Source organism: Uloborus diversus, chromosome 7 (assembly GCF_026930045.1).
Source record: "Uloborus diversus isolate 005 chromosome 7, Udiv.v.3.1, whole genome shotgun sequence".
Classification (NCBI taxonomy): Eukaryota; Metazoa; Arthropoda; class Arachnida; order Araneae; family Uloboridae; genus Uloborus; species Uloborus diversus.
In genome coordinates, this window is record NC_072737.1 from 17,367,202 (window position 1) to 17,471,319 (window position 104,118).

General features: G+C 32.6%; 3 protein-coding genes and 1 long non-coding RNA gene across 5 annotated transcripts; 2 read left to right on the forward strand and 2 right to left on the reverse strand.

Moving 5' to 3' along the window:
* The first annotated feature begins 17,959 nt into the window (after positions 1-17,959).
* Positions 17,960-27,925, forward strand: LOC129226603 (uncharacterized). Its single transcript, XR_008580804.1, has 3 exons — positions 17,960-18,052; positions 22,980-23,054; positions 27,059-27,925. It is a non-coding gene; the product is annotated as an uncharacterized LOC129226603 (long non-coding RNA).
* A 1,332-nt stretch (positions 27,926-29,257) lies between these two features.
* On the reverse strand, positions 29,258-30,423 carry LOC129226424 (zinc finger protein 239-like). Its single transcript, XM_054861027.1, has one exon. It carries the CDS (start codon positions 30,370-30,372, stop codon positions 29,308-29,310), a length of 1,065 nt encoding a protein of 354 aa, XP_054717002.1. The 5' UTR covers positions 30,373-30,423; the 3' UTR covers positions 29,258-29,307.
* A 9,047-nt stretch (positions 30,424-39,470) lies between these two features.
* Positions 39,471-49,303, forward strand: LOC129225992 (uncharacterized). The gene is made up of 4 exons (XM_054860565.1): positions 39,471-39,580; positions 41,473-41,640; positions 47,051-47,107; positions 49,181-49,303. Exons 2-4 carry the CDS (start codon positions 41,481-41,483, stop codon positions 49,192-49,194), a joined length of 231 nt encoding a protein of 76 aa, XP_054716540.1. The 5' UTR covers positions 39,471-39,580; positions 41,473-41,480; the 3' UTR covers positions 49,195-49,303.
* On the reverse strand, positions 49,245-85,549 carry LOC129225991 (retinol dehydrogenase 13-like). Of its 2 annotated transcripts, none has more exons than XM_054860563.1 (7): positions 85,326-85,549; positions 65,240-65,383; positions 63,855-64,046; positions 62,290-62,448; positions 55,925-56,044; positions 55,066-55,273; positions 49,245-49,414 (listed from the first exon to the last, which is right to left on the reverse strand). In XM_054860563.1, the coding sequence occupies exons 1-7, from the start codon at positions 85,441-85,443 to the stop codon at positions 49,318-49,320; spliced, it is 1,038 nt and encodes a 345-aa protein (XP_054716538.1). In that variant the 5' UTR covers positions 85,444-85,549; the 3' UTR covers positions 49,245-49,317. The 2 variants fall into 2 exon arrangements, with proteins under 2 accessions (XP_054716538.1, XP_054716539.1); XM_054860564.1 differs by lacking the exon at positions 85,326-85,549 and adding an exon at positions 66,606-66,864.
* Between the last annotated feature and the right edge of the window lie 18,569 nt (positions 85,550-104,118).

Here is a 104,118-nt window from a genome sequence, read left to right on the forward strand (position 1 = left end):
TGAAACAAAGTTAAAATTTTATTTATTTATTTATTCTTTTACAGCAAAAGTATCTCAGTATGCAACAAGAGCTAGAAGTGAAGTACAGTGTCCTGCATGCAGTTTGAGAATATCTGGTACAGTACAGGACATTAACAAACATGTTTTATACTGTTTGAGTCAAGTAGGTCTTACCTATTTTTCCTTAGAAAAACATATTATTTACGTATTATCATCTTGAATATCGTGTATTAAAATACATTACCCCAATATCGAAGAATAGGAAAAGACTATATATCATGTTGTTTTTACTTGGTACGTAGAAGTACCAAAGTCTCAATTTTGAAAGAAAGCTTCTTGGTTGGTCTTAAATGTCTTGAACAGCTTGTTTTATTGTCCCCCCTCCCCTCCCAAGGAAAAATATTGCAAGTGATAGATTGGGCTTCAAACTGACAGCACGTGCAGGCAGGCAATGTAGAAACAGAAAAATTGATACTATATTATAATAATAATAAGGACAATACATAAAATGAAACATTTAAGAAAAGAAAAGAAAATAACCAAATGAGGGTTTTTTGATTGTCTGTTTGATTTCATAAGGGTCTAGATCAGGGTTCGTACGCTCCGAGGAAACCTGGAATTGTCAGGGAAATTGTTATAGTTAAATGTCAGGGAAAGGTCCGGGAATTTTCCGATCCCCCCCCCCCTTTTTTTTTTTTTTTTTTTTCAATTTTCTCCCGAAGAATTTTGTGCCATGAAGTCTAATCTTCGTTTTTATGTTGTTTCCTGAAAAAAATTTTAATTTTTGACGTAAAATGACGCTTGCAATAAAAAAAGTGGCGACCACCCCCCCCCCCCCCCCAAAAAAAAAAAAAAACTTCCACAGTCGCCATTTTTGGCACTCAATAGTTCCCAAGAAAAAAATTTCTCTTGTGAACAGGAATTATACACAAACTCAACAGGGGAGAAGACAATTTACTGCTTTGGAATCACAAGCCTGAGGATTTGAGAATCGATCAGGAAAATCGTTTTCTGATAGAAAATTTTTTCAGTAACGTGTGTAACGTGAGCGCCATTTTTGGTCCTTCACAAGATGGAAGTAGACAGGATGCTTAGGAAGTCCAAGTTTCCAAAAACAAAGCAGAAGTGGATGTTTTCTGAAACTTTAAACTATTGAAAGTAACGCAAAATTTGCTACAAATTGTTTTCTTTTTTTTTTTTTTAAATATGTACCTAATTTTCTTGAAACATGAAATATTTTGTTCTTAAAAATTAATCTTATCTTCATTGCCTTGAACCCAAATGTGCTAAAAACTTTTCAACTGAATTGTAATTTCATGAAGATTTATTATTCTTGAATTGTTTTCATGTTACAAATTCAAAAAATTATTTTTTAATTTTTGGCGTAGCTGCCATATTTGGTCATTCCCAAGATGGAAGTACACAACACTTTAAGTGCCTAGGTTTCCGAAACCGGCATTGGATGTTTATTCAATGCACTGTTGAAAACAATGTGCTTTTTTTGTGTGTGTGTGTGTGTGTGGATAATTCGTAATTATTTTCTAGAAAAATGCAAAATTTTATCTTCAGAACGTTTTTTTTATTCTTATTGATTTAGACGCTTATGTGCTAAAAACTAACGATTTTGTCTCACTTGTAGTTTTTTAAGGATTATTAATTACTAGAGGACCCGACAGACGTTGTTCTGTTCAAACTTTGTGAATTGAAAAGTTAAAAAATTTCAATAAACTATCAAGTGTTTGAACCGTTTTGTTGAAGAAAATAAGTAAAACGAAAATGTTTTAAGCTGCTTGGTGTCAGAATGCGTATATTTATCACAGCTTGATTTTTCTAATGCCTACTGAGCAGTATTTTTATTAACTATTTTTTCTCCCATACTTAATGGTTTACTCCTTCAGCCATACTCAAAGGATAAAAAGTGTCCTCACATATTAAGTATAAAAAACTAACTACCCATCTAGAACAAACGGGAAATCCCGCTGCAACATTTCCCATATGAAAAAAAATAAAACAATCGAAAGGATATCCTTTAGAAAAATGATAAAGGCAAAAACAATTCTCAAAATAAGCAAAAATCACTCATCCCCCTCCCGATGTAAAATAAACATTCTTCAACCAAAATGACTCAACACTCTTTAAAAACAAAAGACAATTCGTTGCAATTTGAAATATTTCGCCAAATAAACAAAAAATACAATAAATTGCATTAACTGTAGCTTTAAAATGTAAACAAATGATCACGCAACTCTATTGTTAATAGCCAAGTCACCAAGTTACTGTAATCCAGCTGATCAGTGAGCGAAGCCAACTCCGATCGATTAGCTGTCCGATCTTTTGAACGAAAACTTTTCATATATTACCTAATTTGTTCTTTCCACCAAAGTTGTTCCACTGCACTGATCTTTTGTGTCCAGAACTACCCTGTTGTAATTTATCTGGATGAAAATAAAATTTGTTTCGTCTTTAAATTCCACCATCTTTTCCTTTAATAATGTATCGATTAGTTTGATAATCCTTAAAGCATTCTTGACATTGGTGCCAAAACGGTTTTGAACTGAGAAACAAATGTACGGCACTTTCTGATCAGTTCTTTAGGAAAACCTAAAGCACCGATCCGGTCACATGCTTCAACTACGACGACAGAACATACGTTTTGCGTGAACCTTCCAGTACTTTACTTTAAAATATATCATGGGACCTAAAATCGTTGCTTTCAAGAAATGAAGGCTTCTCTCTCTCTCTCTAGGTTTTATTTATTCTCAATTGACATATCACAGAAGGAAATTTCATTACAAAAAGCAGAACTGGCTTTCTTATTGTCCTTTGGCAACAGGTTAAATATTTATTTCAGTTCTCGCTCAACAATAGGTTAAAATAAATATTAAACATTTGAGATATATAACCATCCAATGTTTAAAATAATTAATTAATTAGCAAAAACGTTTCCAATTTGATCCATCGCGCTTCTAAACCATGCTTGCCACAACTTAATTACACACAAAAAATTTGATGAAAATCGGTCCAGCCGTTTAAAAGCCTTATGGTGACAAACGTCCGCACAGAAGATTTTTATATATTAAGATTTACAACTACTTTTATACTACAAATTCAAAATCTACTTATCTTAAATTTTTCACTTAGTCACCATATTTGGTCATTTGCAAAATGGAAGTAGATGAAAATTTCCAAAAACAGAATTGCATGTTTATCTCAATGTAAACTAATGAAACAAACATAAAATGTGCAATAAATTATAAATTTTTAAAAATTAAGTATTTTCCTAGAAAAGAAATATTGTAATTTTAATGGAAGCATAAATTTTGAAAGAAAAAAAGGAAAAAAAAAATCCAAGATTTCTTTTTTTTTTTTAAATCTAAGGGGAAAAGTTTCAGTTCTTTCTTATAGCTACTTTAAATAATTTTAATTATTTCAAAAGTATAAGTAATTAAAACTTAATTTTGGATGAAGCGAGTAACCTGGAATTTTCTAAAAAACAACCTGGAAAAGTCAGGGAATTTTTTTTTAACCACAAGTGTATGAACCCTGTCGATTGTTTCTAGTCTTCAGAAATAAAAAGGTTTATTTTATTTTATTTATTTATTTTTTGTAAATATGTTTATGCTGTTTTCTCATTGTGTACATGTATGTAGTGTAGTCAATACGCTGCCAAATATATCACCAGCAATGGAGCAATAAGCTTTGCTGTCTGTTGCATGTACCATTTCTTTCTCTCTCTCTCTCTCTTTTTTTTTTTTTTTTTTTTGGACAAGACTTCCACAACTAATCAGTCAAGCCTTATTTAAACTTTAGCTATTGAATATATACACATATAACACTATTGTAATACAGTAGAAGGCCGTTATGAAGCACACCTTGAGACCACAGAGCTATTGTGTTATACAGGTTTTGGCGTTATATGGATCATTTCAAATTTTGAAGTTAATATTCTGAATATATCTATATATTTGCACCTCTACGTAAGTTTTAACTTCATTGAGTATTAAAGTACTAGCTATGCAGTATAATAGGTATACATATTGTCATTAGCAGATATGTGTCAAATCACAATCAAAAGAAAGTTATTATCCTGCACTTCTGCTAGCTTCATGGTTTGCATAACAGCTGCATTTTCAAGAATAATCTGGCGCTTTTTTTTTTCCTGTGAATATTAATTTTCAATTTAAAAAAAAAACGTTGAGTTAAGAAGGAAAGATGAAAAAACTGTTTCAAAATTTAATATCCCTAAAATATTTATGTTTGGAAGGTGAAATGAAGGGCCTTTTTAACTGCAAAATTTATTGTGTACTTCTGAAAAGTTGTGCGGTTTGTAGAGAATTGCATTATGTAGGTCGGTGTTACAAAAGTATTCTACTGTATTATACAGTGGAGAATATTCATTTAACGAAATGTTTTTAAAATAAACAATTGAGGCAGTGAGAAGCAAAGGGATGTGTGGACATTTTTAAGTTTTGAGTAAAACACATTTAAAGAGTACCATCTCTTACCGCAAGACAGAGGAGAGGTTCACCTACCATTTGTGCTGGTTATCTCCAAATTTTTAATTCTGCCACTTGCATCGCTTTGCTTCTCACTGCCTCAATTGTACTACATTAATGCCAGTAATATTTATCCAAATCAGTACTTTCCCTGTATTTAAAAAAAAAAGAAGAAAAAAAACATACTTATTTCAATGGTTACGAGACACTCTTTTTCAATGCAAAAAGAGTTTTGATTTTCTGACCCGAAAAAATCTTAAATAGTCAATTAGTTGGAAGTTAATTATTATTTTTTTACTCAAACACAGGCAATAATTTTTAATTATTTTTATGTTTGTTTAGCTTTAAATTTGTATGTACTATTTTAAATTCAAATTTCTCTCAATTATGATGTGTTATAAGGTTTTGGAACGTCAACTTGAGACAGATTTTGCAAATTAAAACATAATACAACATTTTTAGGAAGACAATTCTGATGACTTTCTGGTTGTTGATAATGATGATGGCAATGAAAGCTTTGAGGAGTATGAAATTGGCAACGAAACCAGAGTTCGAGCTGTTAGTTTTGTCCCAGGTGGTTATAATTGTAAGTTTTATTTTATTCCCACTTTAATCTTTTAATTAAAAGAAAACGAGGATTTTGATTTTTTATATATGGATGAGGTAATGTGCTGTACATAATTCTCTCTTTGTTCCTTTATTTTTTACCTTCTCCTTTGAATTTCTGCGTTATTTTTTGTATTTTATTTGTTCATGACAGATTTTTCTCATACTATGAATTTGGCTCTTCATCTTGCTATCATTTTTGTAGCACTTCAAGGCCACACCAAAAAACACCGGACATCTGAGGAAGATGAAGATCTGAATGTAGATGTTGATGATACAATAGCCTATGGTCAAGCTCAGTATCCTTTTCAGTGATCGCGCTAAGGATTTCAAATTGTTCGCCAGTAAATTAGCCAAATTTTTAAAGTGTTAGCCAAATTTCAAAAGTCTTAGTCAAAGACTAACTTTTACTCATTTTAATGTATTTTTGTCTGCAGAAATATTTAATCAAAAAGTGAAGTATAACTTAATTTTTGACAATTTTTTGATTATAAGGGCAAGGATATATCCAGGAATTTATCCGTTTTTACAAATTTGGTGAAAAAAAAATGCAAATTAAGTAGTTTTTCCACAAGTCATATGTAATTTTTCAAAGGAAAAAATGGCTAAAAACAACTTTAAGTGATATTTATCATTCTTTAATAAATTTGAGAGTAGAAATAAAAGCTTTTAACAAAGTAAAGACTGCATTCCCTATCTTACTCAGATGTTTCAGACATCGAACACAATGAAACAAAGGCAACACAATTCAACAAGGCATCCGCCAACACTTTCGACTCGGTAGCCAATCAGCGAGAGGCGCAAGTACAGTGGCGCAAAGAGGCAAGAGGCAAACGTCATCCTTCCTCTGATCCGATGCTAATGCGCGTGCCCGCCCCTCGATTTGCTCGGAGTGATCCGAGGATAAAACAACTTTCAGTGATTGCTAGTGTGGGAGTTTTGTGAAAGGTCCGTTTTTAGGGGTCAGAATTTTGTGAAGGGTCCGTTTTTAGGGGTCCAAATTTTGTGAACGGACCTAATTTTTATCTATATTGACATTTGAAATTAGATTTTTTTTCCTCTGTGTATATTTTAGAGAATTTTCTGTTCGCCAATAAATTCGCCAAATTCGAAATTTGTTCACTGATTTTACGATTTTATCACATTGGCCAATGCTTAACGCGGGGTCCCTGCTTTTTAAAAAGTTAAATTAAAACTTTTTATGAAATGTATAGCCTGGAGCAAAGGAGAGTCGGGGGGACATGGTTCAGTTGCTTAAATTTATAAAATGAAAGATGTTAATGGATTAAATTTTTGTACGAAAAGCAGGACAGGGGGTTATTGTTTTAAGCTATCGAAATCTTGGGCTAACTGGGAATGAGGAAAAATTATTACTTTAGTAGGGTTGTGGGCACTCTGAGTGTCTTACCGGAAGAGACTGTAATGAGCAAGGGGGTGGATAGCTTTAAGAGGGCCATCGATCTTTATTGGAGACTAATAAACTGACTAGGACCAGAGCCTGTTGCTGGTTGTCACATTTGTGAAATGATTGTTTTTTCATCATAGATTCAAGAAAACTGCGCTGTTTCATTAAACTATGGTATTTTTAAAAGAACATTTTGAATACATAGATACATACAATCTCTTATACAGTCAAACCTTGATATATCGAATCTCCTTATCTCGAAACCCTTGATGTCTCGAAAAAAACATTTTCCCCAGCATGTTCTATAAAAACCCCCTATGTATTTTCCATAGTTATCTCGAAATTTATTTTTCGAAACCTTTGATATGTCGAAATTTTTGCACAGAAGCAAGTTTCAATTCTTATTTTTCTTTGGAAATTTTTGTAGTGAAGCCAGTTCCAGGGACAATTGCTTAACATTTTTCATCCCTTTTCTTGGAAATTTTGTGAATAGGGGAGTGTTGGTATGAGAGGGGAGCTGTGTTGTATTTTCCCTACAGTTTAGAATCTTTGTGCATTTCTCTCAAACATGTTGTCCACTTTGAGGAAAGCGGGTCAATTTTTCGTCCGTCAGTTTTCAAGCAAAAACGGAAAATGTGTTCCTCATTTTCATCATTCTGCTTTTTTAACTCCTGCAAAATGTCTGCTGAGAACTTTTTGAATGTGGGGTTATTAGCTGAAGGCTATATTAGAATATAAAAAAAAATGAAATTGTTGTTCATTTTAAAATCTCATCCTGCGCACTTTTGACAATTAAGGTCACCGAAGCCAGGTTCAGCTATGAGAACTTGGAAATGTAATTAACATGGGAACTACTCCATTATTAAGTCTTGGATATCTTTGCTTACTGTTTATTGCATACTTCAAAAATTGAAATGGAACAGGATAACTTTAGTTTGAAAAAAAAAGGGAGGCATGGTGTAACAAGTTTGAAAACCACAGTAAATTGTCAGTATTACTGTAATTTAAATAAATTGCATAGCCTGAATTTCCATTTGTATGATTCAGCCTGTGTAAAATAAACAACCCTACAAGCAAAGAAGGAGCAGTCTCCATTTGCACTAAACCATTTGTATACTATCGATTATTGAGTAACTGCCTTTACCTTTACTTATTGTTTTACAATAATTAGCAAACTGTAATCAATTTCAAATACAAATACAAATACAAATGTGACGACCAGCAACAGGCTCTGGGCCCAGCTAGGCTGGTCCTAGTCAATTAATTAGTCCCCAATGAAGATCAATGGCCCTCTTAAAGCTATCCACTCCCTCGCTCATTACCGTCTCTTCCGGTAAGCTATTCCAAGTGCCCACGACCCTGCTAAAGTAGTAGTTTTTCCTGATTCCTGAGTTAGCCTGAGATTTAAATAGCTTAAAACAATGACCCCTTGTCCTGCTTTCCCCGCAAAAATTTAATCCATTTACATCTTTCATTTCGATAAATTTAAATAACTGAATCATGTCCCCTCTGACTCTCCTTTGCTCCAGGCTATACATGTTAAGCCTATTAAGTCTGGTATCATAATCTAAATCTGAGAGTCCCCTTACTAATTTAGTTACCCTTCTTTGAACCCTTTCCAATACAAAAATATCTTTCTTCAGATAAGGCGACCAAAACTGCACAGCGTACTCCAAATGAGGTCTTACCAAACTCCTATATAAAGGCAGAAGAACTTTCTTAGATTTGTTTGAAATAGATCTATTGATGAACCCAAGCATTTTGTTGGCTTTGTTACTAGCAATACTGCACTGTTGACTAAACTTGAAGTCCTGATTTATAAAGACACCCAGATCCATAACATTTTCTGCCTGATTTATGACTGAACCCTGTAAACGATATCTCATACGCTTATTTCCATGACCTAAGTGTAGCACTTGACATTTCTCCATATTAACGGCCATACCCCATTTATCTGCCCACTTAGTAATATGATCTAAATCCTCTTGCAGCTGTTTTACTTGTTCTTCATTTTCGACAATCCCCATAACTTTTACATCGTCAGCAAAACAATTCATGCTTCCAGAAATATTTTCATTGATGTCATTCATAAATATAATAAACAAAAGAGGCCCTAAAACTGATCCCTGAGGAACCCCACTTAAAACATCACTCCTTTCATGAAGAAGTCCTTAATTTTTAGTTTAATGTTTATTAAAACTTAAAAAATATTAATTCATGTTTTTAATTTAGTTGTTAAAATTGTATGTTCAATCAAAACAACTCTGTTTTTTGACATTGAATTATAAGAAGATATTTTTTCTTCAGGCCGATTTCAGGACCTGCAGATTTTATGCAGCATGGATAATGCACAGGAAACTACTGTAGATTAAACAATAATTTTAAAACTGATATGCATCCTCGTTAGTAACTTTCAAAAAGCGTATTTAATCAGAAACTTTATTCTCCTTAATTTTCACTGATACTCGGAGCTTGATGTCATACCAGGTGCAATGGATGACAAGGAACAGAAGGAGTTGCAACAGTTGCGTAGGGCAGTTCTGGAGTAAGTTGTTTCTCTTGAAAAAAATTTCTGAATGAACTGCATTTTGTACACAAAATTTTGATGTTATATTTCTGTTAAAATGAGAATTTTGACATTTATTCAAAATTTACTACAGACCTAGATAAAATGCCAAAAATATCTTGACAACTCAAGTAATTTTTAAAAGTTTCTGCAAAAATAAAAACTCTATATACATCCTGTGTTCTGTATTATCTCCATGAAAAAAAAAATGTTAAGTTATATCCAAATGGAGTGCCATTATGGGAAAAGCATGATTGCTAAGCATCATGTAATAATGAAGAAAAATGTTCCATGACTAAAAAAGCTTCTTTTTTTTTTGTTTGTTTGATCCAAATTTTGTTTTTCCAAATTTAGTTATGCATAAATTTGAAAGGGGGAAAAAAAAAAAAAAAACAGTGCACAGACTTTGCTAATTTTTCATGAATAACTTCTCCTTTTCTATCAACTTATCTGAGTCTGCTGAAAATAGTTTTACTACTTTTTTTTTTAATTCAGTTGATTCTGTTAGTATTAAAACTTCTAATTCCTTCAAAAAATTGTTTTTTAAAATATTCTTAAATTAAATGCTCTAAAATTAGTGCTGACTAATAATAAACTCACTGGTTTTGTTTTCTAAACTTTTTAATATTTAGAGACGAAGTATCATTTTTATTTTTTCAGAAATTCTGATGCTCAGCCACACGTTTTAGAATCTCGTAAATGGAGCCTGAGTGATGGTGAGAAAATATGACTTTTGACTATTACGCGACAGTATATTGATAGAATGTGTGTTGATTATCCTTTTGGATTTTCTCTATTTCTAACCCAAAATTATGATATGAAATTGTGTGAAATTTTAATATCAGTATAAAATTGTTTTCTTTACTAATAATAAAGCTGAAAGTCTCTCTGTCCAGAGGATGTCTGGATGTCTGTAGGATGTCTGGATGTCTGTAAGATGTCTGTGACGCGCATAGCGCCTAGACCATTCGGCCGATTTTCATGAAATTTGGCACAAAGTTAGTATGTAGCATGGGGGTGTGCACCTCGAAGCGATTTTTCGAAAATTTGATGTGGTTCTTTTTCTATTCCAATTTTAAGAAAAAAATATCATAAGATGGACGAGTAAATTGCGAAATTATCATAACGTGGAACCGTAACATGGGCACAAGCCAATTGGCGAGATACGAAATTATCATAACGTGGAACCGTAAGATGGGTATAAGCCAACTGGCGAGAAAATTCACCATACATTATTTGTAAATATACAGGCGAACCAAAAGACCTTTTGATTTTTCTATTACGGGCAAAGCCGTGCGAGTATCACTAGTATGTAATAAAGGTTTTGTGAGCATGGTGACACTTGTTCTGTTGACTAGTAATCTGTAAATGTTTTTAAAATCACTTTGGTTTACTACAAATTTGCCACCTGAAATGTTTTATTCATCTGTTTCTCCTATTTCCCGCTTCAAATTTTCAAATATATTTCAATATTTACAAAATTGTCAGGAAATTTTAATATTCCTCATCAAAATTTATGAAATATTGCTTTACTTTTGCAATACTTGTTATCATAATTTTGTAAAACAATTTTTTTTATCTCTCCTAATAGATTTGAGAAGAATAAATGGAACTGCAAGGTATTCAGCATTCTGTGTTCTAATATAAAATTTTCAGCTTAAACCAATATTTCTTGTTATTTTTATGCTTGTTTTTAAAATATTTACTTAGGATTTTCAAAATTTTTATCAAAAGCATGTGTTAAAACTGTAACTACATTAGTTAGTTTCTTTTTCTATGTTAATCATTATTTTTATTTTTTGCTTTAAGCCACTCACAATCTGAATGCATTGGTGCCCATATGCAAGATTTTAAGGGGGAGGGGGGGGCGCTCAGATTTTTCCGCATGGTTTAGCAGGATATTTTCCCCACCAAAACCGATTTCTGTACAGATTAGAGTAATTAAAATTTGACATTTTTAATGACTTATTCATCAATGGCTATAGAAGAAATGTTTTTACATTTTTGCAAAGAAAAAAGTACTAAAAGCAAGGAAGTTCTAATTTCTAAGGAGGGGCTTGATCCCCCATATGGGCCCCCATGTCTGAATGTGAATCATAAGTTTTTCTTTTATAGTTTAATCACGTGCTTTGTCATGAAACAACACTAGTGATTAATCACATGTTGAGTTTTTGTCCTCCTTGATATTCAAGTGATTAACAACCTTTTTTAATACAAATTATACCAATATTGTACAAGTTTACATTATATAATGTACAAGTTTACAACATACAAATACAAATAATATTTAATGCGTATCATAATTAATTAATGATTTATGCTTTGAATAACCAATATTCATATTAAATTCTCATCATAAGTTTCCTGTGAAATAATAAAACTGTCGTTCCATTTCAATTTTATTTTTTGTTTTGTTTAGCAAATTTTATTAATGTTATTTCAATTCATTCATCTTTTCTTTTAGTGATAATGAAGAACCAATGCATACAGAAGTGAATGCAAACGGTAATATTGCCTTTTTTAAATTCCCATTAAAATTAATTTCATGTGTCACCATCCATCTCTTGCATATCTTTCTTGTTTCAATGCCGGACGATTGATCATATTTCACTTTGCAAGATTTTCCCCAGGAGTTCAAAGAATGTGTTTAGATATCTCTTGTCACTTTTTAAAAGAACCTTTTAGACATCAAGCATTTTTAAAATGGTATAAATACTTATGCAAGGCTTACTATCTGTATATATGAAGGATGATGCATTTGTGTTTGTATGCACGCATGTTCTGTATACAAATCCGTTTGGATTGAATTTTCGCCAAATCCGGCAGGAAAGTACTTTTATGTGTAGGAATTGACATAGTGGTGTTTTTTTTTAACTTAAAAATTCTTCAAAGCAATCTAGTTTTAAAATTTAGTATCAGAGAAGTGTGTAAGCAAATTAAAGTCTGTATGCTAATTAGAATATTGGGAATATTTTTTTCTGATTAAACCAGATGGAAAAGGCACAGCTCAGATTGAATTGTAATACAAGGTTCGTACTTCCTTAAAAAACTCTTATTTTCATTAAGCAAAATTAAGGTCCTTAAAAAACCCTTAAAAAGTCCTTAATTTTCTGAAAATTTCCTTAATTTTTTCAAAACTATATTAAGTTTGGTCCCCTTTTCTTAGTTTTTCTATTTTATCCCTTCAAATCTTCATCCTCCATCATACAAGATTCGTACTTCCTTAAAAAACTCTTATTTTCATCAAGCAAAATTAAGGTCCTTAAAAAACCCTTAAAAAGTCCTTAATTTTCTGAAAATTTCCTTAATTTTTTCAAAACTATATTAAGTTTGGTCCCCTTTTCTTAGTTTTTCTATTTTATCCCTTCAAATCTTCATCCTCCGCGTTTTCTGCCGAAAACGTATGTTTGGGAAACGTGCCAACGATGTCAAACACGTGTTTTGCCGAAAATTGCATGTGTTGTTTGAAATTTCAATCTTTTTGCATCCTGCAAATATTTCAATCATTTTTAATGTTGAAAGGTTTTTTCACCATAGGCTACTTTATATCTACGTATTTTGTTCATTATTTCAATAATAATTTTTTCTTAAATTTATTTTAGAAAAAATGCAAAAGTCAGTCAAAAAAAATGTGGGCTAACTCCCACAAGCTCAGATCGTATTTAAACTTGGCATGTTACTTTTTTATGTATTTTAAGAAAACCTTCTAAATATTTATGGGGAATCTGTAATGGTTTACGCTTTTGCAGCCTGTGAATTTTTTTTTTTTTTTTTTTGGAATTTCATGATTAAATGAAGCAATTTCAAGTAGTTATTTTGATCTTGAAATAGGGTTATGAAGTTTTTTTTAAACCAAATTATAAATTCCAATACAAGAGAAAAGGTTAACCAATTATTTATATTTATATATGTTTATTTATTTTCAATTCTCGCTGTGATGTTCTACCAGATAAGGAAAACCTAGATTTTTATTCTGTTGTAAATTTTTACTTTATAAATGAACCTAATTTTAAAATTTACAATATAGTTTTCTATACCTTAACTTCAAATGTTTTTCGTTAAAAAAATATTTTTTTTTCTAAAAAATATGAAAAAGTGATATTATTTAGTGATACAGACAAGATTGAACTCTAGCTCCCTCAACCCTTTATTTCAGGACTTGGAGGGCTAGAAATTGCTGCCTCTCTTTCAAAATTTAAATTTATTTTGAAATAAACAAACTTGCAAGGATTGGTGCAATGCAGCAAATTTGTTCAAAATGGGATGTTAATAACAACAAATGCAAAGCATTAATAAACCATAGTTTGAATACATTGAAAAAAGATTTTAGTTCTTTTTCTTCAATTTCCCTCTCACTCCAATAAGGTATGCTAAAAAATAATGCTTCAGTATACAAATAATTTTTTACATTTATCCTCATTTTCCTGATCTTTTTTATAACTGAAATTTGAGATATAAATACAATGCTTTAAAAACAATATGTGCCATGTATTGTATTAATCACTACCCATTTATTTCAAAGATAATTAATAAGGGATAAGTTTGTATTATCTTTGAATTTGGTAAATTTGCCATTTTTTGCTCAATTTTGGAATGTCATGGACTTCAAGGGCTATTTTGATCTTATCTCTATTCTGCATGATTAAAAAAAAAATTTTTTTTTTTTTTTTTGGATTTCTTCCCTTTTGATCTCAGACCACTCTCATCCGTGTGATGTATGACATTTTAAAATATAATTCACTGATAATGGGGCATCACAGTCAATTGTGCCTTTTCCTGCAGTTTGGGAACAATGTTATGCATTTGTGTATGTGTATATAAATATGTATCAAGTACTTTCCCCCTGGGAAACTTTGAAATGGTGTGTCTAAAATTATCTTATTATTTCCAATGAGTCCTTAAAAAGTCCTTAATTTTCATTTTTAAAAATGAGTATGAACCCTGTAATATAATTAAAGAACTTGTGCCACAATAATAATGCAGAATATGTCCTGAAGTTCCTTTCATTTTAATCCTATTGAAATATTCTAACAAGATTTTAGGTCAGAATCTGAAGGTGAAGAAAGGCAGGGTTGCCTACCTATGGGGGGGGGGGGGGGGTAATGGCGCAGACTGCGGCATTGAATTTGGGTGGGGAGTTGAGGGGTATTTTTTTCATTTAGAGGGGGGGGGTCTTGCGATATTTAAGGAGTTGCGCCCTTGCTCTAAGGAGGGGGGAGATGAAGGAGGAAGTGTAATTTTTTCATGCCTACATTCATTTAGTTGTCAAAGCGAAATGTGGAATTAATAAACATTTTGGCAGTGCTGGGAATAAACTAGTAACATGATGGAACATATGTGCTAGGGAAGCACATATGTTTTTGTGCTTGAATTGTGTTGCTTGGAACCAAGGGGATTTCAAATTAAAGGGGGGAAAAGGGATCACAAAAAAAGGGATTACTCAAGGGTTCCACAAAGCTTGAATTCTTCCTCTTAACTTAAATTAGTTACTGAAAAACTGATAATGCTTTTAATTAATATTTTCACTAGGAGCATCAGAAAGAAAGTATCAAAATGAGTTACAGATTTAAAAATATTTACCGTCAATCTACGACCTTTGACCAGGACAGCACAATTGAATGCAATACTTTTATTAAAATGACATTTTGTATTCATCTTTGCCTCAGAAATTTGAGTTATCCCTTTTATTGGAATTATGGTGCTGCTTCAAAGGTGACTATCTTCAATTACCATGAAAGACACTGTTGACATTTTTACCAGTTCTAACAACGTGTATCTGCAATAATAATAATAATAATAATAAGGTATTGCATTTAAATTTATGCTTAAAAATTTGAAGACTATAAATATTGTTTGAATAGTTTTTTATTTTGTCAGAAGTAAACCATGTTCAGAAGATTGCAATTAAACTAATTCTGAAGAAGTACCAGGGGTTTTGTGAAAAAAGTGGACATTATCAATCAAATTCAGAAATGCTGTGCTGGGAGATAGGAAGCCATGTCAAAGACGATTTATTCCAAAATTTGAATTTGTGAGGTATAACCATGTGAGATAGCCGGTAACATGAAATGCTCAGCTAAACTACTCACGAACATTGTTCATTTGCAATTTTTTTCTTTCATTTTCCAATGATACATCTCTGTTTTTAAGTAATCGTCATTAAATAACTATCTACTATTAGACTAATTTCATATGAAACAAGTTGTTTGCCTTGAAAACGTTTCACCACATTATGTTATTTCTAAAGTTTTCCTTTTGTATCTTTAACTTTTTGTCCCATCAAAATTTTAAGCAATCTCATACATGTTGCAGTGTTTTTTTGTTCACCCACAGATGCCTTAATTCGCTGACATACAGTAGCTTCTCCCTGACTTCATATGTGAAGGGGTTAAAGTTTTTGTAACTAACTGTTTGTGATTTTGTGAGTGTATTGTATGTAACTGTAAATGGTCTCATTATATCAAAAGGTAAAAAGAAAGAAAATATTTTATGAGAAACTCAATTTACAAACAATACATAGAAATGCTGTAAATCAGAACTCACTGGTTGAGTACTATTGAACAATGAATTGTTCAATTGTTCATGTGAATTGAATTTTGAAACCAAATAAATCTATAAATAGATGGATAATTAATAAATAAATAAAATGCAGTTGGTATTTGCTGCAATGGCATTGCTCTATTAAATTGACGTAGTATAACAATGTAGGGGCTTATATTCTTTTTGACTTATGGGAGAAGGGGAGAATTACATTATGGAGGCAACTGGGAAAATAATATAGATAATCATGACAATATAAACATACTTTTGAAAGGAAAATGTATTGCAATGAAGGGATTCTAATTCTTTTTTACTTGGGGGGGGGGGAGGAATTACATTATAGAGGCAACTGGGAAAATAATATGGGCAATCATGACAGAATGTAAATATTCTTTCGAAAGGAAAATGTATTGCAATGAAGGGGCTCTTAATTCCTTAGGGGGAGGGAGGAATTAGATTATGGAGGCAACTGGGAAAATAATATAGAGAATCATGACAGACTATAAACATTCTTTAAAATTCAAGTTGGTGCACTGATAAATTAATAAACTTTTCCATGATTCTTTTGATTCTGTATGAAAAGTAATTGAAACTGAAAACTGACTTCAATCTTCGCTTCTGGAACCATATTAAGTTAAGTTGCATGTGTGCCGGAACTCAACTAGTGTTAATTAATATTTAATCATGTCAAATGACTAGGACTGGGTCTAGCTAAGTCCAGAGCTTGCTCCTGTTTATGGTATTTGTGTTTCTATATGAGCTTAAAAAATTATTGGCATCACAACTTGTAATATCTTTGAAAGTTTGTTGCATTGTTACTTTAAAAAGTCAACTTATTTATTCATTTTAATTTTACAGATGTATTTCCGGAAGAAAAGGAAAAGTAAGTACTTCTCATTTTTTTTTGATGTAATTAACTAGTTTAATGAAGGGTCACATATAGTTCTTTTTAATTAGCTCTTGAAAAATCATTATACAAAGTTTTGAGCTAAAAAGTTAAAAAATACTGTAAATTCAGTTTAATATAGTCATAGTTAATTTTAATAAGTATTTAATGTTTCTAGTTTTCAGATCTCATTTCTTTGATTAATTTTCCCATTATTTTTTTTTATTTTATGTTCCCAATCTCATTTGGAGTTTTCAAAACAGCACCTTTATTTTAAAATTGTTTTAAAGGCATTTGATTTAAACTCTTTGAGAAACAAACAGTGACTCAGTTGTATAAAAACAAAGTAGTTATTTATTAAAGAATAAAAATATTATTTAAAAAAAAACATTTGCTAGTTTGAATTTTGAAATCTGGAATTCAAATTATGTTTCTCGCAATCACAAATTGCGATAGGACCCTACTCGTTGGGTTTCTTGTTTCTACTAATGGCTTTTATTGCAACCATAGTTTGAATTCAAGACATCAAAATTAAAAATTGAGAACTTACATTTATTTAGTTGACTGAGCTGTATTTGAAAATTAGAGACTCCCCCCCCCCTTTTTTTTTTAAATTTAGTAAATTATTTATTAAGGGCTATTGTGTGAACAACTCTGGTATTGTTAGGAAATAAATACTTTTGCACAAAAAAGTCAACACAAACTTACTGTTAAAAAAATGTAAAATTTGCAAAGACTTGTTGATACATTCTCAGAGTTAAAAAAAAATTGTTTTGAATGCAAAAAAAAATATATTGTGAGCCTATGAATCTGAACAAATTAACCCCCACCCTACAGAGCATTAAAAATAGAAAATATCTCAAAAAATAAGTTAACCTTTTTTTTCACACTTTGTGTTTTGAGTAAAAATTTAGCTTTATGGAAAATTAGACCAACAAAGCAATTGGATTTTTTTTTAACCTATTACATTTGAATGTTATTACTATCATTATTTTTAGATGACAAATGTCAAACATTCTTAGTAGAAATATAAATAGTACACGTCTCTTATTTCCTAGCAATTTTTTATTTCATCCATAGAAAGATAGCCTTTTTTTTAATTTTATTTTAATTTTTTATTCATTTATTTGATTACTACTATGGTCTTCATTTCTTCACACATTTCACTCCTCCGAAATGAATTTTAATCCTTTAGAGCACGTCAAGGATGTATAATTCTTTTATAAAGCATTTTCCGGAAATAACTTATGCAGTTCTCTAAAATTGGTCATGAAAATAGTTGATGTACAGTAATTTTACAATCTGAGGCAGTTTATGATTTAGAATATTTTTACTACACCAAAAGATGAAAACTATTAGAAATTAAAAGGTTTTCTTATATGTATTCATGTCAAATAAAAGGACCTTAGCTGATGTTTGTTCAAATGTAGAGCATAAAGATCCATTTTTATTTTTTCAGAAACTCTAATCCAAACCTGGTACTGTCTTCCTTAAAAGAAAAAATCAGGGACTTAGAAGAACACAATAAAAGTGTCAAATGCTTAATTTGTTTGGTAAGTGATGATTAAAAAATTGTCAACTTTTATAAATTGTGTTTCACACTTCAGTACACCCTCGTTTTATGTGGGGATATTGCAAAAATTAAGACTTATTATTGTTAAAATAGAGGTGGAGCTTCATAGATTAAAAAAAGGGGGGGGGGCTTCTTTCTACACTTTTTTTTCACATTACAATCTCGAGCAGAAGTGCCAAGTTTTAGACTCAAAAATAAGTTTAAATTCTAAACTTTTGTCATTGTTTATAAGCTGTAATTTGTATAATTTGTTTTCTGGTGCTTTGTTTCAATAATTTAATTTAATGAAATACTTTTTAAACTCTATTTTTGTACTATTTTAGACACATAGTTTAGGTTTGTGGAAACATAAAATTAACGAACTTCAAGGAGTGATAGAAAAGATACCCCAAGATGAAACGCAGTTCCATTGTTTTTACCTTTTTTGTATTCTGAAAAATTATGTAAATTTTGATACAATTACAAATGTGACGACCAGCCAAAGGCGCCCATACAGGGGGGCTCATGTCCCCCCCCCCTAGAAATGAGAACTTCCTTGCTTTCAGTGCTTTTTTCTTTGCAAAAATGTATAAATTCTTTTCCAACCATTAATGAATAAGTTATTAAAAAGGTCAACTTTTAATATCTCTAATCTGAACTGAAATCGTTTTCTATGGGTAAAATATTCTGCTAAATCATGGGGAAATTTTTTGAGCCCCCCCCCCCCCCCTTAAAATTTTGCATATGGGCGCCCTTGCGACCAGCAACAGGTTCTTGGCCCAGCTAGGCTGGTCCTAGTCAATTTATGACATTGCAAATAAAAAAAAAAATCTATACAGGAATGGGACACCCTAATGCACAAGGTGTATAAAGAAAACATGAAACAAACTTAATGTTTATAAAAATATTTGTTATGATAGTCTCTTGGCAGTTGTAAAAAATGTTTTGCTGTAGTTCATCGTAGTGCATTAATACATCCATAATTTCTCACATCACTTCCATAATGAGATCTTTCTTCACAAACAAATCATAAAGACCAATTGCTATTGTCAAGGAGTAACTCAAAACTTTCAGTACAAAAGTTTTTGATTGTAAGTCATCGATGTCAGAGTACCCTCATTGGTTTTGTCTTCCTTTGTCACTTCTAAAAGTTCTTCTTTAGTGAACTCTGAATTGTATGAGTCTAATAAGTTTACTGCTAAAAATAAATAGTTCTGGAACAAGTCACAAAAAAAAAATCTTCAATGATTTAAGCTCGCTTATTGGAGCACCTAAAAAATGTTCAATGCATGTTGTCAACAATCTCAGGAGTAAGAATTTTGAAGGAGGAGAAAATGTTCTCCTGCAATGCAATGATGCTTCTTTTTAAAATCAAAATTTGTACACATAAAAAAAAAAGACATTGAATCTTAAACCGTCACTAATCAATTCTGCTTAAAATGAGGGTCTACTGTATTAATGTTACAAGCATTTTCTGATAGGCATTCCAAGTTTAATTTGGTTGATTATAAAAAAGATACGGATAGACAAATAGTGTTGCATTTATTCAATGGTACATGGTCAGTGTTAGATTTACCAATAAACTAAAGAAACAGGCTACAGCTTAAAGCCCCCCCAACTCCCAAAAATTGCATGATGCGTTATTTAAAAAAATTTTTTTGAAGAGATCAATTGCATTTTCAAATGCTTGTCAATGTTGAAAATTTCAAAAAATGTAGTTACAAACTTTGAAATTTAAAATTTCTAACAGAGGGACCCCAAAATGGACCAAATTCAGCTCCTTGCTACATTTGCATAAAAACTGGGTTTCAGTAACATATTGCTTGAGATAAATTTCTCATATGTTTCATGTCTTGCTAGATACAGCCGAACCTCGTTATCACGACACTTTTGAGACTGTCAACAAAATGTCGTCACAACCAGAATAGTTTTAAAATTCTTAATTAAACATTAGTTAACCATAAATTAGATTTAATGAAGAAATTAATAGTTTGTTTTTAATTAAATTTAACTAATGTAAATTTGAATTATTGGTGAATATAACAAAAATTATTCAAAAAAAAAACCTTCATTCATTATTATTATTTTTTTTCAATTCTACAATACTTTCCAATGAAAAAGTCTTCACTTTTGTCCACAATTTGATTAGATTTTGATGGCTAAGCCCCACTTTTCGAAGGTGAAAAAATCTTTTCTAATCCTTTTATCCACTTTGAGAGTTGTGTGTCCCTTTTCAATCTAATGAGGAACCCCTTATCTCTTTTTCTCTCATGGGAGAAGTTTGTTGTGACCACTGGTCTTTCTCTTCTCTTGCTGTTTCTCTCGGCCGGGATTACAATCCACCTGCTTTTAATTCCTTTCTATTGTCCTTCTTGTCAAAGTCTGAAACCTGTACCTTTCCGGAGTGTCGTGAAATCCGGGTGTCGCGATAACGAGGTTTGACTGTATTTAATCCTGAGTTCTGTATTTTGGAAGTTCTTTTGCAATTGCCTGCTTTTATCTTACTTCTATTGCATACTGTCAGTATGTTTAGCACAAGGAAAAAATATCACACTAGCGCTATTCCTTTTCTGCACTATTTGTTATTGAAAATTACAAGTAGTGCAGAGTAATAGGGTTTTTTTTACACGGTTGGAACAATCCCCCCCTCCCCCATGTAAAACTATACAATCAAGTATTAAACTGTCAGTGATTTGGAAGTGGAAATGAAGTGCTTGAAATAATTTTAATTGTCTTTAAAACTCCTTGAAAAGTGCTTCTATTTTATTTCTTATCAAGTATATAAACAACTGCTCGGGTGGTTAGGATATTAGTCTCTCGTTACGTACTTTTTGAATCTCTACATCATTTCTTAAGGCATTTTTCACTATTGATCATTTCACATTTGTGTTTGTTGGTGCGTTGAAGGAGGGACGATCAAATTATAACAAAAGTCGATGTGAGCAAGTGAGAATTAATTATCTTTTCTCCTTCCTCGCTCTTCCTCTCGGTTGACTAATATCATCAGCGATTTGTTGAACCTTGAACAATTTTTATTTTGAATTCTCTTAATTTGCAAAAGAATAACTTTAAAAAAGTTTTTGCTTGCCTTTTTTCCCCTGATGTTCTGTAGTTCAAATTACATTTCGTAAGACTTCAAAATGCGGGATTTTATACCTATTTTTCAAAAGAAATTCTGGGTGGGATACTTCCAGAACCCCTAAGATTGGGGATATTCTTTACCCAGCTTAAAGGGGGTCCCTGCATCACGTTCCATATAACAAATTCCCCTCCAAGGTCAATCAAAAAAAGACAGAAGTAACATTAAAAACAAAAATAAAGATATGGGTTAAATGTACCCAAGCATAAAGTTGTTTCGACTATAAAAAGGGCCCCCATACCTGAAGTAACTTAGGGCCAGGGTTCGAAAATTTTATGATATTTTTGAAAATATTGAAAATATCCGATAGTTTGATAAAATATCGGATATTTTGATATATATCCGACATTTCCACTCAGCACAAACTAAAGTCTTCAAAACAGTAAATGTATCCTCAAATCACTCTTTATTTTCTTACATTATTATTGCAATATGAAGACTTACAATTAATGTTTCTCTCATTATTTATATCATTTTACATTTTTGTCAATTTTTAATGGAGTTAATTTAGCATTAGCTGATTTACTCATTTTTCTTCTGTTAGCTACTTTTACACAGTTATGTGATTCAGAAATAAAAAATATGCATTAGTTGGCACAGAGTCATAAGACATTTTCTTTTTTCTGACCAACGTTTACTATTTAATTAGGCACATTTAATATGATCTAAAATTGTTACATTACTAATGTTGTTGTTGTTGTCGTGTGCCAGCTAGGCTGGCAATTTGGGGTGCGTTGCTTCACTTTTCCAACTGTGCTGTAATTTGGTGTGAAGTCCGACTTCTACAATACACACATGCCATAAGGACCCGTTTATAGGGTAGGCAACCATTCACAGCACAACAACGCATTCACTCAAAGAAAGGACAAGGACTGGAGAGAGAAAGTACGTCCATGCCCGATCATACCTTCCTGTCACAGTCAGACTTCACTGACCACTAGACAAGGCAGACGGCTACATTACTAATAATAAAAGTGAATGTAAAATTAAAAAGAAATATTATATTACTTTGTTTACTTTTATTAATGCATCGTAAAAATATAGTGCTTAACTTTTTGGTTATATCTTTACTAATAATAAAGCTGAAAGTCTCTCTGTCCGGAGGATGTCTGGATGTCTGTAGGATATCTGTAGGATGTCTGTGACGCGCATAGCGCCTAGACCGTTCGGCCGATTTTCATGAAATTTGGCACAAAGTTAGTATGTAGCATGGGGGTGTGCACCTTGAAGCGATTTTTCGAAAATTCGATGTGGTTCTTTTTCTATTTCAATTTTAAGAAAAAAAATATCATAAGATGGACGAGTAAATTACGAAATTATCATAGCGTGGAACCGTAACGTGGGTACAAGCCAATTGGCCAGAAAATTCACCAAACATTATTTGTAAATATACAGGCGAACCAAAAGACCTTTTAATTTTTCTATTACGGGCAAAGCCGTGCGGGTACCACTAGTTTAGTAATAAAGGAACAATATTATTATGATTAATATAATTTTTGTATTGAAAGTACTGTAGTTGAAAAAATAAATATCAAAAATATTAAAATATATTTTCAAAATAAATATCGGATATATATTGTGATAGATATGATGATATATATCGGCCAACCCTGCTTAGAGCCTCATTAAGTTTAAATCTGGCCTTGTATCTGCTACATACTTTTTCTCAAAAAAAAAAAATGAATGCTGGTGGTTATTGAAATATAATTTCCAAAAAAATTATAATATATTTATTGTGCTTTTGATATGGAAGTGTATGGAATCTATAGAAGGAAAAATCTTTTTTCAGGAACCTTACACAAAGCCTGTTGTATCAACAGCCTGCTGGCATGTTTACTGTGAAGAATGTTGGTTGATGACGATGGTACGTTTCATTCAATATTAATTAGGGTAGCGGCACCGGTAACAGATATGCTTTAGACATCGCTCTCAGATTAATGCAATTTTCTGGACTTCTGAAACTGTTTTTCTCTCATGCAACTACATCTCATCTAACTTCTGGCTGCTTCTCGATCCTCTGAATGAGTTAATTCTATTTTTATTTGCTCAACTTCGAAAAAAGGTCCGACCCCCGGTAACGGACACCGAAAAATCTGAAGATACACAGCAACAGACAGGATGAGGAAAGGATGGATATAATGGGCAGAATCCTCTTTATCTCATCAAAATGTGCAAAAGTTCTTTTTTTTTTTCAGAATTCCTTATTTAATTCAAACTAGCTGCATTGCCCGGTCCACCTTGAAAATAAAGATTGTGTCAAGTGTCGTATATTCAACAATCAGGCTAAAATAAATGAGAAAAAAAACATCATGCAAAATTTTCCTTCCAAACAATAACGACAGATATTAAAATACTTTTAAGACATTAAATCGAGAAAGATGAATTTAAAAAGCGTAACCATAGAAATACAAAATAAAATAAGTTTAAGGAATTAAAATGCGAAAGAAAATGGACAACAATTTGAATGGAAATGCGATTTTTGTTATTTGATGAAAAAGGCTTGTAACTTTTTTTCCTTTCGAGATAAAAGCTTATTTTTTCGACCATAGGTCGAGTTAGATGTGGAGTTAAAAAAGGTTGCTTTTTCGAATGGCGTCAAAAAGAAAGCTGTGGGACAATTCCTTCACTTTTTATTGATTTATTTAATAAAGAAAGTAGTACCTAATTTTCAGCTAAGCCTAAAAAAATTTGAGCTAAAAACGCAAATAACTCCCGCCGTAATAAAGTTAGAGCATTGAAACAAATTGCGTAGAACGCGGAAAATTCTACCCTTTCTAACGATATGTAATATTAAATGTGCAAGTAATTTTTCACCCCCATATTCGAGAATTTATGTGAAAATTGAACCTAAATTGGAATTAAAAAAACAATTCATCGAATGTTTTTCGAACTGGTCTGCAAACCTTCTCAGGACCTAAAGGAACAAATTGTGAAAATTTCAGCGAAATCGGCCGGGTAGTTCTCGAGTTTTGCGAGTTCAAACACACAGACGGTTTTTGGAGACTTCATTTTGTACTATGTATAGATGAACATGAAACACCGGCAGACCTTGTGGTGGCTGTTCATAACCTTTCACCACAACTTTGTAAATACCAACTGGCTCATAAAATTCACTTTGATCACACTAGATGGTTGCACCGTATTTAAGGGCCACAGAATCATCAGTTTTACCCGCTCAAAATTATTATTACAGTAGAAGACCATTATAACGCCGACCTATATAATGCAATTCTCTATAAACCGCACAACTTTTCAGAGGTAAACAGTAGGTTTTAAAATTTAAAAAATCCCTCTATTTTGCTTTGCTAACATAAAAATTGTTAAACAAAATAAATTTTAAAACAGTTTTTCATCCTTCCATCTTAATCCAAAGCGTTTAAATGAAAATTAGTACTCACAGTAAACAGAAAATACCAGATGGCTCTAGCAAATGCAGCTGTTACGCAAACCATGAAGTTAGCAGAAGTGCAGGATAATGCACTTTCTTTTGATTGTGAAACATATTTATTTGTGAATAACTATTTGTAATATTGGTGCTTTGATACTCATTGCAGACAAAACTTATTCTGAAGGGCTAATATATAGACATTCTGAATATTAGTTTCAAAATTTGTGAAATGACCTATATAACGCAAAAACCTGTATAACGCAATAGCTCTGGTCCTAAGGTGTGCATTATAACGGTCTTCTACTGTATTTAAATCCAAAGTCATGACTGTCTGTTACTGATGCTGTTACCCTATGTTCGAAAATAAAAACATGATTCCTTATTTCTGTACCCCAGAGCCAGACTAGCGTAAGTTCAAAAATTACAATTTTCAGTTTATTAGTGCATTGTATGTAGAATCCTATTCTGCATTGAGCCATGTGAACGTAATTCTAAAAAATAATTCCTTTTAAATTATTTACCATTGCTAAAAGAGTGCATTCCATTCTTTGAATGCACCAGGCAAATGTTTTTCCTCTCTGCTGTAAAGTAGAAGTTATGTGACTTATGTGGCTGCGAGGTACGGATTAATTCACTGAAATAGGAGTCTCCAAACTTTTTGACTTAAATGTCATTTTTGAAAATTTCCCAAAGCATGACAAATATAGCTCATTGTTCAGATTTTTTTCAAACTCTCAGGCAAATTTTTGAATTAGAACAGTTAACACATGTAGTAATTATATACAGTAGAAGACCGTTATAACGCACACTTTGAGACCAGAGCTTTTCCATTATACAGGTTTTGGCATTATATAGGTCATTTCACAAATTTTGAAACTAATATTAAGAACTATGTATTAAAATATCTGCAATGAGCATTAAAGCACCAACTATACAATTAATCATTTCCAAATAAATATGTTTATCAATCAAAAGAAAGTGAATTATCCGGTACTTCTACTAGCTTCATGGTTTACATAACAGCTGCATTTTAAAGAGCCATCTGGTATTTTCTTTCACTGTGAATACTAATTTTCATTTAAAAGTTTTGAATTAAAATGGAAAGATGAAAAAGTTTCAAAATTTAATTTGTCTAACAATTTTTATGTTTGCAAGGAAAAACAGGGGGAGTTTTTAAACTTATCCTGTACCAAATCTCTTCAGCATAAAGCAGTGGAGTGCTTAGCTAATTACAGTGCCATCTGAGAAACGTCTTTTCGTTTACAAATTTGCGGAAGATAAGAGTTTTTCTTAATGTTTTTAATCAAAACTTAAAATTAATTTGACATTGATATAAACCAACTAACTAACCAGTATGAGTGTGCATTACAAACGTTTTGAGCACAAATGAATATTTGTGCCATTTCAGGAGCTACTTCTGTCTTACCCTGACGAGGAATTTTCTGATACATTTTGTAATCGTTAGCAAGCTTAACTTTCAAATCAAGTCACCTAGGAGAAAGTAGAAAATGTGGAAAAGTCAGACATAATAACAAAACAAGTGGCTCTAGATATTTATATTTTGAACTGAAAATCAAACTTGAAATTGTTTCCTTGAAGAATAAAAACTTAAGATGTCACACGTTGTCATCCTTTATTCACAAAATTAAAAGTCATCAGAAATAAAAATAAACGAGCTGATGTGTGCATCACATGACTTCCTTTTACTCCAATTTAATGTCATTTCCCCATTATTGTTAATTTTAATGTGATTCAATAGTTTATTCTTTAAATATCACCAACAGTGGCAAAATTGAAACCAAATTAAAAAAAAAACAAAAAAAAAACTGGTGATAAATCGCTAAGTGTCCGCCAAATTATAACACCACTTGAGTTTACATCAAAATTAGATTTCTCCCCAAAAAGGGGCAAAAGACCCCTTTAGAAAAACACCCGAATGCAACCAAAAGGAGAAGTGCACAACTAGACCCCACTAGGAGTCTAGGTACCAAATTTCAACTTTCTAGGACATACCATTCTTGAGGTATGCAACATACATACGCACATCTGTACATACAGACGTAACGAGAAAGTTCGTTGTAATTAACTCGAGAATCGTCAAAATGGATAGTTCGCGTGTCTATACATTCTTAGGCACTTATCCATGTGTGGTCGAGTCGAAAAAAAACTCTACATTCATTCGGGGGTGAACAAAATGAAAATTAAGGTCGATTTTTGATTGAATTTTTTTTTGTGAATACAATATTTCCTTTTTGTAAAAGGAAGTAAAAATACTATTTTCCCCTTAGAAAAATAGTGAAACGTCATTGCATTTTGTATTATAAATCTTGTAATTGTAGAAAAACCCCTTCTAAATGGCCACCCCTCTAAGTGATCAAATCTTCACTGAATGGAGGGGTGACCGCTCAGAGAGGTTTTATTGTATATGTACATGGAGTGCTTTTTCTTTTATCTAATTCGTTTTTTTTTTTTTTTTGCAGGGAGTTAAAAAGTTATGCCCACAATGCAACATGATAGTTTCTCCATCTGATTTGAGGAGGATATACTTGTAAATACTCTTTCAGTGACCTGTATATTTCTCTGGATATATTCCTTAATTTTTTCCACTTGTCTAAAATAAGAGATTTCAACAAAGCTGGGTAAAATGCTAAGATTTTGACAAAAAAGTGAGTTGCAGGCAGTGAAGAAGTTTTGGTGTTAATGTAGCAGGTGATCTACATTAGTCTGTTCATTGCTGGCAGTATTGGAATCAATTTTTACTTTTTACTAATCAAGTTGGTATCATTTTATAATTATCAAGACACATTAATGTTACAAAGGCTGTAAACAAGCATTTGTATCTATAGTAATGCATCAAGAGATTCCTGTTTAATTTTCAGCTGTAACCAAGTCTTTCAATATTATTTCTTCGTATATACAATTCTGGTAACTATAAAATACATTATCTGCTTGTTTTTAAGTATATTTATAAACAAAACATGCATGTAGATTTCTTCCCCTTTGTTTTGCTTAAAACGTAACAATAAAATTGTTACATTGCAAAATTTAACACAGCTTGACTAGACTTTACAAATGGCAGTATTAAGTTCATTTTATAAATTCATACACTTATTTAGCAAGATGTTCAGTTCTAAATTTCAAGGAAGAGAATCCCTCATTGTTGTAATATCTGCCTTTCAACCTGTTTTCTTTTGTAAATAAATTAATTTAAATATATGTTCCTAAAAATTCTAGTTAAAGTTATCATAGTTGAATGATAGTATATTTTTTTACATGTGTTGTACATAGAACTCTATGCTGATTTGTTTCTTATGCGCAAAATGTTTTGTTTCTGTTCTCTAGCTATAAATCAGGACCATTGTAATATATATCATGTGATGATTCTATAATTAAATTTGTTCAAAGTATGAAATTCTTGTCTCTGCTTTTTGCATTGCTTAACCTTAATCCATCATCTTAATTTCTGTCTTTAACACACTTAGCAAAATATGGAAGATATTTTAATTTCCATTCACTGATTGGTCAAGTCAATCATAATATGCAAAATGAATGAAAGAATTATTAATGTCATGACTTCACAAGTTCATAAATATTAAATTTGCTTCTGTATATTATTTTTCCTTTAACGCCAAGTAATCTTTCTAATACCCTACTAATTCAATTTTCAAAAACTTATTTTTTTTTCTCTTTTTTAATTAAAACTGGGTTATTTTTAAAATTTTATTTTTTATCAAATATAATAATTTAAGTTCACATTTAAGAAAAAAGCTTAATATGCATAGCATTTTTTATAAAATATTTTAAAACATTGACAAATCTAACATAGTTGGGCACACATGCTCAATGACATTAGCATCTTATTGGATATATGTAAACAAGAAATGAAGACATGTGAGAAAAATAGCAATCCGAAATAAATTTGAGACTAGATGAATGCAATTTTCACTTTGAATTTGTGCCAAACATGTGATTTGTTAATGTATTAAGCCATTTTTTGAGCAACAATTGGTGTAATAATAACTCTATATTTAAAAAAAAATGTTATTACGGTGAAACCTCATTAATCCAGGCTTATGCAGAATCCTGGTCATCCGAATTCAACAAATTAACCTCTAAATCGCATCAAGGTACATAAACTACAGTACACAGTAAAAATTGTATTTTTAATTCAAGAGAGTGAAATATACAACTTATAAAAGAAAAATTCATAAATGCGTTAATTCGCCTTTTATACAGTATGTACATCTAAATGGCTGCCTGTTTAATAGAGTCTAGATTAAACAGGGTTTACTGTACTACTGCTAAAAATTTTCTAGTTTTATTAAATTAATTATTTTTTGCTGCTGAAAGTAACCAGTATATCATTTTAAAAAAATTTCAGCCCTTCTTCTCTTCATATACAAATATTTTTAGCGACTGAATCTTCTTATAAAAAGAGTAGAATGTTTTAAACAATGCAATGCTGAAACTCAATTTAGTCAAAGAAACTAAGGATATACATTTTTAATCTTTTATTCAAAAATGTTGCATTGTTTGAAATAAAATTTTGAAATCTGCAGGAGTAGGCTGAGAGAGATTCGAGTTTAAAAAATCGTAAGTTGAGATTGTTTGCATTTTGATTTTTTCATGCATGTTTATGTACATATAATGTGACAATTAAATATATGTCAATATTTTAACTTATTTTATTGAAACAAAACAAACTTTCAACATAATAACAAAACAGAATTCAAAGAGTCTGCACAAAAGGTTTTGTTGTAACAGCTCCTTCATTTTCTGTAGAACAATCCTTAACTTCAATCAAATAATACTCCTTCCCATCTTGGCTTAAACTCTGAATATCTTCCATAGAACAAGCAGAACTAATAACCGTAACGTTACCTTGATCGTCGGGCTCACCAATCATGAGGGTATCGCCTTCGACATTGTTATACATCATGCTATCGGCGTCATACTCTCTGATGGAGATGTCTGGGGACAGCATCTCGGGGCTATCTTCCTCCTCCTCCTCATCCTCCTGCAAGAGATACATATCCGAATCTCCCCTGTCCAAGCTTATCTTAGTAGCACCTTTGAGGACGTCCGAATGCGTTCTCAAGTGTCGCCTGTAACTTCCAATTTGCAAGAATTTCTTCCCACAAATGTCACAGACGTGGGGAGTGTATCCGGTATGTGTAATCAGGTGGTTTTCGAAGTTCCCCAACCTCTTGAAACGGCGGCCACAGACATCACAGCTGTGTGGTTCCTCGTCCGCATGAGTGGCCAGATGCTGCTTCAAGCTGCTCTCCCTCACAAAGCCTTTATTACATAAATGGCACAAAAATGACTTATCGCCGCTATGGAGCAAGGAATGCTTTTCCAGATTTGCGGCTTTGTAAAAAGTCTTATCACAAGAATCACACTGATAGACATTTCTCTGCGTATGCTTCAACAAGTGTCTCTGGAGACCCGTTTCTTCGACATACGTCTTCCCGCAGTATTCGCATGCAAAATTTCTTTCAGACTCGTGAGTTTGCAGATGCCTTCTCAGATTGCTCATTTGGTTGCAGCCCCGGCCGCATATCTCGCATCTGTATGGACTCTGTTTGGTGTGAGCAATCACGTGAAGCTTCAGGTGATGAGATCGGTTAAAAGTTTTCTCACAGATGTAACAACTGTACGGACGTTTATCGAGGGGTTTGTGGATGATGAGATGCTGTCTGAGCTGATTTCCTTTCTTGAATCTCTTACCACATATTTCACAACCATGCGGTCTCTCTTGTTGAATGTCGTACGTCAGCTGGTCCACATCCATGGCAAATTTTTTCTTTTTTGAATATTAGGACTCCTTACGGAAACATTTATACAACCCTAAAAAAAAAAAAAAAAAAAAAAAAAAACAATCAATATTAAAACACATGAAATGGTATTTTAATATTTTTTCGTTCTGTTGGGGTACACTGTCCTGTAAAATCAGGGTTAGTATAAACACCTTTTTTTTTTTTTGTGATTCCCCCCCCTCCCAAAAGAAAACACTATTTTTTAGAAAAACAATTTTATTTTAAGAAAATCATGAAGATTTTATGAATTAATTGGTAAGAAATGTTTAATATTCATATTTGTACCAAATTTTTTTGTAATTAAAATTAAATAATTAAGAGTAAGCAAAAACTTGTAATTTCATTTGCTCATACTAGGAGATTTCTATAGGAGAATATTATTTGAAAATCTTTAACTATTATGAGAAATACAATACGTAAATGGGTCTTGGGATAAATAATCAAAGAAATAATTTACTGTGATAGTTCAGACATTATTAATTAAACCAAGAATAAATTCTTGCAAATTTCCTCATAATCATAGATATCTACTATAATTAAAAAAAATAAAAGTAAAATTAACATCACGCATTCTTAAACATGGAAAGTATTTTGCAGTATCTAAAAATGAATCATAAGTCTGATGTACATTATACACAACTTTAAAAATCAAAAGATCAATGCATATTTTGTTTAAAGATTTTTAAAAAAGCTACAAATCATGTAATAAATTTACCTAATGTATCAGTGACAACAATTATACAGGGTGTTCTGTTTTAACCTGCAACACCTTTATTTTTGCAACTGTTAGTCGGGGTTCGTACTCAATTTCAGAAATAAAATGAAGGAGTTTTGAAGGAGTGAAATGAGATTTTGAAGGAGTACTTATGGGCTGTCCTTAAATGACATCACACTTTTTTTTCAACTTGCTTGACCCCCTTCACCTTTGTCACAAAGTGTCATACTCTATCTTACTCCTCCTCTTGTCACATGTCATTTTTAAAAACTTATTGTTATAATAACTGCATGATGTCACTTTTTGTCACCCTCTCTCTTCCCCTTGTCACAATTTCATGAGCCCGTCTGCCCTCAAGGCATGACATCACTTGTGAATGACTCATTTTACAATATCATAACTGCGATTTGCTAAAAAAAAATTTTTTAACACAATCCCTTAATATTATACATCTGCTTATGTATTTTTAAATATTTAAAAAATAATAAAACAAACTGATCTTTTGCCGCTGAGAGTAGGGTGGAGTTTTATTACTTTTATAATTTCTATGATCAATTTGTAAATCACATCTTTGTGAGAAAACCATATACGAAATTACTACTTTAAAATTGCCCTTGTGACGACGATAAGTTGTTGATCGAAATATCTCAAGTTACTGTCATAGAGGATGACTATATAGCTATGTAGTCTTGAACTAAGAAAGAAAGAGTTTTGAAGGAGTTCAAACCAAAATGAAGGAGTTTGAAGGGCCCTTCAAAAAAAAATCCTAAATGAAGGAGTATTGGAGGAGTTTTGAAGGAGTGTACGAACCCTGGTTAGCCCTAAATGTATACTTCCAATTGCAAAAATGTTCAAAATCAGATGCAGAGTTAAGACATTTAAAATTTGAAGTAAAAATAAAAATAAGTCAAAAAATACAAAATTTAACTTTTTATATGAGCCCCAGGTCCCCTAATCTCCATTGAAAAATCATTCCAGCTTAAAAAGTTTGAAATTTGTACTAATAATATACATCGAGATATGAAATGAAACCGTAGCGTTTTGTGACTTACACCACTTTTCACTCGCCGTCAATAACACTTTTTGGGGGGAAATATAGCCGTTAACAAATGTTTAAATTATATGTGTGCATAGACTGGTTTTTGAAATTTTTTGAGGTTTTGTTGTGTGTTTTTGAGTATCACGGCATAACATTTGCATTTATTTTTGAATAGCAGTGAAAAATATAAAATACCTTGTTTTTTTACTTAATCTCATTCTTCTGAAAGGGCAATAAGTTCCTATCTCATTTTCTGTATGGTCCCTAAAATCTTTGAACTTGAATATCTTCTTGAGTTTTGGTCGCACAAATGTCAGTTTTTTGTGTCAGTAATAGTTTTCAATGGCGATTATTTCTCTAAACATTAGTTTGAGGACTTGAGGCCCGTATAAAAAGTTAAATTTCGTATATTTTTTGACTCTTTTTTATTTTTTACTTCTAACTTTCAATAACTCTCAATCTGATTTTGAACATTTTTGCAATTGGAAGTATACACCTAGGACTAACGGTTACAAAAAATAAAGGTCTTGCAGGTTAAAATGGAACACCCTGTAGAAACAGGACTACAAGTTAGCAAATTAGCTGATATAGGAATGGGAGGGAAAACTTTCATTTGGGTAAAAAACTGGCTGATCGGAAGGAAACAAAGGGTAGTTGTACGGGGAAATTATTCTAATTGGAGTGAGGTTTTAAGCGGGATTCCTCAAGGATCAGTGTTAGGACCTGTTTTGTTCATTTTTTTTTTATGAACGATATTCACAAAAATATTTCTGGGAACATGAATTGTTTTGCTGATGATGTCAAAGTTATGGGGACTGTAGAAAATGAAGAACAAGCAAAACAGCTGCAAGAGGATCTAGATCATATTACGGAGTGGGCTGATAAATGGGGTATGGCTGTTAATGTTGGGAAATGTCAAGTGCTACATTTAGGGCATGGAAATAAGTGTACAAGTTATTATTTGCAAGGTTCAGTCATTAGTCAGGCAGACAAAGTTACTGATCTGGGGGTCTTAATAAGTCAGGATTTAAAGTTTAGCCAACAGTGCAGCATTGCTTGTAACAAGGCCAATAAGATGCTTGGGTTTATCAATAGATCTATTTCAAACAAATCTAAAGAAGTTCTTCTGCCCTTATATAGAAGTTTGGTAAGACCTCATTTGGAGTATGCTGTTCAGTTTTGGTCTCCTTATCTTAAGAAAGATATTAATGTATTGGAAAGGGTTCAAAGGCGAGCTACAAGGCTAATAAATGGACTTTCTCACTTAGACTATGATTCCAGGCTTAGAAGGCTAAAAATGTACAGTCTTGAGCAAAGAAGAGACCGAGGGGACATGATTCAGTTGTTTATATTTATTTAAATGAAAGATGTTACGGGGCTGAAGTTTAGCACTGAAAACAGGACAAGGGGTCATTGTTTTAAGCTATTTAAATCTCAGGCTAACATGGATGTTAGGAAAAATTATTATTTTAGCAGGGTAGTGGAACCTCGGAACAGCTTACCGGAAGAGGTGGTAATGAGCAAGGGAGTAGATAGTTTTAAGAGGGTCATTGATTTTCACTGGGGATTGTAAATTGATTAGGACCAGTCTAGCTGGGCCCAGAGCCTGTTGCTGGTCGTCACTTTTGTATTTGTATAAGTTTTTAAGAAAATTATAAAGCTTTCCATTGTAGATATTATTCCTCCTGGTTTAATGCATTTAGGAATAGAATTTTTTTATCAAAGAAAAAAAAAAAAAAACATTTTAATTAAAGCCTCAGTACAAACTTAAATGAAAACTCTTTTAACATGTTTTAATGATGAAGAATGCCATAAAATTAATGTTTACTCATTCTTCCACCATTCATACACGAGACTTCTTTTACTATATTGGGATAAAAAAGTTCTTTGAAAGATGAAAATTTGGCATTATATTTTTTTATAAGAGCACTGAGTTACATGGATATTTTCTGTTTTTATAATTTTATATATTTTCTTTTCTTGCTCTGACTGCATAGTCTATCAGTGATACAAAAAGTGTGCAGGTATAAGCGCAATTTCATGCCTACTCTACTTGCATTACCTTAAAAAATATAAGTTTCAAAATTTATTAAATCTGTAATTTATCTATAAAGCTTTGCTAGTTACTTTGCATGAAATAAATTTTACTGTTTGCAAATAATATGTAAAATTTATGAAAGCATTTAAGGGAAAACAATGAAAAAAAACCTGCATGTTTAAAAAAAAAAAACCACTTGGTTTAAACCAAACAACCCTGCGTAAAATATTTTGTTTTTAATTGTAAAAAAAAAATTGTAAAGGTGATGTAAATTCGTTTCAAACCATTTTTTCTTTTGGTGAAATTTCCCCTAACTACAGCACTGTATATATATGATTCATACTTGATGCTTAAAGTTAAAAAACTGATATGTAGAAACAATAAACCCAACAAGTAGGGTCCTATCTCTAGATTGCTAATTTTTCTGGTAAATTTATTTTGTACATATGTTATTACAGAGAAAATATATATTAAACTGACACTTCACAACACTCAACACTGTTTGATGTTCCACGTTTATAATGAAACCAGGGTTGAGCGATTTAAATCTTGATTAAAAAAATCAATTGATTTTTTTTTAAAATCATTGATTTAAATCATGATTTTTAAGAAAGGGATTTTTAAGTTCAAAAGAATGAACTTAATGTGTATAAAGTTCAAAGTATTTTTAGTAGAAAAAACCAATAAAAAAGCAAATATTAATTATATACAACCTTACTAAAGAAAATAGAACAGTTCATATAGTTATTAAATAAAGTAAATTGAAACCAAAGAAAAATAAAAAAAATCATGATGTCAATAAAATTGAAAGAAAAATTGCAAAGGACTAAGATGTTTGTGTTTGGAATTAGGGATTCATTTAAAAATGTGATTGTCATACAATGCTCTTCAACATTCAGTAAGACAAAACAGTGTTAAAAAATAAAATATGCGTATTAATTGGACAAGAATTCCGGGGGAAAAAAGTCTGATTTTTGTCCTTGGTGAATTGCATTAAAGGTTTAAAAGGCAAGATGTAGGGTTTTTTTAAAAAAATCATGGGATGTTATTTTACGGTTCTTTAAAAAAGAATTTTAAATAAAAATCAATAAAAAGCATTGTTTGAAAAAAATAATTCAATGTTCTATGTCATTTTTATTCTTTATTTCCTCAGTTAATATAATTCTATATTATTTTTAAATTTATTTTAATTTTTTAAATAGAAAAGGCAAATATTTTTAATTTGATTGTTAGAAGATGTCTAGGAAATAAATTCATATGGATATGGGACTTTATATTGAAGCAAGTTTTTGTCAAACTCAGATATGCACCTACAGTCCATGGTTGCCAGATGTGATTAACTACTCTTTTTTATATTTTTAGTTTTATGTATTTTTCAATTTATATATAAAAGAAGAATCTGATTTAGACAATGTAACTTGAACAATTTAATTTGTTAGTATTAAACATACTTAATTAATCTTAAACTAGAAAAAAATCTATTTAAATAAAAAAAAATCCGATTTTTAAAGTTTTTTTTTTAAATGTGATTTTTATCAACCCCGAATGAAACTCAAAAGTGACACAGCGACTATCGTTCAAGCTCTAGTAAGCCATCCACAAATGACCTCACACTTTTAAGGGAATCAGAGGTTTGCAAAATTGTGACAAGGGAGAGGGTAGCAAGAAGTTTGACATTACATTTTTTAAAGAAAAATATGCTTATGAAAACCTGACGTGTGGCAAAGAAAAGTAAAAAGTGAAGTGTGACTAGTGATGTGGATTGGTAGATACCCAGTGGGTAGGTCATCGAGGAGAGATAAAATGGAGGGAGTGAAGACTTTCATTTGTGAAACAAAGACACCAAGTCACGTGACAAATTTTAAAGCGAAGCATTGGAATAAATCAGGTTTCTTTCGTTAGTTTCATGCAAAACATGTCAGCCATTTGTAGTTGTTCAGTCATGTGACTTCAGATTGTTGCCCAAGCTTTCGCTAAGCCAATGATTAGACTTCCTCCCTCCATCTATAATTCCTGCTCTAAGGGGTAGAAAAAAAATTTTTTTTGGTATTTTTCTCGAAGAGTCTAGGTAAATAAAAAGCCAAAAATTGGGTATTTTGTAAAAAAAAGTTGAATGTACAAAAAATTTTATTGAGATTATTAAAAATAAAGTTGTGAATCAAAGAATCTTTATTTACTACATGCTAGTTCAAAAAATTTAAGTGAGTCAATAATAAATTTCAAGATTAAAAAAATATTTTTACATTTCCTGATAGGAAATGATTGAATGCTATGCTTGTCCACTGTTAAAGTGTTGATTACCTTGGTTACTAGATTTTTTATTTATCATGCCACCATCCCCCAACCAAAAAAAAAAAAAAAACTGGAAGGGAATGTCCCTAATTCTTACATTTTTTTTTTTAATTTAAAAGTTATACATTTCAGTTAAAATGTTTTTACTCATGTGCTAAATACTACATTTTTTTTTCATGAAATAGTGGGTCAATGTTCATCAACTGGTCGGTCTATCCTACGACATAAGAAAATATAAAATCACTTTCAAGTGAAGAAGGTCTTATATAGATCAGATAATTTGGGCAGTTCAGGTGGTGATTCAAATTCAGTCCGACTATGAAGTATTTTAATCTCATTCAGATTATTGCTCAAAAACCTAAGCAACTTGTTAGTGATAGTGCTCGGGAATGGATATATTTTGCGATTTAGTTCATTTTCCAAATGAATTGAAAGAAAACAGATATTGTGCAATGTAGCTGTTGAAAGTATCTTACACGATACATTTCTTTTAAAATGAAAACCTTGTTATTTACTTTTTTGTAATTTCCAAAAAAATAACTATTGTAATTTCCAAAAAAAAAATAACTATAAACATTTGGAATTAGAAAGCTATTTTCCTATCCATTACAAATTTGGTTTTAGGAATTTTTCAAACAGGATTTTTGAATTAGTATCACAATTTTCCCTGTAATTGATGCTATCTTTCACTTTGTTTTCCACTATAGACTCTTTATCAATTTAAAACCAACCTCAACATTCGTTACTCCAAAATTGCTCTCATTGTCTAAAATTAAATATCTATTATTAGTCAAAAGGGTTGATTTTAATCAATACTTGTATTGTGAGTATAGATTTCACTGAAAATTACTCATTTTTGGTATTTACCCTTATAAATACCCGGGTACTTTACATGACTAAGAATGACACAGAGGAAGTGGGGTTAAATTTGTTAAAAAAAAGTGTATCATCATTTATAGGCAATCTCTGAAGTAATTTAATGTGGTACTTACATATAAACATCACTAGAGCTACAGATTTGACGTTTTTTTTTCCTTGTTGACAAAAGATAACTGTGTGTGTGCAAACAAATGCGGCAAATGTTTACTCTTTATTGGCGCAACTTCTGGCGCAGTGGTGTTAACTTACTTTCAGAGTAGTTGGGTTCTTTTGATCAACAGAATAGATAGTTTTGTTTCTATGACATAACTCCAAATTTTGGACCTGTGTCGCTTTTGTTACTAGAGTCATTATGGTTATTTAAACCATGAGTACTTTCAAGAGAAGTATCCCCCCCCCCCCGCAAAAAAAATGCTGCAGTTTGTGCTAAGACCCCTTTCTGGAGAGCACCTCTATTAAAACCAAGATGCAGTTATTTAAAAAAAATCCTGCTCTCTGTGAAACGCAAAAAGGTATTTCCCAGCATTTCAACTTGAGTAGGTAAGCAAATTACATTAACATAACCTGTCGACAAAATAACAAATTCAAGCATATAATTCGGTGTTATTGCAGATTTGCTGTTGATACATTAAGTTTTCCCTCCCCCCACCCTCAAAATTTGTTCAATTACTAAAAAAAAAAAAAGTCAAATTTTTTCATCAAAATTTTGAAACTTCAAATAGACTTGAATAAAAAAAATCAAAACATTATGAGAAAAAGTTTCATTCCAATCGAAATCGTTCGTGTTTGAATGGAAATTATTTCTCGGAAAAACAAGTGCTTTTCTTTGCGGAAAAAATATATATATATAACTCAAGAACAAATGAAATGATAAATAACTCACATTACACGAACATTGTTTTAGTAACTTATTTTTATTTTAAAAGCTAAATAAATATACATATCAAATGAACGTAAATGTACTATCACATTTTTAAATTTGAAATGAAAGACCAAGCATTAACTAAGTGAAACTTAAGCCAATTATGTCCGATTCATCAGCTGATTACTTAATTTCTCCGGCAGTTCTCAATCCATCAATAAAGTAAAAATATAAATCTCTTTTTTGAATACTTGTAGTTTTTCCATAAAAAATGTAATCATCATAAATACTTAAAAATAGATGAATTTCTAATTGATCCTAATCGACCGAACGTATCGGCATCGAATTTAATTATACAAAAAATTAAAAGAAAAAAACAAACATCTCTGCGAAACAAATTTTCACTCATGTTGCTTCCATACGAAATTTGAGAAATCCTAATGATTCATGCATTTATTTGTTCCACAGATACATTGCAGTAAGTATTAAGAAACACATGACGTAAAAAAATAACATTCCTTCTCATTTGAATATTATAAAGGTTCAATTTTCAATCAAAGAAATAGCTTTTAACCAAAACATTTACAGTAAAACTAAATAAGATTGTAACTTACGGATGGGCAACGGAATTTTCTTCAGAAACTTTGCAATGAAAGTGGCACCATTAATGAAGACGAAAGTATGGCTGCCGGTCAGATAAAATGCTACGCACGTACCACGAGACAAGATTCTAGCACCATACTTTAAAATATTGGCTATAACTATTATCTAAAATGAAAGCAGAAGTAATTTATAACATTTATAGATTCGATTAGCTGAAAATAACACACAAAAATTCCCAATCAAGACTTGAACACATCACACCGAAAACTTGAAAATCACTGATGAGGGGAGGCGTTGACAAAAAAGCAAAGGGGGAAAAATATTTTTTACATGTTTTATTATTTTAGAAAAAAGGTAATGAACGACATTCAAAACAAAAAGAATGACAGGCCTTTTGAAAAGCTTATTAGTTCAACATTTGCCTTTGTTTAGTAAAACAGGCTCCTTTTCTTTAAAATGATAAATTCGTTAAATGTACTACAGAAAAACATCAGACTCGTCACTGAAATAAGTTATAAAAAATAGTGGTCATAATGCCCTATAAAATCTTTAAAAATAAAGCCTTTTTATTGAAGTGTAATAGCTCTTTAGCGTAAAATTTTTAGAAACAATATTATGGAGCATTTTGTAAAAGATTGTTGCTTCAATAACTTCAACTTCTTCTTGAAAGGTTGATGCTGATGATTATTTTCTCTGAAATCTGAAAGGATATAGGATACGCTGCATTTGAGAGAATCTTAAAAATTAAGGAAACGGTAATTGCTTTTGAGAATATGTTATTTTTCAAGATATGCCTCAAATTTTACAGTGCTTTTGTCATTGTTGTAATAATTTGCACTTCAAATATTTTGTTGTTTTCCACATAACCTTGCATGTCCCCTGTATTCCTCTATTGGCAGTAAAACACTTCAATGAGTTTTTACTGTAAAAAAAAAAGAAAAAAAACCCTCTTTATTTTTAAGCAAATAATGCAACTTAGACTTTTAAAAAATGTATAAAGCTCAGAAAATACTTCTCTAATGTAGCACAGCATATTTGATGGCTACCTACCACTGTCTGCTAAATACTTTTGTTATTAGTTAATAAGTAAATATTTTTGCATTTATCATATCAGTTATTAAATTGCTGATTCGTTTATTTTTTGTTTCATCACTTATCATTAATGGAGTTTGCATTTTATGACTTTGTGAGAAACAATGATATGGTGAAAAAAAATTCAGAAAGTTAGAAATTTGTCTTTTGGGGATACTTTATGATTGAAGAGTTTTTGTGGCTTGGATAACTTTGTTATGAGAAGCCCTGCTTCTCCAAAGCTATGCTTTGGGAACCGTATATGTAGGCCTTTCATTCGGAATCTTTCCATTGAGAGGGTAAAATGTACTACACTCAATGTAAGTCGAAGCAAAAACCAAGCCAAGGAAATTTGAATGTAAGTGACAACTTTGCCAACAGGGCTCAATTAAGAGGCACATTACGTTCGCTTGCACCCCCCTTCACAAAATTCTATATCATAAAAGTGGCCTCTTCACAAAATTTCATGTATCTTAAAATTAGAATTTTCACAATGTTTCATTTGTAAAAACAGTTCTTTCACCTCTTTTAAGCTCATCATTTTGAACATTTCCAGAGAGAGGGCAAACTGTTTGTACTCAAGTAAGGTGAAGCAAAAACCATGCTCACTTCTTGTAAATATATTGATTTCCCAAAACGATAAAGAGACAATTGACTCCCCTGCCCTGAATAACGAGCGTGAGTATTTGGTGATCTGTTAAAGGGGGGGGGGGGTATTTTAGTTATCTGGAAATCAGCTAATCAAAATTTTATTTTTGATCGATCACTGCCGAATCTTCTTTACATTATGAAGTTCCACCTTACATAGTACTTTTTGCTTCATGTTTTTCTTTTTTTTTTTTGAAAATGTTTTTCTATGTTTGTTTTATCATAAATTTGTAGAAAAACTGGTCTACAATCCTTATCACAATGTTGGGGTTGTTTCCTTCAGTCAAAAGTGCTACTTTTAGTCACTGAAATTGATAGAATAAGCAAAATAAATAACATGAACCCAGAAAATTCTTTCATTTTCCCAACAGTTATTTTGTAATTAAATCTTTAAATGTCCGATTTTTCAAACAAGGCGTGGTCTTGGTGACGTCACAAATGATGCTCTTTGGCGCATTTTGTACCGCGTTTCCACGTTATGATAATCAAGAAGCAAATTAAAATTGCGCTCTATGCTTGCTACCAGCCATATCGTTGCCAATACACGTGAGTAAAGATGCGAATTAAATATTTTGCTCTGTGAATGGTTCTGTTGCATTGCTCTGTTCCATTTGTGATGTCATCAACAAGAAATGTAAACAATGAAAGCTTACTGATTGAAGTAATTTTTTTAAAATATTAAACTTAAACTAATTATTTAAAAAAAAGGTTAGATCATATGCTTTTAAGCATGCTCTTTCAGAAAAGAATACTTTAATATTTTGGAAATGACCCCATTGTCCCAAACAATGTTTTTTGTCACATAATCCACAGTGGCATATGGCATGTTGATCAATACAACCAATGCTTAATGAGTCAACTAAAATTTGGAATCTAAAATCAGTTGTAATAACATTTTTATTAAAATACTGTGGTAACATATTTGTAGGAATCACCATGCAAGCCGAAAGGAAGCACATGAAATACCCCTACACTTACAGTGCTAAGCTGGTGCAGTTTCCATACAAGTGGCATTGGGACAACTTTTGGCTACCAAGATTCGTTGCTTTAGGAATGGTTGTTTCTTTTCCATTTTTCCTTTACATTCATAGAAAAGGTGAGATTTTTCATTGCTTACTTATTTTTGTACAGTAGCCCCTCATTATATCGCGCCTCGTTATATCGCTCATTCGGATATATCGTTCTTTTCTTCTGTCTCCCGAAATATTAAAGCCTAAAATAAGAAAAAAAACTTTGCTTTAAGTTTGAAACCATTTCTGAAAACATATGGTATTGCACAGAGAAGGTCTCTTTCTTCTCAATTTTGTCAATGAACAAAAAGAAGCAATTCTGAATTCGCTGGAAAAGCAGCAGCAATTCCTGTCATCAAAATGTACATACCCGCACAGTATATTTCAGTTTAAGATGGTCTGTAAATTACTTGACATCTTCTTTTGTATTGATACATTGCCTTTACAAGGAGTGAGAGACATCAAGCAAGTGTCATAGTAGCCCATGTAGAAGAGAACATACGCCCTTCTTTTAGTACAGAAAAGATTTGTACTTGGTTGCACAAATCAGGATTTGCATCAAAGGGAATAATGATCTGGATGGGCGAAATAGTTTCCTGGAAACAATCTGGTTTCTTTTACTTTTCACATCCTTTCTACAGCAAGTAAAACGGATAAGAAAACCTACTCGGAATAAGAGGGTATTGGAATGCTCATTCTTATCTCGCGGTAGCTCAGAAAGATCGTCTTCATTCGCCATTTGATGATTTTAACTTTCTGACGGTGAAAATTTACTTAAATTTCAATCTTGTTTAAATTTCAATAGGTGTGATAGCACCCACATTGAAACCATTAGAAACTAATGTCAAAAAGAATGAATGCCAATTTACTTGTGTATTAGACATAACTATTTTTAATGCCCTCCGTTATATCGCACTTTCGGATATATCGCTCTTTTTCTTTGTACCCTGAAAAGCGCAATATAACGAGGTGTTACTGTATTGTGTTAATTGAAGGGATTAAAAAATCGTATTCCCACAGTCGGGGATGAGATTCTTCTGAAAAAAACCTCTTCCGGGGCTGTACAATAAACTAAACACGCTTTAAGTAACTGGAAGAAAGCAACAGAAAATAAAATGGTCGTTGAAAAATGAAATAGGGCCTTTCCTCGAAAGACAGTAATTTTGTCCCACAGGTGACGTTTTATACATTTCATTAAAAATAATTTAAAAGGTTAACAAACAAAATTTTGTTGCTTAAGAAATCAGAAATGTATGTGAATTCTTAAGCAAAATATTTTGTCCGTACCTTTAAAATTATTTTTTTTATGAAATATAGAAACAATCACACTCAGAACAAAATGATCATTATCCGTAGGATGGCCATATACATAATTTTTTCCCAATGATTTAATATATTATTTCTCAACAAATGCGTTATGTTTTCTTTATGTTGGAACCTTAGCTTTCAAAACCTACAGTTTGTTTTGTTATTGCTATATTAATAGAGCAAAAATACTAAGTAATGCATGCAGCAAACAACAAGAGGTTGACTTTGAATGTCCCGCACATAAATAAATTAAATTTTAAGTATGTATTAAAGTTATTCAATAAAAATAATACTGTGTCAGGAGTATATTTATATATATTGTAAAGATTAAAAAATATGCTTATTCTTGTTTAGTTAAAATATTAAGATCTATAACAAAATGTTGGTGAAATTATAGAGTTGGATTGTCACGCACATTACGGTGGAATGGCCCTATATATTATTCATGAATGGTTTAGAAGGTTTTATAAAAAAAAATCTCAGAGTTCCTTCTTGAAAATTATCCCAACCTGTGGAAATTACACAAAGCTTGATGAGCTAACTCGATGACTAACAAATAGTGGCTGCGATTCTGGGGGAGGGGGGCAACTGCCCCCCCCCCCTTCGCACTTTTCATGGTTCATTTATTTATTTCATTTTCCAATTCAGAAGTCAAAACTAGAAAGAATAAAAAAGCAGAAGTGTCAAAATTTTCAGATCATAATTATTTGTTTTACTTTGTATATCTGTTTACGAAACATTACTTAGCAGTAACTTTTATCTGATGTGTTCATTGTTTAGATATTAGTAAATTAATTGTTTATTTAAGCAAGCCATACTTAATGAAATTATTACCAAGTGTTTGTAACATCTCAAACTACCTTGGGGTAAATAATATAAGTCTGTTTCATTGTATACATCAGCGGTTCCCAACCCATGGGCCACGAAGAGCGTCTTACTGGGCTGTGGACACTGGTCAAGAATCTGAACCAAAAAAAATTTTTGTGTTTTAAATTACAATTTTTGCAAAAATTCACTCATTAGATGTACTGTCACTCAAAAATTCTCCCTGGCTGATAACCACTATGAAACTTTAAAGTTAAGATTCCTCATATTTCCTGGGAACTTTCCTCTATAATTGAAGATAAATCTAATGAGATTGAAATTTTTTTTACAGAAAATTTCAAAAGAAACTAGTATTAGCTTCAAGTTAAAAATGCTCCTCCTTTGTTGAACTAACTAGTAGACTAACTAGTAAATTGAGACACTTGAGGGGCTTTTCGACAACTAGCAATTTGAATGAGATTTTTCATTCCAGTTGAAAAAATTAATAATACAAAATGCATTGAATGTTGCAAGTAATTTGAGACTAAAACTATTCAGTTTCAATCCAGGTATCAACTCCCTCGTAGAGGAAAATTAGCATCAAAATCCAATGGAGCTTTAACTTTAATAAATGGGTTTTGAGTTTACTTACAGCTATGCCAGCTAAGTGAATACAATAAAAAGTTATTTCCTTCCATAAAAATTACTTTGAAAAGTGTTATTGTACAGTATATCTATACCAGTGGTGCAGCTAGAGGGGAGAAAGGGATTAATATCTCCAGAGCTCTTGTTTTTAACACACTTTCAAGCATAATATGGTATATTTACACTAAAGGACAGTTACGAGGAGCTGCCATCTCCCCCCCCCCCTCCATATACACAGAAAGTAAATTTTGGCTTTGCAAGTAATATATAGTAGTTAGTGGGCGTCAACGACGTTTTCAACAAGACTGGTGGGCCGCACGGCTAAAAAGGTTGGGAACCGCTGGTATACATAATTCATCAAAATCGTAAGAAAAACATGAGTTAAGCTATTAGATTTGTATCAATTACCACTCATATGCATCACAAAACCAGCCTTAGCAAAATTTTTAACTTTTTTTTTTCTCTTTTCTTTTATTTTACTGCTAAGAATTCTACAGCTTCTATTTGTCTTTTGGGTTTTTTTTGCCCCCCCCCCTTTTTTAGTCCCAATTGCCGCCTCTGCTAACAAATCCTAAACTTAAAGAATTTTTATTTTAACCTTTGTTAATGGAATTAACATCTTTGAATAAATTAGGTGAAATGTTATGAACTTAATTAGAAATGTTGTTTATGTTTATTTTTAAGAGCTTATTTTTATTCATCAAACTTTTAATAGGTATTTACAAGTAATAAGAATTAAACATTATAAAAGGGCACAAATTTGCAGGATACTGTATACATATGTTCCAAGGTTACAAGGATTCTTCAAAGCTAAGGAAGTAAGCTCAAGGGTAAAGACATCCAACAAACGCTTTTGTTGGGTGTCTTTGGATGTTGCAACAAGTTATTGGGTATTTAGTTTCTGTAAAGAAAACTTACAGCTTATTATTATAGTGTTTACCTTCATTTCATGAGATGGAGCTTCGTCTTGTTTTTGGATGTTTCACTGATGTGCTAAATTTAAATTAAGCTACCATTGTGTACATAATCTCAGAGTTTAGGAGAGGTCTATTACCTCCAGCTCTGTTATGGCTTTTCCAGACTGATGATTGCCCAAATTAGGGTGAAACTATAATCTCTGGATGTCGTAACTAATTGTAAGGTATTTGATTATAGTTTTGCCTAATCTCTGGCTAAGGTGCATAATTTGCAACCTATTAATCAAAAAATAGCTTCAATCAAATCTAAGGTCTTTGCTAAAATGCTGATGTAATTATCCATTTGGTATGTATAACCAAGGTTGGCATGATTTAAATCAGTTGATTTGAATTAAAAAAAAAATCATTTATTTAAACCATTGGATTTAAGTCAATTGATTTTTTTCGAAAAAATCATTGATTTAAACTATTTTTTAGTTTGGATGATTCAGAACAGATGATTGAAGTTTGAAAACCTATTGCTCATGCTATAGATAAAATTCAAAACAAGGACTTCCCTTGCGAAATCCACGTGTCAGTGGAAAATGTTGAGTAAAAATTTAGAAAAAGTGTTGGATAAGAAAGTACCACAAAAGATACGAACAAGCAATTTATGGATGCCATTGTGAAGGAGTTTTATTAAGTTCCTCTGTCTTAAATCGAAATGAAATTTCAATTAGTGTGGATGAAAATAATCAAGGTTTGGAATTTATTAAAGAAATATGTCCAAGCCTTGTCAGCATTGTTGCCAATTTCCAAACAAGTGGCCCATTTCAAAAATCAGCATTGATTGATAAAAATGTAACAGATACAATGACCGATTATGACTGTTGGGGTTCATTTTTTGCAATGGGAGGTAGAGAGAAATCCAGTTTATACACCAAATAACACAACAGCCATAGCATCATCTGCTCGAATTTCATTTTCTTAAAAAATGTTGTCTGAATTGTGTGAATTTTTCCTTTTAATAAAAAGCTCACATTTAATTTTTAATTTGTCCTTTCAAATTTCCTTTTATTTAGTTTGAATTATCCATTAGCAAAAAAAAAAAAAAAATGCATTTAGGTTAAAATATAGAAAAAAATAAATACTTAAATTTAAATAGAATATTTTGTGTAGATTCTATTTGAGTAGAATCTTCTATATACTAAAAAAAGTTTTTTTCTTATAAGAAACTGTTCCAAGCATTTTCCAAAATATATGTAAATTTAATAGAAAAAATCAAATAAATCTGATTTAAAGAATAAAAATTCAATTTTTTTCAATTCTTTAAAGAAAAAATCATGATTTTTTTAAACCCTTTGTGTAACTAAAATCTAACTAAAGTTACTTAATATTAAATTTCAAAATATATTTATTTTGTCTTTCATAGATGTAACTTGTACTTATGTGGTACATTTCTAACAAAACCTAGTTTCTCTTAATCTTTTTACTAATCGTAGAAACTTTCCTTCTGGCCAATTTTTCCCAACTTTGGAAGAAACTTAGCAAACCAATATTGCATGTAATATTTTCTTGTTTCTCTTACATTGTTTAGTATTAACATTTATGTTGTAATAAAACAAATAGCTTTTGTTTAAATGTTTTTTAAAAGGTAATTTTAACTTTTTATAGCATATTTTATTTTAATATTTTTATGAGTTTTTTTTTTTTTCCAACATTGTGTATTTTACCATATAAAGTTAAGAAATATTATAGCTAGCTTCATAGATCGTGAACATGAATTATTATGAAATAGTTTATTTAATTGAATTTAAATTTATTTGTTGCCTTCCTTTTCTAGTGAATTCTCCTGAAAATAAAGCAATCTGGGCTGAGAAGCACAAACAAGAAAGGCAATGTAAGTCACTGCTTTCAACTTCATTATAGTAGAATGAATACCTTTATAATGCTTCCCTATAAAATGCAATTCTCTATTTTAAAAAATCCAAGTTTTATTGATAATTATGTTACTAAAAAACCAAGAAATGCTGCCAAGTTTTTAGTTTCTGTCATCTAGTTATGAATTAAATGTTATAATCATACGCAAACTCAATTTCCGTCTTTAAAATTGGAGTATGTATGCTTAATTTACTTTGAACTTAATATATATATTTATATATATATATATATATACATAATTTTCATTTCATGGCACATATAAAAGGGAAAAAATAACTTTGATTTTGAAACAGTAATTCCATTGAAAAATGCTAAGTGAACTAAGTAAATGGTGAAATAAATGTTAGATCTTAAAAATTAAGTTTAGGTTTTCTTGTGTTTACTAGATGTAGTCATGTTTCAAGATGCTCTATTGTGTGGTTGTATATTTCTTGAGTTAGCAAATTTATAAAAACTATTGTGAAAAAGCAACTACATGTATACAAAACGCAACATAAATGTCACTCTGAGGAGACTATTTGGGCTATTTTATACATTTCAAGTTACTAAAGTTACTATTTTCAAGCAAAATGTTGATGGCAACCCTGATCCTATTTTTTCTCCACCCAATTTCTCAAAATATTAAATTTGGGAACGGGACAAAAGTGCAATTGATTTTGGGTAAAGATCTACTATTTGGATGAATGACACTTTAGACATATTCTTTGCTGTAAATAATTGCAAGCTATGTTTTAAGATTCAAACTTTTGCATCCGCATCCTTTAAATGTTTTAAATATTCTGAAAGTCTAGTTACTTGAACACGTGTTACATTAAATAAACCTATTAATTTATTTTTTAAGTATTGGTAGATATTAATTTAAGTTAATACTAACTTTTAATTTTTTCATATTTTAACTTTATTTTATATCTACTAAAGCTCATTAAGGAATGAATATTTGTTACAATGATACTAAGAATTTCTCATGAGGTGCTGCCATCGCTGAGAACTTGTTTCAAAACTTTAAACCCGATTTCTGAAGAATCGCCTCTTTGTCATGTGTTGCTTTTTCTCAAACATGATTACACAACAGAAAATTAAAGTATAATAATTATTTTAATACCATTATGTAGTCTGTATGTTTAAATGGATGCTGTGTGCCTAAATCAGAGCCATTAGTTCAAAAGTAAATTTTAAGTATATATTAAAACAGCAAAATTTAGGAGATTTTTTTTTCCTTTTGTATTTGGAAAAATTATTTTAAAAAAAAAACTTTTCTCTGCGTTTTTATTGGGGCAGACAACATGAAAGATAAAAAAAGAGATGTGTTTTGACAAAAAATGTGTCTATAGTTACGGCAAACCTAACCTGGCAGCGTCGTAATGCTGTGATTGGGATCTGTGTAGCCTTCACAGTTCTGTTAGGTTTGCCTCAACTATAGACAAATTGGACTAAAGATATTGTGTTTCGTAAAATGTGCTCATTACTAATTTTTATGCTGAAAATGCATTAAACTTAACTCAGTGACCTACAGTTAAAAAACAAGATTTTTAAGTGAAAAAAAAAATTATATCTTAGTGTGTACGTACACTTTAAAAAATCAGAATTGCAGTTGTATAAGTAGAGTTTACTGGGCCTTATTTATTTGTACCTCAAATAAATTTACCAATGGTAATGAAACATGTTTTTGAAGATAATTCTTAATGTATGTACTACTAGCATATTAGGATAGTATACATTTTGCTATGTTTTTATTAGCATGTAAGTTAATCAGTGGTTGAATTAAATCTGTAGCAATTTATTTTTGGGGGTACGTTAGAGACCACAGAATTACGAAAAATATTTTTCATGTGCCTTTTTGGATCCTCTTCAGGATCTCTTACTACTGCAATAAAATAAACCTACCACAAAGCTAGTAAAATACTTTGTCCTGAAAACTTTTAAAAGGATTTATCAATTTTTTGATTGATATGTGTTTTTATTTTAAAACAATGCACGTGATTTTAGTAAAATGTTCACCTACTTGTACTATACTATGTAAATCTTGTTTCAGATCACTTTCACTAAGTTGGCTGGATGTTAATTGTTAGCAGTTAATAAGAGAAGAAAAATTAAAGTAGAAAAATCTTTATTGTAAATGTGATGTCTTTGGCTTATAAAATATAATTTACATGAATGGTGTTTCTTTTTCTATTCAGTCTTGACAAAACTCTCACTAAGCTCCCACAGTTTTTTCGCCATTTCTGCATCTCTAGCTCTTCTGGATGGTGCCACTTTACTGCAGTTGCTGGAAGTTAAAAACAATAACTCTATTTAAAATATTAAATACCTAAATATTTATTTAAAGAATTTATCTTAGTTTTAAGAACTATGTATGCTAGACTAATTAACCTCATATTTTCATGTTAGAAGATAAATTTTAATTTTACCAACTACCTTTTGCCATTTAGTCTATGAATTCACTATCCTCGATCAATAAAAATCTGGTTTCAGAGCAAAATATCCAGACATAGCATATCGTCGCCTCAGAGCCACAGTAAGATATCTAATCCCAGAAATAACACTAAGATATCTTACTATTGCTCTGAGGCAACGATATTAGACATCAGCTGAATTTTCGTTTTTTTTGTTACATAGCAATTGTATTAAAGAGAAACCAGGTGGTAAAATATCAGGGGAGACAACCCACCGAATTTTTTTTTTTTTTGGGGGGGGGTGATTTTCCATCACCAAGATTGTTTTGTTCTGTGTGAATTTCCTGTTACATGCAATGCTTGTTTCGTGTGTGTTGTTTTTCTCCCAGTGCTTCGCAGAAAAGAAGGTTTCATTTTGAATGACAGCTGGGTGACTTGCTCTTTTGACGGCATGCCAGGTTGCTCCTTTGGCTCATGACGTCATTGTAGCGATCGTTTGCCTGGGCGTGTTGGGAAAGCATCTGATGTGCAAGTTTTAGGATGTTTGATGATGTGTTGTTGTGGGCATGCATTTGTTTCAGTGGCAGCAACTTTGATGGTGACCATTTGTCGCATGCTACAGGGTTCCCATGAAGTGAAAGAACGTGAGGGATGCTGAGTTTTGTGAGCGTCAGTTAAGATGGTTCGCTCGTAAGTGTTGGTGGTGCATTTGAAGTGTCCGGCGCGACCGGAACGAAAAGGTGATATGTTGAAGAAGCCAGTTCTGAAGATGAGTTCTGGATACCTCTCTTCTAGTGGCCTCACTGAACAATAAGTATCAGACAATTTCTTCTATTTGTTACTTTCATGTCAAAAAAAGAAAAAGCATGACTTTAACAAATTGAAAGTTCCGCCGTGTATTGGCGTGGGGGAGCGGATCTTGGTTTTCTGATGATACTGTGGAGACTGATGTGTTCAAGAATTTTTGGTTTTCATCTACCCCCTTGAATTCACTGACATTTATGCTAATATTGAATATTTAGCATGGTAACAATAGGTTTTTAAATTGGGTTTAAGTTATTTGTGGTTCTCCGCTGAAGCGGTAATTTCCTCAGAACAGATCTGGCGAGATTTGACTGCAGGTCGGAAATATGTTCACATAATAATAATTAAAAAAACATATCAATTGTAATATGTAGCAGATTTAACGGAATTCTATTTTCTACGTCTTTAGAAAATTTGCTGGTGTATTACCAGCTGAAGTTATTTTCATTATTGAAGTTTTCGGAAATTGAAACTAGATTATTGTGGCAAATTAAATGAGTGATATACTATAAATATTTCCTGTGTGATTTGATGATCTATATTATTAACCAGACATAACATGAAGAGTTATAAGCTTATTTTGAAAATAGTTTGGTTTTTGCCATAAAATGTTAAGTGCTGTTCTGACAAGCTTTCCTGTGTAGTTTTCGATATTATGATGTTTCTTATATGCTCCAAGCTACGGCCAATGAATAAGTCATTTTAACCATTCAATTTTGGCATTACTTATTTTTCATAAAATACTTTCCATTCATTTGTCACCAGGTCCAACACAACACAACATTATATTTTATTTTTCTTTAAATATAATAATTATTTTAATTTAATAATTATTTTAATTTAAATATATTAATTATTATAATTATTTCTTATATTATTAATTATTATAATTATATCTTATAATAATTATTTTAATTTAAAATTAAATTAAAATTTAATTTTTCTTTAAATATATTTTATATTTTAAATATTTTATTTTTCTTTGAATTCAGCACACTAGTGTGCTGAATTTAAAGAAAAATAAAATATAATGTTGTGTTGTGTTGGACCTGGTGACAAATGAATGGAAAGTATTTTATGAAAAATAAGTAATGCCAAAATTGAATGGTTAAAATGACTTATTCATTGGCCGTAGCTTGGAGCATATAAGAAACATCATAATATCGAAAACTACACAGGAAAGCTTGTCAGAACAGCACTTAACATTTTATGGCAAAAACCAAACTATTTTCAAAATAAGCTTATAACTCTTCATGTTATGTCTGGTTAATAATATAGATCATAAAATCACACAGGAAATATTTATAGTATATCACTCATTTAATTTGCCACAATAATCTAGTTTCAATTTCCGAAAACTTCAATAATGAAAATAACTTCAGCTGGTAATACACCAGCAAATTTTCTGAGGACGTAGAAAATAGAATTCCGTTAAATCTGCTACATATTACAATTGAGATGTTTTTTTTATTATTATTTAGTGAACATATTTCCGACTGCAGTCAAATCTCGCCAGATCTGTTCTGAGGAAATTACCGCTTCAGCGGAGAACCACAAATAACTTAAACCCAATTTAAAAACCTATTGTTACCATGCTAAATATTCAATATTAGCATAAATGTCAGTGAATTCAAGGGGGTAGATGAAAACCAAAAATTCTTGAACACATCAGTCTCCAAAGTATCATCAGAAAACCAAGATCCGCTCCCCCACGCCAATACACGGCGAAACTTTCAATTTGTTAAAGTCACGCTTTTTCATTTTCTGACATGAGAGTAACAAACAGAAGAAATTATCTGATACTTATTGTCCAGGGAGGCCACTAGAAGAGAGGTATCCAGAACTCATCTTCAGAACTGGCTTCTTCAACATATCACCTTTTCGTTCTGGTCGCGCCGGACACTTCAAATGCACCACCAACACTTACGAGCGAACCATCTTAACTGACGCTCACAAAACTCAGCATCCCTCACGTTCTTTCACTTCATGGGAACCCTGTAGCACGCGACAAACGGTCACCATCGAACCTGCTGCCACTGAAACAAATGCATGCCCACAACAACACATCATCAAACATCCTAAAACTTGCACATCAGATGTTTTCCCAACACGCCCAGGCAAACGGTCGCTACAATGACCTCATGAGCCAAAGGAGCAACCTGGCATGCCGTCAAAAGAGCAAGTCACCCAGCTGTCATTCAAAATGAAACCTTCTTTTCTGCAAAGCGCTGGGAGAAAAACAACACACACGAAACAAGCATTCAGGAGATTCACAAGCAACAGGAAATTCACACAGAACAAAACGAAAACAATTGTAGTGATGGAAAATCACCACGGGGGTCTTGAGCAATCATCTCCCATTTTATATTGACAATCACCAGAATATTGCTTGCCCAACATTGCACCATCTGATTTCCTTTAGTTCCAATTGCTGCAATACTTTCTAAGTGACAAAAATCTTGAAAGTTTGTCTCATTTCTGAAATGCAATCTCTAGATTTTTTTTGCACCAGAATCAGTCTATTTTTATCAATCTGCGATTAAAATTTTCAACACTAGATGGCAAAAGGATATTAATGATGAGTTATTACATCACTGATCAAGAATAGATTTATCTGTTCAACAAAAGTGTCATTACTTTCTAGACCCTAATAATAATATACTCCTATCACTCCCTTAAATAACAACAAACACTCAATTAAATCCAAAGAATTCAGACAATGAAAGCCATTTCGCTCCTTTTATTATGAAAAAATTTTCAATAAAATTACTTCAATGATTGTAAATTAACCTAACTCCAAGGCAACTATGGATTTAGATTATTTTACGCAAACTATCCAGTGAAAAACTCAATGACAGGAATTAATTATTTAATATTTTAAATAGTGTCTGTTAAAAAAAGGTGTCCTACAATTCAAAGAAAAGTTTTACTCTGCTTTGAATAAAAGGGATGATATGCAAAATTACTCTTTAGATCATATAATAAAGTTTTCCATTAAAAGAACTTTTTTCACCAAGATTTGAAAATGGTTGCCAAAAAATAGAACTTATTATTTAGATAAAGTGAGGTGGCCCTGGGTACACGGGCCTCCCTATTTGTTTTAAACATCATGCTCATGCATACAAATATCACCAAGACACTGGTAGAATCCAAATCAAGGGTGAATAAAATGAAAATGGAACAGTAGAGTTCCTTGGAACCTATATAGAAACCCAATGGGATAAGTGCATAAGTGTTGATGAGGATTATGTTGAAAAGCAGGGAAAGAAAGTCTTGTTTTGCAGAAATAAATGTGTTTTTCTCTCAGTTTGTCTTTTTAATTAATGGATGACCCTCTTGTTAGAGGGTCCAAAAACAAAAATATCTGAAATTATGCTCTCCACATGCCTGTTCTGCATGATATTATAAAATCTATGATAAAAAATCAGGTGTATTGGTCAATATTTAGAAGTTGCAAAGATTTAGCACAGAAAAAGTGGATTTTTCACTAAAACTAAAAATTTTTGGACTAAGAATTTTATGAATGACATACTGTCTGCCCACAGATTGTATGGAAAGGCAAACATCCGTTTTACAGGCGAAAATGGACACATCTATTAGTTTTCAGGGATGTCAGTTTTTGCAGATGTATGTTAGCTTCTAAACAAAGCAGAGTCACATTCAAATGAGCGGAATACGTGCATCAAATTTTTACTTTTCCCCCCTCATTTAGATAGACTGGTTTTAACTGGACATTTGCCAATTCCATACAACCCGTGGTTAGACAGTAATTATGAGTAAGTACATAAATACTGTGAAGAAGTTATTTTACATTTACAAACGTCATAATACATTTTCCTAAACTGCTATTGTTACATAAACATTTTCATCAGTGTCCCCTTCTTGGGCAGTAAAATTTTTTTCTCTGTGTAGTAGAAGAAGGTGCCCAGGACAAACCTTAATAATTTTAGTAAATTCTAATAGTTAATTGATTTGTTTCAAAATGACCTGTAAATGGGGAACATTTTAAAATGAGTAATAAAAGTTTAAAACTTTCAATTAGCCGCAACCCCTAAACATACTTAAGTTGATTCAAATTTTGATTTGGTAACTTACTTTGAAATTCAGAATAAGCGCAGCAATGCGGATGTAAACGTTTAACTTTTTTTTTTTTTTTGTCATAGCATTTTGGACCACCCTACAGCACACTGAAGAATTACAAAGCTTTTTTTAAGAAATAAAATTATAAGAAATTATATATACTTCACTTTATTTAAGAACAATTTATTTTTCATCATTAGGCAGTAGCAGTTTTCTCTTAAATATTATCACAAAATACAAATTAAATTGAAGAAAAGTTATCTCATCTTCCCAGATTTAACTCATTCACTAATTATTTGTTATTTTTTAACTTTTATTTGGTTTGTTCTCGCTCTGTTTCTCATTTTTTTAAAAGATTGAAATCTGTCAAAAACGGAACACTTTTACCCCTGCTCCAATTGTAATAAGTAGGAAGCTCCGTATTTTATTATTTGTCTAGAAAATAGAATTTTGGACACACCCTCTTTTTATCTTGAAACATTTCAGTCTGGGGATTTTTTCCCACTTTCACCCGTGACATTTACTTTCTTTTTTAAAATTTATTTTTAAAAATGCAAAAGGTGTTTTAGAAATTTATACCAAAAATAATCAGTTTGAAAATCAATAGTGAATGTTTCGGAATAGGCAAAATATTAGTTACCTGTAGTAATAACCACTTTCATTGGCCAATGATTCGTCTACAGCACAGAAAATGGTGGTCTGAGCACCTTTGTAAGCACTTTTAAAAAATGCACGACTGAAAACATGGTAGATACGTCCCATAATGTTGCTAAAGGACGTCCCCATGTGGCGACCAAGCTCAGTATGGACAGCTCCCGGATGCAGGCAATATGTTGTCACTCCAGTTCCTATATTCAAGTAAGAAAAAGTCATATAAATGCAGTATTGTGCCTGAAGTGTAAGAGTACATGACGTAAGATTAGGCTTGCCCAGACGTCGCGGTTTTCAAACAAAATTCCGGTGTCCGAGCGATTTACTTCATGGCACAGAAAAGGATAAATTTGATTACAAATGACCAAAAAGGACGAAAAATAACTAACTATGAAGGAATTTTTTGGGATAATTACTTTGCCATTAATAACATTGACTTGCAAAATAAATACTGGATTAGCTTGTGAGGACTTTTAAAACTGTATTAAAACCAAAAAAGACTGTTTAAAAAACTTCTATAGCATTGACTTGCATGTTATGTTATTAATGTTGCAACATTAATAACATTGACTTGCAAAATAAATACAGGATTAGCTTGTGAGGATTTTTAAAACAAGATTAAAACCAAAAAAGATGTCATTAATATGTAGAAGTTAAAACTGGCAACTAAGAGCAATTTTTATCCACAAAATATTATTACTGGCTTTAGGGCCCGTAGAAAGAACTAGAGTAGGGAGAAGAAAGAATGGTTGCTCTAATGTAATACAAGTTCAAATATAAAGGAACAGTTACTCTTTCATAGTTGCTTAATAATGCCGATTTGAATATTGAAATTTGTTCTGAAGTACCTTTTAATCTGTTTGCCAGTTCCTTGGTAAAAAGTATATTGGCGAGCTTGCTTCGACAGTAGGCCAGAAGGGGTTGATATCCTCGATCCAGATTTATATCTTTAAAGTTAATGTTTCCAACTGGAAAAATAAAGAGAAATGCAGTTTTAATGACAACATTTAAAAACTGGGAAATGTTCAACTCTTGCAAACCAATTGCATTCAATTTGAAAAGTATTCTCTGCATGGGCATCCGTATGTAAAATTGTAAGGGGGGAGCTCAGATATTTTCCCCATGATTTAGCAGGATATTCAAAACAGATTTGAGTCGTTAAAATTTGACATTTTTAAGTAACTTATTCATTAATGGCTGGAGAAGAAACGTTTTTACATTTTTGCAAAGAAAAAAGTACTAAAGGCAAGAAAGTTCTAATCTCTAGGGGGGGGGGCTGGAGCCCCTACTTACCCTCCTATATGGGCCCCTTGATTCTCTGTGCATGAAGCACCGTTTATATGTTTCTCTTTTATATATATTTTTTTTAATTGGCCCCTGCAGAGTCTAATACATATTAATGTATAGCTACTATTATACTTTTTTCTATGCTTTTCTCATACAGTCTTTCAAAAGCGTATAAACTGCTTCACTGTACTTACATTTTTAAAAATTTCATTCAGTATTACTTTTATAACTAAGCATGATTAAAAAAAAAAGATTGAATTAGTAGGTTTGAATCACCATATGTTACACATATGAATATTTAAACCCATATTAAATGTAAAATATTGTAAATAGTAATTGTTTTTATGATTAACTTGTTGTAATCTGGCTAATTTTGGCGTTTATTCCATTAATTTTCCATTTAAAATTATCGTAGTAATTAAACCTGTAAATTGTTTCCTGTAATGAATATACAACCCCCCAACAATCGTATGATGTATATGGTCCCTGGATAACCTTTGTGAATGGAAAAAAAAAAAGAAAATATGAGAAATTGGTCCAATGTTGTAGGATTTTCTGGATGTTTCTTCGCTGGGTATATAAGGCCAGACGTCTTGTGAATGAGAGGGGGAGTCAGTTTTGCTTTCTAACTGTTTAGTCTTGTTTTTCACTGCTGTATGTGAATGTATTAACGCTTGCGCTGTGATTTTCAAATTGCTGTTCTTTTCACGTATGTCGGATTTAAATGCTAGGTGTAATGAGTAATGTACAGTGTTTAAGGATATTCGATCAATTGCGGGATGTTTGCAATTGTTACCTGCTCTATTATTTGTATTTAAATAAATCTCCTGTGTTTTCTCAAGACCTGTGTCGTCATTTGGAAGAAAGTTTGAAGTTGCATCGAAATCATAACAATATTCTAATACAAATTTTATTTTTTTTTACAATTGTTATTGCAACCTAATTTGTATGGAACAATATCCCTAAATTAATGATTGTAAAATAAATGGTAGTTTTCTTAGTTAAGGGTTTAAACAATAACCTTGCTTTTTGTGACACATTATAAGACAACACAATCTCCGATCAAATTTGTTAACTTTGCCAGTTGACCTTTTCTTACCTTGTTTTCGGTCCGATTCTTTTCCATAAAGCATTTTATCAAGTATTTTACTATAGAATGGAATAACTTAACTAATTTAGAGACATTTCAAACCACCTCAAATCCTCTTTCGTACATGGCCAAAAAAAAAGAAAGTGGGGGGGGGGGGCTCATTCATAAATGAATACATTTATTATTTTGCTATCAATAACAAGTATGGTCTTATTCCTATGAACAAAACACAATTCTAATGGGCAGTCTTAGATTAGTTATCTCTTATCCAATACTGCACAAATACTGACCTAAGTATTCAACAAAAATGTTTCAACTTTAGCATTTTATTTAAATAACATTGTATAAGACAAATACGCAAGATTAATTCAACCATTGTAAATGATTGATCGATTCTGCTGAACCAACCGCACTGGGTCAGTACAAAAAAAGAAGTAAGTATCACGCACCCTCTTCACTACTTTGCTGCATATCATTTCTAATAAAGAATTTTATTAATTTTCATACTTGCAGGTGAACCCCGTTTAGCCGACCTTTTATATGGCTCAAATTTGAAATTAAAAAAAATCAAATAAAGGTTAAAGTCCTTGACACGTTTTAAAAATTCATAGAAAAGCAACAAATTGTCGTATGAATATGGGGTTTGTGCCATAATACTTCACAGGTTCAAGCATTTTTTGTGACATTGTAAATCGAGCTAATGTGTACATCACATGACTTCCTTTTACTCCAATTTAATGATAAAGTGCCTCGGATTAAGCAAAGATCACTTTAAATATTTTCAACCCAATTTTGTTGCAAACCGAAGTAAAGAAAATGTTTGATATAGATCAATTTTCCCAATATTGCAGTTTTATTGTGATTCAATGGTTAACTCTCTAACTATGACCAAATTGAAACCAGATTTAGAAGAAAAAAAAAAACACCGAACAAGTTGACAACAAAACTTGGCTATCAAAATACGATATACAGTAAAACCTGTAAAGTTGACCACCTTTGTAAGTTGACCACCTGTCTAAGTTGACCGCTTTTGTCAGGAATGGAATTAGTCCTATCCTATATAATGAAGGAAAACCTCTGTAACTTGACCACCTCTCTATCTTGACCACCTGTCTATCTTGACCACTAATATACACCAGCTTTAGTTTGGAGTAGTGTAAAAAACCCTTTGTAAGTTGACCACTATGCAAAAGCGTTAGATTGTAATAAACGTTTCATCATTTATGCCTCAAATAAGTAACCAGACCCATTTTAGAAAAACATATGAAAATTTATGCTTCCATCAAAAAACGTTGGGCTAATGTTAAGTCCCAGAAAATGAGCCAAACTTCAATAAAGAGTAATTTTGTTGAAAAGTAGATTACCATGGTTACAAATGTACAAGAAAAAAACAAATGAAGAATTTGAGTCACTTTTGACTTGTTATGAATTTTTAGGAATTGTTAATATCAAGTAAATACTTTTTCATAAGTAATGAGACAATTTTTTTTTTGATGGATTCACAAAAATTTTAATTTTGTATGATACTTTATGCGTCATTTTGGTAAATAATCTATAAAAGTATTTAAACAACATTTTTTGCTTATTGTTTTAAAGTAATGTTAAACAATGAAAGTGAGTTTAAAGTATTCCAATTAGTTAAAAAAAATGCATGGGACAAGAAATGACAAAAAAAAAAAAGCTTTCATTACTACCCTCTATAAGTTGACCACCTGTCTAAGTTGACCACCAAAGTAATGCACGGCAAGTGGTCAACTTACACAGGTTTCACTGTATTGCCAAGTGTTAGCCAAATTATAACACCACTTGAGTTTGCATTGAAATGAACAATGATTTTACCTCAAAAAGGTGTATAAAAGACCCCCTTTGGAACATCTGAATTCAACCAAAAGAGAAGGTGCACAACTAGACCCCACTTGGAGTCTTTGTGCCAAATTTCACTTTTCTAGGATTTTTGAGTTATGTCAGATACATACGTATATACACACATACATACGGACGTCCCGAGAACACTCGTTGTAACTAACTCGGAATCCTCAAAATGGATACTTTGGGTGTCTATACGTCTTTAAGCATATATGCACATGTGATCGGGTTGAAAAAAAACTCAATATTCATTCGGGGGCGATCAAAATGGAAATGTAAGGCCGATTTTCGAGTGAAAATTTTTTGCGAATACGATACTTCGTTTTTTGTAAAAGGAAGTAAAAAAGTAATTACAAGTAACTTACTGTGATGGCTGTATCATCACAGTAAGAAAAACAATCGTCATGAGAGGTGTTCAATCATTTTATTAAACAGAAATCAACAACTTTCATAACCAGATTTCAATGTGTGTACCGTTTGGGGACATAGAATGAACTTGGTTACTGTTTAAGTGTGATTCAAGCAATGTACAGTGTATACATTCAACTCTGGTAATGGAAGGTACTGCTTTTTGTTAGATAGAATGATTAAAGATCTGATTTGACGTTTGTTTTTCTTCCTGTGAGGATATAGCTGTCAAAGTTATTCAAAATTATTATTTTTTCCTTTTTTTTACGTTGTCATAAAAAAATTCTTGAACTTCTAAAGTATTATTGCTGAAAGGTTGTGTAAAGCAGAGATTCAGACAGCTGAACATAAACAAACACGTTTAATACGAAACGTGGGGACACATATACAACAAGACATAAGTGGTGAATAAAAGTAGTGAAGCCATAGTAAACAAGACTGTGGCTCTTTAAATAGAATAGAGGGCAGATTTTCAGCATCCAATGATTTTTTACAACTAACAATAAGCTTTCTTCTAAGGCCGATGCTAAGGCTAAACCAATACAGAAAGCGATTACATCCAACAATCATGACGCAAAACGCATATTCATACGACAATTTGTTGCTTTCTATAAATTTTTAAAATGTGTCAAGCACTTTTTGGACAGCCTGTAGTGTTAGATCACATAGATAATTTTTAATTGCAATAGCAGGAAGGGTTGTGCACTAAACATTTGCTTTTAATTCTGATCTATTAATGATAAAGTGATAGTGTACCCATGCCTCATTTGAACACTGTACTAATTTGAAGCAAAAGACAGTAGACCCGTTCTTAGTAAAGAAATTACGTAAAAAATTTTAATATTTTTTTTTTATGTCTTGTAAATTTCTATTTCATTTTTTTACAAAACGTGTTTTTTTTAATCACAATCAACAGTAAATCTGCTTATTTAAGGATTTGTTTTGCCTATTAGCCACACTACCTGTACTATCTTTACAAATAATAAAGCTGAAAGTCTCTCTGTCTGTCAGGATCTCGGTGACACACATAGCGCCTAGACGTTCGGCCGATTTTCGTGAAATTTGGCACAAAATTAGTTTGTAGCATGGGGGTGTGCACCTCAAAGCGATTTTTTGAAAATTCGATTTTGTTCTTTTTCTATTCCAATTTTAAGAACATTTTACCGAGCAAATTATCACAACGTGATCAAGTAAATTACCATGTTATCATAATGTGGAATCGTAACACGGGCAAGCCAAAGTGGCAAGAAATTCACCATACATTATTTGTAAATATACAGGCAAACCAAGAGACCTTTTAATTTTCTACTATGGGCAAAGCCATGGGGGTGCCACGAGTTATCCATATTTGCAATCACCTGGATTACCTTTGATCCGAGTTAGTCCAGATAAACAAGGTTGTACTGTTTCAGAGGATTTATTAAATAATCTGGGGAAATCATACTAAAACCCTCAGCCCAGATATGAATTGCTGGAACCCAGACTCTCTGGACAAAACTCCGAGAGATAGAAACCATACATTGTTATCTTTCTTCTCAATTTTTGGATTAAAGGATGTTTTTGACAGCTTAGGTGGCAAGAAAATATTGTCCCTGAAGGGACTGTTAGGGAAAAAATGATTGCAGACAAAATCAGTTCAAAGTGGCTGAAGAGGGCTGTATAAAATTTGCATAAAAAATGTTTCTCATATTTATGAGACATTCAATAAAAGGTAAATTAATGCCACAACTATTATCTTACTGTACAGTTTTTTTTTTTTTTTGTGTGTGTGTTATTCAAAATGGCTTTGGCATTAATTCATTTAAAGAACAAATTATAGCTAGATCAAAATTTCATTTTTTATTTAGCAAATTTTATCCAGAATTATTCAGATAGCTTATTAAAAAAAAAAAAAACTTTTCTAAAATTTATGAAAGCAATTTTATATTCATCTGAATCACTGGTTCCCAAACCCCAGGGGTTTATTCAGATCTATACATGAATAAAATTCTGGAAAGGGAGGGGGGGGGGGCATGAGATTCAATTATACTAAGTGGGTGTTAAAGAGACTGAATTGCATTTAAGTATTAGATGTTATCATCAAACTTTTACTGATGTACTTATGTAATAATTCTTTATATAATAAGTATATAAGTTGACTAATTATATAATAATTAAAAACATTTCACTAGCTTGTGTAAGTTTCACTGTGAGTATTTAAAATAGCCTGGGTAAAACTGAGCCCTCCATTTTACTGCTTTCGAGTTCAAACTTAAATGCATTATCTTACTCAATTTCTATTGAAACAACCTTTCAGAAAGAGATCTAGGAAAATCAATAAAACAAACAGGCAGGCCTTTGAAACAAAAAAGTTTGGGAACATTTTATCAAAGTTCAAGATAAATACTACTTCTGAAAAAAAGTTAACATTAATGTAAATGATTTCATTAAGGTATTGAAATTGTAAGCTCTTTAGTGAGAGCCCTTATCATTGAACCCCCTGGTGGCACTTAGCACACCAGTAACATTTTTGTGTTCAGTTTCACCAGCAACAAATAAATTACAGATCCACTTCATACTTACAAATATGAGCTAAAGATGAAACATTCACTATCCTTGCTGGGGCTGAAGCTTTAATGCGGTCCAAGAGTAGAGTTGTGAGCAAAAAATGACCAAGGTGGTTGGTACCAAATTGCATTTCGTAGCCATCTTCAGTGAGCCACTTAGGGCAGGCAGCAACACCTTTTAAAGACAATAGAAATGATTACCAGTGTTTCATTTTAGAGCAGTTTCATATCTTGGCTTGTGGTTAAAAGTAATCTTTAATGACTAGGGGTTGATATAAATTTCCTTTTTTGGAAGCAGGTGGAGGGGTAGGGTGGGGTAATTTAATTACCTTTACTTTTGAAAAACAAGATAGTTTTAGGAATTTTCCTTGTTTTGGTTTTCAAAAATCATGCTATATCACAAAGAGCCTTATTAGTTATCATAATTCAATCTGACATCCCAAAAGTGTTTCAAGAGAAATTATGTAACAAATAAAAAATATTAAAAATTCCCCTTACCTTTAACAAGACATATCTCTAAAAAATGAGATATAATTAAACGTATTTCCATGATTAAAGAGGCCTGATCAATGTTCTAGAAAAATGTTCTTTTCTTACATAATGATTTTATTCAAGATTCCTAGCAATTCACTCATAAAACACAATGATCAAAGGAATTGTTTTATCTCCATTAGTTATGAATCTTTGGAGTAAAATGAGAATTCTCCATCATATAAAACATTAGAAGATATTTTCATAATTGTTTAGTTTACAAAAAAGTGTATTGAAAATAGGAAGGGCCATTTTTACAAACTAAATTTTGTGAAAGGGTGGATTTTACGATACAGAATTGTGTGAAAGGATGACAAGCAGACCCAATTTGCATCTGGATTAACCTCAGCTGAATATGCTAAAGAAAGAACCAATACTTATAGTCTGCTGTTATTGGAATAAACATATTTGGGGACTGCACCTATTTATTGGTCAATGAATTTGCATTGGGCCAATACAAATTCATTTTAGATCACTTATGTTACCTTTAATTCAAGAAGTAACATTAACATTTTAATGAAAGTCGTTTTAAACCAGCTTGTTAAATTTGTATTAATTTTACAATTATAAACCTTATTTCTCCAACACTTCAGCACTATGTATCCTAAAAACTCTAAAATGGCCAAACCATTTTTTTTTTTTAATTAAGTGAAAAGTAGACTACTATTTAGGCTTAGGATTTGTTTCTATTTTCATAATATGAAAAAATAAACATTCAATTGAAGTATTAACTTTTCTCTGAAAAGTGAAGAACATTAGAAGGACGTTTAAAACACACAAACTACAATAAATTGGAGACACATGACTTGGTGTTGCATGGAATCCCTTTTCAATGCAAACAGATAAGCTAATGGATTAAGAGAGATACATCAAAAGTGAAACAAAACTAACGCATGTGACAAAAAAAAAAAAAAAAAGTAAATAAATAAATAATCAATTCATTAATCTAATCAATTTTATACTAAAATTTATATTAATATTAATTTTATTAATTATTTATCTTACCATTATTATATTATTTCTGGTGACATTAGGGGGACTACAACTTACCAGCATTGTTGATGAGGATATTAATCTTTGGCTCACTCTGTAGAATTTCAGAAGCGAATCTTCGAATGGACTTGAAAGAGGCAAGATCCAAGGACTTGATGAGAACCTTGGCATTTGGAACTTGGTCATTAATGTACTCTTCTGCTCTTTTCCCTTTCTCTAAATCTCGGCAGGCAATTATAACCTTAGCACCTGAAATTAAAAAATATATTTAAAAATCTAACACTCCAAAATTGTTATTCTTGAATAAATAAATATCGTTAACGGAAACAAGGACAGATCCAGCTTCTGGTTTTTGAGCGATCTTTTCCATACGGAGGGAGTCATAAAACATCCATTTTAGGTATAAATAGGGGTCTGGATCAAATTTCTCGAAACATAAGCTCACAAGACCGATCTTGGAGTTATCTTCGGTCAATTAAAGAGGGAGTCATGACTCCATTCTGAGTCTGCGCCCGAGAAGGATTTGTTGCTTTGCTACTAGATTTGTGGCTTGTCATATCACTTAACTTTAGTTTTAATATAGTGCCGAAGTTGGCAACAATTCACTCTTTTTTGCTTATTATCCAATAATGCATGCACGCTAAATAATATTTCATTTTGGAACGAGAAGCAAATCAATTTTCACCGCACCAGATTTTTGTTTTTTTCGAACCGTAGCAAAGCTTGAAACTGCTCTTCTTATCCACCTTCCTTAAGTTTTTACATCAAGCTTGAACGGGGAAAGAAAAAAAAATGCTACCCAAAGTCAGGCATTGAATTTGCAAGTAATCTTCTTTGTCGAAATATTAGAGGGATGCAAACAAATAGTAAAAGTACTATTAATTATTATTTAAAGTACTGATTAATTATTATTTATCTACTAATTATTATTTATCTATTAATAATCATTTATAAACTCTGAAATAAGATGGAAAGATAAAAAACTGTTTTAAAATTTAATTTGCTCAAGTACTGTTATGTTTGTAAACCAGAATAGATTTTTTTTACTAAAAATCTTTTTGTTAATTTCCAAAAAGTTGTGCACTTTATACAGAATTGCATTTTATAGGTTGTCCGTATAAAGGGACAAAAAATTAAGCAATTTAAAGGATGATTATCATCAGTAGATGGTCTAAATAATTTGAAAAAATATTTTACCGTATTCTTTAAAAAAAAGTTAAATACAATAATTCCAACATTAAAAACACTAAAATTCAGATCCTATGTTTGTAATTTCAGTAAGATTGTTTCAATTTCAATAATTGTTTTATTTTCCACAATGATAACTCTGACATTTAAAATTAGACAACAAGATAAAATATTCATAAAACTGACATTTGCTTTTCCTTCAGAAATTCATAACAGTGGAAACTGAAAATAAATATCGAATTAAAAAAACTTACCCCTCCTTGCAAGGTCAAGAGCAGTCTGTTTTCCTATGCCAGTATTCCCTCCAGTAATTATGACAGTCTTGCCATGTAACAGAGCCGTACTTCGACATATTTTTCCTATCACAAAACCATGCAGATACACAAGGGATCCTGCAACTAAAAAAATTTCATACATAAAAATTTTATTTTTCCAGAATTTAAAATGTGAAACAAAATACAGTGTAACATTACTTTTTTAAATGGTTGAATAATGCAAAATATAAAAATAACAATACTAAGAATAAAAATACACTAAAGCATATTTAACCCAAAAATACTTAACGTGAAAAATCAGTTAACGTAAAGTGATATAGACTTCCGGCAGTGTGAAATTAAATAGAAATCAGTTAACAAGAAATTATTTTAACATGAAAATATATTTTGGTCTTCTCCATCATGCCCACCATTTAGGGGGTTGGGGGGGGGTCAACTACTCCCCTTGAAAAATGTTTGTTCGTACATGTAAGTGGGCATCGTTTTTGCTGTTTTCCAACAAAATTTGCATTGTGTTTTCACCAATACACCCTTTGCACCAGGAAATATTCCAAATTACGGGCCCGCCTTCAGTTTCATGATAAATGTTTTTTACTGTTATCAACAAAAAAAAAATAAATAAATAAACAGTACAAATACAAAACAGATAAACAACAACAGACTCTATGTCTAACTAGGCTCCTAAGTCGTAGATAACAAATCTAACCCATATATTGCACCTATTGCAAAAAATATTGCATACTCTTTGTTTTGGGATCTTAATGACCCCCTTCATTAATGAGTGCATGAAGTTATGAGTTCTGAGACTCAGATACACAATATGACTCAAATTTGCACAGCTAAAATTGGTATGCATAGTTTTCACTTGAAGTCAAATCTGCTTAAAAAGTAAATGGTTGAATATTTATACTATTATTTCAACTGAAAATAAAGTGGAAATTATGAAAAAAAATAGTTAGTTTTGTTTCTGTTTTGTCAAAAACTTGACGTTGAAGCACAAAAATTATTATCGTGAAATACAACATAATTTAATTTCAAATTAAATGAATTTTTTACTATTGCACAAACCGAACAAAAATCTTCAATATCTAAACAAAAATACTCATAAATTTTGAAGAAAAACACATTGAGAGAAGAAATTACAATTTATTGGTTTATTTCACTCAGCAATGTTCAATCAAGACGACTGATATTGCTCCCCCCTGACATGAGTTGACAAGCATTTTTTTTTTTTTTTCAAACAGTCCATCCAAAAATTAAAATGTTCTAAATTAACAAAGAAAGAAACTACAAGAAAGGCATACAGTTCAAAACAAAAGCAAAAAATTAACAAAAATTATCTTACAAAAATCAAAACAAGCGATAGCAGACGAAACTATGAATCCTAAAATCATGAGGATGCTGCCACTCAGTCACAACAAAAATCTGAATATAAATGCTAGAAATAAATTAATTTTAAATTTTGAAATAAAAGAAACCGACTCTTCACTTAAAAGAACACTGAGAATAAACGTGAGTATTAAATTTAGAAAAATCCGTACGATAATACTCTTTCCAACTGATTACATAATACTCTTTCCAACTGATTACGAAAAGCTGATACGAGTCTATTTCGGAATGTGAAAGAAGGGAAAAGACAATTTTTATTTTTCTCTTTGCATTTCGTCAAGGTGAGGAGAGTTCTTTTTTCCCGCAAGGTCTCGATTGCATAATTTTCCGATCAACAATATCTTGGTCGTGAGCAATTAATCATCTCAAAAATCTATGAAAAAAGCAATTTATCGGACTTAAATAATCTTAAAATGGAATCGAACAAGGGAAAAAACTCCACAGTGATTGTAAGGAAACAATAAGACGATGTTTCCAAGCACAAGCTGTAAATATCCTGCTTCATCATTTTGTTTATTGAAAATACTAAAATAATTTCGTTAAAATGTGAACCAAGAATTTCGGCAAATATTTTACACCAGCAGGGTCCCCCGGTAATCAAACAATAATGTACAAATATCCAGTCCGAAAGAAATTGTCAAAACGAAAGCAATTAATTAAAAAAAAAAAAACCTCAATAAGATGAGTTTTATCGTGTACAAATAAATTATGCTGTCCACTGTTGCGGAAGCAGGCTCAGATCTATAAATTTTGGGCCCACTGCAACAAAACCAGTTGTAGCGCCCCTCTCTAGAGGCTAGCAGTGTATATTTGCACCGTTAACAAATCTAAGTGCTAGGTTTTTTTTTTTTTTTCAATTTGTTGGGCGCTTTTAAGGATGTGCCCCCCCCCCCCCTCGCGCTGCGGCGTCTGTGCCCGGGCCTGTGTCGAAGAGACGAGTTTATCTGTTGGTAACGATCTATCTGAATGAGAGGGGGGGTGAAGAAAGTGTCGCGCGTGTTTCGTTAATTTTAATTTCAGTGCGAATGCTTAATTTAGAGAATGACATACATCTGCAAAAGCTGGCATCCCCGAACAGTAATAGATGCGTCCATTTCCGCCCGTAAACCGGAGATTAGAATTTCATCAGTGGTCAGACTGTATATTAATAAATACGGTTTTAAAAAATGATAGAAGTACTGAAAAAAAAAACGATAATAAAAGTTTTACAGATTCATAAATGCGAAAAAAGCAGACGATAAGAAAATTCTAGAGAATAAATTTTATTGGCCACGCCGCAGTGTATCATATACCAATTCGCAACTCCAACGAACTATAGGGGGCACTGTAGCCACTTTCTAATGGTGGACTAAAAAGGTAAAACAAACGCACGTGGTAACGAAGAAAATGCTAATAAGCCTAGTAAATTTTGTTTGTATGCATGATTTTTTTTGCTTTATTCTTTTTAAATTAATTTTCAAAGTCTTGTTGATATTCTGCCCACGTAACGTAGAAATAAATGAGAATTCAAGAAGCAATTACTAAACGTCAAATATTAATGCAAACTACGTAGTTCGTAGTTCTAAGCAGCCATTTTCACGATGTTGAATTCGATATTTATCAATTCTTGATAAAACTAAATAATAATTGTGGCCTGACAAGAATAACAGTTAATGCTAGAAAATTTAATATGACATTACGATTTATTATAAAAAGATTTATATTATATATAAATCTTTGCCTTGCTTGGCTAGCGCCTATTGTTTTGCATTTGTAGCTGAGTTATTTCTCTCAAATTCCCAAATCGGTTAATTTAAAAATTTTCTGTTTCGATGTTTCTAATTTCTGAGTTATGATTTAATTATGTCATGCTATGCAAATAATCAACAAAATTCTCCCGGAAATATGGTGGTAGTTTTCTTTTCAGTTTGATCGACCATTATTTCTTTTTACTTATCGAATTCTGTAATCTTTCTACCATTTTATTCCACTCATGATAAAAATCAAAAATGGTTTAACCAACATGCAGAATCTCGCCAAGGGTACTTTGCTCGCACAATACTAAAACTATAACCTTAAACAAATTTGGCGAAACCTTCCAGCTGAGAATAAAAGCAATAAAGTAAATTCTTTCTCGGTTAAACATTTTTCATTTTGTTCTACGATAATATATTCAAGAAAATATTTTGCATACTGTTTGTTCCAACTAAATGCTGCTGTAAAATATGGTTAATGAAATTAATTTAAGATTTAAAAAAAAAAACTGATATTCTTACAAATTCAAACAAAACAATAAAAATTTTTATCCCGGTATAATGTTATCCAAGTTTGTTAATCCAGAGTTTTCTTGTGTTAACGCTGTCACCATTTCTCAATCAACTCACATTTTAGAAGGAAATAAAGAAAACTAACATTATTTAGAGAAGCTCGAGAATACTACTAAGGGACGAAACAATTTCTGTAGCTGAAAGCAATCTAAGACACATCGATTGCGTTAATAAATACTCAGAACAAACTGTCTGTGTTTACGTCAACAGACACACGTGGAACGCAATGTGGCAATGCTTTAGTTTTTTCGGCAGTTTTGTAAATCACCGCAAGGTAGCGTATTCGAGCGCTGGAGTTGCGAATCGCATCGCAAAGGGGTGATTCCATGTCAAGTGATCCAAAACTTGGGAAATTTTTCCCCTCACCTTTTAGTATTTCTTTGAAATTTGGCTCATCGCTTGTACCCTTCGAGATAATCAAAAGTCCAAATTTTTAAATTTTTATCTATTTTATTTTTTTTTTTATTTATGGTGCTTTGATTTTTCGAAAAACCCTCTTTTTTTCATGGATGCTTGAACATAAAATGGACGATAACTCAGCACCAAATATGTATAGAAAGATTTGGTAAAAAGCATTTTAAAGTACATTAGTTGTTGTTTAATAGAATAGGGGGACCCGGGGTGAAATGGGTAGCCAGGGTAAAACGGGTATTTTTGCATTTTTCTTGATTTTATTCTACTAGACAACATTTTTGGAAAGTAAAAAATTATGATGGAAATGTGTACACATCTGGCAACATTTTGTCTTGGGGGGAAAAAAATCTAACAACTCATTTACCAGGCTTAGCAACAGTTTTATTTTTGAGAACACAATGCCTTTATAGTGAGTGATAAACTTCTTTCTAGAAAAATTTACAGGAAGAGTTTCGGAAGTTTTTTATTTGGATTTGACAGAAAAAGAATTTTTCTAACAGAAAACTCAAAAAATAAGTAAATTTTAATATTTTCAAAAAATTTTATAATACTTTTAGTTGCACGGAGTAAAATGGATATAGCCAACATTTTCGAGTTTAAGACATTGATTGAATGTATGAAGATTAAAAAACTTAAATTATCTCTGCGAGACAGCTGTTAGATATTGTTCATGTTTTAAACAAAAAGTATGTTTTTAAAGTTTTATAAGTAAGTATTCTGCTCTTATTCGTTTTATATGTTTTTAATTACTATAACTTATGCCGATTAGTACTTAAAGGTATTATATTTTTTGAATATTATCGATATAGTTCATGATTACTGTAGGTTTATTATGTATAAGGTTCATTGCTACACATTATAAAACATAGTAAGTATTGATAGCTAATATGCTGTCTTTTTAATTTCCTTTTAAAGCTAACTCTATGCCCAGAACATAATTTAAGTACAACCTCACACACAATCACAACAGAATCCTCATGCCTCAGAGCAAAGTTGTACTGAATAACTTATTTCTCCTGCTATACCTCTTGGTTCACAGCCGTTTTTAACACTGGTAAGGCTGTGAAAAATTAACAAAAAAAAAAGTAAGAATACAAACAAAGGTGGGAGAAGTTTTAATTACAGAGCAGGTGGCTGCAAGATTGTACACAAACAGGCAAAAAACACAAATAAAAGCAGAAAAAATAAACAAATAAATAAACATTAAATAAATTTAAAAAACGGACAGTAACAATAATTGATAAATAATTGATAAAATAACTAATATAAAGTAGAAGTGAAAATAGGGGTTCTCCTAGTTGTTAAACCCATCCATTTTCGACTAGGCAGTTGTTAAATTTGTGGAAGAAGTCTATTCACAAATTCATGGGTTTAATCACTGAAATCTCAGCTGAAGCTGAATATACTGAGAAGATATGCTACAAAATCATCTGCCGAATTATTCTACGTGCTCCCCAAGAAAGATGACATTGATGTTGTGCAGGCATCACAAGTTGTAAAAATACTACCTAACCACAAGTCGTTGCCAATACACCTTTTGTTCATAAATTTGGTTCAGTAAATATTTTTTGTGGTTGTTTCGGATTAAAGTTTTTATCCTCCAGTGCAATTAAACTCATGTTTTAAAAAATTTTCTCCATTAGTTACAGTGTAGATGGTGCCGTGGTAGCCCGATCGGTAGAGTGTCGGATTCGGGGCCGGAGGGTCCTGAGTTCGAACCTCGATGGTCGAAGACCCACCGTCGTCATTAAAGGGGACTGGGGGACGTTAAATATGCTCGTGGTCTCAATGTCTTCCAAGTGAAACGATACCTCTGGGGGTGCTAGCACCAGGTAGCTGTTAGCTCCTGGTCTAGTTCTAAATTCTCATTAACTGTTCGGTCCGGTGATGGTGCTGCCATCTATCGGTATAAAAAATAATGGAGTCAAGGCACTTAGTATGCAGTCCTCGACATAAATACAGTTGTAGTTAGTTGTGACTCGGAATCGAAGTATAGTGTAGATCAACTTTAAACAGCATATACCCATTTTACCCCGAAGCACGGGGTAAAATGGGTATACATAGGGGTGAAATAGGTATACCCTTTTACACTAAATTTAAAGCAAAAAGTTAGCACAAACTATGTCCATATTAGACCTAAGATACACAATGTATAGAATGTTGAACAAAAACACGATTATATCTCATGATATTTCTGCTATTAAAAAAAGCTGTTTTTTATACAAATTTTACCCCGGGTGACCCTATGCAACATGACTATTTTCAAAAAAAGTTTCATTTATAAAAAATGAAATTTAAATTTTAAACTGAAATTTCTCAGAAAACGTATGATGAATAATTTATTTTTTAAAAAATTCTTAAAAATGTGTGTGTATTTTATCTTTATTTGTGCAAAGTTTCAAGTTGGGATTTCAATGGGATCATATTTTTATGAATTTTTAACTAAAATTGACTTATGAAATAATGACATTTTTCAGATTCTAACTAGTTTAATATGGGGTTCTCCTACTGGGGATGGTGTAGTAAGTAGTAAATAACTTTGACAAATAAATAGAAATCAATTCCTACTCCCACCCCCTCCAATTTTTCGAAATTGCAGTTTCGAAAACGCAATTGTAGACAAACTTTGAGATTTTTACAAGAAGGGGCTCTGGACCTCTCCCCTGGAATTTTTTTCAAAATTGTTGTCCTAAAATCGGCCTGAAGAAAAAAAAATCGTATAATCCGCGGCGGGGCGTATAATCATCGGATAATACGATGCAAAAAAAAATGAAGTTTTGATTTAACATACAATTTTACCAACTAAATTTAAAACGTGAAGAAGTAATAATTTTTAAGGTATATTCAAAACTAATGTTAAAAAAAATCTCAAAAAAAAAAAAAGATTTCTTCTCTAAATTGTCATTACAGTACGCTAATTACTTGAAGGCAAAGAGTCAAGGAAAAAGCAAAAGATCTCATCTTGTGCAAATGAAGTTGTTTATTTTACATAGACTGAATCGCGTAAAAACATTCAAGCTATGTAAAATAAACAACCTACAGGCAGGGTAATGGTCTCGGCGAATTCTGCCAGTGTTGCCAGATGGTCAAATCCAGATTTCCCCAATTCCCTACCAACTTTTCCCCAAAAAGCGATGTTTTCTATCAAAATTCCTCAAATTAAAAACTATTTTTCCACTAATATTTTCATAAAATGAGTCGACTTCCTCTGATATTTTTGTCTCTTGAAAAAACATTTTTTTCCCCCAAATAGCCAAATTTTCTTATAAAATTCCCCAACTTTTTTTTTTTCTTCCCATTTTCGCATTTTTTTTTTTTTTTTTTTTGTCTTCTTTATCTTTTGTCTTTTTTATATTTTTATTAATAATGAAGCAGAAAGTCTCTCTGTCCGGATCTCTCTCTCTCTGTCAGGATCTCTGAGACGCGCATAGAACCTAGACCGTTCGACCGATTTTCATGAAATTCGGCAAAGAATTAGTTTGTAGCATGGGGGTGTGCATCTTTAAGCGATTTTTTGAAAATTCGATTTTGTTCTTTTTCTATTCTAATTTTAAGAACATTTTCCCGAGAAAAATTATCATAATATGGACGACTAAATTACCAAGTTATCATAATGCGGAATCGTGACGCGGGCAAACCAATTGGCGAGAAATTCATCATGCATTATTTGTAAAAATATAGAGCGGAACCAAAATACCTTTTTAATTTTCTACTACGAGCAAAGTCGTGTGGGTGCCACACACTAGTCATAAATACAAGCGCCTGATCGATTGATAAGAAATAACCAAATTTTTTTTTTTCTACTCGCATTTACTTACTCTGCTTCTGCATGTACATTTAAACTATGATTTTTGTATATATTTATCTAAGAACATTCTTCATCACACTTATTTTTGCCTGTTTCACGTATCAACTAGTTACTCACGCAAAACTATTAATGCGAATTCCGTAGCATAATATTCCACATAATGCGAAATGCGAATTCTATAAAGTTGAGCAAAGCTAAACCAATGCTGTTTGATACAAACAATGTAACTACCAGATGTCAAGACGCGAATTTAAATACGAAAAAAATATTTTTTCCCCGGGTTTTCCCCCAAGGAAAAAATTTTTCCCCAAAGAATTCCCCTCAAAACCCATTTCCCCAAAATTTCCCCGGAGAGCACCAAATTTCCCCAAAATGGGGAAATTTCCCCCAATCTAGCAACACTGAAGTCTGCTGTAAATATTGAAGTTCAATGCGTTGGTGTTGAGACACACACAGACACAGATAATCCGCATCTCATTTTACTTTTTTAACGGATAATCCACGTATTATAGGCTGGAAAATACGGTACAATCCTTTTTTTTTTAAATTTCAAGCACGTACACACACAAAAAAGGAAATAAATAAAAAGTTATAAATAATTGTCTGAAAAAAAGGAGAGGGCCTGCGGCCCCTCTCACGAGCCGCCAGTGATGAACACACATGCAAGGGCCTAAAAATGCGCTTTTCGGCCTTTAACTTCGAAAATTTTTACTATGACCCAGACCCTCCCCCCCTCCCCTGAAAAATTTATCGCTACGCCACTACGCGTCCCCTTCTCGCCAAGACAAGACAGCGAGCTCTGCCTGGAAGAAAATCGAGTAGCGAATAACTATTGAACATAAACGCTTTTGAGAGAGGAGAGGGAGAAAGAGAAAGTTGGAAAAGGAAAATAACTGTTGATAACGGAAAGGAAAGTTCATTGTTAAAAATACCGAGTAATTTCCTTATCTTTCTTTTCATTATTTCCTCAAATTCAATTTAAAGAAGAAATGAGCTTATTGAAGAATCATTAAAACACATGTCGTAGAAACAAGTTTTGATCGTATTATTATATCGCAATTTACATCAGTTTTCCTGAACGCAAACACAATAACAGCAAAATATTCGAAATTTAAAAGAGAATCCTTTCTACAAAGTTCTGTTAAAAAGAAGAGGATGGAGATGCAGGTAGAGTAAAGCACCTTATACGGGGCAGCTGCCCTGTCTTTCAAAAGGGAAAATAATTGAAATAAAACAAAAAAAAGAAACCAAGAAGTTCCAAAAAAAAAGAAGATGAATTGACATTTCTTTCCATTTCTAAACTTTATCGATGAGTTCGGGTCGAGTAACTTTGCTTTTGATCTTGCAAGTGTCAGTGCGTATTTGAAAAGGGAAAAGTATTGGAGCTTACGACCAAACGGCACGACCTTGAGGGTCACGGGTTGGGACAAAAATAAATTAGAGCTTTTCCCCCTCTCCCATTTTTTGCTTATCGTTGTAGAACATGTATGATAGCCGACGATAAATATCCAATAAATGTTTCAATTAGCAAACGATAAATACTTTTTACTAGCAGACGATTAATATAAAACGAAATAATTAGTTTTCTTTGCAAACGATAAATATCCTGTAACTACGTTATTTCGGCATTCAAAATATTGAAATTAAAAGTAGTATCCAATTTTAATTTGAGAAACACCTTTTGAAAACTAGTATTCAAAGTAATTAATTCAAAGGTATGTGCATACAAATGGCTCATACTGCAGTACAATAGCGGAAAAAAGTTGTAAAGATTGTAATTCTGAAGGAAACTCCATTGTATTTCTGGACCCAAACTACCATCTTTGGACCCCCGTTGCAGCTGAACTAGGGCCTATGCAGTCAAACCGCGTTACCTGGGCTCATACCTAGTGGGAATGGACATGTATCTTGAATTTTGTCCGAATCCGTGACCCTCAAGTTCGTGCCGTTTGGTAGTTAGTTGGCTTACCATCGCAATACCGTTTTGACCAGGGGCGGCTCCAGGGCTGCGCAGTCCGTGCAGCCGCACAGGGCCCTGAGGCTAGAGAGGACCCACGCCGACTTGTATTATTATCAGGGGTGCCCACCAGGTGGGGGGGGGGGGGTCATATGGCGCAGACTAACGGCACTGAACTAATAACTAATACGGCACAGAAACTTTTAAAGGGGGTTGTTTTGAAGGGCATTTTTCTCATTTTTGGAGGGGGGGGGGGCTCTTATTTTTGGAGGTGGGGTTCCGCGATTTTGAAGAGAGGGGGGGGGGGGTGCCATTGCCTTTAGGGAGGATAGGCACCCCTGTTATTATAAATGACTTTTTGAGCAATCACATTGCTTATTGTTCTCATTTGACTGTTTTGGATTCCTATGATTTTATTACAGCACCACCGTCGACCGACCTCACGATTCTGCTCCTCTAGCGAAAACCGTCCGTCTATATCCTATTAACACACGCATACATACACACACATACACATACACACACATACGCACACATCTGCGCACACATACACACTCACGCGCGCGCACACACACACGCGCACACACGTATACATACACACTCACGCGCGCACACACACATTCGCACGCGCACAAACGTATACATACACACTCACGCGCGCACACACACACGCGCACACACGTATACGTACACACCTACACAAACACACACACATACACATACGCACACATACACACACGCACGCGCACACACATGCACGCACGCACACACACACACACACTCATGCCTGCACACAGACACAAACACACACGCCTACACACACACACTCGTGATTGCGAAAAATATAATTTGAATACAAGATGTCAAAATTCAAATTTTTTTCGCCCTTCGATTTTTTTATTTATTTATTCATATTTTTTTCCGTATTTACAGAACAAGCTTGACCTAGGTCAAAGCTGTATTGAACGTTTAGCCGCATAAAACTGCCGAACAAGGACGAACAGGGCTTGTCGAGAGCCCAGTAAGCCCCCTCCCTCCACCCCTGCAACAAATACTATTTCGATGCGCACCGCCCCTCAGGTGTCAGACCCTTAGTTTCTGGTTATAAGCTGACACGGTCTCTCGTTGGCCCTGGGGATGAATCTCAGATGTTGTTTAGGGGGGGTGGGGGGGCCAGAGTATTTTGGTTTCTGTCTTGAAATTTGACAGTTTAGATATCTTCTAAAACGGGGATTCTCAACCTTTGTATATTTCTCTTAACATTCATGCATCACTTATTGTAATAATATCTGCGGTAGTTTCAAAAATATGATTTTTTTGAAATCGAATCCTTCGTTTGTGCTCACCCTGTACTTCCTACAAACGGGGGGGGGGGGAGGGGGAGACATAGAAGCAAGGGCGGATCCAGAAATTTTTGTAAGGGGGGTAAAGTTTCAATGGCCAGCGTTCTCTTACGCAAAAGTATATCAGTTAAGCAGGGGATGGTGCACCTCTCATATGCTATGGAGCAGCCCTCATATGCTATGATGCACCCTTCATATGCTATGGTGCACCCCCCTCCCCAAAAAATAGATTATAACCCTTTCAAATTACACCTTCTTCCCCTAAATGTTTCAATGGCGCAACCTGCATCTTGTAATCATAGTCCCTCACATTTTCATCAAAAGTCATATTTCTTAAGGCAAATAGGCTGGTCACGTGAGAGCAATGAGATTTCAGCTATGACAGCTATGAAATAGATGCAAAAAGCATTTACAAACACACATGTGGTTCTAGGTGAAAGAGTAGTCTGAAAATACGTCAAGCTCATTAAAGATGATTGTTCTTTTGAAAAGGAACAAAAAACTCAAAATAGCAGTAGCCCAATAAGCAAAACCAGTCAATCCTGTGGATTATGACGCACTGAGAAGATATACCTTACAGAGCCAAGCAAAACAAGAAGTTCTGTCTAGAACTAGACGAGCCTACTTTCCCGTATACCCATACTACTTTCTAGTACCTGATCAATAATCTCAAAAATAGCTAAAATCACAAATTTTTTCAAACATATTTTTAAAATACTTTAAGCTGATTTCTAGGAATAAAATATTACTCACTCATCTAAAAAAAAAAAACGAACAAATAAAATTGAAGCAACTTTTAAACAAAGCAGCTAATACACTTTTTTTCATAAAAAAAATCTTTAACAGCTTTCAAAACGAAAGAATAATAATTGAATTTAATAAGCTCATTAAAATGAATATATGATATCAAAAAAAAAAAAAAAAAAAAAAATCGTTTCTTTTTCCCTTGTTGCCAAAAACATTATTTTAAATGAATTAATGCACTTACCAAAACAAAAAAAAAAAAAAAAAAAAACAATAAAATGTACACTTACAGAAATAATTTTCTTTGTCAAAAAAAAAAAAAAAAAATCGTCTGCGCATATCTTAATGTAAATGTAATAAATGACTTCGAGTTTATTCGCCGAAAACTGAGTACCTAAATTGTAACTTTAGCGTAAAAATAAAAACAAGTCATATCAACAATAATTATTTCACAGTTAAAACCATAGCTGCGGAGTCGGATTCGGATTCAATCTCATTTTGAGATAAAGGAATCAGGGGCGGACTGGCCCTAAACTTTTAATGTGGAAAAGAAATTCATGCCGGCCCCATCCAAAAAAGTTTGGCTGTAGTTTTCCAAACCTAAAAAGTTTCTAGTGTGTTTTTTCCAAAAATATAAAAGGTTCCTCCCCCCCCCAGCCCCCCCTCACCTCTCTCCCCCCCACCCCCCGCTGAAATACCAAGATTTTTTTTTTTTTTTCAGAAATCCTTATTTAACTTTTCATTTCAAGCAAACTAGTGGGCAGATTGATTTAAACCAAGCATACAGCAAACGCCCATTATATACAGATGATATTTCAAGGATCGAACTTTCTCAAAAATATTTGCAAGCTTAAATTGCTCTACGCAATAAAAAACCTCTGTGAAAACTTGTGGCTTCTTTGAAAATCCGCATTTAAGAGTATTTCGTTTATGTAAAAGCGAATAAAAATCTTATTTTAAATAAAACGTAATACATTTGAGGCAGTGAGAAGTAAAAGGGTGTAAGTAGACATTTTCAAGTTTTGAGTAAAACTCGTATAAAGATTACATCCTAGGTAGGCTTTCATTGAATTTTTTCTAAATCATGCTGTACAGCGGCACCTACCAGGGTTGCTAGTACTATCTCTTGCCCCAAGACAGAGGAGGGGTCCACCTACCATTTGTACTGGTTATCTCCAAAGTTTCAATTTCTCCTCTTGCATCCCTTGCTTCTCACTACCTCATATTGCCATGAGCGGTACTATTTACGGATGAGCGGTACTATTGCCATGAGCGGTACCCTTTAGAAAAAACTCTTTTTTTTTTTTAAGTCTTTTCTTAAAATTGTATTGTACGTATTCAAACTAATGAATAATTCTTAGCAAATAATTAAAATTTATAGCTTGTTTCTGCTTTAAAATGCTATTTATTTCAATAGTTCTTGGGTAAATCATTATAAAATTAGCCTAAAAGCATTGAAATTTCATTTTATAAAGTGTTTTATTGTTATCATTATTTTTGAATCATTAGAGCATCCAGTATAGAACAACATATGTAGTCCTTAGCAGAAAATTGAAGCACGCGTAATTCTGATGTAAAACCTTTGTGTGGAAACAATTAGTAAACGTACTGTGTAACAAACACAAACATTTCAAAAAAAAAATATTGCAACACATGTTTTGAGGCAATAAGATAATCTTTTAATGCATAAGTTGTAATCTTATTGTTGTAAGTAATACGAATCAGCAGTAAGAGGGGGCGGAAGTTAAATCAAAACACAATTTGGAAAACATTTTCAGGAAAATTTTAGTGCAATAAAAATAAAAAATAAAAATAGGCAGAGAAGATCGGATGAGGAAATATTTCCGTCTTATACGCTTTAAATGATATCATATCTTAAATAATAAATAGAAACTTTGAATAAGTTGTAACCAATGATCCATGTGTAATTAAATGTTAAGAGAGAAGAAATAATAAAAACCTTTAATGTTTACGTTTTAACAAACTTTTTTTTTGCGCAGACAACATTTTTTGCGTTAATGAATTGAGTGTCATTTGTCTAAATAATTATTTTAATGTTCCAAAAAACTGTTAAATTAAAAAAAAAAGAATTAACAATGTTTTTTTTTTCTTTCCTTTATACTTGATTTTGTTCGTATAAAACAAAAAACTAATTCAAATTAAAATGCAATTTCAAGATCTAGATTACATACCTGTGATAAGTTGAAATTGAATTACTTGAATTACATACACAACAATCATAATTAGTAAAACTAATATATTTTCTTTTTTGAATTAATTTTTTTTACTGAAATTATTTAAAAACAAGGCGGTGAACTCTTGGTGATGCATATATTGTGCCGAATATGCAAGTATGCAAACAATTGTAAACATAAATATTAAATTCTTAAATTTAAAATGCACCACAGAAACTAATATTAAACATAAAAAAAATATTCTTGATAATTAAATATAAAGCCAAACTAGGAGCCAAATTTAGCGTTTTTATTTCAAAAATTCGTTTGCAAAACAATGAAAACTTTTAGGTAGTGAAAAAAAATGAAAAATTTCAGACACAAATACTTAAATTTTTTAGATACTTTAGAACAATTCTTAAACAACTAAGAATTTTATGGAAAGTAAGGCAACTTAGACCCGTTGAAGCTTTAAGCCATATACTTTTTTCTTTCTTTGTTTTGGTAATGGACATTGTCCTGCGCATATTCCACACGAGTGTCCTTTTTTTTTAATGCAGTAGTGTTTTATGAACATTAAAACACAAATACAGCAACTGGAAAATTTTAGAGCAAAAGTAAAGGTTGCTGGGAAAAGCTGACGTGCAATGTTCGGATTTGTTCTTTAGAAACAACTTTAATGCTCGAATTACAAATAATAAATTTTAAAAATCGTATTAAATCTATTAAACGCTGTAAACTCAAAATCTTTTAAAATATTTTCATTTTTAATTTTCATATCAATCAATGGTGTCTTATTTTCCATTTTACATAAGAAGACATCCTAATGTACCTAAACTTATTAGTTTCAATTTTTATCATAAATAGTATTGTAAAAGGTAATTTATTTTTAAATGCCAAAACGAAATATACAACTTCAAAGACGTTTTTTAAATTAGTTTTGAAACTTTAAACTTCTTTATCGCAATCCGTAATTTTTACAGAATGAAAAAGTATTGACGAGAAAAAGTTCTTCTCATATAGCCGCACCTTTTATTTATTTATTTATTTTTTTTAATGCCTAGTTCTGAGATTGCATGTGGCTTTCAATTTATTCAGTGCGAAATGGTTCCTCATCCCTCTCATAGATGAGGGGGTGGGGGGATAAATTGGATTTTGTTTAATGTATTTCTGCTTTAAAAATCGGGAAGACATTATTTATAATGATAAATCACTGTAGTTGCTGGTATTGATTCAATTTATAAGTGCTGAGCCAGCTGAGCTTCTTTAGACTTACACTTTATTAATCTGTTTTAAGAATTCATTAAGATTGCTTATACGCAAAATAAAACACCAACTAATATAGGAAATTATGATTGGTTACTGTAGCGTAACCCCTTCCTCACTTTCTCTCTCTGTTTTTTTTTTTTTTTTTTCTTTAACTAATTTGTTTATTTAACAGCAAAACTGAAATTTACTTCAGGAATGTTACTACGTCATAAAATTTAAAGCTAAATGTAAAAACAATCCGTGTTATATTCATGAATTAAATAGATGTATCTAAAATTGTAAGACATTTTCTCTTTAAAAGTCAAAACAAATCACATAAAAGTTTATGGATAACTTTCAATACGAATTACAAATTCTATAGCATAATTGCTGATTGTCAAGTAAAATTTTAAGTTGATATTCATTTTAAAATTAAGTCTCTAAGAGAACGTTATGAAAAGGATATTTTGTTTTTATTTCTAATCAAGTGAAATATCCAATATATTTTAAATCAGTGGTTTCCAACCTGAAGCGATTACCCCCAAAAGGTTGATTTGGTTCCTCCAGGGGGCAATGAACGTTCAACTAACAAAAATTTCAATGATAATAATAATAATAATAATAAACATAAGTAATAAACATAAATCGTTATATTTTTTCAATTTTTAAGTTCTAATGATTTGTGTTTATTAATAATAATAAACATAAATCATAAGAATTTAAAAATTGAAACAAAACAGCAAATATTGAAAGTGAAAACGTATGCAAAATTGATAGTCCAGAGTTTAGACAAAAAATCATGAGTTTAAAAAAGAAATGAATTAAGTTCAGGAGGGCCATGCACATTCTCATATCTTGGACAAGCAGACGAATTGTACTCAGAGCAGGTTCTGGATACAGGAACAAAACATTCTCTCTCTCTTCTTTTTTTTTTCCTTCAAGTTTAAACTGCCGAAGTTTTTTATTCTTCCAAATCCTAAATTTTATACCAACAAAAAAGGAAAAATGTTCTGCTGTCTTTGAAAAGTACATTAATAATCTCAGTTTATTATCTCGCTTCAAAAATTAATTACTCTTGAAAAAAAAAACATAAAAAATGTGTGCAACAATAAGTGGATAAAATTGGTACAGTATTTAGTCTTTAAATTAAAATTAAGTACAGTAAAACCTGTAAAGTTGACCACCCTTGTAAGTTGACCACCTGTCTATGTTGATCTCTTTTGTCAGGAAAGGAATTAGTCCTATCTTATATAATGAAGGAAAACCTCTGTAACTTGACCACCTATCTATCTTGACCACTAATGTACACCAAATTTGGTTTGGAGTATTGTAAAAAACCCTTTGTATGTTTACCACTTGGTTTATTTTTAAAAATTTCTTCAGTAAATTATTTTATTATGAATTAATTTATTATTGTTGTATTATTATTATTATTATTTGATAGCTTTCCAAGAATGTTTTTATGCTTTGATGATGGACTAGCATTTTACTAACTAAACAGCAGCATACAGCTTATGCTGCTCTTTATTCTCCAAACTTGTTTTTCATTTGTTGTTCTATTTGAGATAGTTCTTCGTACTTTGTTCAATAAAAATAGGTGTCAGTAGAAAAGTACAAAGTGTTTTCTTTCAGTTGCAATAGGTTGTGGTAATACTGGAATTGTGCTAAGGCCCGGATCTGTACATTTTGGGCCCTCTGCAACAAAATGGGTGGGGCATTTCCCTAGTGGCCAGCAGTGTCTATTTGTAAAGTTAATAAGTTTTAATGCTAGTTTTTTTTTCTTTTTTTTCTTCTATTTCTAGGGCCATTAGTCCCATTGACATTTTAATTTTGCCTTCATGAACTGAGAGAGTCGAGGTTGTTGCTATTTGTGCTATAAGTGTTACATAAAAAGGCTTCAAAAAGAAAGTTAGTTGAACTTGAAATTAATAAAGAGTATGAAATATTCAAATGAATTGAAAAAGGAGAAAGCCAGAGAAAATTAGCTGGCACGTATGGAATTTCTAAAACTACGGTGTCTAATATAGTTTAAAACAAGGAAAAAACAAAACTATTTGAATAGTATTTTTAATTATGGTTTCACTTTCAATAATGTTAAACAATGAAAGTTAGTTGAACAGAAAGAGTAATAAGGGTGAATTCCTCGAAAAATGAATACAAGGTGCGAGGAATGACAAAAAATATTTCAAAAAATCATTACTGTCCTTTATAAGCTGACCACCGGTCTAAGTTGACCACCAAAGTACTGCACCGCGAGTGGTCAAGTTACACAGGTTTCACTGTATGCAAAAAATACCTAATATCGATTTTACGTTGTTCTAAAATTTGCTTTTTTCAAGGAAAAAGGTAAGGGGGGCGACAGATAAAAAAATGTTGGAAATCACTGTTTTAAATATTTATACTGTTTGTACTTTTGTGAATTTTATTTTTGCGAAACGAAAATAGATGAATTGGACGGTGTTATACAAAAATGAGTTATCCAACAAAAATTTTCAAAAAAATAATAAGTTATTCACATAGGTTGGCAGATAAACTGATACACTACGGGGATACAAAGTCGATTTAAGCCAAATTCTGAATTAATATGCCATCTATGTTCTATGAAGTTCAGCTTAGAACTCAATTTACTCAAAAGTACTGCTTGGTGGGTTGACCCATTTTTGTGTAAAACCGTCAAGTTGTTATAATTATAACCGATAGTTCAAGTTCTTATTATTTAAAGTGCTGATGACAAAAAAATAAATAAATAAAATAAATAAATAAATAAAATAAAAAAACACATGATGATTAAAAATATTAAACTTACCTAAAAAAGATTCTTGTCACCGTTGGATTTAAAACACATGCAATCCCATTGAGCAGTCAACACGGTGTATAACAAATGACTCGTTTTTTTCCTCGGAGAAGAAATTGAGGTGATCTCAAAATTATCTAATTGGTTGAGAAAGTCATGGATCTATCTTTTGCAAAGTGCTGGGAAACATAACAAAAAAAAATGAAGGATGAAAAGGGGAAAAAAAGCTTTTTAGCAGACGTTTTGCTCCTATATATTCTATTCTTAGGATGGCGCCTTTCAATTATTTCATTAGAAAAAGGTTCAATGTAATCTTTTCCCAGACAGTCTCAGATCGTCTCAGATGGCCACAAAAAAAGATCCCCACCCCCAATAAAACTCCTTACCAGAATTCCAGGAAACATCAATCCCGAACAGATACGAGAGATACCCATGGACCCTGAAGGCTTCGCTTCGAAGACCACCCAACAAAGACATTGTTTCGTTTTCCCTACGTAACAAGATACGGTAATACAGGCAAGGAGCGGCCGTGCTCCTCTCCCCTCCCCCTCCCCCACCCAAAAAGACCCAAAGAGCATTTCTGGCTTTCGTCCTCGACACAAGAACGGCCGTCCTAGCTAAGAACTTTTTTTTTTAAATAAAATTGAGGAAAACGGTACGTACACATTGAATGCACAGAAAACGGCCCGAGTTAAGGACGGCCCATGTGGAATTTTCCACATCTCACACGTGGCCAGTCCGCCCCTGAAAGGAATCGGAGTCGAATATTTAAGAATCGGAGTCAGTCATTTGTCATCCGTATATAAATTTTTGCCAAAACTACGAAGTCAGAGTCGAAGTCGGGGAGTCGGAGTCCGATTAATTGTCGGGCACAGGAGTCGGAATCGGAGTCAAGTGCCCCTAAATTCTCGGAGTCGAAGTCTGGAGTTTGGCGTCAAGAGTTATTTAGAACAAAATGTGTTTGAAGTAAGTCCGCCTTCAAGTGCGGAATCTACATTGACTTTCAGTTTCCCCGTAGGCGCTATTGTTAAGGGATTTGAACTGTTCAAAATTGAACGGAAAATTGTTCAAATCAAAAAGATATTTTATATACAAGTTTTTCATCAAAATCTTTTTGCTACAAAGCTTGTTTGAAGCAAATTCGCCTCACAGTTCGGAATTGCCTTGAATTTCCCCGTAGGCGCTAATGTTAAGTTTTTTTGAACTGTTCAAAATTGAACAAAAAATAATTCAAATCAAAAAGTGAAATTTGGGAACGAGGTGTCCTCGCCGAGATCTTTCGAACAAAAAAAAGTTTTTCCGAATCGGACTATTCATTCAAAAGTTATTAGGGGGGGGACAGACAGACAGACCGACAGACATTTTTCCCCATCTCAATACCCTACTTTCCAATTTTTAATTTTTCAATATTTATTTAATTATTTTATTTATTTATTTATTTATTTATTTTTTTTTTTTATTTTATTTATTTTTTTTTTTTTTCGGGATATTTTTAAGATGCATTAAGCCTTCTTTCATGCTTTTTTCTTCTTTCTCTGACTTTTACTGGGAAAGTAGGCTAAAAAGAAAAAAATGTTAAACTCAATTCCAAGTACTGTTTTTTGGATCGAAAAAACTGAAGTTAAATAATAATTCCAGGGAAATTCTTGTCACAGGGGAGTCAGCTGACCCTTTGACCCTCCCCTGAATCCGCCCTTGCATATAGAAGGTCAATGGGACATTTCAAAAATGTCCTTTTTCGACAAAAATTTGTCTAACGATTCGGTGAATTATCATCATTCAGCAAAATTTGGAATTCAGTTCGGCAAATTGATAATTTTTACCCTCCCAAAAATCTTTAACTTCGGGGCACCCCTGCCTATAAAGAAGCAAAAAGAAAGGGACTTACCTGGGGCACAACACGTGGTATTCGAATCCGATTCGATCTGCTCGCTTCCAGCAACGATATCCTCACCGTGCAAGGGGACGTCTTGCAAATGGTATTCCTTGCCATCCTCCGATGCCATGGCACCAAACAAAAGAGATTTCGCGATCACAGAATCCCAAATTTGAAATGATCGAAGACGAGTTAGTTTTAAAAGTAAGCAGAGAGAAGTGACCCGACCCGTCCTTGACTTCCCGCCGCGAGGCAAGAGAAAAGGGTTGTTTTTACCGAAGGGTCAGAAACTCGCTAGGAATACGCTCGTGCGACGTCGCGAAATAGGTCGTTTTGGTTTACCGAACAGAATGTGTTATGGAGAATGATGAGATGAATAATGCATGGCGAAGAAAGTTTCGGATGTTACGCATTCTTATTAAGTTACGGAAAAAATGAAAATGTGTGTGTGTGTGTGGTTTTTTTTTTTTTTTTTTTTTTTGAGCAATCACGATTGCTTATTGTTCTTATTTGACTGTTTTGAATTCCTATCATTTTATTTTCCCGCCAGCACCCTCTGCCAGCACCACCAGGGCCTGATTACCGCACAGGCCAACTAGGCCTAGGCCTGGGGCCCCATCTTCCTAAGGAGCCCCAAATTACTTAAAAAATTATGCTTAGCATTACAACAACTAGGCAAAAAATACATATATTTTTTTTTTAATAATTAAAAAACAACAACTTTTTAGTTGGAAATGAACTTACTTATAGGATAATTTTTACTACTTCTACCAGTAGCAAGTAGCGAGATGCCTAGAAGGGCATGAATGCACATGATAAATGATTTATATAATTCTGTGATAGACAAAGGGGCCCCAAAAATCAGTCTTCAAGGGGCCTCGAAATTATTGTGGGCCTAGGGCCTCACTTTTAGTTAGTCGGGCCCTGAGCACCACCGTAGCGTCGACCGGCCTCACGATGCTGCTCCTCTTGCGAAAACCGTCTCCAGGTTGCGTCCATATCCTACACGCACACGCATACACACATACGCTTACACACACATACACACACACTCATGCCTGCGCACAGACACAAACACACACTCCTACACACATACACACACTCATGCCTGCACACAGACACAAACACGAACGCCTAATACACACACACGCGCGCGTTCACACACAGCACTGCATACACAACACGCACACACATGCATACATACACACACACACGCGCTCCACACACATGCGCCTACACAAACACACGCGCATTCATACACACACGCGCTCGTGATTGCGAAAAACATGTTGAAATTGAATTCAAGATAGCAAAATTCAAATTAATATAATTTGTTTTTGTTTTGTTTTTTTTTTAATTTTAATGAGTTCCTTGAAATCGGGACCGGACTAAAACAAGTGTAAAAGTGAAATCACACAATTAAGTTTTCCGACGTAAGACCATTAGTATTTCCTAAATTTTGCTTTCTTTGATTAAATATTGCAAATATTTTTCCTCATAGTAAAATACGCATCAACTTTAAACTTGCAAATGGAAACCCACTTTTTAGCTTATTTTTATGTAAACGAAAGAACCCTTTTTTTTTTCTGTTTCTTTATTTTTTAAACAATATTTTAAATTTCGCAGAGCACAAGTGTCTACATGATTGAATATTCTTTTCTTCAGAACAATCGCCATATTTCAAAGAAAACTCTTTCACATGAAAACTATGTATGATATGCATACAAATCATACATACTATTACATTGAAGTGTTTGTAACAGTGGCGCACACAGGAATTTTGCAAGGGGAGGGTCCAAGATCGAAAACTTCAATCTCATACCATACTCCAATACGCCATCAGACATACTGTCCAACCACGGATTGCATGGAATTTTCAAACGTCCAGATAAGACGAATCTATGTGAATAAGGGGGGAAAAGCAAAAATTTGATGCGCGTATTCCGCTCATTTGAATGAGACTCTGCTTCTGCAAAAGCTGACATCGGTAAAAAAATAATAGATTCGTCCATTTCCGGTTGTAAAACGGATGTTTGTCTTTCCATACAATCCGTGGTCAGACAGTATTGACTTGTAAATACTAAACTAAAAACATGGTTATTGCAGTGCATTCATTTATAATCACCATTTTGCTTCTTATAAGCAATGGGGTCGTTTCCAAAGTTTTAAAAGTTTTTTTTTTTTTTTTTTCTGAAAGAGCATGCTTAAAAACATTGATCTCACCATTTTTTAAATAATTTGTTTAAGTTTAATATTTTTAAAAAATTACTTTAATCGGTGCGCTTTTATTGTTTACGTTTCTGTCGTGTGACCATCATTTGTGTGTGACATAACAAATGATGAAATGCAAGTCAGTGTGCCATTCACAGAGAAAAATATTTAATTCGCATCTTTACTCACGTGTATTGGCAACGATAGGGTTGATAGCAAGCGTAGAGCGCGATATTTAATTCGCTACTTGATTAACATAACGTGGAAACGTGGTAGAAAGATGCGCCAAATCGCATCATTTGTGACGTCATAAAGACCACGCCTTGTTTTCAAAATCGGACATTTAAAAAAAATAATTAAAAAATAACTGTTGGGAAAGTCAAAAAATTTTCTGGGTTCATGTTATTTTTTTTACTCGTTCTATCAATTTCAGTGACTAAAAGTAGTACTTATAACTGAAGGAAACAACCCCATTTAAATTGCACAGTAGTACTGTGAAAATACGAAAATATTTTTCCCCAATTATATAACCGTGCTAACCGTAAAACTTTAAAGTTTCATTGCACGTACTGTATGGAAGAGGAAAAACCCATAAGACTACACAATACAAAGTCCCTATTGTTTAAAAAAAGTAAAGAAAAAGAAATCGTGAAATTGTGTCGGCGGTTGTCAGATTGTCCCGGGTTCAGTTGACCCCATAACACCTATAGCCTTAAAATTTGGTGCAAAATTACTTCGGACCCCGGGAGTTTGCACCTCGAAGCTTTTTTTCCCCCCCTTAAACTTCGAATTAGTTTTTTTGAAAATAACTTTTTAAGGTAAAATTTAACATAAAATACCTAAAATAAGGACATAAAAGATTTCTCACACCCCATAACATTCTATGCCGTGTGAAAGTTTTTTTTTTTTTTTTCTGCACAGGATGTTCCAGTTTTCTCAATTAATTAGAACAGGATATATAAAGATTTCTAATTTAGCAAAAATTCTTGGCTAAAATCAATTCAAGCACGTGGAAGACTTGGCACGTTTTTAAAAGTTTCGCCAAACTAATTAAAACAACGCGCCTTTTTGTTTATCAAATGGTACCATAAACAATGTTGCTGAAATTAAAAACTAAATACTTAATTTTTAAACGAAACAAATCATTAAACAAAACTAAAATTAAAATGAAGAGGGAAAAACCCGCAAAATCTTTACTAATAATAAAGCTGAAAGTCTCTCTGTCTGGATGTCCAGAGGATGTCTGTAGGATGTCTGGATCTCTGTGACGCGTATAGCGCCTAGACCGTTCGGCCGATTTTCATGAAAGTTGGCACAAAGTGAGCTTGTAGCATGGGGGTGTGCACCTCGGAGCGATTTTTTGAAAATTCGATGTGGTTCTTTATCTATTCCAATTTTAAGAAAAAAATTATCATAAGATGCACGAGTAATGTACGAAATGATCATAACGTGGAACCGTAACATGGGCACAAGCCAATTGGCGAGACACGAAATTATCATAACGTGGAACTGTAACATGGATACAAGCCAACTGGCGAGAAAATTCACCATACATTATTTGTAAATATACATGCGAACCAAAAGACCTTTTAATTTTTCTATTACGGGCAAAGCCGTGCGGGTACCACTAGTAATTGAATAAAACCGTTTAAAAGTAAAATAATATGCCAAATAAGCGCGTCTGTCTGTGTGTGTCTCGATAACCATATCTGATCCGGACTGTTAATGTTTACCAGGTCAAACTGGTACCGTTGGATACAAGACATCCAGGGGAAGCCATTCCACTCTGCAGGGCCGTCACGGGTTCGACACCAGCCTGTCAAAGATCCACCATGTTCGTTTCTGGTGACCGGGACATGTTAAATATGTGGTGATCACAAAGAGATTTCGAAGTTCCCATTCCAATCAACACCTGAGAGGGTGCTGGACCAGAGATTGCTCGGCTCCTGGTCTGGATCAAAAAACAGCTGTTTTTAGGGTTTAATTTACCAACTGGTTTAATTTACGTATAGTGGTAGGTACAAGGTAGGGCCGTAACCAGACTTTTGTTTCGGAGGGGGTTTTACCAAACACATTCTTCGAAACATTTATATGCTCTATCAAATTTGGGTTAATGTGTATTCTATTGACTTTTGTTACAATAGGTTATCTAAGTGGAAGGAGGGGATGTTCTTACAAAACGCCATATTGTTACATGATAAATGAATTTCTCAACAACTACAATAAACTATCATAAACACACAATGAGTTCGTAAAATTTTTCTGTCATACTAATTTCATTTCACAAATGAAATTGAAATAATAATATTAACAACAATATTATTTTTGTCACCAAAAAATAAATAGAAAAATATAAATAAATAAATAATGGAAAGCATTTTTTGGATGAAAAATTTCGGAGGGGGTTTTGAGCCCTATAAATCACCCCCTTTCATACGGCCCTGCCACTCTGTCTCTCTCCATTAAATTTCAAGGGCCCGAACAACCTAGAGCCGCTATATAGATTGCGATTTTGGATCAGATTTTTCATTGCTACGCTGCTAGGGTTACCACAGCAAAGTTTCGGATTTCGCCAAATTTGCCGAAAATAATATTTTATTTAATAAACAATTCAGGTGTGCCGCTAATAACAATTTATATGTGCCGCTAATAATTGCTCACGATGAACAATCACCAAACGCGATAACTCGCCAGAAAAGACAACCACTCAAACACGCGCTCTGATCCAAAATGTTTAATCTTAAGCTGATACGTCGGCTCGTATATATATAGGGGTCTTAGAACAACCGGGTAAAAGCATTAAAATCATTAAAAAATCGATGCAGGCGGCATTGAGCCATCGTAGATGGCAGGGGAGGGGGGATTGGCGAGCGAAACGAAGAGGGGGCGAGGCCCCCTCATCAATTCATTAAAAAACAACAAATGTTCCACTGAAATAAAAAAATTATAAGAGTAAAAATGGTCATTGTAATTCCAACAATGGGAAATTTTGCGCCAACTTGTCATGTTTCATGTTATGATAGTTCCCCCATGAAACCCTTTTACTAAAACATACAGCCTGATTTATAAACCCAAGTTTGACCGAAAGTGAAAAGTTTTGAACTTGCGTATGTGATACGATACGAGATATACATTCTGACCAAAGGCTACGAGAGATCAACTTACATACCCATTGAAAACGAACAGCTTTCAAGGTTGAGAAGGTAACATGAATCGTTCTACTAAGATTACGATTGAAAACATTTACATTCAAGAGCCAACTTTTCTTGAAGATATTTGTTAAGAGAAATACAGTTGAACTCGGTTGTAACGAGCGCAAAGGGACCACGATATTTGTTCGTTATAACCGAGTGCTCGTAAAAAACGAGTTCGGGGAAAAATCATGAAAATCCATCAAAATCGCTTTTTTTCTTCTTTTTAATCTCTGTGTAGTGCAGTGGCGTAGCTAGACCCGACTTTCGGGGGGGGTTACTTCTTTTATATATATATATATATATATATATATATATATATATATATATATATATATATATATATATATATATATATATATATATATATATATATATATATATATATATATATATATATATATATATATATATATATATATATGTATAATCGCTTGGAATTTTTTCCTTTTCTTCTTTTTTTTTTCTTTCTCTTCTCTCTTCTTTTCCTCTTTTTTTTTTGAGACTAACTTTTCGGGGGGGGTTTTGTCCCCAAAACCCCCCCCTTAGCTACGCCCCTGGTGTAGTGCCAAAGATTGGATGATTTGCTTTGAACTGTCTGAATATCTGTTTCTTTTGTCATTGTTTTTTACCCTCGACACATAAAGTTAGAGGGTTATAAGTTTGACGTATCTGTGTGTCTGTCTGTGGCACTCTAGCGCCTAAACGGGTGGACCGATTTTGAAAAAAAAAAAAAATTGTTCGAAAGGAGAGCTGATCGAGAGTGTTCTTAGCTAGGTTGCATCTTTGAATGATATTAATTAACGAAGATATTAATTAAGTACCTCTAAAAGGTTTTTCGAGATTTTTGTAGTGAAAGCAGTTAAAAATTTAAAATTTAATACCAAAATAAAGAGAATTTTTTTGCGCGTCTGATAGAAGGTGTTTGGAACTTCCATGTTTCGTAGAATTCGAATTATAACCTTTTTTCAAAGCAGATTTCAATAACGGCTAAGCCTTTATTCACGCGATTGATAACGAATTCATTGTTAGACGACAAGGAAATCAAAAGCATTGATTTAAAATTTTTATCTGTTGCCAGTTTCTATTTAATCTTTACAAATAATAAAGCTCAAAGTCTCTCTGTCTGGAGGATGTCTGTAGGATGTCTGGATCTCTGACGCGCAGAGCGCCTAGACCGTTCAGCCGATTTTCATAAAATTTGGTCCAGAGGTAGTTTGTAGGAATGTGCACCTCGAAGCGATTTTTCAAAAATTCGATTTTGTTCTTTTTCTATTTCCATTTTAAGAACATTTTCCGGAGCAAAATTATCATAAGACGGACGAGTAAATTACGAAATTATCATGACTTGGAATGGGAGAGCGAATGAACATAGCCAATTGGGGAGAAATTCGTCATCCATTATTTGTAAATATACAAACGAGCCGAATGACCTTTTAATTTTAAACTACGGGCAAAGCCGTGCGGGTACCACGAGTAGCAAATAAAATTCTTGACATTGATCTTTAATATTTTATTAAAATCCTTTAATCCTAAAATCCTTTTGAAAGGATTTTCAATTTTCCCTCTTGATTCTACAATTGCGACTCAGTCGTTTTTTTTTCTTTTTTTTAAATTTTTTATTTTATTGTTGCTTGTTGAAGAATACACATGCACACACATATACATAATTTTAAAATGCTTCTTTACACCACAAATTAAAAAAGTTGCTATCAGTGCTTGTTCTCAGGATTTATGATTTATCACTAACTATCGATTGACTTCTAAATGTTAAGGAAAATTTTCTCAAAAAAGAATAAATTTAGCTGGAAGTCAACAGAAATTTTATGAATCACAGAAATATTGCCCGCTTTAAGCGGGGTTTGCTCGCTAAAAGCGAGGTATGCTCCCATAGATTTAAAATTAAACCAAACAAGTATCTCGGATTTTCTCGCTAAATCCGGGTTTTCGTTAAATCAGAGCTCGTTTTAAGCGAGTTCAACTGTATAAGGAGTGAGAAAAAATTACCTACCCATTTAGCCCAATATATCTGAAAGTGCGGTTCACCGGAAAGTGACTCAACACCTTCCCCTTCTGACGTTACTTCGCAGGTTTCAGTTTCGGAAAGCCTCCACGCGCGAGAGAAGAGAGTATAGAAAGAAAACTAATTGAATTAGGCTGGGAGCCAAATTCTTCATTTATTTGGTCAATATTTCCTTTTCGTGGCAAAAAATATCTTTAACTATGACGCCATAGCTTTTGCTGTAAAATGAAAATTACGCGCGCATTTCTACCAAGAGGAATGTCTTTTTTATTTATTTACTTGTAATGCATGTTCAACAACCAGGCTTCAATTAGAGGGAAAAAAAATACTGTGAAAGTTCCCGTCAAAATATTCATTCTTAAAGAAAGAAAACGGCAAATAAAAAATTCCCGAATAAATGAAACGCAACCTTACTCATCATCTTCTGCAGCCAGTACAAAAACAAAAAAGACAAAAAGAAAAAAGCTAAATCGCCAAATAATAATCAAAAAGGGATATTTTTGCCTCAAAACAAAAACAAAATTTCATTTAGCCACTTAGCCACAGTCGAGGAAAAAAAAAAAAGAATAAAGGACAACCTTCTGAATTGTTTTTACGCTAATTTAAAATGAGATCGCGCAAACGATAAATTTCCGACACAAAATTTCTGTTCCATTAGGCTTAATGATGCTTTTTAATATTTTCCCGGTGATGTTACAGCATTTTTTTCCCTTTTAAACTCGAAGGAAGTGAATGAACTCTATGAGAATCTTTCGCGGGCATCAGGGTCCGATATCCAAGACCAACTGGTGCCCAGGTCCTGAAAAGAAGATGGTGCCTCCCAGCCCCCCCACTGAGAAAATCATCTCAGTTTTAAAGTCAATGTTTTATACTAGAAACCTAATATATTAGAATCCTACACATTACTACAGAAACCTGGGATTTTAATACGTTACACTTGATAGTCACATAGTTAAAATTGCCTTACCTTGAGGTGAAAATGAGTTAAAAAAACAATTTAAAACTGCAAAAATAGCAAAAAAAAAAAAAGTAACTAATTCGGACATCAAGCTTTAAAAACGCTTCTTTCTGTCTTTAACAGAGGCAAATGTGTCAATCACATCATCGAAATCTAATTTTGAAGTCAAAGAATTTTCAATGGTCAATAAGGAAAACGCCTGTAAATTATCCTGAGAAACGCAGCTTCAAAAACGATTTTCGATTCTTTTCAACGCTTAAAAGGAACGTTCACGGGAACAGAAAAAAACTAAGTAAGTAAGTTAATTTAGGCTATTTTAGTGCCCCTATATTTGTGGTGCCCAGGTCCGTGGACCCGCCGGACCGTGCGTTAATCAGGCCCTGGCGGGCATACGAGTGGCGTTAAAATCAAACTAATCGGATAATTATTTGAACGGTTCGATTCTTTTTTGGTGTTCGACCCCCCCCCCCCCCCCGCGCCCGTTCCTTCTCAGGTGCCCAAGTACCTCCCTGCCAAATTTGGTCGAGATCCGACATAAACTGGATTTGTTTGAGGATAGAGGGAACATACACACAAACACACACACATATTTATATATAGTATATGCACACATATATACAGTAAACTACCGATTATCGGCGCTTGGATTATCAGCTGTTCGGATTATCCGCGTTTATTTTCCCTTTTTTTGTAGTTCTTATTAACGGTCATAAGATGTTTTTTAAACCTTTGATAGTGTTATTGTTCGTTTCTATCGTTACATATATTTTTATGTAATTAAACTTAATTTATAATGAAACTGTATTTGTGAGTGCTATTCATATTTTTTAGCTTTTGCATACACTAGTATCCTTTTTTACCAAATACTCGGACTATCCGCGGTTTTCACTTATCCGCGGTTATCGTGCCACATTGTTCCGCGGCTAACCGAAAGTTTGCTGCATTCTTTGCTTTATTTATACAGATATATTTATTTTTTACAGGGGGGGGGGGGAGCAGAACCCAAGGCATCGGAAAGTATTCGCTTTTGAAAAATAATTACAGCCCGTAATTTAGAGAAATGATTCTCAACCTTTTCATTATCCTTCACTTCAGAGACCCCCCCCCCCCCCGTACCTACCACTATTACTTAACCGGTTAGATGGGGGCCTGAAGACAGCTCTGATTTTTTGATCCAGAATAGAAACCGAGCATTCTCCGGCCCAGCACCCCCCGAGGCATTGATTCATTTGAAGGACTTTGAGACCACGGCATATTTAACGCGCCCCAGTGACCATTAACGAAGATGGAAGATCTTAGACCGCCTGGGATAGAACCCCGGACCCTTCAGCTCCGAGTCCGACGCCCTACCTACCAGTGGGGACCACTTGGTCTCCATTTCAATCCTATGCAAACCATATACGATAGAAATAATATCTTCACAACAATTTTATATTGTAACGGATCCGGTGCGACTTCCAACTTTCTTGAAAGGACGACACAGTTCTTGAGGGAAACACAGGAAATTTATTTACACTATGTACAGGAAAGATCGTCAACAACTGCTAAATTAATCATCAGCAATTAAGCAAATATCACACAACACCGTAAACTCATTGGTTACACACGTATTTACTTCCAAATACGAAAAACAACACAGCGAAAAGCCTCGCAATAAACAGAGCTAATACACTCTCAGTACAAATTCTCAATCGAAACTAACTTTTTATCCTGCGTAACGGCTTTTATACACACCGAAAGAGACCTCTCAACTATTCCAGAAAATGCTACACCGTTCTACACTATATTTCATTCACAAATTTTATCAATGAAAGAAAAAGAATAGGGGTATCGTACACTTCAGCCGAATGTACGGGGGCTGTATATTCATTACAAGAAACTATTTACAAGTTACGTTGCTACAATAATTTTAGATGAAAGATAAATTAATAAACGCCAAATTTAGCTAGATTACGACAAATTAATCACAAAAATAATTACTATTTACAGAATTTGTAACAATATGGAATGAAATAAAATAAATTCAAAAATTTAACTTAATAAATTTAATTACAACTATAAAAATAATATAAATTAACTTTCTCTAGCTGTTCGTAGATTGAGAATCACTGATTTGTTTTAGAGGATCAGATAATCGCGGATCCAGCAAAGGGCTGCATTTATGTATATAAGCGAAACAAGCTATATAGCTTAGTGTCCCGTTTGATCGGGAGCCACCCTACTCTTGATTCGTTCCTGAAAAATGAAAAGTACTTGAAAAAAAAATAATTTCATTTATAAGTAATTGGAAACCTTGAAAATTTGGGAAAATGAAGTTACAAACCTTGAATTTTAAACTTTCTACCGAATGCGAGGGAGAAGGGTGAAGGTTAAAATTAGTGATGTGCCGGATCGTTAAATAAGTAGATCCGCGGATACGGATACGGATCATTAGTGTCAAGATCCGCGGATACGGATACGGATCTCAAAATTTATTTTACCCAATTCAACTATCCAAATGTAAAATTTGTTACGGAAGGTATTCCCGTCAGAATAATGGCAGTTTCTTCAAAAAATGTCAACCGCGGCAAAAATATAATCAAGACTATGATTTACTCTTCAAAGAAATCTCCGTCAAAATTGAGGGAGAGTTGGAAGGAATGGGTCAGCGCTGCATTAATGCTTAGGTGAAATGTGAAAAATTATTTCTAGCTTACTCGGTAGATGTAGGATACAGGAGCAAGAGTTTAAAGCTGCTACTGGACAGGCTAGAAATAATTTTCCCCATTTTATTTCAGCATAAATGCAGCGCTGACCCAATCCACCGAACTTCTCCGACCGACGAAAAACAGAGCCGGGAACATCTTTACAAACAGTAAATAGAAAATTTAGTCTCACTTTTTTTAAAGGATGCCGAGAAAAACAAAAATGAAGAATAACAGAAACCCCAAAACCAATAACTAAAACTAATATTAAATTAAACATTAAAAAAAAAAAAAAAACATGTCCCAGAGAGCCGACCTCATATTAAGATGAATTTCGCGGGTCAGAACACACATTTGTTTACAAATATGAACTGACAGCAGATAAAAATTTTAAATCATTAAGCTTTTTCTCCTTATTTTCCGACTATGAAATCGCTACCAATCACGCGTATAAAGGCTTAGAATTGCATTTAAAGTTCACTCAACAAGATTATAGCTCCTACTGTATATAAGTTGGAAGTTTCAAATAAATATCAAATGTAGAAAACTTCGTTCTTTCAATTAGGGCCAACATTTTTAACGTACGGGTAAATTTTTACTACCATAATTGTGAAAAACGTTAAATCGGTTTTTAATTAATATCTCCGGTAATTAAAGTTCTACAAAACCGAGGCTAAGCTAAGAACACTTTCGATCAAGTCACCTTTTGAACGAAAAATGAACTATCAAAATCGGTTCATCTGTTTAGGAGCTACGATGCCACAAAAAGACATACTGATACACACTTTTAAAACTTATTTCTCCTTCCTTTTTGCAACGGCGGGGGAGGGGGGGGGTACAAATTGGCTTCTGAAATGATACCTCATAATTTAAACAGGGAATAAAACTTAATTTAAATGGAATTTAAGTCTTTTATTCAAATATTTAAAAATTTTTAGAATAGAAATGATTTGTTTAAGATCCGTCAAAAACGTAACGGATACGGATCTTTATTTTCCCTCAGATATCCGCGGATACGGATATCTGGAACATCACTAGTTAAAATGAGCCGAATTCAGTTCCTTGCTACATCTTTATCAAAAAAACAAAAATCGTGGTTCTAACGTTTCGATAACGCCTTGTTTGAGATAAATTTCCTTTATTTGTGAATCGCATGCTTTATTATCTTGGTAATTATTTAATCCCAAATTCAGTATTTTGGTAATTCTTTTGTTATTGCTTGCTTTTATCTTACATCTATTGCATACTGTTAATATGTTTTTTCTTTTTCGTTTCCTGTACTACTTGTAATGGGGGGGAAAATGTTGCAATCAGAAATCTGTAGTATTTTTTTTTTTTTTTTAACGGGAGCTTCTTACAAAGTTAGAATGACTTGGCAAAACTATACAACCAAGTACTAAAATATTAGAGAAATGCAAGTGCTTTTAATTGTTGTGCTAATAATTTTAATTGTTATGGAGTCATCTTTATCTTCTTTATCTTTATCTTCTTTACTAATAATAAAGCTCAAAGTTTCTCTGTCAGGATGTCTGGATGTCTAGATGTCTGGATGTCTGTGACGCGCATAGCGCCTAGACCGTTCGGCCGATTTTCATGAAATTTGGCACAAAGTTAGTTTGTAGCATGGGGGTGTGCACCTCGAAGCGATTTTTCGAAAATTCGATGTGGTTCTTTTTTATTCCAATTTTAAGAAAAAAACTATCATAAATTACGAAATTATCATAACGTGGAACCGTAACATGGGCACAAGCCAATTGGCGAGATACGAAATTATCATAACGTGGAACTGTAACGTCGGTACAAGCCAATTGGCGAGAAAATTCACCATACATTATTTGTAAATATACAGGCAAACCAAAAGACCTTTAATTTTTCTATTACGGGCGAAGCCGTGCGGGTGCCACTAGTTGAAAATAATTAAATAAGGCTTTGAACTTTCAAATTTATTTCTTATCAAGTGTATAATAAACTATGAATTGTTTTGATTGCTGGGATGTTACTCTCTCGTTATCTATTTTCTAAATCTAAACAGCACACCATTTCTTTTAAAGAATTTTTATGCATTTTTGGCTAATGATCATTTTACATTTAATTCAGTGTTATGCTCAGGACCTGATTACCCAAAAGGTTCAGGAAGCATGAGCTTCCCTTCAGTATTTTTTGGGGCTCAAATATGACTGAAAAACTTTGCTTAAAAATTCCAGTTTCTGCTTTTAACTGCATTTTTAAAGAGACTATCAACGCTAGAACTTGCTAAATAAAAATGTGAGGAAGAGTTGAATTATTATAGGATGAATATACATTTAATAAAATGCGGTCACAAGTTATGTTTTCAAAAATGAGATTTGGTTCAGCGCTGTTATAATGCACATTTGTGTCATTTAATTTCTTTTGAGAAGTGTTGAATCTGATTCAACATCTTACTACCCTCATGCAACATTCACACTGCGTCCGCACATCCCGTCACCGACGTACTTTCCTCTCTAAAACCAGTTTTCGGCCGGCGTTGCCATGACAGCAAGCCGTATTGTACGAAACACGTCAACGGGACGAGAATCTAGATATCTCACGTCCGTGCAGTTGGGAGTCGCATTTCATTGGTCTCCACAAGATTCTCTCTATTGTGTGAGCACTTAACGGGCGTTCGCAATATGAATGCTTCTCCCTTTTCGGAAAAACGTTCCTCTGTCCGCTTGACGTGGTTAACGTACAACATATCGCTGTTCCGGTGAGCACTGACGCAACTGCAAAAAGTTTAATTTTACATAAGAACCAAATATACGTGAAACAACCTCTGAAACATAGTTGAGCATGGTGGCTAAAAGTTGAAAAACAAATCTGTCAGTGTGGGGTGACCACGTGTGGACCCAGTTACGACAATAACACTTTACTGAATTCTGATGGGTCACTTTTGTAAATACTCTACTAGTAGCACTGATGAGTTATGTATCAATGTGCATAGAATTTCAAAAAAAATAAAAAAAATCCTCAAACCAAAAAGTGGGGGGGGGAGGGGGGGTGCCCCCGAAATGAGATCGTGCTTCCCCTAATTTCATATCAGGCCTGGTTATGTTTGATAGTGTGGTGTATTCTCAAACAAGATTTTCAGTTAAAGAACCTACTTAATCATAAACGTGATTTAAAAATACAATCAACTCTCGTTTACTCGAAGCGTAATAACCCGATTATTCCTTTATCTCGAAGTTTTTATTCGGTTCTAAAATGATTTGGTTTTTTAATACAAAGTTGTCTATACAGTCGACTCCCACTACAACGCGATTCGACTCACGCGAAATGGCTATAACGCGAATTTTTCACGAGTAACAAATTTTAGAGATAACGCGAATTTTTCGTCCACAACACGAATATTTTTGGAAGGAAGTATCAGCTTCGTTATTGGCTACTGAGTATTGATTTCGTGAATGTTATTACATCCCTTTAAGCATCACTGACAGCCAAAGTTCAAACACCAAACTAGTCTAGTGCATCAAATAACCACTCAACATCTTTCATTTTTTTCATTCTAACTACAAAAGTTGATGAAATATAATGGAACCTTAATGTCACTTTCATCTTAAGTTTGTGAACAGTGAAGAAAAAGAAAGTTTTTGATAAAAAAAATTTAAAAAAAAGGCTAAGATTCTCGATATGCTTAAACAACTACAAAACGTCGACAGCAACGCGACAATAAGTATGAGTGAATCTTCCATTCGTACAGTTAAAAGTTAAAATAAAAAAGATACCCGTAAAAGTTCCGAACTTAGTGTCAATATTGAAGCTTGCAGAGTCTAAGTAAAGTAAATATTATGAAAATGGAAATTGCTCTTGTATTGTGGTATAAAGAGGTCAGGAAGAGGAGATGTTGCCGCAAATTGAAACGTTATTAAAGAAAAGTTGAAGCAACCGTGTTTAAAAATGTATCAGATAAAAATAACGATCTGATCATGGAGCATAATCATCACTATCTGCATTTTTTAACTCTTAAATATTGTTACTGTATCTACTGTAACTGTACAGTACAGTACTATTATAGAGAATCATTTTAATTTTAGTACATGCTGTGAGTACCGTGTTGTTTTATTTTATGTCTTTCATTCCCATTCGTTATTCATTTTGTGCATCTTAAAGTATTTCATGTTGAATAAGTTTTTTTTTTTTTTTTTTTTTTTTTTTAATGCAGTAAAAGTTCAGTTCTTTGTAAAAGAAACTGTGGTGTATAGTTAAGGAATGCTTTAGAGCAGTCTGAGGAGTGTCTTATAAGTGTCTAAAAGAATTTGGTATGCTTTAGAAAAATTATATGCATATAGTTTTCCACAACGCGAAATTTCGACTTACGCGAGGAGTCTTGGAACGCATCCTTTTTACGTAAGTTGGGACTCGACTGTATATCTGTACTACTTTTAAGTCGAAGTTTCGACGAAGGTTTCGTTTCCATTTTATGCATAAAAATGCACCAAAAATAGGGGGGAAAAGTTGTTTCTCTCCTTGAACACACTGCTTTGCTAATTAACTATAGGAGAAGGATAATTAATTTGCAATGGCGCTCCTTAATGCGCACAGTGTTGCAAGATGCCTTGAAAAGTTTCCAATTGGCATTTTTTCATGGCTGACGACCTAAAATTTCATTGCTGACTTCTCTTTGAAAAAATTGAAAACACACACACACACAAAAGTCTCTACTATGTTTCCCAAAGAGTGCAAAAAGTAGTTTCCAAATATTTAAATAACTTTAAATTTATGCTTACTCCGGAGAAGCCTTGATTCAAAATTTTCATTATAATTACTATTAATATTGCTGTTCGATATTGCAACGATTTTTTGTAACAATGGGTTTAATATTTAAAAATTTAATGGGGAAATCACATGAAATTTACTGTTTTCCATAATAACTTTTTTAAAGTAAGTTTTTTAGGAATAAATTATAGCCTATGTCTCTTCCGAGAATGTAACTATCTATGGCGAAAAAATAGTTAAAATCGGTCCAGCAGTTTTAAAGATTACCCCGGAAATCCTTACATACAGAAGTAGCTATTAATGTATATAGATTATTATTTTATATTATTAATTTTTATTATTATTCAAAGGGGGGGGGGGGAGGCGGCACTTCTCAATATCGCCCACGGAGGCAGAACTGCTAGAGCCGGCCCTGTCGAATGCTAAACAATGACAATGACACAATACACCATTCTGTTGCTTCAGAATTATTGTGTTAGTAACCAATTTTGAGCAAAAGAAAAATGTAAGATTTTCCAAGAGCCAAGCTTTATACTTCTCAGAATTTATCGGTTAACAGGTTAGTCCAGTTGCGTACTTAGGGTAAAAGACCCTCCGTGGGAAATTTCGTGAGGAAATTGTGAGACCAATTCTAATGCATTCCTTATGGCCTATATAACTATGCCTCACCGGGTGTTTTGCTTGAATTTGTGTCAGACTGCCTGTGTGACGTCATTAATCCAAGATGGCGGCTGCACTAGATATTGATGAAAATTGACTCATTTTTAAGGCATATTATGAAATGTTTTCAACTTTTATTATATATTTAATATTTTAATGCTATTATATTTCAAATTTAAAAACAAATTATCTGTATAAAATAAATTATTTTGTTATTTTTGATTTTCGATATAGATTTTATGAACTTTTTTTAGTAAACACTAGCAGTTAAAAATATTTTGGAAAGCTTGTACGATAAAAATCAAATTTATTATTCCAAAAACCTGTAAAATTATTTGCAATATACGTATTTTTGGGGTTATAAGAAGCATTTTTTTTTAAATGTAGAAAAAATTTACAACTTCCGTTACTTAATATTGGAAGCAATGACAATTTTATTATTTACATTTTTTGTGCTCTAAATAATAAATAATTTAAACTCTTATTTTAATTCAAAAATATAGATTTAAAAGTAAACAAACAGGTCTTACTTAAAGTATCATCAATATTTTGTTGGCTGTGCTTTTCACATAAGTCCTCATCACCTCCACACATACAAAGTTCAGTGCATGCAATGTTTTAAGATTTGCATTTGCATGAAACAATGCATTTGCCCTTTACGCTGCTGCATCGAACTAATTTCAAGATATATTCAGATGCACAAGGAAGTACACATAACTGGAGCATAGAAGTTGTCTTTCTTTTCCCATCCGAAGTCTAACGGTGATGGTGAATTCGGGTGTTGCTGGTCAGTAAGACGCCACTCTAATACCTGATAATGCGCTCTTAAAATATATGGGGACAAAGATGTTCTTATAAGAGGCAAAATTACATTTTGAGCCTACTGCTTGGAAAACATGAACCAACGAAGTTCTCCAATATCTGAAATCTTGGTCAGCGGCATATACAAAGGAGCAAATAAGTCCTTCAATAGCAACTTTATTATTTGCATTAAATTTTTCGGTTGACCCCAGATGACTCATAGCATCAAGAGTATTTTTATGCCGTCTTATAATTTTTCAAAAAGATGGTTTCCCTTCTTAGCAAGTGAACCTGTTGTATCACATCCTGATAGAGCATGGAGTCCTAATATTTCTTGAGTTTTTTTTATAGTGCTAATGCTATCATAATGCCTTTAATATCTCTCTTTGTGTTTTCTTATATTTTAATGCTTCGCCATATGCTGAACATTTGGGCTTACTTGTCTTTGCAATTTTATAGGACGTTATTTCAGTCAGGGACTGAGGTAATGTCGAAAGGGAACGGGATGCTGAAGGTATGGTAAGAGAAAGTGGAATTTGTTTATCCGAGTCTTTTTTTCTGTTGATAAAATACTATTACAATGCCATGCAAAGTAATCTTCCCATAAGATGTGTTTTCAAGGAAATCAATGTTATCTGCAGCACAAAATAAAAATCTTGCCTTTTTCAAATCAGGAAGAATATACATCCCGTCACTATCATCCATGCGCCTTATTAACCCATTTGCTATCTATGTTTCCAAACGTAGAACTTTAGCATAATCAATCGAAACACCTAGTTTATGTAAAAAATCAATTATATATTTGCTTCGGGTAACAGAGTACATAGTAAGGCCAACACCAACTTGCAAAGGCATATCTCGGCCATGTCAATGAACAGTTTCTTTCGAAGCTTGGTACGGAGACAGTATTTTAATATACATGAATATGTGTGACAGTCTTTAAGCTTTATTCAGCACGATATTGTCCTGCACCGCAGAAATAGAATTAATTTCGAATTTTTCGTTGCAGCACTATTTAAAAAACTGATCAACTTCGATTGGAATGGCATCAACTATCTGATTCTTTTCAAAATATCCTGTAAATGTCCATTTCTGATCAAATAAAACTGCTTTGCGTAAAATGTTTGCAGCTTTAAAGATAATTATGTTTTTTCCAATATCTATAAAATAATCTTCTGCATTAGATAGGGTTCTATCTGCAGTTTCCTTTAAAGATAAGCGTTGCGACTCATTTGCACTTTATGGATTACTAAATATAGCGTCATCAATTTCTTCTTGAATGAGATTTTTAATTTCTTTTCGCGTTTTATTTTTTCCTAAATTTTTATTTGCAATTGACTGATAATTCATTTCAAGGTCTGCTATTGTAGTAACATTTCCCTGATCAAGAAATTCATTTAATGCACACAGAAATTCTACATCTGTTGCTTTATTAGAAATAGTCTTGTGACTTTGTTACTACATCAGTATCGCAATTTTTTCGTAAAACATTAAATACATGTTTTGTCCAGCAATATTTAGGATGTAAAATGTTCTTTGCATG

What these genes read in the sequence shown, in the direction of transcription:
- LOC129226424 (XM_054861027.1), bottom strand. Translation starts at nt 30,372, where the DNA reads ATGGATGTGGACCAGCTGACGTACGACATTCAACAAGAGAGACCGCAT.
- LOC129225992 (XM_054860565.1), top strand. Translation starts at nt 41,481, where the DNA reads ATGCAAGCCGAAAGGAAGCACATGAAATACCCCTACACTTACAGTGCT. An exon ending in CCTTTACATTCATAGAAAAG is followed by an intron (nt 41,641 to 47,050) that starts GTGAGATTTTTC and finishes TTCCTTTTCTAG; the next exon opens with TGAATTCTCCTGAAAATAAA.
- LOC129225991 (XM_054860563.1), bottom strand. Translation starts at nt 85,443, where the DNA reads ATGGCATCGGAGGATGGCAAGGAATACCATTTGCAAGACGTCCCCTTG. An exon ending in TACCACGTGTTGTGCCCCAG is followed by an intron (nt 65,384 to 85,325) that starts GTAAGTCCCTTT and finishes AAATTTTTTTAG; the next exon opens with TTGCAGGATCCCTTGTGTAT. An exon ending in ACTGGCAAACAGATTAAAAG is followed by an intron (nt 55,274 to 55,924) that starts GTACTTCAGAAC and finishes ACTTGAATATAG; the next exon opens with GAACTGGAGTGACAACATAT.